This window comes from Lygodium microphyllum, chromosome 3 (assembly GCF_053477565.2).
Source record: "Lygodium microphyllum isolate KBCC chromosome 3, Lygodium_microphyllum_v1.1.10, whole genome shotgun sequence".
NCBI classification, from domain to species: Eukaryota; Viridiplantae; Streptophyta; class Polypodiopsida; order Schizaeales; family Lygodiaceae; genus Lygodium; species Lygodium microphyllum.
The window spans coordinates 158,029,090-158,173,268 of NC_141137.1; the positions used below are offsets into that span (position 1 = coordinate 158,029,090).

Below are 144,179 nucleotides of genomic sequence, written 5' to 3' on the forward strand. Positions count from 1 at the left end.
AAGAGAAGAGAAAAGAAGAGAAGAGAAGAAGAGAGGAGAAGACATAGAGCTTCTCCACCCCACGGTCCCTCACCCTCACACTCTCCCACTCCCTCTCTCAAGCACAAGCTCAAGCAAGCAAGAACAAGAAGAAGAAGAGGAAGAAGAGAGCCACTTTTTGCCACACACAAGAATGAGCTTCTCATTCACTTTTCAACTTTATATACAAAACCCTAAATCCCATTTTGGGCGGTCATCCCCTTTTTTACATGGCCAGCCATGGCCTAGGCCCTTTTCCCATTGTCCCTCTATCTTCCTAGCTTCCTTTCCACCACCTATCTACATTTACAAATTGCACGGGGTGAGAGCCCGGCGCTCCTTGAATTAAACCATGATGTGTTTGCACTCTTTTACAAAAGTTTTGACTTGCACTTTTCCTTGTGCGTCTTTGTCTTCTGTTTCTCTTTGCCTTGGCCTTTGTCTTGTCTTCTATTTTAGCTTTCTGGATTTTCCACCGCCTGGCACTCTTTTACAAGATTTCAGGGTGCGCCTTTGTATTTTAAAATGCACCTTTCCCCTTTTGCATTCGCCTTGGGCTTTTTAAGATTGCCCCTACGCTTTTGGCCTTTTCTTCTCTTATTTCTTCTGTCGAGCTACCTTTTTTCCGCCTTTGCTCTGCGTCTTTTTAATTTCCTTTTGCTTTCTTCATGTTGGGGTTAACAAGAGGAGAGAAGGAAAAAAGAAAAAGCAGACTTACAAAAGGCTTGCAAGGATTCTAAGAAGGCCGAGGAAGGAAGGAAAAGGAAGGAAGAGGAGGAATCTTTTCTTCTCTTCTTTCTTCTGTCGGGCTACCTTTTTTCTACCTTTTCTCTGTGTCTTTTTAATGTCCTTTTGCTTTCTTCATGTTGGGGTTAACAAGAGGAGAGAAGGAAAAAAGAAAAAGCAGACTTACAAAAGGCTCGCAAGGATTCTAAGAAGGCCGAGGAAGAAAGGAAAAGGAAGGAAGAGGAGGAATCAAAGAGAGCAGAAGCCCACCCTCTCGAGCACAGAGGATGTGGAATTTTGGCAAAACAAGGTTTTTTAGGTCCCGAGATCAGTGTCGCGGACTATGATTGTCAGCCTATATGGAGAAGGCATATCTATGATGTAAATATAGACACTTGGATGGCTTTCTGTAACATCCTCCCATTCGAATGCAACAACCCGACATTCATGCTATAACCTCAAAGGATGGGAGTGGATTTTGACCACAATGTCCACGGCCAGTACAACTTCCTTATAATCTACAATGCAAAGTGTACTAAGCCTGAAGAGGCCCTTGTCTTCACCTTAGAAGATATGTATGAATCCATAGTCCACTTTGTAGATTAATTCTCCTCATGCCCGAACCCTATATTCATTACTACATGTAATTACCTTAGACTACTTAGAATACTACTTAGGCAAAATCCCACTCCACAAGAGTGCGGCCTTCCAATCCTCTATTTCGATCCCAATGCCATAGACAGCTACGCCATGGCTTGACTGATGACGTACACTGCTCTTCTCCCTTCATTTTGTTTATCCCTTCTAAAAGATATGAATGATAGCCACTTTACGTGTTACAATCATCCATTTCTCTCGACTACCCCTCTCCAAGTCTACTTGAACCTCAAAGGGTACTTGCAGAGCTGGAAAATCTTAAATAAATCTTGTAGGCCCCTTCTCCACCCCACTTGGATGACGAAGTTTAGCTCTTGTCATGTCTATGTAATCGAAAAGAAAAAGAAAAAGAAATGACAAAAAAAAGGAAAGAAAAGAGAGAAAGAAATAAGAAAACAAAGATGAAAAGAGAAGAAATCAGAACGAAAAGCAGTTTACCCCACATAGGCCACAGTCACTACACCTAGGGGTTCTCAAGTTAGGTGCGTCCGATGGCTTTGGTTGGCCAACTCCGTCCCTAACCCACTAGCCTCATTTTGATTCCCCACTTCACGCTTAGGACACATCAAGAGTAGGACATACCTAGGGAGGTAACACTCATCTATGGTAGACCTATCACCCTAACTACATGCACCGCACCTCCCTTATGCACAAACTGGGTTCTCAAGTGTGGGACACCACCCCAGCTCCCAGATCCACTAACATGAGCACAATGCACCACATGGTGGTAAGGTAGACCCTCCCCTTAGGTAGCGCACTTATTCTCCTTTCAGGTAATGTCGGATGCTACAAACCACCAACATTGAAGGCCCCACCATCCACTTCGGCCTCCAACAACACAATCATTGCCAAGCCTCTCAATTAGCAACAATCCACAAACAAACTTGTCCTCAACGACCTCACGAATGAAGTGATACCTCACCTCAATATGTTTTGTCTTCGCATGGAAGACCGGATTCTTGGCTACCTAAATGGCACTCATAGAATCTAAATGCATTGTAGGCATAACATCTGTCATACCAAGGTCTGCAATCAAACGGCCTAACCAGATAGCCTCCTTGCAAGCCTCTGTGGCTGCAATATACTTGGCCTCTGTAGTAGAAATGGCCGTACACTTCTGTGCCCTAGACATCCAAGAGATAACCCTCCAGCATAAGTGAACACATAGCTAGAAGTGGACTTCCTACTATCTGCATGTCCTGCATAATCAGAGTCAGTGTACCCCATGACTCCTGTATCCTTGCTGCCATAACAAAGACACATATCTCTTGTGCCCTTCAAGTACCTCCTGATACCCTTCACGACATCCCACTGTTTCTTGCTACGTGTAGCCATATAACGTGCCACAACCCGAATTGCAAAAGCAATATCTAGACGGGTGGCTATCATGGCATACATAAGACTGCCCATGGCTAATGCATAGGGAATCTTAGCCATCTTGGCCCTCTACTCATCTGTCTATGAACATTCGGCCTGTGAAACCTTCACATGAGAAGATAATGGATAGCCAATAGGCTTGACATCCTACATGTGGAAGCGCTCAAGGACTTTATGAATGTACTCCCTCTGTGACAAATAGAGTAATCCCTGAGATCGATCGCATGTAATGCGCATACCAAGTATATGAGAGGCCAGTCCCAGATCTTTCATCTCAAAGCTCTTCTTGAGCTGAGCCTTAAGAGCATCTAGCTCCTCATGACCTGTCCCTACTAAAAGCATGTCATCCACATAGAGTACCAAAATCAATAAAGAACTATCACGGGCTTTCTTCGTGTATAAGCACGAATCCATAGCACTGCGGTTGTAGCCATGTGACTACATGAATGCATCAAACTTATGGTACCATTCCCTAGGTGCTTGCTTTAAGCCATATAGACTCTTCTTTAGCTTGCACACTCGGTGTTCCCTACCAGGGTCTGCAAAGCCCTTAGGCTACTCCATGTAAATCTCATCATGCAAGTCCCCATGTAGAAAACCCTTCTTGGCATCAATCTGGTATAAGTCCAAGTCAAGCTGTGCAACCAAGGCCAAGACTAAGCGTAGGGTGGTCATCTTGACCACAGGAGAAAAGACTTCATCAAAGTCAACACCATGCTCCTGCTTAAAACCCTTAGTAACCAATCAAGCCTTGTATGCCGGCTTGGGGTGTCCAAGGATACTTTTCAGCTTGTATACCCACTTGCATGGCAAAGCCTTCTTATCATGAGGCAAGGAAACCAAATCCTAGGTCTGATTCTTATGCAATGAGTCAAGCTTAGACTGCATAGCTCTTTCCCAAGAGTGACAATCGCCCCTGCTTATAGCCTCATCATAAGTGAGAGGCTCTCCTACATCTATAACCAATACATAACTCATAGAGGGCACAAAATGGTCAGGAGGTCATCTATCTCTAGTAGAACGCCTCAATCTAGGCTCTACTACCTATCCAACATCCTGTCTAACATCAGCATGTCTAGCATCTAGGCCATGAGCATCAGATGATATTGCACACTGTCTAGCTGGCCGTGAAGCGGAGATGGCTCCTCGTAAAAGATAACTCTGCATACCTCAACCACTTTCTCAGGCTGCATATGTATTTTTTCCTCATGAAAGATGGCATCATGGCTGCAAATCACTTTCTCCACCTACGGATCCCATAGACAGTAACCCATCTCTCCTACATCTCCATAGACAATGAAAATGCATTTGATACTTTTAGGATCCAGCTTATTGCGCTTGTCCTTGGACACATGGCAGAATGTTTCACATCCAAAGACACACAAATGATCATAAGAGGGGGGCTTGCCTCCCCATACCTCCTCTACAACCTAAAAGTCAATGCCACTGCTAGGCGACCTGTTAATGAGATGCATCGTAAACCAGCCTGGCTAAGCTTGCTATGGACCCTTTCCTGAATGGTCCTATTCATGCATTCATCCATACCATTCTGGGGAGGAGTGTAAGGGGCGATTAACTAACGCTTAATACCCCGCTCATCACAAAACTGCTCAAAAGCACGTGATACATACTCACCCCCATTATTTGACCGTAGGCATATGAGCCTTTTCCCAAATTGGTCCTTTGCCAATGCAAGCCAACACTAAAATGTGTCTAAGACATCAGATTTTCTCTTTACGGGATAAGCCCAAACCTTACATAAGTAATCGTCTATGAAAGTAACAAAGTACTTTGCCCCACCAAGTGACTGATAGGGCATGGGCCCACATACATCTGACTACATAAAAGCCAAGGGCTCACCAATGCATTTCTTACCAAACTTTTTATGTGTATTTTTAGTCTGTCTGCCATACAAACAATGATCACAAGAATCAAAATGTGAAGAGTCAAAAGGCGAAAGATACTGCAAAGCACAGAGCATTTTCATTCCTTTAAGAGACATATGCCCCAAATGAGCATGCCAAAGGGATACATGGGGAATAGAATCCGCAGATAAAACATGATCCAATGTAGCTCCAAATACAAGTAAGATATTGAGGTTGCCAGACTTGGCACCTCTTGCAAGTACAAGCCTGCCAACGAGCAATCTTCCATGCACAGTCTCCAAAGGACACAAAATACCCTGCATCATCAAGCTTTCCAGAGCTAACATAAGGTTGCGAGTCAACATAGGTACATGGCGTACATCATGTAAAAAAAAAGAACTGCCAAAAGAAAACTGCAGCCTAACATCTCCAATGCCCACAATGTCAAGAGACATGTTATCACCAAGACCGACAGAACCAGACATGGTACGATAGGTATGAAACCAATCTCTACAGGGTGTCACATGAAAGGACGCATCGAATCCAAGAGCCAACACTGTGCATACATAGAATGTATCTCAAAAGTCTATAAGGCATCGCATGAAAAAGCTACAAGTATGTGATCATCATCTGAATCAGTGGCCTGCATGACATTGACCTCTTCTATCTTCACACTGGACTTTGCAAGTACAATATTGCTCTCAGAATACTTGTCTTGCACTTTTTCTTTTCCCTTTTCCTTGTGCTTATCATCATACATTTTATGACAGTGCGGCCTAATATGTCCTGCTTTCCCACAATAATGACATGTAAGATTAGACTTCCGTCCATGGGACTTACTGCGGCTACGTGATTTGGACCTGGACTTCTGAGAGTCCCTGCCCTTATGATCATTATCATGCCTGCCATGTCTGCCACCTCTAACCGTCAATGCATGTGAAGAGCAAGAAGCATCATCGTTTCTCCTGTTGATTTCCTCAATCAATAAAGCACTCTCGACATATTTGATTTTCAGCCCATGAAGCTTGTTTGTGCATATGGCAGTACGAAAGACATCCCATGATTCAGGCAAGGTGCCAAGCAAAAACAACGAGTGTAAGTTGTCTTTGAACTCAATACCCTGTGACAATAGACTCTTCATGATAGCATGAAACTGACTAAAATGAGATGAAAGGGAGGTTCCCTCCTTCATGCAAAGGTCCATTAATTGCTTCAGCCAATACATCTATGACGATGGACTCTCCTGCACATAGAGCTCCTGAATCTTCTCCCATAAATCCCATGCATGTTGATTCTCATCTTCAACAACATTATGATGGACCTCTTCTGAGAGTAACAAAATAATGGTAGACTTGCATAGCTCATCAACTTCCATCCAAACATCGTCATCCATATCTTCAGGTTTAACACCCTTGAAATGCAAGGGTTTAATCTGCAACTTCTGAACCAAAACATGCCATATTTGGGACTTCCAATACCCATAGTTGGTACCATCCAACTTGGCAATGTTAAAGAGAGCTATATCTTTTAGATGACTAGCCATACTATCCCAAATCAAAGCAAAAAAGTAAAATTGCAGGTTGCTGTAATTAGCAAAAACTGCACTAAAACCACTGCTAAAACTAGCTGAAAGGGTGGATTTCACCAAGAGAAGCACCTGTCCACCAAATATGACCAAGATAACATCAAATAGTAAGCATTACCCTCATAAAAGTGCTCAAAATCTGTAGATTTGAGCTTGTTGTAATAAATGGCAGCAGTATGTAAAACTATCCCAAAATGAAGCAATCACTAATATATATGTCACTGCAATTGCAAGGTAGCAAGATACATCCAACAATGAGTTTCCAAGGGCAAGAAGGTACCAAGAACTGTCAAACCAATCACCTATCAGGCAAGAGACATCTCATAGGTCTAGAAGTCATGCATGTAATGGGTCTCAGGGTAAGAGAAGAGACCGAGCACAAGCACAACTGATAGAGCAAGAAGCTCAATACATAACCATCCAACATGCATACAAAACTGACAAACTTGTGATAGAGATAGGTGCATGCCCCAATAGGTGTATCAAATCAGCCCACTACAGACAAACTGCAAACATAAAGCTCTCAAGAGAGCAAATGCATGTAATTGTCCCATAAGTTCAAGCTTATCTGTAAATAAGACTCTGTGTACATCTGAATATACCAAGAGGCTCCCACTGGAAGTGAGGTCAGATGCAAAGAGAGCAAGCAACTCTCTAATACATCAAATACATAGCATCAAATATGCCAAATCCTAGTAGGGTACATCCAGAGCATAAATCCCAAGCTATCTCAGACCCGTAAAGCATAAGCCTGAAACCATTCAAAGAGCATGTAACTGACAACTAAATGTAATGCCCAATAGATCCAAAATGCTCAAATATATATTTGAAGATGAAGTTCCAAGTAACTGTCAAGCATGGGCAAACCAAGTGCCATCCATGTATGACCAAAGCATAAATGCAAGAAGCCTAAATGTCAAGCAATGGCAATAGGCATAAATTGGTCCAAAGCATGCCAACTGAAACCAAATCCCAGTGAAGGACGACCAAGTCGGAGCCTAATCCAAGCATGAAAGCATTCCGGAACCAAGAAGAAGCATTTGATAACCTCCAAATACATCAATATGATCATTCAAACCTCCAGTAAGCATCCCGTATCCATAAACCAATGCATACACCAAGTAAATGATCTTCGGCCCACTGTATTACAACAAGCAATTTACTGTTAAATGAAGCTAAAACGGTGCTCAAATCTGCTCCAAATTAGTCCCAAAGCATAGACATAGCATCCCATAACATTCAGGCATCAATAGGCATCAAACGGGCAATGCCAAGAAGCATCAAATAGTAAATGTCAAGTGCTGCCTTGTTTTGACAGTCCTGGGACTATGTATACAGTAAAGAGCTGAAGGGGGAAGCACTCAAATCGATCACTGGGAGTCAAACACTACTATCAAGGAGTCAAGCAATGCTCGAGAAGGTTGCCAAGAGTGTCGAGAAGCCGAGGAGAAGCAAGGAAATGCCAGGGAGCAAATCAGCCCAACCCCCTAAAAATGCATCGAAAATTGCACTAGCTATTCGTGGGGCTAGGGGGTCTTCAACAGCCCTCGAGGGCACTTGCCAATGTCGAGGGGACTCTAATGCAGCCCGGGAGGAAGTCGATGAAGGTCTGGAAGCTCGGGGAGGAGATGGGAGATCAAAACATACCTGCAAATGAAGGTGCCATGGCTGCCATTGAAGCTCAGGTTGAAGCTCTTCAAATCCCAGCTGAAGAGAATGCCAGGCAAGCTCCAATGCCTTTGCTCTGATACCAATTGAAAGGGAAGTGGAACCCAAGAGAAAGAAGCTTGGTAGTGAGAGCTATGGCGGATGGAGAGTAGGAGCCAAGAGAGAGAGAGACTCAAAAGTGGGAACTCCAACAACCACAATGTGTGACTAGGCCTTCCTTTATTCAAGCTATCACTAAAAGAATAAAGAATAAGTGACTGTGACAGGCGCCTGCCACCTATAGTGTGCAGTGGTGGGTACTATCAGTGTAGTAATACAGGGGCAGCTAGGCGGAGGTGCCTTTACCCCCAATAAGATACTTGAAGGGAACTCTTGACTATGGTATCACATACAATTCTAAAAGTGCTCTTATGGGAAACTGTGACTCAGATTGGGCAGGTGACAATGATTCCATGAAATTTGTTTTTGGATATTGTTTCTCTTTAGGTTTAGGAAATTTCTCTTGGATCAATAAGAAGCAACCAACTCTTGCATTGTATTCTACCAAAGCATAGTACAAGGCAGCTTGTTTTTCTACATATGAAGCAATATGGTTAAGGAGGATCCTATGGTATATGGGAGTACAGAATAAAAATCCAATAGTGCTAAGATATGACAATCATAGTTGCATTGCCATTGCCAAAAATCCAATTTTTCATGCTCACACCAAACACATTGAGATCCAATATCACTATGTGTGTGACTTAATTGAGGATGGTATAGTAGAGATGGTCTACTATCCACATAGAGGAGAATGGAGCAGATATCTTGACCAAAGCTCTTAAGAAGGATCTCCTTCAAATTCATCTTCAGAGACTCAGCATTAGGTCAAGAATGTAGTTCCACCTATGGGTGGACATTGACAAGGGATGTTAGATATACTCAATGCCCCACCCTTGTAAGGTACCACCAATGATCCATTGTGCTCAAAGTTGTAAGGTCCCCATTATGAGGAGAAGCCATGTGTAAGCATGAACATTGGGTGGCTTCTAACTTGTATGCTAGATGAGGTCTATGTGACCGGATGGCAAAAAAGGCGATCTTTGTGTATCTAGCCTTTGGGCAGTTAGATAGAGTAGTTATGTTGGTAGCATCTCAAGATACAAAATACATCGAGTTTCAGGATGTGGGAGTTATTAGGGGGCCCTATTTTGGGGTCCGAGGGCCGCAGAAGTAGCCCTCGGCTCAACTGTAAAATGAATATTTCCTAGAATATTCCCTAGCAACTACGAAAGGTTCATAATATAGTTGGACATGTTGACCAGACTACCTACCCATGTTATAAAAGGAAGACCCCTCTAAAGCCATTGTCAATCTATCTTTCAACTAGCCAAAATTCTTCCAAGTACCCTTAAGCTCTTTGCGGATCGCCATCTAAGCCTCATAGTGGAAGTGCATGGGTGGATAGAGCCATCTTTGAAAATTAAAGCAATCTCTATTCTTCTCATATTTATGGTGTTCTCTACTCCTTGCTCAAATTCTATCTATTGTGCCATGAAATTTTTACATTGTGGGCTTGCCACTTATGTCAATGCAATGTGTGGACCAACACAATTATTGGGATGCTTGACCTTCATCCAAACCTTCACAACCAAAGCAAAGATAGACACTATCAACATTGGAGAAGAAGCTGGAAGAAAACTCTATCCCATGCCTTTATACTCAAGTTGGTAGACCTTGCCCTAGCCCTAAAGATGAAAGAAGAAATATATGAGCCAACAAAGAAAACTACATTGGAAATCGCTAAAAGGCAAAACGACCACATAGGGTTGAATAATGATGGAGTGCTATTCAATACGACTCAAGATGAAGACTTAACAGTCATAGCCAATGTATTCCATTCCATGTTCACTTACTATAAACCTGGTGCATCAACCAATAGAATCTCAAAGTGACTCATGGAAGGCATATTGTATGGGAGTATCATCAAACAAAATAAAAATCACTTTTGGGTTGATAGTATTGTAGAATCTCTTAAAAGGGCTAAATCATCACTACAAAAAACCCTAGGAACACTAACAATTGTGAAGACAAGGGTTTACATGATAACCTATGGGTCGATTGGTATATGCCACCTTGGATGCTTCTATTGCAAGGATCTTCATAGAAGGCTTGGTAATAAACGCAAAAGTCAATCCCCCTGAAGGAAATGCAACCATCATGGCTACAACAACCACTACCACATAGCATAAAGAACAAGCAACAGGAGGACAAGGCACAACAAGGATAGACACAAAAAAAATAAGGAAAAAGAAGAAGGAAAGTGGAGGAGGAGACTAAGATGGCAACAGAAGACATGGTAGAAGAGGTAAGAAAGGAGAAAATGACAAAAACGTGGTGGTCAAGGCAGGGAAAATCCGATCTCACTCCAACTGTAACAAAGGCTCTAAGAAATTTACAACAAGAGCAAGCAATGTGCTTAAAAGAACATGAAGATTTCCTCACAAGCACACATTTATCCTGTAAGAAGATTTGCGTAAGAGGTAAGAAGACCTGCATAGAAATGAGAAAGATCTACATAGGAGGGTGGAGGAGCTAATAAGAAAGACTAGAGGGAGGAGAAACCACCATCATAGGGAAGGAGAAATTCAATGAAGGACAACCAGAGCTACAACTAATTATGACTACCCTTTAAACATTACAAACATAATTGCTAGAACTAAAGAAAGGGCGATTTGTAGAGGAGGCTATCTCTAAAAAAGATCGGTAGCAACTAGATGATTTAACAACTAGCTCTCACAAGTAAGGTGATCAATTGGTATATCCAATGCTAGAGCAACTATGCAATGAGCTAAAGAAGGAGAAAGCCTAAGTACTTAGAGATAACTCAAAATTGCAAACCAAGTTGGACAAAGTATGGAAAATATACCAAAAATTTTTGAAGCAAACTATAATGCAACAATAAGACCTCCAAAATCAAATAGAGAGTAAAAGCAAGAAATTGGAAGAGAGAAAGATACAACTCTAAGGAATGGAAGAGGAGTTCAAGGCACAATTTGGGAGTGGCCATTGTAGCCTTGGAAAAGTATGATTTTGGAGCAAAATTTTTGTTGATGACCTATGAGCCTCCAAAGGAGAGACTAGTGACCCCTCTTTGCCCCAAGGGATGTGATGAACATAGATTTAAGGACATGGGGTTTTGGATACCTATCCCTTCATCATTAGTGAAGGAGAAGCCACCCTCAGTGTTGACCCCTTCAGAGAATTGGGCAAAGCTTTTAGATTATGATGCCCCACTTGAAGGAAGTAGTGATGAGGTTCCAAATCCACAACAAACCACATATGCCACCCTCAAGCAATCAAAAGCATAAGAGAGAATCTTGAATATATAGAGATCTCAACTCCGGCGTAGAAAGTGATGGATTCTCCTTTACACATACAAGTGACAAAAGAGCAAGGGGAGAGCCCACAAAAACATGTGTGTAAGTATAGTGAGAGGTAGGAACAAGGTGCCACGATCATATTTGATTTTAAAGTACATGAGGATTCTATATTCAAAAGGAACAAGGTGCCACAATCATATTTGATTTTAAAGTACATGCGGATTCTATATTCAAAAGACCCCTCCCCTTGAGAGCAGTGCACTTAGTCATTAAGATAGGAAAAAGATTGGACCAATAGAATATGAAAGCCCTCTATTAAAGCTACAAACTTACAAGCACTTGAAGGAACAGTCGCATTGTCGTGCTGCTATGCGGACACTATGTGAAAAACTCTAGAGTGCATCAACATTCGGCTTTCTTATTGATCTAGAGAGTCAATGCCATATTAGTCATTCGTGTCAGTGTTCGTAGTGTGGATGGTTCAAAAATACTAGATTTTTGGACAAGTTTAGCATTTTTTTGATATTTTGTAGATATTATTTCTTATAAATATCCAAAATCTATAAACAACTTCTAGAATAGGATGACATGTAAAAAAAATGATTTTTAGTCATTTTTGAGTGATTTTGTGCAAAAAGAAGGATTGGCGAAATTGTGTGATGCGCAATCCCAGTTTACAAGCAGTGAACAACACTTCAAACTAAGAGAAGGAGTGACTTGGCAGAATTTAGACTAGGTGTTCTAGTATATTACCCCCTTTCGGAGTCAACGAAAGCATCAGATTGGCAGTCTAAGTAGTACAGAGAAAGCTATTTTTTAATGCATGTTTTTGGTCTACAAGAGATTCATCTTCTTGAATGCAGAAATAAATTGGCAGGCTTCAACTCTATGAGTATTCTTCTACATCTTCTATTTCTTTGAATCCCTTCTCTTTCATCAATTACTCTTTCTGAATCTTCCTTTACCACTATCTTTTACCCTTGTGGTAGACTTTTGACCCCAAACGCTCCAACGTGAAAGCCAATAGTAGGTGTGTAAAGATGGGGGATTCTGCAAGTTCAAGTAGTGGTGATGCTTTACAATAGATGATTACTTTGTTGCAGCAATAACAACAGTAACAGTTGTTGTTACAACAACAGATGCAAACTCAACAAGAAGCATAAATAATTGATTTCTTAGCTGTGAATGCATTGCATGCAATGGGACAAGAATTGAAGCATTTTAAGGGTCAAAATGATCACCCAATTGTATGAAGAAAAGATGTTTAATGGGTAAGAGCAGAGTTTTGATGCCGAGAAGTGCTTAAAAATAGCCAAAAATTACGAATGGGAAAAATATTCAATGTCGAAGGCAGCGGCTCGACCTAGGATGATTTTAAGCGTCAAGTGCTTTAAAGGCGCCCATGCGACACTTTCGGATTTTTAGTAATTTTTCTGTGTGCCAGTACAAGTCAAAGAAATTGGCAGCCAGTGCGGGACCTCAAGACGAGCTCACAAAAATTTTCGGACTGCGAAACGGATGCCGGACACTGGAGTTAGGCCAAAAACTGACCAATCAAGGGAGAGATGAAAGGGTGCAACCCTTTGGGCCCCAAATTCAACACAAACGGGGGGAGGGGGGGGGCATTTTTTTTTCGGCTGAAAAAAAAAAGATGGAGGGGGACAGCACAAGCCGAGATGGAGGGGTGGAGGGCCTTATGCCATGAATGGCACTGAAATACACCCATACCATTTGAAGCCAGGGCTGAAATCCCTATTCTTGGCCTCGTATTGCCGGTCTTCGCGCAGACAATGATGGCCTGGTTGGAGAGAGAGAAAATCAGTCTTTCTCTCTCCTCCCTCTCTCTCTCCTCTAAGGGCAGATTCATGCGGTGAAGAAGAAGAAGAAGAAGGGATGACGGATGCTTGTCCAACCGAGATGGGATTGCTCCGTGATGCAAGAGAGGGTAGATTGCTGATTCCGGACTGTTATGGACATTAATGGCTACTGGAAATCAGTCCCAAGACATGGCAAATAAAAACCCGCAACCCGCAAAGAACGGTAATTTTATTTTTACAAAGGAAATTGATGTTTTATGCAATTTGCTTCATGAATATTTGTTCCCATGGGCTGATTATGCATTATGTTGTTGTTTGCTATGACTTTGATCAGTGTATGCTTAGAAAATCAAAAAATCATAAGTGTTGTGAGTGAAATTAATGGTATAAAACCCGTAAAACACACGTTTAAGAGGCAAAATGGGATTTTTTTGCAAAATAAAGGGGAAACATGAGATATAACATCAATAAAACCTGAAATTTTGTTGTCAAAGAACCTAAGGGCCACAGCCCATAATGAATCTCAATTTCTAGTTATTTTTTATTGAAAATAATAGAGAAAAAAATCCAAAAAATGGTAAAAAATGGGTTTTAAATTGGAGAAAAATAAAAAACGATAAAAGGAAAATTCTAGAAAATTACATAAGTGTTTGTGCAATGTATAATGAAGGTAGAGCACGAGGTTAGCCTCGGTTTACCCTCATTTCTATGTTTTGTCCGTATTTATTGCTTTCTCTACAAAGAAATACACATAAAATGACTCTTACACCTATCAACGATTGCAAAACATTAAACGGTAGGGTGAGAGGGGAGTTTGAGCGTCAAAGTACAATATTAAAATCTAATTTATGTGTTGCATCATGGCTATATGACGTTGTTTTAAAATAAAGGAAAAGGCAGCATGAGCGTAAGGCTTGGTGTCTCTCCTCATTTCAATACATAAACGTTAGCATGGAAATCATGAAAAGATTGGTTGCGCACGATGCACAATGCTGATTTTCTATTGGTTGTGCACTAAACCATTCACATTATGCACTATGCATGGTTCATGGTATCGAAGGAACGTCTCCTGGACTGCATAGCAATTGTTTTCTTAGGAGTTTGACCCAGGATTGAGAGTGTGAGGTTATCCCTTGCCGTAGCGTAGAGGGTCGGTTTCCTAAGGGACTGTGAAGTGAGGAAGCATGGTATATCTCCTGGAAATACGAGAAATATAAAAGAGAGGAGTTTGTGTTCGTTTGTGTTATATGTTTAGCAGCGCATCAAAGGGCCAATCCCTGAGATGTAGGAGAGCTGCAGTGGGGCTCTGACTATTAGTTGGTGGAGTGCCTCCTATATGTGTGTGATCGTGGCACTGCCAATGTATAAGGGTTCTCCCTCTGAGGAGTTTAAGGAAAATGTTGGGCTATAACCTATAAACGCAGGAATTAAGCTTTAGGGCAGTGTGTCCCTTAGCATTAGATTAGCGCTCCTGGTCCGCGAGGCCGTGAGGGTGTTAGTGTGTCATGAGCATGAGGTCCGGCTAGTGCTATAGCCAGTGCCCACCCATTTTAGGTCCCATCAATGGGGTACCGCAATATGCATGGAGTTGATATTTCTCCCATTTGGCCATACATGTTGTGAGGTGTCCACTAGTCTTAATCCACGCACACCCTTTCATAGTCCATTAGTAGGTTTTCCAAAAATGATGCTGCTCGACACTCCCTTGGAACGTCATGGGGTTTGTCGCTTAGGCCCTACTGAGTCTACTTCGCAACGGGGGAGTTCTGGATGAACCCACTAGGATCGACTTGAATTTTCAAGTTCCTAAAATCAAATGAGTCTTCTAATAGCTAGCTACCATCAGTAATTTCGATTTTCCACTTCTACAAGATTACTCGATCTGAAGCAGACTTGCCATTGTACTTGGTTCAAAGAGAATGGGAGATGGAGGGGACTGTAATATGTCAACCCTCCTGCCATAAGGCAAAATCCCATTATGGCCCCCTAAAGCAATGCAAGTCGATTCTACCTAACAACTAGTTGGTTAATGTATCGTCTTCCTATTTCTATTGTCGATTTAGAAAATCTCACAGCTAACTGGGACCACCCTACTATTGGACGGACCCGTCAAGGGTTACACCCACCCACTTTCCTTTTATTACGGAATCATCTTTCATTTTTTAACTACCTACAGCACGTTTATTGGAATATATACAACCAGCTTCTTAATTAGTCCGTTAAATCACATGTTCCTTCACGTAATTTATCTCACTGACACACATACAATTCAAATAATCCTTGAATAAAACAAACTTCTTTATTATATTGTAAGTTTTTACAATTTCCATCTTTTCGACTCTACAAAAGATACACTGAATTCCACAAGTTTATTTAGCCCCACCAAGATTCCACCCTTGTAACTAGTATTTAGGGTTTCAGGATCCCATCCAAGGTCATGAAGGGGCTCATCAGATTCTAGGAACAATGCAAGATTTACCACCAAAGTCCCCCATTGGCACCCACATTTCCTACTACATGAGACTATCCCTATGGATAGACCTTTTGCTAACGGAGCCAATCCAAGCCTCACGAACCAATGACCATGACCCCCTTGGAGTAGGGTCTCGCAAAGGCTAGCTTGGGGGTAGCCTAGTGTGATCCTTCATTTTATCTTGTTTGTTAATATTTTCAATTAGAGATCTAAATTCTAGCAAACACAAAGAGTCCTTTCAAACATATATCAAATGATGCAATGACAATCGCACCATCATGTAGCTCACATCTTCACATAGCCAAGGTATACCTTATCCCAAGGCAACCTTACATTCTAATGAGGATTCTCCTCCCCATAAAGAAGTGTTCAGTACATCTCTCACAACATGTTAAGAAAGGCATGAATTTCCTATTTGGGCTATCTTACCTAACATAAGCAAAATTTCTTAAAGAAATATATTGTGCCAATAACTTAACAAGATGACTTACAGATCCTTTAAATAGAGTTTCGATTTTTAAGTGATACTTAACCTTGTCGTGTTTGACAATAATTATATTGAGTTATTTTACTAAACTCGAGTACGCATAAAGTCATATATGCAATAACCTCTTGTAACTCTTTTCATCATGATTCCATGATTTAGAATCTAACTTAATCTAACGTCTACAAATCATAGTAGCGATTAATTGTTTATGCATGTATTAGTATACTTTCTAAATAAAACTGTTGATTAGTGTAAGTGTAAAATATAAAAGCTAATATTTTATGCAATTATTTTATGTGGCGAAATGATAACTTGGTTTGGCATGACGACATTGGAAATTTCATCTTTAGGCACTCCCATATCTCTTGCAATACATGTTCCTTGACCGGTTGCGGTTGTTCTCATGGTCTTTCCACCTCATCACTTTGGAGCCATCATCCACAAGCGTGTTCAAGAGATAGGGAAGGCGGAATAAATTCAAGATGGAAGAGTGTAAGAGAAGATGGCTTAGTCGAAGACCGAGACAAGGGAAAATTGAGCTAACTCTCTCCCTCACAGCCTCTTGGGGTAGCCTCTCTCTCTCTCTCTCTCTCTCTCTCTCTCTCTCTCTCTCTCTCTCTCTCTCTCTCTCTCTCTCTCTCTCAAGCTCCTTCTCACAGCTTCTTGGAGAGGTATCCTTCTACATGGCTCTCTCTACCTCTCTCTCGTAGCCTCTCAGGGTCTCCTTGTGCTTCTCTAACTAATCCCCATGCCTCATATTTATAACTAAACAAGAGAAGAAGGGTTGTGGCTGAGAAGAATAGCTCTTTATGGAGGGGATCTTAGAAAAAACCAACAATCTGATGCTCAAATCACAAATCTGATAGTTTCGTTGACTCCAAAAGGGGGGTAAAACCCCAAGACACCCAAGACACTTGGTTAGAAATCTTCAAGGTCACTTCTTCTTCTTCTCCCTATTCGAAGTGCAATTTTTTGCCTGTAAATTGTGATTGCTACGCACGCGATTTTGCCAATCGCTCTTTTTTCATTAAATCTTGAAAAATGGCTCAAAAACCACTTGCTTTTCTTACATGATATCCTGTTCTAGAAATTTCCATATTTTTTAGGATATTTACAATAAATAATTTCTAAAATATGCTAGTTTTGTCCAAAAATCTAATATTTTTGGACCATCCAAACTATACACATTGACACTAAGACTAATATGACTCATAACTCTCATTCACGTTGTAACTTCTATGATGAGTGGCTACAATCCTTGTCAATTCAAAAAATATATCGGGTTACGATTCTCGATTTTTTTTATAATTTTAATTAAATACAAATTGTTAGTTATTAACGTTAGTTAGTTGTTACTTTAGGTAGTCTTTAGTTAGCAACCTTACTTACTTATTAATTGACTAACTAACTTTCGAACTAACCAACTAACTTTTAATTGCATGGAAGTATTACATCCTCCTCCCCTTAAAGAAATTGAGATGTCCTCATCTCGAGAGAAATTGTGGGTATTGTTGATAAAGAACATTCTCATCTATCCATGTTGCATCTTCTTTGGGATAATCCTTCCATTGGACAAGGTATTCTTTAAGGGTTCTACTCCTCAATTTTATCTCCCTTACATCAGTTACTCTATCGAGTTGTAGCTCAAGGACTCCTTAGTTAGGTATTATAACTTTTTTATCATCAAGGATATGGTTAGGGTTAGCTACGTATGTTTTCAATAAGCTAACATAAAATACATTGTGGATTTTTATATTCTTAGGGAGTTATATCTTGTAAGTGCTTGATCCTAATTACTTGAGAACCTTATAGGGTCCACAATATCTTGGACATAGCTTCTTAAATTCTCCTAAAGATAAAGAACTCTTCTTTGTATGAACATGGATAAAGACCATGTCTCCCTCTTTGAAGATTCATTCTTACCTTTTTATATCAGCATACATCTTTCGTTGGTCGTTGGCATCTTGAATATCCTGTTTAATAATCTTAATTTGATCATCCATTTCTTTTAACATTTTTCGTAAAGCTTCTACCCTTAAGGTAGGATAGGAAAAATTTAGTGGCATACGACAATCTTGACCATATAGTGTTTGAAATGGAATCATCTAAATACTTCGATGATAGGAGGCATTATAAGCAAATTCCACTAAGGATCGGTATTGAATCTACCTTTTAGGTTCCTTGCTGCAATATGCGCGCACAATATCATCAATCACTTGATTAACTCATTTTGTCTGCCCATCAGTTTGTGGATGAAAAGAAGTACTTAAACAAAGTTAGGTTCCAATGGCTTCAAATAAACTCTTCTAGAAATGTGATGTGAAAAGAGAATCACGATCATCAATGATCCTTTTAGGGGTAACCCATGTAACCTAAAAATCTCTTTTACAAAAATGCTTGCAATATCTAAGGTTTTGTAATTGGTTTTTGTTGGAATAAGATGAGCGACCTTTGTTAGCACGTCTACTATTACCATTATTAAGATACCCTCCTTGCACAGATTCGGGTAGGCCGAATTCGCTATTCAGACCAGTTGCATTCAACCCTTTCTCATTTGGCCCTCAGCCATTCGGACGGCCCAAATTGGACATTCGGCCCTACAATTCCAACCTATTGGACTAATATCGTATTTTTTCAAATTTTTAACCTGTAGACCCCAAAATCGACCCAAAGACCATATAGAGCCAAAAGCACATCATATATCTATCATGGGGCTGAAATCTAGATTCTCACTTGCAAAGAAATAACCAAAAGCCCATACCTGAACAAAGATGAACAGAGACCTAGAACCTCAATGGGCCAATCTAGCCAATAAGGGCAAAAAGGTCACACCACAAAAATATGTATATGTTGCATTTGGAATACATCTAGTCAAAGCGGAATGCAACAACATCAAACTACAACTACGAGGATGACTAGACATGACAGTCCTGATTATAGATGCACCTTGAATTGTTCACTTCATAGACTTATAAGCCCAGTCCCGAAAGATAAATACATAGTACCGCCTGCTTATCTTAGGGTCAAACTCACCGCAAAAAGATAGCATTGTGACAATGCTCTCATCGATGAAGGAGCTGATTTTAATATCTTGACCTATGAAGCATGGACCCTACTAGGCTTACCTCGACTAATGCAACTCTTAGTCCTTAGGGGAGACACCCACAAGCACTTATAGGGAAGTGGTTGTGGGTGTTCCTATTAAAACAGAAAGCTTGCCTATCCTATTCCATGTTCCTCCAAATAGTGCTAACTATGGAAAGGAAACCCTCCTAGGAAAACCCTTCAAAAGGGTGACAAAGTGTGAGGTCAATTATGTAGCACATAGAGGATACACTTGACACTATGGAGTGTGAGGATAATCACAACCTTTAGTAAGGGTGATCTCATCAAACCTTGAGGGAAAGATAAGGAACATTCTAACATATTAAGCAAGCCTAGTAATAAGAGCAAGGACTTGTTGAAAGAGTTGATACAAGTGCATTGTTGAGTGTTGAAATGACTTGTTTTTTGGATGATTTTTGTTGTTTTTGAGAGCTGAATGATTGATTTTATGGGATGATTGATTGATTAGGAAGTGGTTTGAGAGTGTTTTGGATGATAATGATTGTGTTTTGGAAGATCATGATGTTTGTTGATGGTTCTGTGATGTTCTGATAGGTTCTGATTGGTTCTGTATACCTTCTGTTTTGTTCTGTTTTGGTCTGTTTTTGTTCTGATTGTCTTCTGTAAGGAGGGATGGAGTATTGATTGATGAAGAATGAGATATTGTGAAAGCTTAGTGAATGGTTTGCGAGAGTTTGGAATGATTTGAGAATGAGTTATGAGGTTTTGATGACCTTCTGTAACGTTCTGTAGGTCTTCTGTAGAGCTTCTGCTTCTGTTCTGTTTCTGTTCTGTTCTGTACTGTAGCTGTTCTGGTACTGTTCTGTAGACTGTTCTGTAAGTGTTCTGTGGAATGTATGTGTGATTTTGGGGAAAGTTTTCTAGCCTTGGAAAGAGGTGAATACAAGTGCAAAAGAGCTGAAAGAAGTGGAAGAAGTAGCTGCTGAAGACTCAAGAGAAGACTAGAGTGAAGTGACAGTAGTGAGCTATGAAGAGACACTGTAGTGGCTCTGGTGACCTTTCATATCAGACATACCTCTTTGGAGGGGTATCCACGACCTAAGAGTGATTATTGAGAGTAATTTTGAGAGATTGTAGTGAGGATATGATGTATTATTGATGGAGTGTGTGAGAGAGAGTCAGAGATAGCCAATTCTATTGAAACAGAGTGATTGTATATGAGAGATTGAGAGAGAAGACTATGAAGATATTGAAGATGAATACTATGTGATGTATTTCCATTCAAAGATGGTGTACTTCTTTGCTTTCTTTGTGATATTGATGGATTTTGTGAAGATGTTGAAGAATATGGTTGATTCTATTAAAAACCGTGGGAGATTTACATGATGCTGCATGAAGATTTGTTGTGCCTGGTGTTCTTTTCTTCATTGTGATCATATGAAACATGAAAAACAAGCTTGTTGATGTTACAAGATAGATTTTCTTGCAAGAGAATTCCCTTTTCCTTGGTGTTCCTCTCGGGGCACCATGTTTTTGGTGCGCAGCCGGGGAAACTTGCCATCAACAAGCACCAAAAGAGGCTGAAAATGAAGGAAATGGCATTGCCAAGAAGAGAAGAATTCAATGGATGTTTGTAAAGTTCCTTCTTCCACTGAAGAGTTGGAATTCCTCATAATCAAAGCCACTTTCCACAAGAAGTTCATCCCACAATGGCGGAAACACATTACCATCATGATGCATGCTCTATGTGGTGGACAGTTTCCTCTTTCTATTGAAGCAGCAGAAACTTGCATCTTGGTGGCAAACTGTTTGGGAACAAACTGAAGAACAGAAACAGAGAGAATGAACATCCATGGAAGATTTGGCATTCATTGAGAAGTTTCCAGACAACATCAAGTGGGAGATTGTGAAGAAGCTTCAGGAGTCTTGGTCTGTAGAGGTTCACAGGGACAAGAAGGAAAAGAGTTGGAATTTGTTCGTGGATGCTCAACAGCAAGATACATGGGATGCTTGGTGTACTGATAATCTTCTGTTTGTTCAATTAGCAACCCACTGGAAGTTGGTAGACAGAGTGTTTTTCACAACATACACTATTGAAACCATCAGAAGCTGGCATTATTATGATGATGGCACCACTACAATGCTCAGACGTATGCATGATGACACCTTCAGAACCGAATACCTTCCTCTGTGCAGTGGCATGAAAGCAGAATTTAGGGACGTTGAAAAGAAAGAAGTAGAAGAAATGTTGGCAAGAGAGTCCTCCAGAGACTGAAGCCTTCTGTTAACCCTCTGTGGAGCACTAATAACATAGTGGAGCCAACCCCCTGATGAATGACGCAATAAAAAGGCAAGCGTTAGAACGAGTCCAGAGGTACGTAAGAAGAGAGAAAGCAAGAATCAAAGCTGAGAGCGAGCTCGCAGCAGAAGCCGCCTTGGACGCCCTTGCGGAACTCTTTACAGAAGTCCCAATGGCACATCAAGCCCTTCCTCCTCCTGCTGGAGGTCCACTTCCAAGCCAGATCCGTCCTGGAAATATTGATGACAGACCAGCGAATGTAGTCCCATTGCCAGTTTTTAAGGGAGAATACAATGAAGACCCCGATCTTCATGTAGCAGAGTTTATGGTAGCATGTGTGGCTAACAATGCCAGAACCCCTGAGCATTGGTTAGCAATATTCCCCGCCACTTTCAAGGGCGCGGCGTTTCAATGGTATGAGAGACAAGCAGCAGGAACTTTTGGCACATGGGATGACCTGAAGTTGGCCTTCCTCACTAAATTCAGGCGTGAAGGTTTTGAAGAGCGGATGAGAGAGGAATTTATGAACCTAAGTCAGTCCTCTGGAGAAAGAGTAGAAGCTTATGTCTCACGAATGGAATCCATCCTGAAGAGATGGACTAACCATAATCTAGATGATGGCATTCAAAAGGGAGTGTTTCTCAGAGGATTACAACCAGAAGTCCGTAAGTTTGTGGAGCTACAAAGACCAGCCACCCTGCAAGCTGCAACAGAAGGTGCAAGACTGTACGATGAAGTGGAAGCTAGATTAGCAATGAATACAGGAAGAGGAGTCCTACCTCCTCTGGTGCCAGGAATGATGTACCCACCAAAGGCAGTCCCAGGGACTGTTCCCTATCCCTACCAACAGATGCCCCCGGTATCACAGTACAGTGCACCAAATCCACAGTGGCCACAATCCATGCCTCAAATGATGGTTCAACCACAACAACCATGGTCTCAACCAATTTCCTCAATGACAAGTCAGCAGCAACAGTGGAACCCTACCAACTGGAGTCAACAGCCAACAGTTCAAACAGGAGCTCTGAGTCAGAACCAGAACAGAGACTCCTCTATACCAACCCAACCAGTTTATGCAGTGATTACAGAGACTCCTCAAAACCCTCCTGCCAGTACGTCCGGAGGAGAAAGCTTGAAGGATTATTTATCCAACTCAGTTGCAAACATCAAAAAGGAGTTGATGGATGTGATTACAGAGCAACTACAGACGCTGAAAGTGAACACCGCTAGCATATCCAACGTTGCAGGAGCAGGAAGAGATGTGATGCGGTCAAATACTTGGTGTGGTAAGTGTCATCAAGCAGGCCATTTAGCCACTGAATGTACACGGAAACCAACCATCCCTGGAGCCTTCTGTTCCTACTGTTTGCGGAAGAATCATACAGAGGACATTTGCTCTCTGAAGGAGATGCATGATAGGAGAAGAAAGGAAGAAGACGCAAGATTCAACTTGCTGGAATCCAAAATGACAACACAAGATATTGGACCCAAGCCTAGAGAGTTTGGTCCCAATTTCGGACCCAGAAGATTTCCTTCTCAAAGTTACAGAGGAAGACAGTCTGGCGGTGGTCAGAGATCAGAAGTGGAATGTTACAGATGTGGAGAAAAGGGACACATCTCACCAAATTGTCCAAATCCTCGAAGGTCAGTGGATTACAAGCCCTTATGCAGTCGATGCAAAGGAGAAGGCCACACTGCAAAAGACTGTCCAAGCCCAGCCCCAGTGAAAAACAGTGCTACTGATAGTTCGTCCAAGGCCCAAGAGCCTACCTCCAATTTGGTGGAATTGGAAGTTGCTGCCATCACGCGTGCAAAGCATAAGGAACCACCTATCCAGAAAGAAAATAACCCTCCTGCCAGAACAGTGAAGTTCAATCTTCCACCAGAAGAACAGAATAGAACAGAGCCTAACAGTGCCGTACAGAGCCCTACAGAGTCACAGAGAGTTACAGAGACAGTTGCAGAGACAGGACCAGAGGTCCAGGATACAGAAGAGGAGGAAGTGCCCAAATTGGCAGAAGAAGTTCCTGTAATTCCTCTGTTGGAAGAAAGAGGGAAAATGAAAATGGGTGTTGCCCCATTCCCTAACCGATTAGAAAAGCCAGTGGATCCTATTAAGGAATACGATCTGGTCAGAGATCTAGATACCTTTAAACCAAACCTCACATTCCGACAATTATTGATGTTGTCTCCCAGTTGCCGGAAAAGATTCAAAAGTATACTGACGAAAAGACGTGGTTTAAGGATTGCTCCCTCAACAGCAACAAAGTCCAACAAGGCTCCAGAGCCTGTAAAAGAAGTGGATGTGGCTAATGCTTTCCTAGATCCGGGTACTCCAGAGACTGGCGTGTGGATAGAAGGCTGCTTCATTGCAAATGCACTGATTGATGGTGGTTCATCAGTAAACATTATGACGGATGTGACGATGAAGGATTTAGGCCTACAAGGTGTGCAACCAACCCAATGGCTCATCAGACTGGCGGATCAAAGTAGAATCAAGCCTTTGGGCATTCTTCCATATGTGAAGACTACAGTGGCTGGAAAAGATTATTGGCTAACCTATCTGGTGGTGAAGCCAAACTCTTATGGTACATCCTATCCCCTGTTACTAGGCAGACCATGGCTTTTTGAAGCCCGAGCAAGGACGGATTGGTTCAAAGGAACCTTGACCTTGGGCAGAGGACCCAACAAAGTGGTGCTGAAACTGTATGGTTCTCAAAAAGGACATGGATCCACCTCCTTGGAATTATCTTCTGACTCCCCTAACGAGGTTACAGATGGAACATCAGCAGACGAAGATGCTGTCAAACAAATCCTTCCTAAGAAAACAGTGGCACATTCCTTAACAGTGGATACAGTAAGCCGACTTCCAAAGGATGCAAAGCCATTATCAATGGGTGAATACTTCCTGCCTGAACCAGGCATGACTTCTGAAATCACTTCTGATAGTGAGATAGAAGCATGGATGTACTGCTCTCCCTGTTACATGGCCACAGCAGAGACAGAGGATGGAGAGGAACCAGAGAATCTGTTCTTCTGTTACAGAGCTCCTACAGAAGCAGAAGCAGAGACAGAAGCAGAAGCAGAGACAGAAGCAGACGCAGAGACAGAGACAGAGACAGACGAGGATGAATATGATATGGACGAAGAAGATTATGAAAGTGAGCCAGAGGAGTCTATCCCCCTTGAAGGGGATACATTTGAAGAAGAAGTTCCAGAAGTATCAGAAGCCGATGAGCTCATGCTATGGGACAGAATGGCAATGGTACCATTTGGTTTGGTAAATGGATCTTCTCATATGCAAAACCTTTATAAGAAATGGATTAAGAAGAGCAAGCCGTTTTTTAGCAGTGGCTCATGCCGTCCTAACCTATCCTTGCCAAAGAAAGATGATGATGATGCACCATGCCAACAAGCACCAGTCCCACAAACCCAACAGGCATTAGTAGGTCCCTGTTATGTGACGTTCCTGGATGTATCATCAGAAGATGAGTCTTCAAGCCAAGAGGTAATTAACTTTGAAACCAAACCCGAAACGGCGCTTATTCCATTCCAACGTCTTAAGGAGCAACCTAAGTCTCCACCAAAAGAGGAAGTTGGTTCTAGTGGGACATCAGAAGAGGACACCACTCCCTTGAAGGAGTCGGATCTGTATCCAGAAGCAGTCCGCGGGACCTTCATCCGTGAAGTAGAAGGTGAAAGGCAGTTAACCTTTGTGGATGCAGAAGGCACTGAACGCCACTTGAAGGTGGGTAGCAGTCTCCCAGAAGAGGAGTTGTCAACCTTGTACAACTTGTTGAAAGACAATTTGGACGTGTTTGCATGGTCTTACAAGGACCTAAAAGGGATTGATCCCACAATATGTCAACATCATATTGACTTGGAGCCTGATGCCAAGCCAGTACGGCAACGACAGAGGCGAATGAACCCGAATTATTCCACATTGGTGAAAGCGGAGTTGCTGAAGCTTCTGGAGGCCGAGTTCATCTATCCAGTGGCAAACAGTGAATGGGTTTCACCCATCGTGGTTGTACCCAAGAAGAATGGCAAATTGCGAATATGTGTGGATTTCCGAAAGCTTAATTCCAAGACAAAGAAGGATCACTTTCCTATCCCTTTTACAGACCAACTGTTGGACACAGTGGCAGGACATGAACTTTATTCTCTTCTGGATGGATTCAGTGGATACAACCAAGTGCAGATCGCAGAAGAAGACCAGTCCAAAACAACCTTCACCACAGAATGGGGGACCTACGCTTACCGAGTGATGCCATTTGGGCTCTGCAATGCCCCTGCTACTTTCCAACGAGTCATGATGGCTGCATTTCAAAATCATCTGCACGACTTTATTGAGGTATATTTGGATGACTTCTGTGTCTATAGTTTGATCAGTGAACACTGGGGACATTTGGAACAATGCTTTGATCGATGCCGGGAGTATGGGATTTCCCTTAACCCCGACAAATGCATCTTTGGGGTCTCTTCTGGAGTTCTGTTGGGCCACATTGTCTCAGCACAAGGGATATCAACAGACCCTGCAAAGATCGAAAAGATCTCAGCTCTGCAAGCACCCACCAACCTCAAACAGTTGAGGGGATTCCTAGGCCATGTGGGTTACTACAGAAGGTTCATAGCCCATTTTGCGACAAAGGCAACTTCCTTGCACAAGCTTCTGAGGAAAGATGCAGAGTTTACTTGGACAGAAGAATGTGACAAAGCCTTCCACACTCTGAAGCAGTGTCTGATAGAGGCACCCATCTTGCAACCTCCTGATTGGACGAAAGAGTTCCATGTACACACTGATGCATCAATTGAAGGCTTAGGTGCTGTCCTCTGCCAAAAGGGCTCCTCGAAGTTGGATCAACCGATCTATTATGCAAGCCGAAAGGTCACTGATAGGGAACGGAACTATACAGTGACAGAGCTGGAGTGCTTGGCAATGGTGTTTGCCCTGGAGAAGTTTCGCCATTACCTCCTATCTACCCACTTTAAATTTTATGTGGATCATGAGGCCCTGTCCTTCTTGATGAACAAAGCAGATGTGAAAGGACGAATGATGAGGTGGCTCCTTTTATTCCAGGAGTTTGACTTTGAGGTGATTACTAAGCCCGGTCGTTCCCATGTTCTGGCTGATCATCTGTCGCGTATCCCACAAACTGTAGACGAGGAACGAGATGATCCAGACCTCCCTGATGCTTCCCTATTCTTGGTAGAAACTGTAACTCCCTGGTATGCAGACATTGCCAATTTGCTGGCAACCCAACAATACCCTCCTGGTATTTCTAGTCGGGAAAGGAAGAAGCTCATGCTAGAATCATCCCCCTACACCCTGCTAGGCGGTGCACTGTACAAGAAAGGCAAAGATGAAGTGCTCAGAAGATGTGTTGCAGGAGACGAGATTGGGATTGTTCTGAAGGCTTGCCACGACGAGCCATGTGGAGGTCACTTTGCAGGAGAAGCTACGGCCAGGAAGGCTCTGCTAGCGGGATATTGGTGGCCTACCATTCATAAGGATGCCTATGATTACTGTAAAAGATGTGATGCTTGTCAAAGAATGGGGAAACCCACGAAGACAAGTGCCATGCCATTGCAACCTATCCTTCCGTTGAAGCCGTTTGAGAAGTGGGGCATTGACTTCGTAGGTCCAATTGATCCTCCTACCAGAAGGAAACAGAACCGATACATCCTCGTATGTACGGATTATGTCACAAAGTGGTGTGAAGCTAAAGCCCTCAAGCGGGACGATGGTAACAGCGTGGCCCTGTTCATGTACGAGAATATCATCACCCGTTTTGGCAGTCCCTTAGAGCTGGTAAGTGACAGAGGCACTCATTTCCTTAACAAAGTCATGGAAGAGTTGACAGAGTTGTATAAGATCCGCCATCGCAAGTCCACTCCTTATTACCCCAGAGCCAACGGCCAAGTCGAAGTTACCAATCGCATCCTTTGCTCGATTCTGACAAGAACAATTGCCGCACATCGTCGTGATTGGGATGATCGACTTACAGAGGCCCTCTGGGCGTACAGAACCTCCCATAAAGCAGCAACGGGACAGACACCTTTCCAGTTGGTGTATGGTACAGAAGCAGTTTTTCCTGTTGAACTGGAACTACCCTCTTTGAGAGTGGCTATCAAAGAGCGTTTGGGGGATGATGATTCACTGCAATGCCGTCTCCTGCACTTGGAATGTTTGGACGAAATTCGTCGGATGGCTCTACAGTGCATGGAAGCCACGCAAGCTCGACGTAAGGCTTACCATGATAGCTTCATCAAGCATAAAGAGTTCAAAGAAGGTGATTTGGTCCTAGCCTATGATTCACGATTTGGCAAGTTTCCTGGCAAGCTCCAACAGCGGTGGATGGGCCCCTATAAGGTACTTGCAGTCAACCCTAATGGTTCTGTCCAAATACAGACCCTGGATGCCTCTGATGATCCCTTTCTGATCAATGGTTATCGCTTGAAGAAGTACTTCCCTCCTTGGGGATCTTGACAATTATGGACACTTGATCCTTTCCCTCGTTGTCGCGGCACTGTACTTCTTATGTTGACACTTCTGTTAGCCGTTCTTCAATCACTCCTGATGAAGTGGACGCAACCCTCTGTCCCCTCAAAACCCCCTTCTAGCCTTGATCTCTTATCCTCTATTTTCCACCAGCGACAGTGGCGAGGTGGGTTCTGACACATGGTCTTTCTACCATTCCCTTGTTCAATTTGAAGAAAAGAGAAAAAGAAAGAAAGAAAAAAACAACGAAAAAAAAAAAACAAAACATATCGGTCATGGGAGAAAAGGACTTAGGTCCCTGTCATGCCGACCTATTCTTCGAGAAAAGGTGGAAACACCCTCGGGAATAGGGGAAAAAAAAAAAAAAAAAAAATCAAAGAGAAAAAAAAAAAACAAAACAAATCTGTTATGCGAGAAAAGGAAACAATTCCCTGTCATAGCAGGCCTCGTTCCAAGAAAAGGTGATAAACACCCTTGGGCGGGAAGCTGGCTGTGGAAAAGGTGGTAACACCCAGCAGTCCAGAAAGCGGATTCATTAATTGATATCCCTAGGATCCAATTCCGAAGTTGCCTCCCTTGGTACGCTGTGTCCTGGGTCTTTCTGCAAAGTGACTACCTGTCCTCTAGCAGATGACATGTCCTATTCAACACAATATTCAATTTGATGGCTACCTCCCTGGGTACGCCTCTTCAACAACTGACGACGCGATCTTCATCGACAACCCCTTGAGTGATGTGAGCTTTCATCCTAACCGGATGGGGACGTGAGTATGGGCTGCCCTCCTGTATCTATCAACAGAGAGTGAGACAGAGGGTGGGACGAGAGACCAGTCTTTTCCCTTCAAATCAAATGAGAGGTGAGAAGTGTGAATGAAGTGTTGCACGCACGGGATGGGCCTCTCAAAGCACAAAGCACAATTTGTCCCTGTGCACTGCACCATAAGGCTCCCTTGCCTTCCTTCTCGCACCGTATGCTGGCACAGGGCGGGATGCACAGTTGCACCATCAAATGCGCACAAGGCATACAATCTTTGCACAAGTGATTGTGAGGATTACATTAATGGGTTTTAGGAAAAGGCTGCCCTCCTGTATTTATCAACAGAGAGTGAGACAGAGGGTGGGTTGAGTGTGACTGGAGTTTCTTCAATCAAATACCGAGAGGTGAGATTGAGGGACGTTACGACACTTGGAGTCAGGTATGTTCCCGTTTCCCTATGCACCCACGGTATGGGTCTTTACTGTCAACACAAGACACATCACCTTGTTCTGTACACTGCACTGTAAGGCTCCCTTGCCTTCCTCCTTGCACTTATGCCAGATGGGTTGGACGCACTAATGCACCATCAACTGTGCACCCTGGCATACTCCTTCTACACCATTCCCCCCTTGTTGATGCCTCAACCGGGTATGCGATATGGGTTTTAATCATTCTTTCTCGAGTGATATTAATCATGGGGCGAGTGACTGTTCTTTCATTTCGTTTGAGTGACTGTGAGTTGAGTGCAATATCCCTCATCGACAACGAATTTCCTACGATTCCTTCCATCAGCTACCTCCCTGGGTGCTGCTGCGTGGTCCCTGCCATGATGAACGTGTGCCAAGAAGATGCCTTGGTCCCTCCCGCGCTGACAACAACACTGGACGTGCCATCGATATTCAACCTTGATTCTTGACGAAATGGGCCAAGTTTTTCTAACCCTACAACTTCCGTTTCTTAGTGATGTTCATGTTTTAAGTGTGGGGAAGTTAGTGGATGGGTCTGTGGCATGGTCCTAGGTCCCTGTTGTTCGGTTAACCCTATCCGTTAAGGTCTTAAGTGTGGGGACGCGTCCCTGCGCGTCTACATTGCATACTCATCTACATATGCCTTATCTTGCTCATGCATGTATACCATGACTTGCTTTTACCCTCCTGGGGTCCCTTCCCACCCGCCCGGTTATGTTTCACCCACCCTTGGGACTGTTCCCTTGCAGTATTCCTTCATTCCTTGATTTTGAGGTCCTGCTATGTGAATGCATCCTACGTTCACTTCAATCCAAATCCAACCTTATAGCCCTGTTCCTCCCATTGAACGGTCCATTTTTCCTTTTTACCTACCCCTGTTCCGGTGCACGGTTTTTGAGTTATTAATTTTTGAAGCATTTTACACAATTTAGACGGTTTTCCATGTGAACGCGCTTTTCTTGCTTCGAAACCGTGATCTGACGTCATAGCCCTGACCAACGCTTTTCCCCTGACATTTTTCCTTTTTATTCCGCATCTTTCCGATACATGGTTTGTCCGTTATTAATTTTCCGGGTTTTTAAGCCTTTTTCGTGTGTATTTTTGACATTTTTTCATGTGAACCTGCCCTATTTGTATCGGAATTCCAATTTGACTTGACAGCCGTGTCCGCTGTGCCTTCCCCCACCTTTTTCCTTTTTCCTCCACCCTTTTTCGACTTCTGGATTTTTACTTATTAATTTTAAATGACTTTTCGGGAGTCTTTTTGGAGTTTTTCACATGTGAACCCCTCCTATTCCCGCCGGAACTGCGTTTTAATGTGATAACCCTGTGCCACCCCTTCCTGCGGACATTTTTTCTTCTTACTGCATGTCATTCCGGTAAACGGTTCGTCCGATATTAATTTCCAAACCCATTTTTGGGTTTATTTTTTGGGTTTTTCCCATGTGAACGCGTCTTATCTTAGTCGGAATTCTGTTTTTACAGGATAGGATTGTCGGGCACATCTTTTTGCCCAGTTTTCCTTTTTTCCGCACCTCATTCCGATGCACGGATCTTTCGATATTAATTTTTAAATTGCGTTTTTGGTTCGTTTTTTGGGTTTTTTGCACGTAAACGCCCTTTACCCCTCCCGGAACCCCCGTCCCATATTTTTCTTGTTTCCCCCCTGTCGTCCTGTCCACTTTTCGTTTTTACGGTATTTCGTTTTGACATCCGGATTGGGAGTTATTAATTTTTCTGTATTTTTGTGTTTTTTCTCGCGCTCGTTTTGCGCGTGAACACGCCCGTTTTCGATTTAACGCGTCTCCACGCGCCCCAGTCGTGTCCGCGTAACCCGTACCGTCTTCCTCGCGCCATTTCAATCCCGTCACGGCAAATTTTTTTTTACCCCGCCCCGCGCATGTGCACGGGACGGGGTTACGTCCGCCATTGCCCCTGCCCATCCACCCTCCCCCCCCGCCCATTGCCACCCGCCCATTGCCCCTGCCCATCCACCCTGCCCATCTTCCCTTCCCCCCCACTTGCCCACCCCCTGGCCCCCCCCATGGGCCCCCCCCCACCCCTTCTCCCCCCAACTGTCCACCCCTTCCCCAACCGCCCTTCCCTCTCTCTCTTTCTCTCTCCCTTTCTTTTTCTCTCTCCCCCTGCGTGTCTCCTCCATCGCTACCTCCATCTCCCTCTCTCCTCCTTCTCCTCCTCTCTTCCCTCCCTCCATCTTCTTCTCCTCCTTCCTCCTCTCCTCCCCCTCTACCACCTCTCAGCAGCGCCCTCCTCTCCTTGCGTTCTCCACTCCTCCTCCTCTCCCTCTCCTCCTTCCCCTCCCCCACTCCTTCTCTTCCCCCCACGCCTTCTCCTCCCTGCGCCCCCCACAGCGACCTCCTTCCCTCCACGCCTTCTCCTTCCTTCCACGCCTTCTCCTCCTTCCCCTCCCCTACTCCTTCTCTTTCCCCCACTCCTCCTCCTCCCCCCAGTCCGCCGTCTCCGCCCGCCAGCAGCCTTCTCCAGCGGGCCCCTCTACGCCCTCCTCCACCCTCCTCGCCTTCTCCAGCGGGCCCCTCTACGCCCTCCTCCACCCTCCTCGCCTCCTCCAGCGGGCCCCTCTCCGACCTCCCTCTACGACCTCCTCCACCCTCCCCTTACTCCTCCAGCACGCCCCCTGTCGCCGCGCCAGCCTCTGCCCTCGCCGCCCTCGCCGCCCGGATCGCCCGCCGTCGCCGCCAGTACCACCGCCTGGTCGCCGCCTCCTCGCCAAAACGCCATCCCCACCTCCCTTCTCCTCCACCACCTACACCTCCTCCTCCTCCCACCCTTTCACCTAACTCAGGTTAGTTACTAACCTTAGTTTCATTAGTTACTAACCTTAGTTTAATTAATCACTAACTTAAGTTAGTTAGACCTTAGTTAGACTTAACCTTAACTAACTAGACTTAGTTAGACCTAACTTAACTAACCTAGGTAGACTTACCTGACTAGCCTTAGGTAGACTTACCAGACTAACCTAGGTAGACTTACCTGATTAACTTAACTTACCTGACTAACCTGACTTATGACTAATAGGACTAATATGACTTATGTGACTTAAGTGATTAATGTGACTTAATTAATCACAATATTCATTTTTTCATAAAAAAATTTCAAAAAAATTTCTAAAAATTCCTTCTGTCTTTTGTTAATTTTTGGACCTTTGTCTGCTAGGAATTGCCTTTCCTATAATTTTAGAAAAATCCCTCTTTCCTAAAATTACCCATCAATTGCCACAAAAAATAGGAAAAATCATTTAACAAATTGTAAAAAATTCTAACAAATTCTACAAACCTTCTAAAAAATTTCCCTCACCTCCCTTGCTCATTTTCCATTTATTCAAACATAAAAAAATTACAACTAAAATTACAATTAACTAAATAAAAATAAAAAACCAACATAAATCAAATTAACACATCTGCTAAGGTGTTCATTGTTGTTTCATCAGTGCTTTTTGCTTTTCCTTTCCTGGGACTCTTCCGTGCGCATTCCTGCATTTCATACACACCCTGCCAGGTATTTATTTTCTGTTATTTATTTATTTATTTTTCCCCCTTAATCACAATTAATTGTTAAAATAAACCCTTTAATCCACCCACCGTTTCCACGCGCATTCGCGCTAAATACACATTTTTTTTAAATTAAAATCAACCAGCCGTTCACTTCGCACGCGCTACGTGCGCTAAAGAGGCACTCTAAAATTTTAATTAAAATAAACCAGCCGTCACATGAGCACGCGCTGGCAAAAAAGCGCTCCACATCACTTTAATTTATAATCAATGAATTGCATTTAGAGACCCAGTCGGGAATCGAAGTCCGGGACTCGTATAACTGCACCGTTTAACCTAATAATTGGTAATTAAATTTATAATAAGGAACCGCCGTTTTCTTATTAAGGTTTATCACCTAATAAAAATTCACCCATTTTTAATAATTGATTAAAATCAACCCTTCATTAAATTAACTCCCCCCTCACTGCACTTAATCCCCTTTTTAATGAAACGTTTCGTGGGATGGGTATACGCAGTTCTTAGTGATGTTTTCCATGGTCCAGTCTTGGTTCTATCACAGATGTTGGATATGGTATGGTTTTGGTTTCCTGTCTTAGTTACGATTACGGGTACGGTATGTAGTTTTTTTTCTGATACGGGGTTCAGGGTGTTTGTTTGATGCATCGCATGAAGCTTTCGGTCGCATTTGTCTCGAGGTCATGTCAAATTTTTTTCTAGGATGTGGTTTGCTTGGGGTTAGTAGGTCGTGTCACGTTTTATTTGGTAATTCTCTTATCCTTGGTTTTTGTCTGTTGCTTTGCAGGCATTCACCTTGATTGTCTGTGTTTGTGGTGTGTGTGTAACCATCTGAATGGCGCCTTCTCATGCTCCTCCCCCTATCCAGTACGTTCCATTAGTTAGTAGGGATTACTCGTCCCTCCTTACTTTTGAGCCCCTCACGAAGGCAGGACTTGCTGCTTTTGTGGCCACTCCTTTTCCATTACTTCCAGAGGATCCGTCCGTCTGTGATGAGTTCCTGGCCTCTTACAGCAAGAAGACAGGAGTAGTCCAAGGCATGTCTATGACATTGACGTCTCGAGGCTTAGGGAAGGCTTTGTCCTTACCCTCCAAAGGGGAACCTTTTGTGACCACTCGACAGCTCTTCTCTAATGAAGAGATTCTGAAACTGTTGCAGAAGCAGACAAGGGAAGTCCTTGATGTTAAGAAAGTGATAAACTCTTCAGGAGTTTCGTTTTCGATGATCACTGATCCCGTCTGGAAGACGATGTGCCAGTTCCTTCAGGACAGATTCATGCCTGCCAAAACGCCATCCCATTATTTGTCCAAAGAGCTTTTCACAGCTTCCAGGATGGTGCTCAAAGGAGTTGCCATTGATTGGAGCACATACCTCCTTACTAAGATGGATCAGCATTTTGTTAAAGTCACGAGGGGTAATGTTACCAATGTTACCTATGGATCCTATTTGTCTGCCTTCTTGACCTATTCAGGTTTACAGAAGACTGTGCCTCCACCTCCTCCATCAGATCCAGTACCTCCTCCTCCACCTTCAGAAGAGTCAGCACCTATTGACATTGAGGATGATGATTCTCCGCCTCCCCTGGTGATACAGCGCAAACGCTTGAAGAGGGTAGCGGATAAAGCCCCTGCTGTACTTCCCTCAGTGCCTATCCCTGCTACTTCTGGCAGTGACCTCCCTGGGTTTCTCACTTGCAATAACCTATTCAGGGCACATAGAGAAGGATCCTTGGATATCTCCGTTCCTTCCTTAAACAGTCTCGTTTCAGGAGATGCCATTCCTTTCCTCTGCAAGGATATTCAAAGTTCCATTGAGTTGTCAGTGACAGCCTGTGTTCAACAGCTGTACGCATCTTTCTATGAGGAGCTCATGCAGTCCAAAGACCAGTTGCATAAAGCAACCTCTGAATTAGCTTCTACTAAGGATACCCTAGCAGATCTATTTAAGCAAATGGAACAGCAAACCCAATTGGTTGCCACTCAAAGTGATGAGATTTCTTCATTGAAGACCCAGTTATTCGAGGCTCAGTCACAGGTTACTAGCCTTTCAGCAGAGAAGGAGAGGATGTCCAACGAAGTGAAAGAATTCCAAGTTCAATTAGGTGACAAGCTTTCAGCTTTACAAATGGCTAATGACACAGTGGCCAACCAAGCCTCCCAAATCCAGCAGTTGCAGGATCAGCTTGCAAAGTCCCGCTCTGTTCCTCCCAGCCCTCCTGTTCCATTAATTCCTTCTCTTTCACAGCAGGACTTGGCTGCATTACAGAGACAGGCTACTTTGTGCCCTCTATTCCAAGACAAAGTGGAAAGATTGCAGTCCAGAATGGACTTATTATGGTCTACCTTTGAACAGTTTCAGGAATATGTCTTACCTGACCATTCTTTCTTTGTCCACTACCACTTACAGAAGCTGGTCTTCTATATGAAGCTTTCCACGATGGATTTACCTTTTCCAGAGGATGGCTGGAGTGGGGCTTGGTCTGCTGAGTTGTTGACAGAGGTAGTCCGCATGGTCTTTGAAGATTCTGTCACGCCAGACACCATGCTGATGTCATACATGTATATCCGAGGAGATTTGTTAATTCCAGATGAAGTAGATTTGGCATGGTATGTGGGGGATGTGGTCTTACAGGCTGTTCTATATGTCAATCATTTGGAGTTGCGCATAGCTGATATGTTCCAGAATTATTCCTCCAAAGTAGCTGATTGTCAGGATAATTTGTGGCATCCTATGATTGAGTTAGTGGTCCTAAATCAAAGACAAAACACCGCTCCTACCTTTGTACAGAGTACTAACCAACTGAGGATGGATCTCTTAACCTATCTTTCCAAACATAATCCATTTGATGCTACTTTCTTTGATGCCTATCAGCGACGATCTCTCTTGGGACCTTCTGTTCCTACCCTCCTTTATTATCAACAATTGGCTCACCGCTATGCTATATATTTTTCCCTTTGTCAAACTCATTCCACAGTAATTTTACCACTTCTTTTCCAACCTTCATCTTCCCCTCAAATTCCTATTTTCACCTATTGTTCCTTTATTGAGGATAGGGTATTTTCCCCTTCTCCACCCTGTCCTTCACCCCTCATAAATGTACCCTCCACATTTCCTATTTATCAATTAACACCGTTCCTTAGTGATTCCTTACAAATATCTGCCACTCCTTCTTTAACCTTTTCTTCCTTTTATGATTTTTCCTATCCTTCCCTACATCCACTTTCTCTTATTCCATTACCCTCTCCTAACACTTCCATATCTCAACCACCTCAGTTGGTTAGTGATTGTGCCGGTTTTGATACTCAGATTTCCAGAAGAAGGGGATGGAGTTCGGATGATTGCCTTACAGGACCGCAGATTAATTGGCCAGTAATTCCAGGGGAATGGACAGTTTCAAGTCAAGCTTATCAAAACTATGTTCATTTTGCCCAACAATATTCACAGTCTGCAGATCCCTCAGTGAGATTAACTGCTCACTTTGCTTGGTACCTAGCGTATATGCATAGGCACTCTCATACTGATTCAAAGCCTATCCCAAAGTTGTGCATGAATGTCAATGTTAGCATTGATTCTCAACAGCTGGAGATATTGTATTTTCATGCCCTTTGTTTGCCTAGCAGATACTTGGTCCTATTGGAAAGGATGTGCTGTCTCCAATTTTTTCAAAATCCTCCTAAAAACTTTGTAGATGAATCCTTATCTATGGATCGATTCAGACAACATCAATCTTTTAAGAGGGATCATCTTCATTGATGCCTTTTCAATGTATGGTGGAAGCTTTTTAATGCCAAACTCTTCTTTTTGAAGACGTCATTCAGATGGTTGTGTTGTGTATTAGTGTTCGTGTTGTGAGTTCATGTATGTCAAACGAACGTGGTGGATTTTGTGTACGAGCTATGTTTTGGAGATTTGTCGAGATGGGGTCGTGGTTGGAGAGTTGAAGAAGATGAAGATGTAGAAGAAGAAGAAGCAAACTCTTATATCCTTTACAAATTTGTGATGATTTATAAGGGTGTTAATGTAAAAAGAGTTTTCCTTTCTTTGTATTTTTATATCAGAAACAGGTTATAAGTTGGGGTCGTGGTGGATGGATTCTTTGTAAGAAGATATTGAAGATCAAACGTGAAGCTTTTTCTTGAACTTGTATTACCTTTTTTCTAGGTCGCGAGGACGCTTCCTTATTAAGTGTGGGGATATGTTGAGTGTTGAAATGACTTGTTTTTTGGATGATTTTTGTTGTTTTTGAGAGCTGAATGATTGATTTTATGGGATGATTGATTGATTAGGAAGTGGTTTGAGAGTGTTTTGGATGATAATGATTGTGTTTTGGAAGATCATGATGTTTGTTGATGGTTCTGTGATGTTCTGATAGGTTCTGATTGGTTCTGTATACCTTCTGTTTTGTTCTGTTTTGGTCTGTTTTTGTTCTGATTGTCTTCTGTAAGGAGGGATGGAGTATTGATTGATGAAGAATGAGATATTGTGAAAGCTTAGTGAATGGTTTGTGAGAGTTTGGAATGATTTGAGAATGAGTTATGAGGTTTTGATGACCTTCTGTAACGTTCTGTAGGTCTTCTGTAGAGCTTCTGCTTCTGTTCTGTTTCTGTTCTGTTCTGTACTGTAGCTGTTCTGGTACTGTTCTGTAGACTGTTCTGTAAGTGTTCTGTGGAATGTATGTGTGATTTTGGGGAAAGTTTTCTAGCCTTGGAAAGAGGTGAATACAAGTGCAAAAGAGCTGAAAGAAGTGGAAGAAGTAGCTGCTGAAGACTCAAGAGAAGACTAGAGTGAAGTGACAGTAGTGAGCTATGAAGAGACACTGTAGTGGCTCTGGTGACCTTTCATATCAGACATACCTCTTTGGAGGGGTATCCACGACCTAAGAGTGATTATTGAGAGTAATTTTGAGAGATTGTAGTGAGGATATGATGTATTATTGATGGAGTGTGTGAGAGAGAGTCAGAGATAGCCAATTCTATTGAAACAGAGTGATTGTATATGAGAGATTGAGAGAGAAGACTATGAAGATATTGAAGATGAATACTATGTGATGTATTTCCATTCAAAGATGGTGTACTTCTTTGCTTTCTTTGTGATATTGATGGATTTTGTGAAGATGTTGAAGAATATGGTTGATTCTATTAAAAACCGTGGGAGATTTACATGATGCTGCATGAAGATTTGTTGTGCCTGGTGTTCTTTTCTTCATTGTGATCATATGAAACATGAAAAACAAGCTTGTTGATGTTACAAGATAGATTTTCTTGCAAGAGAATTCCCTTTTCCTTGGTGTTCCTCTCGGGGCACCATGCATATTGAATAGAGAGAACCAATGAGCAAGGCTATGCTTGAAACGAGAAGGTCAAGAGACAATGCCACGGATAGTCTTTGGACTTACAAATATCGTAGAAGACCACAAAAGAAGCCCAAGCCTTGTAGAAAAAGGTATCGATGGAGAGCTAGCACAACGCCGCGATGGATATCCAAAGTGTTGCTACGTGCTCAAGGGTATAACTTGACACGTTCAGATTTTACCCTTTGGCAATTTAGACATTCAGTGACATACTTAAGTACATCACCGTTAAGTCTTTGCCAATAATAGCTTTTTCTTAAAACATTAAGAGTTTTTGCATATCCAGGGTGTCTTGAAAAATGAGAATCATGTGCTTTCCAGAGTATCCTTCTCTTGAGATTCTGACTTTAGTCTCATTCTAAAATAAACAAGTACTTCATCTTCATCTATGGAGAATTCTTGATACTCAGTGTTGTGTTTGGGATTTTGTTCCTTATTTTGAACTTTTCAAAAAATTGTTGATAGTCTAGGTCCTTATTTGCTTCATCCTTGGTCAACTTGATGATATGATTAGTTGGCATTGATACCACTGTAGCTAGAGTTTATGTGCCCTAGATGGTTCTTCAACGATAAGAGCATTAATGAAGGCTTTACAACTAAGGGCATCTGCTAATACATTTTATTTACCAAGTTTGAACTTAATTTCAAAGTCATACTCCTGTAGAATTTCGATCCATCGTCATTGCCTCATATTAAGATCAGGCTAAGTAAAAATACACTTATTAAGACTTTTATGATCTGTGTGACTAAGGAAAACTTATTTCCAAGCAAGTAATGTCTCCATAATTTGAGAGCATGAATCACTGCTAACAACTCCAAGTCATGTGAGTAGCATATTTCTTTTCATGGGCTTTCAATTTTCTTGAAGAGTAAGCTACGGGATGACCTTCCTGCATTAGTATGCACCCCAATGCGAGAGAGCTGGCATCTGTGACAAATTCAAATTCCTTACTCAAGTCAGGTAGCCTTAAAATAGGAGCAATTACCAAATTATGATTTAGTTGCTCAAAGATAGGCTGTTCAATCGGTGTCCAGATAATGGCAACTTGCTTTTTGAGTAGGTCTGTAAGAGGTGTTGCAATTTGGGCATAGTTTTTTATGAATATCCTATACCATCAGGTCAGACCTAGAAAAATTCCCACTTCATTAATAGTGGTTGGGGGTGGCCAATCTTGAACATCTTTGACCTTGGCAGGATCTACTGATATACCTTCAACAAACACTATGAATCCCAAGTACTCAATCTTCCTTTTGAAGAAGGCACGCTTCTTCTTCTTCTTCTTGGCATACAACTTGTGTGTTCTCATTGTCTCCAGGACAATGCAAAGATGTGGTTCATGATCTTCTTCCTCCTTAGAATAAGTTAGGATGTCATCAAAGAATACAAAAAAAATGTCATCAAGATGAGGTCTGAAAATGTCCTGCATTAACCTGTTGAAGGTAGCAAAGGCAATTGTCAACCCAAATGACATCATGATGAATTCAAAATGATCGTGTCTTGTGTTGAAGGAAATCTTTGGAATATCTTCATTCTTGGCTCTGATCTGATAATATCATAACCGAAGATCGATCTTAGAAAAGATCCTTGCTCCTTGTTCAAGAAGCTCCTCTATCCTCAAGATCGGGTACTTATTCTTTATTATTACATGGTTTATCCCTCGGTAGTCGATACAAAGACAGAGAGTTCTATCTTTCTTCTTTTGGAATAATATTGGGGCTCCCCACGGTGAACTACTTGGCCAAATATACCCTTGTTCTAATAGTTGTTTGAGTTGCTCTTTTAGTTAAATGGCTTTCAAAATAGACATTTTGTAAGGTCTTTTTGCAATTGGAGTAGCTTTTGGAACAGGTTTGATCTCGACTTCTCTTTCTAGAGGTAACTCAGTTAGCTCTTTAGGAAATATACTGGTGTACTCTTTTAACCGAGATGGTTCTTATTCTGTCTGGCCATCTTGATTTACCTTGTTAAGCTTGATCAAGTAACCAGGTAATCCCTTCTTCAAGCCTTTTACAATTTGAGAAGCTTTTGCTAATTGGACTTTAGGTTTCCATACATCACCTTGAGTAGTTGCTATTTCACTATTCAAATCCTGGAATGTGGCTTGACCTTTTCCATAATGGATATGAGCATCATTGGGAATCAGCCAATCCATTTCCAATAAACATTCATAAGCTCCTAAGTTCATTTCTTTGAGCCTCATACTTGAAAGGTTTTCTCCTAGGTTAAACTCTATCTCGACAGTTTGCTGTGTAGAAAGTACTTCCTTTCCATTTGCTAATTCCACAAGCAATTTTGATGCATTTACTGTATCTATTCCTAACTTCTTAGTATACTTGGGTGAAATAAATGAGTGTGTACTTCCATAGTCAATCAAAACTTTAAATGATTTACCTCGATGACTAGCTGGTGTCTATATTATCTAATATTGATGATTTGGACCTTTCCTATGGAATGTAGCATGATCAATTTTTCTTTCAATATCTTCTTCCATAGTAGGGGTCTTCCTCCCTATTAGTCTCTTTTAGGGTAATATTTAACATTCTTCCTTTTGCCATAGCTACTTGACCATGGCCTTGGGCAACTCTACCTTGACCTTGAATTTGGCCTTGGCAATGGTTTCCACCAAGCTTTGGACAATCTTTCCTCCTAAGACCATCCATGTTTCCCTAGGTAGGAACAAAATTTCCAACTACATTGGATTTTTCTTTTTTCTTCTAACCTTGTTAAAATTGGCCTTGGGTTCTTTTTGCTTGACCTTTGAATCCTCCTTTGCTCTGGTTATTGTAGCTCCAGAACTTATTATTGTTAGGCTTTAATTGTACTTCTCGCACAATAGGAGCAACTCGAATCAAAGCATCTTGGAGGTCTATTGGGCGCATTGATTCCAAAAGAGTGTTCAGATGAGAATTTAGCCCATTGCAAAATTTGGACACTTGTTGAACAGTATCCATGGGGGTACATATTTAAGAAGAGAAATAAACTTGGAGTAATCCGCTTCCAAGGTCAATTCTATTTGCTTCAAATTAAAGAACTCATTCATCTTCTGGGTGCAATAAGCTGGATGTAAAGCTTATGGGTTTTTCTTGAAAGACGGATATTTATGAAAGCATGCAAAGAAAAAGAGAGGAGCTCCAGTATGTGTATTGGGAGATAGGGCTTCTCAACAATAGGTGATGCAGGAGTTTCATGAAAGCTTATGGGCTGGACATAGAGGAGTTTGGGGCACATTTGCCAAGATCAAAGAGAAGTATTGGTGGCAAAACATGTATAAAGATGTGGAGCATTATGTAGAATCATGCAGTGTATGTCAAATGTATTCCATGGTAAAGCATAGAGATGGGTTGCAACTGACCTATCCATTGTCTATGCATTACAAATGGGTAGTTGATTTGGTTACTATGTCTACAGGTTTATGGAATATGAGATATCTTGTGCTTGCACGAGAAGACTTGACAAATCAAGTGGAAGGTCAGGCTCTTAGTACAAAGACCACTCAAGCAGTTTGCACATTCTTATTGGAAGAATTCTTTTGTATGTATGGTTGTGTTGGTAAAGTGGTTACAGATAGATGAGAATTAGATGCGGATGAGGCTCATGACTTCTTTTCACGATTGGGTATCAAGCTGGCTTTAACTTCAGGCTACAATCCTAAAGCAAATGGCAAAAGTGAAAGAGGTCGTCAGCCTATCATTAAGGCATTAGCAAAGTCATGCAAGGGCAAGATGAAAGAGTGGCCAAGAATGTTACCCTTTGCTTTATGGGCAGATAGAACCACTCATAGTGCAATTACAGGGTATATGCCTACTGAATTAATGTATGGACAACAGCCAATCATGCCTATTGAGGAGACTATTGCTACTTGGAGTGCTCTATCATGGGAAGAGGGTTTGAATAGAGAAGAGTTGTTGGCCCTATGCATTGGACAATTAGAAAGAAGGCCTGGAGACATTGAGACAACCATGAAAAAGCTGAAGACTACAAGGATCAAGAACAAGAAGAGGTTTGACAAGTGACACAGACTTCAACCACAAGCTATATAGGAAGGGGACTGGGTGCTGATTTATGACAACAACTTGGAAAATCAACATAGTGCCAGTTGGAAGATGGCAAAGTGGTGGTTTTTTGGTCCATATGTGGTAAGGTTTGTTTTTGACAATGATACCTATGCATTAAATGAATTGGATGGGATAGCTCTAAGGATTCCAATGACTAGAAAACATATCAAGCCCTTTAAAAATAGGGAGACTTCAGCATATGATTTGAAGGAGCTGGATACTGAGCATGAACATGAGAATATGGAAGAAGAAGAGGTAGAAGATGAAGACATTGATATGGTAGAGGATACTTCTTCTAACACTGTAGATCCATAAGACTTTGGCAACTGGTGGAGGATGTGCAGGTTAAGAGGGGGTGGATGTGATGCCGCTATGCAGACACTATGTGAAAAACTTTAAAGTGCATCGACATTCGGCTTTCTTATTGATCTAGAGAGTCAATGCCATATTAGTCATTAGTGTTAGTGTTTGTAGTGGGGATGGTTCAAAAATACTAGATTTTTGGACAAGTTTAGCCTATTTTTGATATTTTAGATATTATTTCTTGTAAATATCCAAAAGATGTAGACAACTTCTAGAATAGGATGATATATATTTTTTAATTTAAAGCAAGTGGCTTTCAGACATTTTTGGGGGATTTTATGCAAAAAGAAGGATTGACGAAATCGTGCAATGCGTGATCGCAATTTACATGCAGCAAACAACACTCTAAACTAGGAGAAGAAGAAGGAGTGATCTAAGAGAATTCTAACCAGGTGTGCTGGTATTTTGCCCCCCTTTTGGAGCCAACAGAAGCATTAGATTGGCAGTCCGAGTAGCAGAGAGGAAGCAATTGTTTTATGCACGTTTTTGGTCTACAAGCAATTTATCTTCTCAGGTTGCAAAAATAAATTGACAGGCTTCACCTCTATGAGTATTCTTCTACATCTTCTATTTCTTTGAACCCCTTCTCTTTCATCAATTACTCTCCATGAATCTCCCTTCATCCTATTGTCTCTTAACCCTGTGGTAGACTTTCGGCCCCAAACACTTTGACAGCGCATCATTAAACAATGGCCTAGAGAAGCTTTCCTAGGGTAGCCAGAATAGTGCTACTTTATTCTAGAAAATGAGATGATCACTTGGGATGCTTACTCCTATACAAATGAAGCATAGGGAGCTGATCTTATGTACTATCCATACCCTCGTAGGCACAACATGTATAGTGAGAAAGGGCATGGGAGGTACAATTTCCCTAAGGTTCCTAATGTTCAGGCCCATGAATATGAGAAGACATATCTTTTTCAGTCCAGGGACTTAATTCCATCATTTAGGGAGTTTATTATTAGGATATTTAGTAACTTCTCTAATGCATCATTTGTCACTACCTATAATTACGTTTGGCTATTGGTGACACTATTGTAGCAACCACCACACACCCCCTATGAGGATGGACTCTCGCCCCTCTTCTTTGATGTGAATGCTAGGTTTGACAGAGTGGCTATGGTATGACTATACCTTCATGTGTTGCTCCTACCTTTTTATGCATGTATTTTGGAAGACATGGTGGATAGCAAGTTTTCCAAATGCACTTATCCATTCTATCTGGAATCTCTACTTAGGCTTGAGGCTATCAATAAAGACTTACATGCTCAACAAGAGTTGTTTAATGAGAGCACTCCAAACCCAAAAAACAAACAAACAAAAAAACCAAAAAGGAAAGAAAAATAAAGAAAAGCTCAATTTTTGTTGGTATTTTGCACTATCGTTGAACCTAAGGGACGTCAAGCTAGATCAGCTATGGTGGTTTCAACCCTCTAGCCTTATCCCCACAACAAATACTAAGGGTTCATCAAAGGAAAAACATCCTAAGTCACCCAATAAACCTATTTCCCTGACATTGCCCTACACCTTCCTTTGTACCAATTGGGTTCTCAAGTGTGAGTCAACGTTCTAAGCTTACTTGTAATTCGACCCAACTCCTATTGCACTAGCCATAGCACCAATGAGATAAACACACCCCTTAGGAGAGAGCACTAATATGTTTGTAGATATCACCTAAAAGATCCCTCAACATTAGTGGCCCTGCATCATCCACCATCCATGACTACACTCCATGGCCCTACATTGCCACAATCAGATCATCCTCGACTTCACCTTAATCGACCAACACACAATCACACACCCTCAAAAACATATAATATCTCAAGCTTCACTGATAATTGCACTAGCATTAATCATCAGAGTTTCCCTCGTGACATCCCACCCCCAAGAAGTACCATGGGACCAGTGCAAGTCTAGGAGGGAGATAATTTTAACTCCTTCAGAAACCAAAAGTAAAAAGAGAGGCAAGGGAGTGCCCAACAATGGGAAGGATTAAATTTTTTGTGTGCATCACTAAATATAATTTGAATAATGTGATCAGTAAAATTTGAGAGTTGGATTCACTCCCATGCAATTTGTAATATTTTTGTGGAGTAGAATCCCATGCAACTCTTATACCTTTGTATTGAAATAACAAAGTGTGGTTCAAGTGGATAGTTATGGGTGTAGGTGGAAGTGTATGTACGTGTTTAGTATGTGCTTTACCTTAAACCCTAACCTTCCTAAACTAAGATCTAAGTGTGCAAATTTTTAGGTGCATGTGTATGTGCCCTAAGCTACAATATGAGACTGTGTGGTATAGGATATGCACTCAATTGTGGTTCTCTAAGATGTGTGTTCTAATGCATTGCCCAAGGGGTTGTGTGTGCTCTGAGATTGTGCCTTAGGGTGTGTGCCCAAGGGTGGAGTGTGTGTGTGGCCTAAGGATCGTGTGTGTGGCCTTGGGCTCGTGTGCACTAGTATATGTGTTCTTATGCTCTAGGGTTGTACATTAGCTAGAGTGTGTGTCTAAGTGCTTTAGATAGGTTCCCTAGGGTGTGTTCTGGCACGTGTCTCTAAGTTATTTGCCTTAGAGTTGTGTACCCTAGGTTTACTTGCTCTAGTCTATGTGCCCTACACTGTGTGGCTTAGAGTCATGCGACCTTGTGTATGTACATGCATGCTCTACACATGTCTATTGTGCTAGAGTGTGCTCTAGGGTGGTATCTTCCTTACATGCCCTTATGAGTTGTGCCTCTAATGCATGTGAGGTGCTTGATGTGAAAGTGGATGTGCATCCAATAGATCAAACAATTGCTTGTGTGCAATTATGGATGTATTTGTACACTACTCCTACTAGTGTCCTATTGTGAACCAATCTTGAAGTGCATTTGTAAATGGCCAACGTTGCCTACGAGACATAATCACAAAGTGCAACTGAGGTGGTATCTCATCATAAAATACAATTAGAGTATGACTAGAAATGAAAACCGGATTGTAAAACCTATGATGAAAAGAGGATGAAAAACTAAAAGATAGAAATACTTGCAAAAGGTCATCCTAAGATCTCCCTTATAGGATGCAACAACGTCTTCTCTAGCATATGAAGGATGAAGTATCTCAGTGGCACATCCTATGGTGGGTGATGATGTCTCAATCTATCAGTAATGGGGGTGGTGGGCTTGTCATACTAGGAATTGAGGACACCTTACTTTGTGTCTCACTCTAGAGGGACTCCTTAGGAAGAAGACCTCCCTAAATGCGGAGAGTCTAATGTTGAGGAACAAGGTGCCTCTCTCATGCTAACTATGGTGATGAGGAAGTTTGTGACCATCTACTGCCTCAATAGGTTTGGAGGTGCCACACTCATCTCTCTAAGAGGAGTCTCTCTATGTCATCTGAGCTCAAGTAATAAAATCCCCAAATATATTTGATCCTCATACTCCATGACTCAACATAATGGTCCAACCTTTTAGAAGAGGTGGAGGTATTGCCCTTTGATCTCATAACAAAAAATGTAACAACATATGTAATGTTCTTATAACTTTGCCTCCGCCCAACACCCTCATATCTCCTTGTTTCAAACCATAGCTAGTGTGATGGTATGGATTTAACCAATGGCATATTTAAGATTTTGTGAGAGGTATGTGTCTATATATGTAGGACCTATGATGAATTCATCATTCAAAATTTGTAGAAAATGTATTTGATATTGTACCATCTTTATGCCCAATTGTTGTGTGAGACTCACCCAAGTCCTATTTATCTCTAGTCTCACAATGTCCATCCTAATCATCAGTTTATCTTTGGACAAATTGAATTTGAGATAAGGGCAATCAAGGCTATAATTTAATGGTGGGAGTGCATCTATAATCATACCATGGAAGTTCAACCATGTGCATATCTAGGTAAACTAGTAGTGGGTGTCTCCCTTTGTAGCTAAATGTCTGGAGGATGCCAATGCCAGGTAGGGGTACCTTTGTTGTGGAAGCTCCCATAATCTCTAGAGGAATGTAATTTCCTTGAGATGGGCCTATATGACCATATGTGCAACACCCATTTCTGCTCTATTAATCTAATGTGGTATTGATGATTTGCTTCACATGATGGATGCTATCATCATAACTATTGGTCTCTCCATGGGTTGCCATCCATCATAGAACTCTTTGTCCAATCAATCAGTGATGCAAGTTATTCTCTCTTGGTGTGATAAAGATCAGGTCCACATATGTTGGCTCCCTATAGTAGTGTTGGTGTGGCCAATGTATCAAATAGCTAGAATTTAGTGCATGGCTCTTGGAATCGTAAATGTGCACATTGTCTCTCAAGTGCCTAGGTTCCCAATGTAAAACCGTGGTCCTTTGAAGGTTATCTCCAAATATAGATTAGGATCTGACAATCTCAATGGTCTCTACCAAAGTGAATTGGAACTTTGATCTAGTCACCGAAGCTTGTGTGGTGTTGAATACCATGACCTTTGTCTTCCCAAAGTTCATAGAGAGATCTCTATCTACACAAAAGGTCTATAAGCATCCAAATGCTATTGTAATACTTGAGGGGAAACCAAGATAAGTACAATGTCTTTTTTCTATAATAGGATGAGAGAGAGGGAGAGAGAGAGAGAGAGAGAGAGAGAGAGAGAGAGAGAGAGAGAGAGAGAGAGAGAGAGAGAGAGAGAGAGAGAGAGAGAGTGTGTGTGTGTGTGTGTGTGTGAAAGGCAAAAGTGGCATGCCTATAAGACTTAAGTATATAGTACAACTATAATGATGTCTCATCCAAGCGTATAATCAAAGTATATCTAAATAAGTGAATCAAATGTAAATATCTATGTTTAGAGTAAAACATAGTATTGAAAAAGTAAACTAAAAATAAGAACAAAGCTTGAAAATTTGAAGATGATATAGTCTTTCTCATGCTAAGATCATCCTCCTCATAGCGTGCTCCAACAACTACTCTAGCGTAAAGGAATTGAGGTATCTTGACGGACATATCTTGTGACAAGCAATAATGGCGCATATTTGTCGATGGTGAGGATGACAAGGTCATTGCTCTGGTAGTTAAGGATGTCTCACTTGACATAGAGATACCGCTCGCTCTACAGTAATCCCACATGAGCATGAACTTCCTAGAGTTGAGGCAATGAAGGAATTGGAGAAGGAGCTTTGGTGGTCGGTGGTGCAAGGAACTTTGTGAGCACTCTTTGTCTAGGTGGATTTGGATGTACTAATCTCCTATCTCTCAAGAAATTCTCCATGTGGTCTCACAAGTTGAGTAAGAATAATCCTAGGCATCCTTGATCGTCATACTCCATGACTTTGTGCAATGGCCCAAAACCCTATTGAAATAGGTAGTGGTATCTCCCTTTGATCTCATACTAGACAATGCACCACGACATATGTAATGCTCCTTTAACTCTACCTCTATCTCACATAGCTACCACATTTTGATCATTTGACATAATACCCTCACATCACCTTGTTTCCATTTGTAGCTGATGTGGTGAAGTATAATTTGACCAATGTCACATCGAAGGCTATGCAAGAGGTGTGTATCCATGTGTGTGTGTGTGTGTGTGTGTGTGTGTGTGTGTGTGTGTGTGTGTGTGTGTGTGTGTGTGTGTGTGTGTGTGTGTGTGTGTGTGTGTGTGTGTGTGTGTGTGTGTGTGTGTGTGTGTGTGTGTGTGTGTGTGTGTGTGTGTGTGTGTGTGTGTGTGTGTGTGTGTGTGTGTGTGTGTGTGTGTGTGTGTGTGAGATGCAAGGCAACCACATCATGATTTGAGATGAATCGAGTTTGTGCTTCGAACTTCGCATTGGCTACGTTTACAAAAGTAGACCCTTGGGTACCACACTATGGGGGTATGTAGTGACACCATAAAGGGGGTTGCCTTGTTATGGGCTCCCTTATCAAATTTACATGCAATGCTTCATATGAGTAGGCCCTCAGAATTACATTAAATTATGAAACAACAACAAAGTAGACAAGGAACTTTAACCAGTCAATTGGGCAACCTTCATTTTTGCAAGTTAGGACCCTATTGTCTCAAGAAGGGTGGTCTTCCATGTTACCTTTCTTTAGGAAAGGCATATATATATATATATATAGGTGTAATCCACATTGTAAAGCTTCAAAAAATATCATAATTGCAAACCAAGACATCATTTGTTATATTGAAAAAAGAATGTTTATGGATCAACACATGTTGTCAAAAGCAACAAGAAGAAAACCGCTTTCTTACATTGTCATGACATTGGGATTTCAATGATCTTTCAAGCCATCCCAATCCATAGCACGAGGATTTTTATCACCATTGTAGGATAAACACATGAGCGTATTTAATGTCTCCAAAGCTAAGAGGTTTCTCTCAAGAGACTTAATTCTATTCATTTGAGAGAACCCCCTCTCATAGTCCACTATACTTGCAACAATCACTAGACAAGCATGCCAAAGCTTCTTCATTTCTCCATATAGTTGCTCCCAATTCTCATCAACTCCACATATTGCCCATGCCTCATGCATACACATGCATGGACAAGTCCTTTTCAATCTAATCATGAAATTCTCACACTGCAAGTTACATGCATTCACATCAACTAAGCCCCCAAAATTTTCTAACAAAATAGGCATCCAAATCCTTCCCATGGAAAACATTGCCTTACGCTCAATAGGGTAGTCTTTTGGACTAAATACTTTTGCTGCTTCAAAGAGTTTTATATATTTGAATTGCAAACATAAGGATGATATAATCTTTCCAACAAATTGTCTACCCATAGATATGCAACTCTCCCAAGATTTTAGATTAAGGCTTGTATCCTTATCTCCAAATGAATGAGTGTGAAGAGCATGCACTTCTTGTCCATATGTACCACATATATAGTGAAGATACCCATTATTTACTTTTTCAACAAAGGATGTGTACAATTGTGCTCCAATGCTAAACATATCTCCAAGAAACCTTGTCTCCATTGTCACTACAAGCTCAGTGCCAATGGAAGTCACATCAACATTCTTGCTTTGGAACTTTATATTGAGCATGTTTAAATAATGAAATACATATGCAATAATGTGAAGAAAGAATTATACATTGAAAGCTGCAAAAAAGTCATATAAATCATGGCTTTCCAACTTCAAAAGATGCAATAAAGCAAGCATAAGTTTCACAAATATTAGTGCAACATCACCTTTGAGAGCCAAGGAATATCATGCATTCTCAAAACCTCTTGCACTGGCAACTCAAAGGCAATGGCAAGTTCTTTTAGCTCCTTATGGCGTTTATAAGGGCTTCTAATCCACTTGTATGCTTTCTTAATAATCTTTTCCAAAAGTTTACAAAACCTCTTGCAGTGGCAACTCAAAGGCACTGGCAACTTCTTTTAGCTCCTTATGGCATTTATAAGAGCTTCTAATCCACTTATATGCTTTTTTAATAATATTTTCCAATAGTTTAAAAATAGCAAATGGTTCCAATGCATCCTTAGTAGCTAGTGCCTTTCTGTGTGCAATGCAATGCACACCCACCAATTTGGGAACTTCCCTTGCAAACTAAGTCACAAGGCCACTTTGACAACCAGTCATTACAGTACATCCATCACTTGCAAAACCAACAAGTTTTGCCTTAGGCAACTCAAGCTCCAAGAGGTATGCTGTAAGACTTGCACACAATGCATTTGCAAAACTGTCTATTGTCTCCAATAGTCTCATAAATCAATTGCAAATGGACACATTTGTATTGCATATTTTAACATGCAATGTCATGGTTGACGTATCTACATCATCATTTTGACCTACATGAGAACTAATTGGATTGGATTATATCTCTTTGTGTAGTCCTCTTTCGAGAGAATGCACTAGAAATACTCAATTGTAGAGTATCTCTCTTTGGCCGACCAGGTTCCATAATCTAGAGAAAGACATATAGCTTATATGCTATCATTAATCAATATACAAAACCACACAACAATGGTACTAGGCTTAGCGCATACGTGTGCACGTGCGCACAAGCACACACACACACACACACACACACACACACACACACACTCTCTCTCTCTCTCTCTCTCTCTCTCTCTCTCTCTCTCTCTCTCTCTCTCTCTCTCTTTGTCTGTTTGTGCAAAAAAGAAAATGCATAAACATAGATGTACAACTCAAAGAGAGATGTCATATGTGCACCTACCTTGATAAGTGGAGTTGCAACTTGAAGTGTGGATGCTAAAGCTTGCAAAAGATATTTGCCACTTGGCAAGTTTGTAGAGCTCCTTCAATCCTTACTTTGAAAACTTTTCCTTTCTTGAGTTTAATCTACATAGTACACATGCAAAGAAATATCATTATGGTGATCAAGCTTCGCATGTAGCATTATTAATTCAAGAATCATGATTCCAGAACTGCCCATTAAGAACTTCGAAGTTCGAAGCATAGGAGTTGGGTTTAGCCTTTATAATGATTTAACACATTGGATTTAAATGGTTAATGTTGAATGCATTATACATAATAATGCCATGCTTTAGAAATTAGCACATGTAGGCTCTGATGATACCTCTTGAATCTCAATCCGTTCAGTGTTGAGTCCTGAATGTGGCGATTGGTGCAGGCAACTTCACTAAGGTGTGCCTTGTAGTTGGCCATTGGTGGCAAGTGCTCATGACCCGTCGTCTCCTATTGGAGTGATGTGTTAGAGCCGAGGAATGGGAGGCCGCCACATCAGCTCCCTAAGAGCACTCAACATGCACAACAAGTGTCAAGCAGCAAGCACCAGTGTGACCACACCATGTGCTTCCATCATCATGCAGTGTTGGGACTTGGGTGAGTTTAGGGTGACGTCGTTGGAAAGTGACTCAGTATTGAGTGAGGTAGTGGTGTGCATTGGCGACAGTGTTGAATGTGGCGGCACTGGCTGGCCACTCAAGCCTGGCAGGTTAGCAACTCCTGAGGTTGGCAGTGCTTTGACCTACTGTGGTAGCAATCACGTAGTGTTGAGTCATAAAGCCTCCAACCTCCCATCAACATCCATGTTACAACTTACGATACACAAATCCCTAAAAGTTGAGGTGTCGAGCCTCAAGATCCAAGGATCATATTATAACTCTATTTTTAATAATAATATTAATTGTTTTTTATTAAAAATGTTTGCTTTCCATAAACAAGTCTATTAGGGCACAATTTTTATTTTGCCTTTCACATGAAGTCTTGATTTTTTGCCTCATTTCTCTAGTAAAGAAAATTGCCATTGGAAGGCCGGGGTAAGTTGCAAAACTAATCGCTGCAAGTTGAATGGGTGAGAGAGTGTGTGAGTTCAAACACTACGTCCTGCTCATGATATCTTTACTATTAGTTAACGAGAGGTGGGGGGTGGGTGCCACGTGGCAGCCCCCACCTCCCCCACAAGAAAAAAAAAAGCGGGAGCGGGTGCCACGCGTCCAGCACCCGCCCCTGCCCACAAAAATCGCGCCCGGCTTGCCAGGCTGACTTGAAAAGAAGTATCAGCAAGCAAACATGCTTCCAAATTATGGCATGAACTTTTTTTGTGGCCATGGCATGACATACCAGTCATGATGATGTTGTTGTGAGAGGGGCACTGGCATGGCCCTGGACGTCCTACCGGACGCAGTGCTGCACAGCATCCTCTCCCGCCTGGACGTGCCCTCCCTCTGTTCCGCTGCCTTCACCTGCCGTCTCCTCAACGCTTGCGCTCACCAAGTCCTCTCGCATCTGCAATCTTTTCAATTGCTGGTAAGCCGTTTTGCTCCGTTCCCAATTCCTGAGTTTCAGGGAGACGAAGCCGTTGCTCGGTTTATTCACACATCCGCCACAATTCTCAGGGCCCTATGGCTTTTCAAACCATGCCATGATTCGCACGTTCATTCTCGCATATGATAATTAACTGTACACGACCAGACTGCTCAGGCCATTTTACATTTTGGCAAATTCTCCCTTTTCCATGATCTTTTCAAATGGCAGAGTATATGTGCTGTTGGACATTTAGATAGGCGCTTCTCCGCCATTTTTGCATGTCAGCAGATAGTCTGAGGGTATTAATGTAGTTACTCTTTGTGCTGACACAATTCGGAGATTATTGATCATCCAAGACATCCGACCTCCATCTAGCTTTACCTGCGGCACTATGTAAGGTGGACCCTTGGCTGCCAGCACGTATGCGATTGTTGGGTCTGAAACCATAATCCTGGAAGTAGGACAACACGCCGTTTCTTGTAATCACAATGCATGTTCAATAAATTTGTTTAATTCAACTGTTTGGCCATGTCTCATGTTATCTGCACTTGACAGATTAAGAAACGGTTGGACATGCAGTTAAAACTTATTACTCTTGGATGCAGGAGCTTGCTCCCAGAAATGAGGAGTTGACAAGGCTGCTATGGCGGAACTTTGAGCTGCAGAGTGTTGAATTGGATTGCAGTAATCTTGATGATAGGTCGTTGGATGTAATAGCAAAGCCTCATCTTAAACGGCTCCACCTTCATCATTGTGACTTCTTCTCTGGAAAGCTTCTAACAGAGATCGGTCTCCGCTGTTCTAGTCTACGGTACCCCATCATATGCATAACCCTTCAGCCTTGTTGAAGTTGATCACGTCACAGAAGTTTGGAATAACAACTGCTTCCTCTTTTACAACCATTTATTTTAATTAAACACCATGAGCTCTGCAGATCTCATATAATAACAACGTTCTAACATGAGATCCACATTTCAAAAGACATCCACCTGTCATCAGTGCATTAAACAAACTAATTTGTAAGGTATCACTGTCTAGATTAGTATGTAATTCTTGACATAATCTTTATAGACACGGTCTCTATGCAATGGAGATTCACATATACTTTGCTTATGCCGCTCTCCAGCTTCTCATGTCTAAGAGCCATGACATGTGTGGGTCCTATTGACTTGTGCAGCTCGTATTGATTGTTGTAATTTGCATTGGTATGTAACTCCAACTTGAACTCTGAAAGTAGCACTAATTATTGGAGTAAATGAAGTACTTTTTGACTAAGGAAGTAGGTGTATACATGGTATTGTATTATCAGTGGCTCTTGTTTTCTTTGCTCTTTGCAAGCTCCCCGCCCACCCCCTCCCCTTCAGCGGTCCTCTCTCCTTCCTCCTCTTTAATGTCATGCAGCCCACAATGTAAGTGAGGGCACTGGATCAGTCTGAAGACTATGGCAGCACTGGAGACAGTGAGTAAGTCAGGGAAGAAGTGTGCTCGGCAGTCTGCAGAAGAGAGAATGGTCTGCCACAACCAAGCGATAAGCTATAAATAGCTGAATGCAGCCAAATTGACCAACCTGCTGCCATACCATAATGGCCAACTGCATTTAATGGAGTCGACAATAATAAAATAATGTGGAAAAATGCTGATGTGGCCACTCTTGGGGAAAATTGCAGCTGGCAAACACAAGAAATGCACACTAACTGTGCACAAGGAGAAAAAATGCACACAAAATTGAAAGAAAACAAAGTCAGAGCTCCAATGTTTGTGTCAGACTCTGATAGAGCTCACAACTAGGAGATGATAGACAAACATACATAAAATAGACAGGCTAACAGAAACAAACTACAATTCCTACTTGCAGTTGTGAAGCTGAGTACCCATGGGTACATTGGGTGTTAGGATGTCCTGCCTAGTCAGAGTAAGTATACCCTGCAAACATAAACTAGATTCATAAGTTAGGCCATAAGAATAGGTAACAAGGATGAAGATGGATGGATGATGAAGGTGACCTTCCAAACAACTCAAATGCAGATGCTGGATGCTGCCTAGGACTAGTGCACTGTCGCTTGAAGAAAGGGAAAGGGATGCCAGAAACTGCCAAACGCAAGGATGAATAGCCTTTGATGATGAAAATGCCAGCTGAAAGTGTGATGCCTGATGAAAGGGAGTAGCTAGGATGCAAAATGCAAACTCCAGTTGCCACAGAAAACTGACACCAAGCTGCTGATAAAGATGATAGGTGAAGGGGGACCTCCAGGGCAGCCAAACGCAAGGAGCAAACTCCAGTTGCCACAGAAAACTGACACCAAGCTGGTGATAAAGATGATAGGTGAAGGGGGACCTCCAGGGCAGCCAAACGCAAGGAGCAATGACACTTGAGGGTGGAAGTTGATGCAAGAAGGGGGTGAGCACCAAATGCAAGAGGGAAGGGATCAAGGAAGCTATTGCCTATGTGTGGGAAGGAGCGCCAGCTGAGGAAGACGCCATTCCTACCATAAACTCAGCCCAAGGATGTTGGAGATTGCGCCTGGTAAATAGTGATGGAGATGGTGGAAGGAGAAAAGAGAGGAGAGATGATGGGTGATAAACGAAATGAATCAATGATGTGAGTGTAGAATGAATGGGTGGTGCCGGATATATAGGCACTGACAATCTCGAGTCTCACCCATTGAAGTCTCTCGAGTGACACTCCGACTCACTTGGAAGGCCTTAGAAAGCCTTTTTGGGGCCGGAAATGGAAACCAAAAATGGGAATGAAGAAGGGAAACTGTATACAATGATGTGGTTTCTCAACACCCCCTCTTAGGTCCAAAAAAGAGCGCAAAAGAGAAGTCTCACCTGATTGTTGGTCAATTGTAGTGAGCGGTGAGTGCAACCAATAGACGAGATGGTGTCAATTGCATAGTAGGAGCAAAGGTTTCTTCATAGTCAATACCTTACTTCTATCGAAACCTTTGCACCACAAGGTGAGCCTTGTACTTGTTTAAAGTCCCATCAGCCTTTAGTAGAGTCCTAATAATCCACTTTGTCCCAATGACTTGTGGCTTAGATGATCCACCAAGGTCCATGTCTCATTTCAGTTAACACTTTCTAGCTGCTTTTTCATGGCCTCTTGCCATTGGGGTGTTGAAGAGCCTTCTAGCTCAGAATGTGCTATATAATCAGCTATAAATAGCGATGTAAATGAAACCTAAAGTGAAAGTTGAGCAGATCTTCTAGGGCGCTCTGGAGTGGAATCTAGGGGAAGGATTGCCAAATCTTGCATGGTTTGCTTTTTTGGAATCAACGAGGTAACAGGTATTGGAAAGGGGGACCTGGGTGGAAGAATCTGTAGGTGGTCTAGGAGCGGGTAGTAGACCTGGCTCAGAAGGCACTATCTCTAAAGGAATAATGTGAGGAAAGGGCTCAGATTCTGGTAGAGAAGATTGCACAATGTCCCTCTTATCAAACACTAAATCTTTCCTAACGATCACCTTGTTTATCAGAGGAACGAATAGACAATAAGCTTTCACTTTAGAGGAGTATCCAACAAAAATTAGAAGATCAGGGGTGTGTGTGTAAGCAAGACTCCCAAAGACTCTAAAGTGGAAAACTGCAGGCCGAGAGCCAAAGAATGCCTTATACATAGTCCTCTCAGGGACAACCACAATTGGGCATCGGTTGAGAATGTACACCGAAGTGTTAACAGCCTTGATCCAAAGGTGCTTAGGGAGCTTTGTTGCAAACAACATAGAGCGTGCCATGTTCATGATAGCTCAATTTCTATGCTTTATGACTCCCTTCTGTAAGGGGAGTTGGTGGAGGTAAGCTGGCATGAATTACCATGCCCCTGTAGAAACTTGGAAAACTTGTGGAAGGTGAACTCACCCCTACTGTCACTCCTCATGCATCCTACACAATGACCAGTCTGGTTATTCACCAGCAGCACCCAAGCAGAGAAATATGTGAAGGTATTGGGCTTATGGGAATAGGTCATGACGTCATATAGACAGCTGGCAGTTGGATATCAAGCTGTAACCAGCCATAAACCTGGAACCAACATACAAAATGAACTCTAGCAAGGAATAAGGCCAAATCTAGAGGCAATCGTCATCATCTCTAGTAAGATGCGCATCTGCAGCTCTTGCAGTGCTAGCCTCATGATCATGGGTGCTATGCATAGTCTCCATAAAACGAGTATGCTCCTCCTCCTGCTCCATCTCCCACTTGGTAAATGGATCGGCCTGTGATGTAACACTTCTGCAAAGCATTCTCAAGTTGGCACTAACAAAGACCAAATCATTTTCTTTTTCTACTCCAAGGCGATTCCTCTTCTTTGAAGCAATATGACTATAGGTGCTCCATAATTGCTCCAAGCAAGAGGAGCTTACTACTTCACTTAAGATACAAACAGCCAACTTCTGTAACTTTGGCCCATCTGATCCAAAATCCTCCCACCACAAAGGTGCCCCAACCCTGCATTGGTCATGTAGAGCATCCGCACAGCCATAAGAGTTTTTTGCTCTCCTATAGAGAGCAAGCTAATCTCTAATTTTGCGCCTAGTGGTAATATCAAGCACCATGCGCTCAAGAATTTGCCTCCAATGGAGATTGACCTTAGCATCATTCTCTTGATCCTTACCGTGAAACTTAGGGTCCAAAAAAAATGCAGTTGAATGGAGAGGTGAGCTATAGGCATTCCACCTCTCAATACACAAATCGTGTATCTCCTTATATTGCTCAGCATCAAGCACTAAATCTTTTAACTTTTCAATCGTCCTATCCATTGCCTTGTATACTTTTCCAATACATGGCTGCATACGGAAACTAGCCTTCCTTTCGTGGATGGGTGGTAAGTCCCTGATTACAACTTAATTACTGCAGGAAACAATAAATGCAAATCTGAAAATACAAATTTACCTACCGATCTTGGACAATGCACACCCAATTGGCCCCAAAATTGGCACCCCTTCCGGTATTTCTTTAGATTTATTGAAGAATTAGTTGATTTACAATGGGATTCTCCCAATCCCTTTCGGTATGCCAACTCCCCAATCTATTTTGCCCCTTGATTCGGGCACTCAATTGGCATTCATCTGCTTTGATGGAGATGAAAAATGCCCCAAATTCAATTATTTGCTGGTTCCTCCACTTGAATAGGCTAAAAACAGCTTCAGCCCTGTTCAATCCAAGTCTTGGAGCTTCCAATTTCTGGCACGATTCTCGAGGTTGCTGCTAAACCCTAATTTCTGTTGCATATTAGGGTTTACAGCAGAGAAATCTGAAATTTCTCAGCCTCCAAGGGTCCAAATGCTGAGATCTTTAGAGCAAGGCTGTGAAATGCCTGGGAGATGAGAGGGAAAGCTGTAGAGAGAGAAAATTCAGAGTTTTGTCGCGAAGAATGACTGAAAATCAGTCAAATGCAGCTTCTGCCTTGCCACAACAACTTGCAGATACAAAGAATTGAAGAAAATTAGTCATTTACAGCTGCTGCCCTGTCTCAACAGCTTGTAGATGCTGCCTCCTGCTGTTGATTGGTCTTCTCCTGCCCTTGGCAGCCTTAGAAGGTCCTCCAATGGCTGCAAATCAAACTAGCAGTCTTCCCTCTCTCTCTCTCTCTCTCTTGTAGGCTCAATTTATAAAAATGCTTCTCTCCAGTCTCTTAAGAAGTTTTTCAGTCTTGCATGGGCATTTTTGACAAGTGGCAGTCTTCTCAAATGGTTTTTCTAGCATTTTTCATAATTAAATATTAATTTTTAGTCTTTAGTAATTGAAAATTAATCTAATAGTTATTTCGGTGCCCTGAAAAATAATCCGACTAGCCAATAATTAAATTGGCTAGGCAACTTCCATTCCCAAGTGTCTCTGCACCATCTTTGACTATCAGATTGACGTTAGGTACCATTAAATGTCACTTCTCTAGTGTCACCAACTGACACTTGTGACCAAATGGATGACCTAGGCCAACAATTGGCATCAGATACCACCAAGTACTTGTGCGGCATAACTTATAGCAACTTTTGCCTTTAAATTGTATCACTGCACCCATACATTCTCTGAGGCGTCCCAACATAAAAAAGTTGTAGGCAAACCGTGTGTCTGAATACTTCAACAACATTTTTTTTGACCTTTTTGTAAACTCATAGTGAAGGTATCGGTAATTTAAAATAAAAGTAACCATTTGATTTGCATCATGTATCACAGGATGGACCCATGATAACTCACCAATATCCTTCAAAAGGTTATTCAAGCAATGCACCATGCAATAAGAAAAGGTGATATGCTTATACACTCCCTGAACAATGGCAGCTGCTGCCCTATTTGTGGGCTCACCATTAGCTACAAAACCAACCACCAAATGTGGCCCAACAATCTCAATGGCAGAGATCCACTCTGCTGCAAGCTGATCTGCGGACTTTCCAGTCCTTAAAGCATCATGGGATGACATAAAGTACATCTCCCCTCGAGAATAAGCTACAATGCCATAGATAGACCTCTTTCTCGTGTCACTCCACCCATCAGTGACAAGTGTGACACCATTTTTCTCCCAATCTCTCTTTATGTTTGCTACAGCTTGCTCCACGATACGCTTTTCACCCCCGTCATGTTCCTATTTTTTTTCTTTCTTTTTTAAAGAAAAAATCATATTCTACCCCTTTCTTGACGGAGTTTCGCGCACGCAAGCACAAAATCTCCGATTTGTGCATATTTTGGCATGAAAATTTGGGGCTTTTTCCAAATTTGAGGATTGTGATGTAGAACAAGGCAATTTGTCTCAGAAATTGCAGGAATTTGTGACATTCTGCTTTCAACATTTGGGGCTTTTCATGTACAAGCGCAAATTGGGCTGAAATTAACCTCAATTTCTTGACATTGAGGCACATTGAACCATGTGCAATTTGGGGCTTTTGTAGTTTGGGCAAAATCTGTGCTGCATTTGGGCATTTTATGTACATGCAGGTTGAATTCCGTGCAATTTGGGCACGAACACTTGGTAAAATTTGGGGGTTTTGCTGACATTGCTCTATTTTGGCAAAACTGGCTTGTCCTATACATGACAGAGGAAATGGAGATGTGTGTTTGATGCTTTGAGCACAAAATTTTGGGGCTTTTGACCGTTCGTGTCAATTTTTATGCCCGTGGGTACATGTATAACAGAAATTGCAGCTGAAATTTTGGGATTTCTCATGTAATGTGATGCATATGCCCTTGGAACAGCTGTAATCAGTTGGATAATGCTGTAGCACATGGTTTGGTGCTCCTGAAAATTTAATTACAGATCTGAAATCTGTACTTTTGTGTGGTCATTTATTGTTGATTGGTGCTTGTTTGTACCTTGGTCACTTGGGTGACAGTTTGGGCCTGCATTTGCTGGTTTTTTGGTCACATTTGGGCTGAAAATCATGGCTGGCAGCAATGACAGCAGTAATCTGAAGCACATAAAGAAGCTTGAAGGCGCACATAATTTTGCAGTTTGGCAAAAGTAGTGTTACAATATCCTGTTACAAAAGAAGCAGGCAGAGCCGATCAAAACCAAAGGGGCAAAGCCCACGGACATGGATCAGGACGATTGGGATGAGTTGAATGAGCTTGCACGCTCAACCATAGAGCTATCGATTTCTGATGCCTTGCTCCTCAACATTGAAGGTTTGGATTTTGCATATGCTATATGGACTCGACTGGAAGAACTATATGCACAGAAAAGTGCTGCAAGCAAAGTGTATTGGCTGAAAAAGCTTATGGATTTGCGTATGAAAGAGGGTACAACAATGTCTACTCACTTGAGTGGGTTTAACTCCATTTTCAGCCAGCTGGTTGCCTTGAAGTTCATGATTGATGAGGAATTTAAGGCTACTTTCTTGCTTTGCACTCTACCAAAGAGTTGGGATACATTCAGGACTGCTATGAGCAATTCTAATGTGATCCTTTTATATGCTGATGTAGAGAGTGCTCTACTTATGGAAGAGATGAATCAACAGAACAATGCATCCAGTAAGTCTTCTAGTGCTTTGCTTACTAGGGGCAGATCACAGCAAAAGAGCAAATATGATGGCAAGGGACGCAGTAAATCACGTGGCAAAGATGTTGAATGCCATCATTGTGGCAAGAAGGGTCACTTTAAACGTGACTTCTACAAATGGAAGAAAGAGAAAGGAAAAGGCAAGAAGACAGATGATAGCATGGAAGAGAAGCAAGACAGTTAACCTAAGAAGAGCAGTGTAAAAATTGAAGAGGTGAATGTAGTCACTCATGACAGTGACAGTGGGAGTGATGTACTCTTTGTCTCTTCACACTTTGGTGCACATGCTTTACTTGTAGATACAGATGATGACATGCATACCTGGATTCTTGATTCAAGTGCTTTCTTTCATGTCACCCCTCATCGTGAGTAGTTTTTCGCCTATACAGGGGGTCGGCATGGTGTTGTCCATCTTGGGGACAACTATGCATGTGAGATTGTAGGTATTGACAGTGTGCAGTTACAGTTTCAGCATGGCTCTGTCTTTACACTTCAGCATGTACGGCATGTATCTTAGCTCAAGAAGAGCTTGATTAGTACAGGGCAACTAGATGATGATGGTTTTTATACCACCTTTGGTGATGAAAAATGGAAGATTTGTAAGGGATTTAGGGTTATTGCCAGAGTTGCAAGAGTGATACTTTGTATCCACTTCATGTATCTAGTGTGCGTGACCATGTTGTTGCTGTGACCGAGCAGCCAAGCGTTTCTTTGTGGTATGGCCGGTTGGGATACATGAGTTAAACATAAATGAAAGTGCTTTCTCGTTTGGGTTACTTGCCTTGTCTTTGTTGTGCTGATTTTGAGCATTGTGATCATTGCATTTATGGCAAACATGCACAGACGTCTCACAAAAAGTCTCTTTCTTGAAATCTTCTCCTCTAGAGTTAGTACATTCGGATGTATGTCAAATGCCAGGATTATCTTTAGGGGGAAAGAAATATTTTGTCACCTTTGTCGATGATGCTACACAGAAAGTATGGGTTTATCCTATTCGTAGCAAGGATGAAGTGCTTGACAAGTTTAAAAAATTCTTAGCATTGGCTGAAAATTAGACAGACAAGACACTTAAGTGTCTTTGCTTTGACAATGGTGGGGAATATGTGTCCAAGGCCTTTCAAGCATTTTGTGACAGCAAAGGGATAAAGAGGGAGCTCATTGCCCCTCATAATCCGCCCCAAAATGGAGTTGTAGAGCATATGAATTGGACCATAGAGGATAAGGTCCGTACAATGCTGTCTCATGCTGCATTACCCCATGGTTTTTGGGCAGAGGCTTTTATGACAGCTGTTTACTAAATTAATCGGTCTCCAATAGGTCTTTGGGGGGGGGGGGGAGTTCCCCAAGAAGCGTGGTCGAGTAAGCCACCTTCATATGCTCATTTGAAAGTGTTTGGCTTCGAGGCTTTTGTGCACATTCGTAAAGAAAAACGCAGCAAACTTGAGCCAAAGTCCTGTAAATACATTTTCCTAGGATATGGTGACGAGGGTGAAATGGGGTATAGATTGTGGGATCCTGAGAAAAGGAAAGCAGTACGCAGCAATGACGTTATCTTCCGGGAAGATCACATGCACAAACATCCCGTAAAGACTAAGGAGGTTCTTAGGGTTGTATTCTGGAAAGAAATACCTTTTGGATAGCAAAATGTGCCCGCTATACAGCAGCAAATACTTGCTGTAAATGAACTTGGAAATGCAGGAAATGATGCTGTAAATGATCAGCCAGCTATTGCCCATGAAAATGAGCCATTACGTGTGCAAATGCCAGGACAGCATGCTGAAAATGGAAATTTACAAGAATAGCCAGCAAACAATGACCATTGGGTTAGGAGATTGTCTAGGGCTACTAGACAACCTGATAGGTTTGTTCCTGGTGAACCGTCTTGGTTCAAGGAAGCAATGGACAGACAGGATAGCAAGAAATGGTATAAAGCCATGCTATCAGAGATGGAATCTCTTGGAAAAAATGGCACTTGGGACTTTGTGCAGTTGCCTAAAGGGTAGAAAACCCTTCCATGCAAATGGGTTTACAAGATGAAGGTCACTTCTGGTTCCTCACCAAAGTACAAAGCAAGATTGGTTGCAAAGGGGTACAAGTAGAAGCATGGAATTGACTTTGATGAGATTTTCTCTCCTATAGTCAAGATGACTACATTGAGAACCATTTTGAGCTTGGTTGCAGTTGAGGATATGGAGCTCATATAGATGGATGTAAAGACTGCGTTTTTACATAGTGATCTGCATGAAGACATATATATGCAGCAGCCTGAAGGGTTTGTTGAACAAGGGAAAGAAAAAATGGTATGTAAACTCAAAAGGAGTTTGTATGGGCTAAAACAAGCACCAAGAGAATGGTATCATAAGTTTGATTCATTCATGCAGTCCCAAGGCTTTCATAGAAGTCAAGTGGATCATTGCTTGTACACCAAGAAGGCAGCAGATGGCAGTCTGATTATCTTGGTTTTGTATTTTGATGACATGCTGATTGCTGTTAGGGATACTCATGCCTTGAATTCATTGAAGCAAAGTCTTCATGGCAGCTCTGACATGAAGGATCTTAGTGATGCAAATCACATTCTTGGCATGCGAATAATCAGAGATAGATCGAAAGGCTTACTCTATCTATCTTAGCAAGAGTATATCCCCAAAGTTTTGCAGCGTTTCAATATGGAGGGGGGAAAAATAATTAGGGTTCCATTGCCTCCATATGTGAAACTTAGTGCAGAGGACAACCCTACATCTGATGATGAGAAGGCTGAAATGGCCAAGATACCATATGCTTCAGTTGTTGGCAGTTTGATGTGTGCTATGGTTGCTACACGTCTTGACATTGCCTTTGCAGTGAAAGTGGTTAGCAGATACATAGCAAACCCTGGCAAGAAGCATTGGGAAGCAATGAAAGGTATTATGAGATACCTCAAAGGCACAAAGGAGTTGTGCATCTGCTTTGGAAAGTAGAATGCATCTGTTGTTGGCTTTACGGATGTAGACTATGCTGGTCATGCGGATTGTAGAAAGTCCACTTCTGGGTATGTGTTTACCTTCACAGGAGTAGTCTCTTGGATCTCTAGGGTACAAAAGTGTGTTGCATTGTCTACTACAGAGGTAGAGTATGTGGCTGCTAGTGAGGCATGCAAGGAGGCTTTATGGCTTTCACGTCTGGTGGGAGAGCTTGGCATTGCAGAGTTACCTGTTCTCCATTGTGATAATCAGAGTGCTACCATGCTAGCACGGAATCCCATCTTTCATGCAAAGACAAAGCACATATAGGTGAAGTACCACTTCATTAGAGATGTACTTGACAACAAAAGCATGAGCTTGTCAAAGTGCATACAGATGATAAACCTGCAGACCTTCTCATGAAGGGTCTTTTAGCAGAGCGGTTTGCTCATTGCCGACAGATAATGGGAGTTGGATAGATATATGTATTTCAGCTTTGTACATACCTAGACTTAGCCGATTCTTTTTTCCCCTTAAGGCACATTGCCTTTAGGTAGGAGGTTGTTGGGAATAAAGGCCTTGTGTCTTTTAAATGTGCTCGGGTGTGAACACACCCTTAGCACTTGTACTTACACATATATATATCTATCTAAAAACCTAAAGGTACACACTCATAATTGTACGTGAAAACGTGCTCACTCTTTACTTTGCTCTCTCGCACTCTTTGTCTCCCACTGCGCGTAACGACTGTCTGCCTTGATCTCCATGCCTAATCGGTCCCTACACAAGGTAGTGCGTAAAGTCTCAGAAGAGGGGGGCACATAGTTAGGTCCATACTCTCCAACCTTCTTCAACATGGCTCTAAAGTACTCCAACCTAGGGACATAAAATAATAAACATAATAATTATCATGATGACATGATTTTAAAACAAGTTATAAGTTTATATTATATAAGCTATAATTGAGTTATAAATTTAAAAATTATATTATTTAAGGAGAAAAAAATGTAAATAGTAAAGATTCGAGCATATCAATTTGTCAAGTCTCAAAACCTGGCTGTATGAAAGGCAATATGGTCGTGGTAGGAGAAACGAGCCACTGCTGAATCTGTCTTCTCTTTTTTGATTGGGTCCCAACTTCCCTTGAGAGTAGTCTGGCGTCTAATGGTCGAGGACAAAGGCACTGATGGTGAATATGGACTCAATCTTGCAATTCCATGTGGTGTGGATGCTACACTTATTGTAGATGAAGCTCTAGGCCTATCAGCTGCTGCCGCAAGTGTAGCTGGATTGACCGCCACTCGTGCACGCCTCGATGCAAATAGAGCCTCTTGTCCAGCCACACGATCTAGAAGCTCCCTTCTCTTTCTCTGGCGTGACGTTGGGACAAAATTGCACTTCCAATCTTGGATCATGCAATAAATGGGCCCTTACTTTATTTGCGCCACTCGTATGCCAGTATGGACATAGCTTGCACGACCAAGGGTGTGATCCGCCTCCACTTGATGGGCATTCAGCATTTACCTCATCCCACCACGACCATGTGTCGGAGCGTTTGCCTCTTCCTCTGACCCGACGAGCCGGTCATGAAGAAGCTATGTTGGTTGCTCAGTTGCTCACTACGGGACCCAGGTGCTTGATGTAGGGAGGCTAGGAGCCCAAACTACAAGGAGCAAGAAGGAAGAGAAGATGATGATGATGATATGAAGAAGAGGAGATGGAGGAGGAGACGAGAGAAATAACAAGAAGAAGAAGATGATGAAGAAGGGCCGTGGGGCGGGTAGTAAGGCGGGCTATAGGGAGAGTAGGAGTTGGAAGTTGGAGCTCGAAGGAGCTACAACGAGTCAGAGCGGGAGATGTGCGAGTTAGATGGCCCTGTGAGAGTTGCGCGAGAAGCAGGGAGTTTGTCCGTCTCCTGACAGTCCCGTCCTCAACAAGTAAGACGTCCTGGGGACGTGGGGATGGCCGTCCCCTTGTTACGAATGTGAACAAGGACGTCCCTCATTCCACCTTCGTGTCCCGCATAGGCGTCCTGTTTCGGGATGACGTTCCGACATCCTGGGGGACTTGGGACGGGCGTCCCCTATTACTATGGTGCCCTTCCTATCGGCTCTTCCATCACATCAAAAGCTTGATGGCGAAAACTATTGCATTTGGCGGGTCATGATGCTTGCTATTCTGGAGTTTTATGATTTGGCGGAGCTTGTTACGGAGGCTATCCATCGTCCTGCTTCGCGAGATGAGTCCAGACTCTCTTCTAGTGATCAGGTGGAGTTGGCAAAGGCCTCAGGCACATTGGGATAAACTCAATGCTCGCATTTGCTCGTTTTTATTTCTCATGTACTACAGTTGTCATCTCTCATATTGAGCATTTGATGGTGGGTTGGGAGATATGGCTAGAGTTGGATCAGATGTATAATCGCTGTCATGAAGCGAGTTTCTTTAGAAGTACAAATGCGGACCATGAGTGTCAACAAGTCATCTTCCATGCAGGAGCATATCAACAAGTTGAGGCAGCTTCAAATGTAGGTTCAAAATGTAGGGAAGGTGATAACTTGTGAAGACATAGCGATAACTCTCTTTTCACAGTTATCGCCGTGCTTCAGTGGTTTTTATTCCCCCTTGATTGTTTCAGGAGCAATTTGAGACTCTTCGGTGGGAAGAGTTGGTTTCTATGGTCTTGGATCGAGAGGAGCAATTGAAAGGAATCAATGCTTCGAAATTTGAGGCCTTGGTTGGTTAGTCCTCTCAGAAGAAGGGGAAGGACCAAAAGAAGGAGGAGGACAAATCTAAGAAGGACAAAGACAAGGTGTTTACTTCTCACATTTGTGGCAAAATAGGTCACTGGAAGAAGGATTGCCCCGACAAGGAGAAGAAAGAGAAATCTTCAAAGGATTCCGGAGCGGTGGCTACTCCCTCTTCAGCTGCTTTCCTCCATTTGGAGGTGGTTGAGGATTCGCCCGTGACGGCTTTTGATGCTGTGTTGATGGCCCCATACACTCGGGAGTGGATTGTTGACAGTGGTGCATCTCGGCACATGACTCCTTCAACATGTGTTACTCATTTGCTGCCTTGGCATGGCCAGATTCTCATTAGTGTCAGTTCGTCCATTTCTATACAAGGACAGGGCAACATGCATCTTATTCTAGATGGACGTGGTGATACCTATATATCCGAGGTACTTTATGTGTTGGCTTTGGGATATCATCTTCTTTCGGTGCACAAGATTTGTGCCCTCAACCTTTTGGTTGAATTTGATGTGGATTCTTTTCGGATTCTTGATCGTGGATTGAGACAAACATGTTCTTTCTTCAGGTTATGAGGAGAATGGAGTCTACAAGTTGCGATCTTCCTTTGCCTTGACTTCTTTTCTTCTTACCTCTTAAACTCTGTCCAAGCTTTGGCGTGCTCGGTTTGGTCACCTCAATTATGATTACCTTCGGAAGGTGTCTAAGGGACAGCTGGTTCGAGGTTTACCAAATATTGTAGTGAGCTAGCAGCCTTGTGTATCTTGCATCCGTGGGAAGCAGACTCGTGATGTTGTTCCTAGCAAGGCTTTGAAGTGGTCTTCTGCACCCTTGGAGCTTGTTTCTACCGATCTTTGTGGATTGACGAGGATAGGCTACCTTAGAGGGAGCTTGTATTTCATGCTCATTGTGGATGATTACAGCAGGATGACATGGGCATATTTCTTGAAGCTGAAGTCGGAGGCTTTCTTCAATTTTAAGGATTGGTTGCTCTTTCGGAAGAACCGATTGGACTAATAGCTGAAGACCTTACAATTGGATAAGGGTGGAGAATTTGTTTCTAATGAGTTTACTCATTTTTGTACGAATCGTAGTATTCACCAAGAGTTTGCTAATACAAACGAATGGCACTTGGTACCTTGTGCCTCGTACCTCTCATAAGAAGGTGATTGGTGTCAAATGGGTCTTCAAGACTAAGTACCATAGTGATGGCTCTTTGGACGAGGTCCACCTTGTTACTAAAGGTTTTAATCAGTGACCAGGCATTGATTTCCATGATACTTTTGCCCCTACTGTTCGTATGGCAAAGATTCGTGCTATTCTTGCCTTGGCTGCTCATAGGAGCTGGCCCATCTTTTAGTTGGATGTGAAGTCGGCCTTCTTGAATGGCAACTTGAAGGAGGAGATCTATGTAGAGCAGCCTCCTGGCTTTGGATACTCAAATGGGAAGGTTTATAGGTTGAAGAAGGCCTTGTATGGCCTAAAGTAGGCTCCGTGTGCTTGGAATGAGAAGATTGACGGGTCACGAGATTTATCAGACTCAAAGGGGGATTTTCATCTCTCAGCAGAGATATGTACAGGGGCTCTTGGTGACTTTTGAGATGGAGGATTGCAGGTCCATTTCTACTCCTATGGATTCGAATCGGAAGGCCACTTCACACTCCGATTCTCCTTTGGTGGATGCTCCCCACTATCGTCAGCTGATTGGATCATTGATTTGGCTCCTCAACACACGGGTTGATCTATGTTTTGCTATAGGTCTCTTGACTGGGTTAATGAGTGAACCTAAGCTGGTGCATTGGCAGGCTACTCAGGGGATACTACGGTGTCTGAGGGGGACCTCCGATCTAGGGATTTACTATTAGGGGTCTACTACAGGCTATTGTTTTACCTTGGGTGCAAGTGTTATCTCTTGGAGAAGCAAGAAGGAGCCCACGATAGCCCTATCTTCGACTGAGGCGGAGTATCGGGCTGCGTCTTCTATCACATGTGAGAGAGATTGTTGGAGGAGCTTGGCTGCCCCTAGACTTGTCCTACTATTCTGGGGTGCGACAATGAGAGTTGCATTGCCTTGGTACGGAATCCCATATTCCATGCCCGGACGAAGCATATAGAGATCCAATACCACTTCATTAGGGAGAAGCATCTGGATGAGACCATAGATGTGGAGTACTGCAAGATGGATGACAATCTTGTAGATCTGTTTATGAAGGCGCTTCCCTAGGCTCTCCTAAATAACAAAATAAATAGTGGCAAGTTCTTATACGCATATCTTCAAAATATTCAGTTCTACTTGCATACTGAATCTCACATCAATCTAAAATTTTTACTCTATCCCTGCTTTCAATGCCTCTCCCACATGCACTAACTAAGAGAAAGAATGGGAGAATGGGAGAGCCTCTTACACATTGCTTGCTTGCTCAAATCCTTACTTCTTCTCCTTTACTCTAGTCTCCAAAGTAGCCTCTAACGATGATACAACTCTAATACCATGTCACAAATCATGTGGTGTAGAGGGTTACTCAAACTACTATGTTGAACACATATAGGACATGTGAGGAGAAATTGACTCAAGAACACTTGCTATTGTACATAGATGTTACTAAACAAATAAAATAAGTGATAAGTCAATGGCCATATGAGAATTATAATGACTACAAATGAGTTAAGTATAGATGTGCAAACCCATCTAAGCATATGTTCCATTATCAGTGTTCTCATATATTGAGCTTGTCACCTTAGTACTAGGTATAGTGCACTAAATTACAAGTACATACATGGCCTCCTTTGATATTGGGATAGCCATGCTTCTTCACTCTACAACAAGTTAACACAATCAAATCCGACATCCAAGCTTGCAACGAAATCCTTTACCCCAACTGAATATCAATATCTACTATCATTCTACTGTATCAGTATCTATAGCCATCTATCTACCTACTCCCAAAAATGGACCTTGAAATTGAGTGCTAAGGGGACTTGCACTCATCTAAGAGGTAGTAATGTTAATCTTAGCAACAAAGAAAAGAAAATCTCGAATATCCAAATCTAGTAGACATTCTTTGAGATTCTATTTTGTTCATTTAGCGATTATTTATTGTAATAAATCCCCCCTTTTTGGCGTGTTTCATAGGAACCCCCCCAATATAATTTTTCATTTAAATTATTTCAAATTTTTTACTTCCCCCTGTCAACGCCACCAACTGGCGAGAGGGAGGGGAAGCAAAAGATGACGATGAAGATGATGAGGACAATGTGGGAGGAGGGACACATGTGTGCCACCTCCCTCCCCCTCCCCCTCCCCCTCCCCCTCCCCCACTATCCCTCCCTCAAACCCTCCACCTGGCCGCCGCCATGCAATCGTTAGGTGGGGAGAAGGCCACTGTCACCCCCCCCCTCCACAGGATGAAGAGGATAGCCTGCCCACCCCCCTGTCGAGCTATGCACACAGAGAGAGAGAGAGAGAGAGAGAGAGAGAGAGAGAGAGAGAGGAGGGAGGGAGGGAGGGAGGGAGGGAGGGAGGGAGGGAGGGAGGGAGAGAGAGAGAGAGAGAGAGAGAGAGAGAGAGAGAGAGAGAGAGAGAGAGAGAGAGAGAGAGAGAGAGAGAGAGAAAGAGAGAAAGTTATATTGACGTCTACAACAGGCCAAGTTGGCCTATGAGACCAAAATGTTGCATACAAATGTCTCGGAGATTTTCAAAAGTCCTAGTGAAGCTAACATTTATGCTATGTTGAACTAAATTGAGTAGGTACAAAATGGTATTTGGACCAGATACAATCTAGAGGTACTCCCAGTGCGGTGTGGAACTGCTCCTGGGGTGTTCATCCTAAGATGTCCCGCATGGGTCGGTCTAGCATGGAGAGGCTAAAGCGGCAGGGCAGGGCCTTCCAATGGCGGCATAGTATCCCTTGTATCTTCGACCAGTGTCTTCTGCGGGAACGGGGGCCGGCGGGGCGTGGTCGCCGGGCTTTATCTCTCGCTGTGGCTATTTCTAAGGTGGTCCCTGGGGGCCGGGAGGCCGATTGGGCTGGTGGGGCCTCGGTGGTGGGGAGGGTAGCTGGTATTTGGTAGAAGTCGTTGAGTGTGCATTGGTTGGTGGCTCCTTGTCTTTGCTCCGTGGTTCGTAGGAGGTGGTCTCTGTGGCGTCGTATTTCCAGTAGAAAGAGCCCCAGGCATCTCTGGTCTTTGAATTCCGTCACCTTAGAGAGTGGTCCGAATCCTTCGCTGAATAGGCAGTGGAAGCGTCCCCGGATTTTGTAGTACACTGGGCATCTACAGATATAGTGTTTCTCTGTCTCTGGCTTGAGATGGCAGAGCTGACAGATTCGGTCTTCTGGGGGGAGGGGTTTGGCTCCGTATCTGCCCGTTTCGACTCGTAGTTGGTGTGAGGACGTGCGGATCTGTCCGATGGCACTTTTGACCCCGTGAGATAGGTGTGTGTCCATGTAGCTTGGGCGGGTGATGAAGCCGTCCAGGGAGATATGTAGGAAGTGTTCTCGGTAGAAAGCCTTCTTGGTTCCTAGTTCCGATGTGGGGGTCACCCATGTCCTGGCAGTGTCTGTCTGGATGATATCCATTCTGGTGATGCGATTTACCTTCTCTCGGCTGAGCTCCAGGTGTGGGCAGTCTAGGCTGTATTGTAGTGGGGGGAGGTGGTCCATGTGTAGGCCATGGAGCCGTAACCAGGTCTCTGTTCGGGCATACCAGCACTCAGTGTCCCCTTGTGTTGCTAGCTGTTTGGATGACTTCAGGGCGAGTCTGGGGTACCGGTGCCGGGGCAGGTCCCATATTCGGCGCAAGAAGGTCACGGTTTGGAAGAGGGCCTCAGCCACGAGGGGCGGTGCCCCCAGCTCTGTGCGGATGATCTCGTGTGGTACGGAGGGCTTGCTTCGGATCATCTGTGAAATCATAAGTATTAGGGGTTTCTCCATCTAGTCCCATCCCTCATAGGTGGCCTCCTCCTTAGGCAGTGGCTGATCCTGTGGGGCCCTCCGCATGTGGTAGAGATTGGACCCCCATATGGGAGCCCCGTATAGGAGGGCTGGTGTGACCAAGGTGTCAAAAAGCCAGAGCTTTGTCCGGGGTTCCTGAAACTGTATGCGGGCACATTGGTTCTCCATTGACCCGAGGGCTGCATAGCCTCGGGTTAGTCTATCTTCCGCGGCTTTTCTCAGGGTAAATCTCGGTCTAGAGAATGTAATCCCTAGATAGACGTGTCTTTGGACCACGTCCACGGTTTCTCCACCGTATGTGAAGGGGGGTACCGACCGTTGGAGCCATTGGGTTGACGTGTTGAACACCATGACCTTGGTTTTCCCTAGGTTCACAGTTAGGTCTTTGTCTTGGTAGAAGGCCTGTAGTGTGTCCAGTTGGCGCTGCAGCCCTTCGGGTGTGCTGGAGATGAGGACTATGTCGTCCGCATATAGTAAGATAGGTATCAGTGTCCCTCCCAGGCTCGATCCCTCCTCGCCCAATCTATCTATGTACTCTGAGATCTCATCAATGTAGAGGCCAAATAGGGTGGGCGAGAGTGGGCATCCCTGCTTGACTCCGATGGTGTTGGTGATCTCCTTTGACAGCCCTCCCGGTGCCCAAACTCGGCCCGTTACCGATTTGTATAGTGCCAGTATCCCCCATCGTATTTCGGTTGGTACCTCCAGTTCTTGTAGTCTCTGCGTGAGCCTCGCTCGTGGGACTGTGTCAAAGGCCTTGCGGAAGTCCACGAAGCAGCAGTACACCAGTCTTCCATGTGCTTTGCCCTCCTCTATGATGGCTTTCAGTGTGAGGATATGGTCAAGGGTGCAGAACCCCCTCCTAAACCCTGCTTGTCCTGCTGCTCGTTGTTGGTGTTGCTGTGCCCACTTGCTCAGCTCGTGGTCTAGTATGGATCCATATAGTTTGGCTAGTACATGGCCAACCATGACTGTTCGGTAGTTCGTGGGAACCATGGGGTCTTCGGCCTTCAGGATAGGTATTATGGTGTTGGCTGACCAACTGGCTGGGAAGCCTTCGCATAGGGCTCTGTTGAACATGTGTGCTAGGAGAGGTGCCAGCATGTCTCTAGCATGGGTCAAATGCTCTGCTACCAAGCCTTCGTGGTCTTGGGCACGGCCATTTTGGAGTCTGTCAATGGCGTCCCGAACCCGCCCTGTGCTGAAGAATGTGGATGATCCGGGTCTGCTCCCTGGGAGCCGGGGTAGCTGGGGCTGCTTGGGTACTTGGTATAGTGAGGTTGCATATGCATGCCAAGTGTCCGGGGAGGTGATGGGCGTCTGTGCTCGGGGTTCCTGAAACGCCTTCCATGCCTCTTTGCTGTCCTGTCCTAAGAATAGCTGGTAGATTTCGTGTTCCACTTTGGAGAGGTAGGCTCGTTTCTTCTGTCGCACTAGGCGACGGAAGATCAAGCGTGCCTGTTTATGCGTGTGTACTCCTCGTGCTTCGTCCTGTTGAAGATGGAGCCGGGTTTCCCTGCACTCTGCATTGTACCAGCTATTCTGTGGGACATTCTTGTTCGGAGGGGGATGTGGGGGGAAGTATTCGGGCAACTGAGGTGTGTAGTGTGCCCGCCAACTGTGCTGTGACCTTCTCCAAGGGTGCGTGGGGGTTCATTTCTTGTAGGCTCCAATAGAGATGGTTGGAGTATGCGCTCGCAATTAGCCTGGTAAAGTGGTACCTGGGGAATCTTGGGGGGTTGCTTGCTGGGGGGGTTAGGTCATACCTGCAGGTTATGTCAAATTGTAGGTATGCATGGTCGGCAGCCACTGCGAGTGGGCGAGGTGATATTTTAAAGGACTGGACGTCGGGGATAAGTGATAGAGGGCCGAGGATATAGTCCACTATGCTTGCTCCCAGTTTCTGTGTGGGTGCTCCATGTGCCCCCGTCTGATGCAGTTGGCCGCGTGCTTGTGTGGGAAGCATGTGAGGGCATCCGACCCGGGCCATCTGTCGAGGCCGTTGAGGATGGCCAGTCCATGTGCCCCCCCTAACGCCAGTAGGTGTTCACCATATTCGGTGCACTCAGCTGTGTCCTGTGACGCCCGGTTGAATCCTATCTCCTCCGGTACAATCTCTTTGTACATGTGGTCTTCGCTCTCGAAGAAGAGGGTCTGCCTTTGTGCTGTGCGTGCGTTGAAGTCTCCAGCCAACATGACATCCCCCAAGCTGGAGTAGTGCATGATATCTTCGTACAGTGGTAGGTATAGTGACTCGCCCTTCTGTGGTGCGTATGGGGAGTGTGCTGGTGGGAAATAGCACACCGCCATGTATATGTCTCGGGGGCGATCTGTGTGTATCCGGATCCACATGAACCGGACTTCCTCATCTTTCCGCATGACTTGCACCCTGGGCTGTAGCTCCTCCCTGTACAACACAGCCACCCCTTCGGACCCTCGGGTTCCTCCTTTTGTTCGGGCTCTAGGGCGGCATGCCGTCTCCCATCTATATCCCCTCACTTCTGGTAAGTAGGTGCCTGGGCTTTGGTGGGTTTCTGTGTAGAGGACGATGTCCTTGCCGGTGAAGGTCTCCTGGAATAATCCTGCATCTGTCTACATAGCTTCGTTGCAGTTCCACACTGCAAAACTCAGGTGGGCCTCATAGGCGGCGCCCCGTCATTGGCGCTTATCTGTGATGATGACCCGACCATCTCTGTATACTACCCATTTTCCCGCTTTGCGAGCTTCCAGGATCTGTGGCATGCATTCTTTACAGTGTGCCACCTGTGCGGGTGTGAGGTCATCCTTCAGGTAGACTTTTTCCCCTTTTAGAGCTGTCCTTTTAGAGAGGAAGGCTCGTCTGGATTCTAAGTTGGCAAATTTGAGGATAAGAGGCCTTCCCTTGGTGAGGTCTTTCCCTACACGCCATGCATTCTCCACTATTTGAGGGTCCTCTACTCCCAGCTTTCCACATATCTGTTGGGCATCTGCCAGGGGTCTATCCCCTTCCTTCCATCCGACCACCCGGATGTGGAGCGCTCTAAGCTTTCTCCTTTTCTCCTCCTCCAGTGCTGCATTCACAAACTCCTCCTTCTTTGTTGGCGACTTCTTGGCTACCTCAATCCATTTGGAGTTCTCAGCCACTTCGGCTTGTGCTTGTTTCACTATATTCGCCCACGTGTTGAGCTCCTTTGTTACTTGTGTCTTCAGCTCGTTGATCTCGGATTGCACCTTGGTGGGCGTTGTTTCGGTGATTTCTCCTTCCTCCTTCTTGAGTAGGTCCAACTGGTTTCTATATTCATCAAGCTCGTGTCTCAGTTCTTCGATCACCCTGTTTCTCTCCTGGAGGGACGTTTCAATGTCCACCTTCCAGGAGGTGAAGTGCGATGTGATCTCGGCGTAGATTTCGTTCTTCCATTCTTGCACTTTCGTGCTTATTTCCTCCTTGATTTGGTGTGCAGTTTCCGCACACATCGCTGCCATGATTTCCTTGATGTTACGGATGTCTTGGTCATGCGCCTTGCATACATCTCGGAGGGCCTCCATGCCTTTCCTTGTGTGGTAGTTTGTCACCTTGTCAATGCTGCTCCAAATCGTTGAGTATTTCTCATTCTTCTCCCCCCTTGTGCGGCTGCTTGGTGACGGGGATGTCTTGTTCGAGCCCATCTCTTCCTCACGGTTCCGGGGCTTGCTCAGGGGATGTGGGCCTCCGGCCTCATTGTGGTTGCGGATGTGTGATGGGCGGTGGTGGGAGGTGGCGGAAAAGTCGGGTATGGGCAGGGCTAGTGGCGGTGGGGTGATATGGGTGCCGAGGCCGGGGTCTGCGAGGAGAGGAGAGATGGCGACTGCTCCTGTCGAGGGGGCAGGGAGGGCGATGGCCGGGGTGGGCTGGCGTGTGTGGTCCGGCGACTCGGACGGTATGGTCCGATCGTCGACTTGGACGAGGCGCATGGTCACGTGGAGAGGGGGCGTCTGATTGTGCGACTCGGACGAGGGACTGGTGTCCGAGTTGGATGAGGGCGGAGACTCGGACAAGCGTCGTCCGATTGTGGAGACTCGGACAGTTTAGTCCACGTGGCAGTGTCCGAGTCGGACGAGAGGGCGTTCGATTTTCAGTGGACTCGGACGGGGAGTGTTGGGGATTTTGGGGATCCGGGAGAGAGGTTTGGGGACTCGGACGGAGCGTGGCGTGATGTCGGGAGGAGGTGAGTAGAGTGATGGCAGGAGCGAGATGAGCAGTGGTGGGGGCGAGTCGGTGGTGGGAGGGCCTGAGCACGTCAGTGGCGGGAGCAAGTCGGTGGCGGGGGGGGGGGGGGGGGTTTGGGGACTTGGAGCGTGGCGTGACGGTTCCCTCCGACGGATCGATGACGGGGCGAGACGGAGAGAGAGACGGACAGACGGGGTGAGATGGCAAGACGGACGGGACGTAGAGAGAGAGAGAGAGAGAGAGAGAGAGAGAGAGAGAGAGAGAGAGAGAGAGAGAGAAGAAACTTCTAGAAGTTTAAAAGTCCCCCCCTTGAGAGGGGTTCCCACACACCATCTTTCATTAAGGAGCAAGCCATCTACCAAGGACGCACGCGCAAGGAGCGGATTCAAGTTACCTTGATCACAGATTGTTCTCGAAACACCAACACAGTTACTAATCAAGGCGGTATGACAAACAAGAACTCGAGTTCGGGTATAGATAATACATCCTTGAATAACCAGGTGCTATCAATAATCTTTCCTACATAGCAAATAGTAGATAAATGAAAAAAAAAAGATTCGACTATGAAAGATCACACTTCCTTATATTGAAATGATCATGTTTTATTGCATGGGATTGAATAAATTGGTGCATGAAATTAGAGTTACTTCTCCAGAAGAGCTACCTATAATTCATAGGTCATTCACACTCATAAAATCACGCAACTAACAACGCTTGCATAAATCCGCACACGAAGGGTAGATATATGTGTTAAGTAACTCATAGCAAGAGATAAAAATATTTGTCTTTAACTCATAAAGTTGCACTCTTAGGTGTATGTGCCAATACCTTGTCTAAGAATTCAACCACAAGATAGATTGAAAAGTGCTACAGTGGAAGCTAAAGGGGAAACTGAAATTCGTAATGGATTCTCAAGAGGGTGGAGCCACCCTCAAAACGGTCCTTGAAGATCTTAGATTGGATTATCTAAGATCTTACTGAAAATTCAACCCATGAGCTATAGAACCTAGGAACTTTTTTAGTATTCAAAAAGTGGAAATTGGGAGATTCCCAAACTCACTAATATTGTGTTGTGCCGATATTAGATTTTGTAAATTAATGGACATGAAAAAACAATAAGATGGCTTACATAAATGTCATAGTAGTTATTAATTTTTTTTTCTCAAAGACTATTCTATTAAACTCCCTAAAGTTTTGATAGAAACTTAAGGGTGGTCAAATAAACCAGCCATTTACTATTAAACTTGACTATGTAAACTTGTACAAGCTAGATCCCTCAGCTTTATGCCTTGTCTAGGATCTGAGAGGGGGTGTTAGAGATTGTTATCCCTTGGACATGCATTTTCCTCAATTAGGCTGTGTATATTTGTATTTTTCTAGCCGGGAAATCATTTGAGAGTGTTTTGGTGTGCGGAGCAGGTTTATCATCTGCCAGTGCCATGTCAGCAGCCAGATAGGCAGGGTGCAGTCGGACTGCCATGTGGCAGTCCAGTCGGCCAGTTTGCAGTACAGTAGCTCCGATTTTGACAGTTTTTTCCGTATTTCAGCAGGCTATAAATAGCCTGGCACCAGCACACTCTCCTACACTTGTAGTTGCAGATTTCAGGCCAAAGATCAGGCAGATTGCAGGAGACTTTGAGGTGTCCAGCAGGGAGAGATTGTCAAGGTCGAGATTTGCAGACATATGGATTGCGCCCATGTACATATCTGCATTCCTTTGTATTCATCATACTTCATACAACAGATTTTGTTCTTCTGTCTCTTTCTCTCTCTCTCTCTTCTCTCTGTGTTCACCCTACTCTCTTAGTCTTGGTCCCATGCTTCCGCATCGCTGCACTCTAACAAGATAATCAAGACTATGAAGCTTATCAATAGTGCAGCAGCAAGGAGGGGCCATTAGATAGGATGGGATGAGAAGATGAAGCAAAGAATAGAGATAGGGAGATAGTACACCTAGAACACAACATAAATTGCAAGAGTCAAGAGTTTACAAACAGTGTATAGGACAATAAATCACAAAACAATTGCTGCAACATAGAAAAATCAAGTTAAACATGCGAAAATTAGTCAAAGTCAGCTCGATAAAGACCAAAGGCAGCCAAATCAGCCTGAAAATACTATTGCCTAGCGAGGAGAGGATGGAAAACTTGGAAATGTAGACATTGGGAATCAAAATACAAGTTGCCCACACATAATGCAGTCATTGTAGCCTAGAAACCCCTAATCAAAACCAAGTACAATAGATCAAAATCTAGGTTGCTAGGATAGAAAACATGTTGAATAGTTGTAGATATTGGCAAGAAAGATCAACAACAATAGTAGAAGGTGATGGCAAACTTGTAGTAGAAAGCAGACAACAATACTTGTCATGGGGATGTGAATTTTAATACTTTTTGTTGAAGCTCAGCTGGAGGAGTGAACAACATCTCAAGGAGTGAGAGTGACAAAGAGAGAGTGAAGGTACGATTTGATTTTGGGTGTACCAACAATGTGTTGATACACAAAGAATAAAATGTATTTATACTTAGGGCACATAAGGGTGCATTCACATGTACAAATAAATAATGCACGTGTACTACTCATAATATGCAATGCTCATGCTGAGCTTTGCTTAGACTTTTAGTGAGATGCAAGGTTGTCCTGTGTTTTGATTTTGGTCAATGTGATTAGACCATCTTCCAAAATCTGTCTGATAAAGTGATATATCATATCGCACATCTATATGCTTTGTGTGTGAATGATACATGGCATTCTTAGCTAGATACACAGCACTCTGGCTATCACATCCCAACATTGCAGTACCCATAGACATGCCGAGATCCTATGCAAGTCTGCTCAACCATATAGCTTCCTTAGAAGCTTCGGTATAGCTGATATGCATTCAGCTTCAATAGTACTTAGTGCTACGATGTTCTGTAACCTTGAACACTAAGAAACGGCCTCACCAGCAATCGTAAAGACATACCTGCTAGTGGATCTACTAGTGTCCGAGTCAGCTGCCATGTCTGCATCACAATAACCCTGCAAACTAAGTGCACCTTGCTCATATCAAATACACTTTCTTTGTGTACCCTTTAGGTATCGAAGAATACACTTGATAGCTTCCCAATGTGGTTTGCCAGGATTTGACATAAACTTGCTGATAACTCCCACTGCATGAGCAATGTCTCGACGAGTAGCAACCATAGTATACATAAGAGAGCCACAAGCTGATGCATAGGGGACTCCCTTCATAGCATTGGCTTCCACGTCATCTTTTGGGCTGTTGGCTTTATTGAGTTTAAGGTATGGAGGTAAGGGGACCCCAAAAGGCTTAGCTTCAGCCACGTTAAATCTGTCTATTACCTTTTCAATGTACTTTTCTTGAGGAAAAAACAACAATTTTTGTGTTCTATCCTTGCGAATTCTCATGTCCAAAATATGCTCTGCATTCCCCAAATCTTTCATGGAGAAAGCTGATTTCAGCTGATCTTTGAGAGCATCCAAGCTAGCTTTTAGCAACATATCATCCACATACAAAACAAGTATGATAGGGCTGCCATCTGTATCCTTTTTCATGTACAAACAATGATCTGCATGGCTGTGTGTAAACCCATGAGAGAGCATAAAAGTGTCAAACTTTTTGTACCACTGGCGTGCTGCTTGCTTTAGCCCATGCAAGCTGTGTTTTAGTTTACACACCATCTGCTCTTTTCCAAGAACTACAAAGCGCTCGGGCTGTTTCATGTAGATTTCCTAATCAATGCCACCATGCAAAAAAGTTGTTTTTACATCCATTTGGTACAGCTCTAAGTCCAATACAACAATGAGAGCAAAAAGCACATGTAGAGTGGTCATCTTCATAATAGGTGAGAAGACCTCTTAAAAGTCAATCCCTTCCTTCTGTGCATACCCTTTGGCAACCAATCTTGCCTTGTACTTGGGTTTCCCATCAACTGTCTTTACTTTGTAAACCCATTTGTTCGGAAGAGGCTTCCTTCCTTTGGGCAATAACACAAGATCCCAAGTATCATTATCATACAGAGATTTGATCTCTTCTTGCATAGCTAGCTCCCACTTACTACTGAATTTGCATGACTTGGCCTCTTTATATGTAAGAGGTTCATCCTCATCTGTAAGCATCACATAATGCAAGGAGAGGTCATACCTATGTGGTTGCCTTTTTATGCGTGTAGACTTGCATACCCAATGATCTACATTTTTAGGAATTGGGTCTACATCTGGAGGTATGTTATTTTCAACATTTATTGGCTGTTGTAAGCTGTTTTCAGCATGCTGTTCATGCTATACAGCACCTTCATTTTCATTACTAGCACTTGCATTTTCATAATCAGAAGTCTATCTTACTCCATGACCTTCTTGTGCTTCTATTTGTTGTCCATCATCATTTGGCTCAAAAATAACTGGCTGATCATCAATTTCAGCCAGTGGTACAGCATCATGAGGCTCATCATTTGAAGTAATAGGTGGCCGTAAATTCTGAAATTTGACCTTTTTCATGTCTTCATTGGAGGCTAAAGTACCTTTCAGCAATTTTGCCTCATTAAACACAACATTACGGCTGGGAATAATTTTCTTAGATTGAGGTAGCCACACTCTGTAGCCAAATTCACCCTCATCACCATAGCCCATGAAAATGCCTTTGGTGGATTTCGAGTCAAGTTTGTTCCTCAGCTCATCTCTTACATGCACGAAGGCATCACAACCGAAAATATGTAAATGGTCATATGAGGTCGATTTGCCAGACCAAACCTCATTAGGGATGCCATTATTTAAGGACCTGTTTGGAGAGCGGTTGCAAATGGGAACCGTGGTTTTAAGTGCCTCTCCCTAAAATTCATGAGGGAGATTAGTAGTGGACAGCATGCACTGCACTCTTTCACATAAAGTCCTATTATATCTTTGAGCCACCCCATTTGAAGAAGGGCTGTAAGGGGCTGTAAGCTCCCTCTTAATTCCATGCAAGTCACAAAAAGACTTGAACTCAGTGGATGTGAACTCACCCCCCATCATCATTTCTCAAGCATTTCAGCTTTCTACCTGTCTGAGTGGTCACAAATGCATTGTTGGGATAAAGGCTTGTTTGACCTCTGTGTAAAGTACACACACATTATTTAGTTGTACATGTGAATGCACCCTTACGTGCCCCAAGTATAAATACATTTTATTCTTTGTATGCCAGCACATTTGTTGGTACTCATATTGAATCGTACTTTCACTCTGCTCTCTCTCTCTAGCCGTCACACTCTCACGCTCACTCTTCTTGAACTTCTGTCACTCTCAGCTGAGCTCCAACAATTGGTATCAGAGCACAGAGTGTACGTTTCCCGATATCAAATCTCGAAGCAAAAGGAAGTCAGTCGAGCAGGAGTCTCGGGTTCTCAACTGAGAGTGGGTTGTAGACGGGTTTGCGCGTGACATTTAATAGGTGCCAGTTGCCCGACCAATAGGCGACAGGTCCGTTGTGTGTGACTAGGATAGGGCGATAGTGTAGGCGCCAAGCGACAAGGTTGGGTTGCAGGCAAACGTAGGAGGCAGCCAATGGGACCAGTCGACGGGCAGGTGTGACGGGCAACAGTCATGAGTCACATGACGGTCAACGGATCCTGCCTCCTTGTCTCCGCAGTCAGTTTTTAAAAAAATCAAAAATTTTCTTTTAATCTTTTTAATTACCACTTGCCTTGGTAGGAGTTCACGCGTTGGAGGCATAGATCTCAGATTTATGAAAATTCGAGGCAAAAAATTTAGGGCTTTTCCTAGATTTAACCTCGTTTATGCCTGTTAGTTGATATTCAAGTCAGAAATTGCAGACATTGCATTTGGTGACCTCAACTAATTTGGGGATTTTACTAAATTTGTCAGAATTTTGCTCTTTGGAGTAAAATCTCTTGACATTGGATCCCAAAAATTTGGGGCTTTTCATGTATTGGTAAAATTTTCCTCAACTGGGTCAGATTGGCTGACATTTATGCAATTTTGGACTTCAAATTTTGGGGGTTTGTGCAAAATTTGGTAAATTTTTGCATTTTTACCAGTGTGTTGGCTGGTTCATATACAAATAGTAGAGACTTATTTCTGGTTGAGGAAGAATAGGATGGTGTTTGCTGGTTCAGCTTGTGTTTTTGCATTTTAGGGGCATTTACTCTTGTGTTTGTGTAAAATGGCTGCAACTTCTTCCAATTCAGACATTAAGAGTTTAATGGAAATCAAACGTTTTGATGGTCATGGCTTTGACCTTTGGAAAGATTGTATGCAGGGCATTTTGTTCCTAAAGGACTGCGAGGATGCTTTGTAGGAAGATAAACCCGCACTAATATCTGATGCAGATTGGGCCAGAGTAAACAAAAAGGTTGTGGCTTACATTAAGATGGGTGTCACTGATGACATCTTGACTGACATTAAGGGTTTAGATACAGGTTATGCAATATGGGAGAAGCTGAAAACTACCTATGAGATCACCACGCCTGTTAATTAGGTGCATTTAAATCGCAAGTTGGTGAATATGCGACCAGATGAGTCAAACCCTGCAGTTGAGCACTTGAGTGCATTTACAGGCATTTTAAATCAACTCAAGGATGCAAATTTGGACTTTGATGATAAGTTGAGGGCGATCTTTTTGATCATGACACTACTTGACTCTTAGGAGACCTTGGTGGTTTCTCTCAGCAATAACCTTAATCTCTCATATGATGGTGTGAGGGGTTCAATCTTGAATGAAGAAATTAGATGTATGTCTAGTGGAGAAGGCAGCAACTCAGCTTATAATGTAAGAGGCAAGGCTGAAAAGAAAAATGCAAATGGAGGACAAAGAAACAGGAGCAAGAGCAAAGGAAAGGAAAAGAGTGACATTACTTGCTATCACTGTGGTCGGAAGGGCCACAAGAAACCTGATTGTAGGTATTACAAGAAGGAACAAGAGAGAAAGAAGAATGCAGGAGATAAGAAAAATAAGGATAAGACAGATGCATTTGAGGCAGTCAAAGGCAAGGAAAAGGCCAATGTGGCCTCTAGTGTGGTCATAGAGGAGCTTTCAGATACAGAGGCTGATGCATTATGTGCAGTTGATTATGATGCCCTTGTATGCCACGTGCAAGATATGCAGATTACCAAGGCTGATGTGATTGATGCATTTTTGTTAGTTGATGATGGTGTCACTCAGACTTGGATTGTAGACTCTCGTGCCTCTTTCCATATAACTCCTTTCTTCGAGTGTTTTGCTATGTTCAATGCAGACAGTGATGGAAAGGTGTATCTTGGAAATAACTATGCTTGCAGCATTGATGGGATTGGCACTGTACACTTGTCTTTAGACAATGGTCAAGAGCTTGTATTGAAAGATATCAGATATGTGCCTGGCATTAAAAAGAGTTTACTATTTGTTGGTCAGCTTGACTTACATAGCTACACTACAGTGTTTGGTGGTGGTTTGTGGAAAGTGAAAAAGGATTCCATATTGATTGCAAAAGGAACCAAGAAGGGCACTTTGTATTGTTTACACTGTAAAGCCTTGAATTGCAAGTTTCTTGTAGTTGCTGAAATTTGTAGCCTTATGGCATAAGAGATTAGGCCATATGAGCCAAAAAAGACTTGATGTCCTTACCTCTCTGAAGAGGGTTGATGGAAAAGGCTCTAAACTTGACTTTTGTAATGAGTGTCAGTTGGAAAGCAAATAAAAAATTCCTTTTACTCTAGTGTCTCTCGTAAGTCAAATGTCTTGGACTTAGTGTATTCTGATGTATGTAGTATGCTAGTGAAATCATTGGGTGGTACTGCATATATTGTCTCCTTTATAGATGATTGTTCCAAAAAGATTTGGGTATACCTGTTGAAAAAGAAAAGTGAAGTGTTTGCTGTTTTAAAAACTTTTCATGCATTTGTGACCACTCAGACAGGTAGAAAGCTGAAATACTTGAGAACTGATAATGGGGGTGAGTTCACATCAACTGAATTCAAGTCCTTTTTTGACTTGCATGGAATTAAGAGGGAGCTTACAGCCCCTTACAGCCCTTCTTCAAATGGGGTGGCTGAAAGATATAATAGGACTTTATATGAAAGAGTGTGGTGCATGTTGTCCACTGCTAATTTCCCTCATGAATTTTGGGGAGAGGCACTCAAAACCGTGGTTCACGTTTGCAACCACTCTCTGAACAGGTCCTTAAATAATGGCATCCCTGAGGAGGTTTGGTTTGGCAAATCGGCCTCATATGACCATTTACGCATACTTGGCTGTGATGCTTTTGTGCATCTTAGGGATGAGCTGAGGAATACTTGACCCAAAATCCACCAAAGGCATTTTCATGGGCTATGGTGATGAGGGTGAATTTGGCTACGGAGTGTGGTTACCTCAGTCCAAGAAAATTATTCGCAGCCGTAATGTTGTGTTTAATGAGGTAAAATTGCTGAAATGTACTTTAGCCTCTAATGAAGATATGAAAAAGGTCAAATTTCAGAGTTTGCAGCCACCTATTACTTCAGAAAATGAGCCTCATGGTGCTGTACCATAGGTTGAAATTGATGATCAGCCTGCTATTTTAAAGCCAGATGATGATGGACAGCAAATAGGAGCACAAGGAGGTCATGGACAGCAAGATAGGCTTACTGATTATGAAAATGGAGGTGTTGTACAACATGAACAACATGTTGAAAATGGCTTACAGTAGCCAATAAATGTTGAAAATAATATACCTCGAGATGTAGACCCAATTCCTGAAAATGTTGATCATTGGGTATGCAAGTCTACACGCGTAAGAAGGAAACCACATAGGTTTGACCCCTCCTTGCATTATCTGATGCTTAGAGATGAGGGTGAGCCTCTTACATACAAAGAGGCCAAGTCATGTGAATTCAGTAGTAAGTGGGAGCTAGCTATGTAGGAAGAGATTAAATCTCTATATGGAAATGATACTTCGGATCTTGTGTCATTGCCCAAGGGAAGGAAGCCACTTCCAAACAAATGGGTGTACAAAGTAAAGACAGTTGATGGGAAACCCAAGTACAAAGCAAGACTGGTTGCCAAAGGATATGCACAAAAGGAAGGGATTGACTTAAGAGGTCTTCTTACCTGTTGTGAAGATGATCAGTCTACATGTGCTTTTTGCTCTCACTGCTATATTTGACTTAGAGCTATATCAAATGGATGTAAAAATAGCTTTCTTGCATGGTGACATTGATGAGGAAATCTACATGAAACAGCTTGAGGTCTTTGTAGTTCCTAGAAAAGAGCAGATGGTGTGTAAACTAAAATGCGGCCTGTATGGGCTAAAGCAAGCACCACGGTAGTGGTACAAAAAGTTTAACACTTTTATGCTATCTCATGAGTTTACATGCAGCGTGCAGATCATTGCTTGTACATGAAAAAGGATACAGATGGCAGCCCCATCATACTTGTTTTGTATGTTGATGATATGCTGCTAGCTGGGAAAAGGAAGACTAGCTTGGATGCTCTTAAAAATCAGCAGAAATCAGCTTTCTCCATGAAAGATTTGGGGAATGTAGGGCATATTTTGGGCATGAGGATTCGCACAGATAGAATACAGAAATTGCTGTTTTTATCTCAAGAAAAGTACATTGAAAAGGTACTGGAGAGATTTAACATGACTGAAGCTAAGCCTTTTGGGGTACCCTTACCCCTTACCTTAAGGTTAGTAAAGCCAACAGCCCAAAAGATGACGTGGAAGAAAATGCTATGAAGGGAGTCCCTTATGCATGAGCTTGTGGATCTCTTATGTATGCTATGGTTGCTACTCGTCCAAACATTGCTCATGCAGTGGGAGTTGCTAGCAGGTTTATGTCAAATCCTGGCAAAACACATTGGGAAGCTGTCAAGTGTATTCTTTGATACCTAAAGGGTACACAAAGAAAGTGTATTTGCCATGGGCAGGGTGCACTTAGTTTGTAGGGTTATTCTGATGTAGACATGGCGGTGACTTGGACACTTGTAGGGTCACCAACGGGTATGTCTTCACAGTTGTTGGTGGAGCTATTTCTTGGTGTTCCAGGTTGTAGAACATCGTTGCAGTCAGTACCACTGAAGCTGAATACATATCAGCTACTAAAGCTTCTAAGGAAGCTATATGGTTAAGCAGACTTGTAGAGGATCTTGGCATGTCTATGAGTACCGTAGTTTTGGGATGTGATAGCCAGAGTGCTATGTATCTGGCTAAGAATGCCATGTATCATTCACACACAAAGCATATAGATGTGCGATATCACTTTTTTAGACAAATTCTGGGGGAAGATGGTCAAATCACATTGACGAAGTTCAAAACACAGGACAACCCTGTAGATATTCTTACTAAAAATCTAAGCCAAGATCAGCATGAGCATTGCATACAACTAGTGGGTGTTGTTTAGAGGTTCATTTCGGACCTTTAAGTGGGAGGTTATTGGGATAAAGGTCCGTTTGACCTCCGTGTAAAATACACACATTATTTAGCTGTACATGTGAATGTACCCTTACGTGCCCCAAGTATAAATACATTTTATTCTTTGTGTACCAACACATTTGTTGGTACACTCATATCAAATCGTACTTTCACTCTGCTCTCTCTCTCTCTCTCTAGCCATCACACTCTCATGCTCACTTCTCTCGAACTTCTGTCACTCTCAGTTGAGCTCCAACATGCATGAAAAGTTTTAAAAACAACAAACACTTCACTTTTCTTTTTCAACGGATAAACGCAAATCTTCGTGGAACAATCATTAATAAAGAGACAAAATATGCAGCACCACCCAATGATTTCACGGGCATGCTACATACATCAGAATGCACTAAGTCCAAGACATTGGACTTACGAGAGACGCCAGAGTAAAATGAATTTTTCATTTGCTTTCCAAACTGACACTCATTACAAAAGTCAAGTTTAGAGCCTTTTCCATCAAAACTCTTCAAAGAGGTAAGGACATCAAGTCCTTTCTAGCTTATATGGCCTAATCTCTTATGCTACATATCCAAATGACAACCAATTTCAGCAATTGCAAGAAACTTGCCATTCAAAGCTTTACAGTGCAAACAATATGAAGTGCCCTTCTTGCTTCCTTTTGCAATTAACATGGAACCCTTTTTCAATTTCCACAAACCGCTACCAAACAATGTAGTGTAACTTGTTGGGAATAAAGGGCTCTCCTGCCTTTTATATGTGCATGTGTGTGAACACACCCTTAGCACATTGTACTTTTATATATATATCTATCTAAAAACCTAAAGAGGTACACTCTTGTTATTGTACCCACAAGTTGTGTTCACTCTTCCCATTACTCTGCTGTCTCTCACTCTTTGTCTTTCTGCTGGTAACAATCACTGCGTGTCTCGATCCCCGTGCCCTTGGAGCTCAACAAACTGGTATCAAAGCGGCAATGCGTGCACACTTCTCGAGATGAAGTAGTCGACGGACAGGAGAGTTGCAAGCAGGCTCCTGTGTAGGAGAGGCAATCGACAAGTGCAGACGAGATAGTTGACTGGTTCAGACTGCGCGGTGGGTAAGTCAGACGAGCTGGTGACGATCAGCGTGACTCAGACTTGACTCCAGGCATGTGGACAGTCAACGACCAGTCCCGCGGGGGAGTAGGTGTGTAGGAGCACGCAATAGGACTGAGTGACGACCAGTTGGTGGACAGCAACAGGCGCAGGCGTGGATGGTCGACTGGACGAGTGCTGTTGACCAACAGCGGGGCTAGCGGGCGACTTCATAGGCGACCAGGCGGTGACCTGCACGGTAGGTCAACGGACCTGCCCTGTTACGTTCCTTAAAAAAAAAAAAGGGAAAACCGGTTTTTTACCCCTCTTTTCTGATGGGGGTTTGTGCGTGCAAGCACAGTGCGTAGGTTTGTTCAGATTTAGGCCCAGAAACTTGGGGCTTTTCTAGATTGAGTGCTGTTCATGCAAAATTGAGGCATCTGCGTCAGAAATTGCAAACATTGTGCACGTTTGAACTCGGGATTTCGCCAAATTAATTGAAATTTTTCTCATTTGAGTGGAATTTCTCAACATTGGACCCATAAAATTTGGGGATTTTATTGTGTTGGTGAAATTTTGTTCAGCTGAGTCAGATTGGTTGACATTGGTGCACATTTGGATCTGAGAAATTTGGGGCTTTTTCAAAATTTTGTGAAATTTTACTGATTTTTCCCGTTTTATGCTTTTAGGAACATGTATTAATGCAATCGGGACAGATCGGTCAGTGAAATTTGGGGGTTTTGCTGAAATTGCTCTATTTTGGCAAAATTGACATGTTCTATGCATATCAGAGACAATGTAGATGTATGGTTGATGCTTTGAGTACAAAATTTTGGGCTTCTTTGACCGTGCTTGTCAAATTTTATGCCCGTGGGTACATGTACAACAGAAATTGCAGCTAAAATCTGGGACTTCTCATGTAATGTGATGTATTTGCCCTTGGAACAGCTGTAATCAGTTGTGGAATGCTGTAGCACATGGTTTGGTGCTTCTGAAAATTTACTTACAGATCTGAAATTTCTGCTTCTACATTGTCATTTATTGCTGGTTGGTACTTGTTTGTACCTTAGTCACTTGTGTGACAGTTTGGGCCTGCATTTGCTGAATTTTTGGTCACATTTGTGCTGAAAATCATGGCTAGTAGCAGTGACAACAGTAATCTCATGCACATTAAGAAGCTTGAAGAAGCACATGACTTTGTAGTTTGGCAAAAACAGTGCTACCATATCCTGTTGCAGAAGAAGTTGGCAAAGCCGATTAAGACCAAAGGGGCAAAGCCGGCAGACATGGAACAGGAAGATTGGGATGAGTTAAATGAGCTTGCACGCTCAACCATCGAGCTATCGATTTCTGATGCCTTGCTGTTTAATATTAAAGGTTTGGATTCTGCATATGCTATTTGGACTTGACTGGAAGAACTGTATGCACAGAAGAGTGCCGCAAGCAAAGTGTATTGGCTGAAAAAGCTTATGGATTTGCGTATGAAAGAGGGTACAGTAATGTTTACTCACTTTTTTTTTTTTAGCAAATAAAATGTGGCTGATTATATTACTCAAAAAAACTGGTTACAACGGAGTATTTATGCTCTACAGGCACGTTGGAGCTGGTGAGGTCACAAATACATCATGTGTACAAGCCTCTCAAGGTGGCCTGGGGGGGGATGGGGGCAAGAAGCCATGGAGGGGGGGTGTATCGCCATTTGGGGCTGCCTGCCTGCATCACGAAAAACAGGTCCTGACCGCCCCAAAGGCACATGAAATGACATCGGAGCTCCTGACGAGCCATGGACTCCTCCTGCACCTGATCCCATTGACTGCGAAGGGAGTGGATGATGGAGGTCCAGAGCTCTACTAAGGTCGCCTGTACTGAGAGTCTCTCTCCGCCGAAGGCCTCTTGACACCGCGCCTTCCAGATATGTCACCCCGCAAGACTCCCTATGATTTCCCATACCTCAGAGCGGTCTGCTGTGGGCTCTAGTACCTGGCGGATGGATAAAGCCTCCAAACCGACTATTGCACACGACCTTGCCTCAATCATGAATATCGTGTCTTGCATCTTGCCCTCATATAGAAGGTGACGGCCCTTGTTGACTGCTTGCCAATAGAAGGCTCCCCATGAGATACATTCAAGGATGGGTGCTATATGGCGAAGGATGTAGCATGCTCCTCTCCACACGAGCTGTGCCGCCTCACACGACCAAAGGTAGTGCTTTGGGGTCTCCAGAGGCTAGTGTGCAGCACATACAACCTCCCTTCTTCCATATCTGGGCAAGCCAACTTCCCACTGCCAAGCCTCCATGTGCCACCAGCCATAAAAAGTACGATACCCTCCTCGGCCTCCAACTATCCCATAGGCGGTGCTAGAAGGTCCATCGGGAAGGCTCCGTGATGTAGTGCTCCGCCCAATGCCTAGTACGTGACAGTGCTCACTCCATATCTTCTGCATCAGTACGTTCTACCAATCCTGGTGGTGTACTCCAGGAACCTCGGTGGCTTCTCGGCGATCGCAGTGACCGACCATAGCCACTCTCTCGGATCCCACTCCAGCTCATCAAGTGGCCTGCCCTCCCAGATCCAGAGGCGCCACACCTTGAGCTCCTGTCAAAAGACAAAAGGGTCCAACCACCATGTCTTCCCCTGAAGACCAATCACCCGGATCCTCTTCCATGAAAGGACAGCTATCCCCTCATCTTGCTGCTCTCTGTCAAGAGCCAGACCCCTCCCCTCTTGTAGGGTGAAGAAAGTCCTAGGTGGAGCGCCGCCCACTCTATCTGCTGCCTGTAGGGGGATGCCTGTTGGTAAAAACCTAGCGGCCCATACTTCTCCGAGCTCTATCGGCTCTCGTATCGGGGGAGCAAGCCACTCCTAAGGTACTGCTGCGTCTATCTCTCTTCTCCTCAACTCCACTCCTCTCCGGTCATTTTGATGCTCGCTGCAGCACCTCCTCGTCCACCATCTTGTATATCTCCCGCCATGTCCTAATGGTACGAGTTGGGCTAGCCTCCCAACCAGCCCACTAGATGTGGGGGTGCTCGCCAATCTGTGCCCCTTCCCGATCTTTGACCTGGGGGTTCCAAATCACCGATTGACAATCTATCTCCTCCTGGCAGCATGGGGGGTTCTAGATTAGGGCCTTGTGGAGGCCCTGCCACACGCGGAGCAAGCTGCGTAGGAAAGGTAATTTGGGGAGGGGGGGGGGGTGATCTGGGCTGATGTGAAGATCCGTCTCAGGGACGGCCTCCACTCATCGCCAAGCCTTGGTCTACAATCTTGAAAGCCCTCTTGCAGTAGGACCTTCCAGGTCTGCTCTCCTGGTGTGAGGCCGCGGACAGCTAGCTTGTCCAAGAGGGCCATACTCTGATACTTTGGGTCTATGATCCCCAGCCCTCTCTCTGACCGATGCCGTATGATGGTTGTCCATGCCACCTTGGCCCTGGAATCCCTGGAGCCGTCTGACCCGGACCAAAGGAAATTCTGCACTAGGCGGCGAAGCTGCACTACGCAGGATGAGGAGAAGCACCAACACGAGGCGATGTACCAAGTTGTCGCTAGGAGGACTTGGTTAACCACCAGGGCTCGGCTGGCTAGTGAGAGGCGAGCCGTGCTCTAGTAGGTCAACTTCCTCCGAATAGAGTCAAGAACTGGAAGAAACTGTTGGCGGGAGTGATGTCGAGACCCACTTAGAACCCTAGGTACCAGACAGTCTCACCCATCTAAATCCCAAGTGGACGCTCCACTCCGCGCTAGAGTCCGGGTCTGTGAGAAAATCATTTGACTTTTGCCAGTTGATTTTTGCTCCTGTTGTGAAACAGAACACCTCAAGAGCCAGCCTCACTCTCTCTAGCATCAACTCATTGTTCTCTATGTAAAGTGCTGTATCATCTGCATACTCTGAGTCTAACAACTTAGTCTTCTCTCTCATTGGAAGTCGGAGGCCGCGTGGTCCATTCACACATGATCTGAGGAAGTGGGACATCGCCTTTGCAAAGAGTAGGAACAGGTATGGGGCCAAGGGGCAGCCCTGCCAAACCGATCTCTCGAGCCGAAACTCCTCCCCATGCCTACCACCTATGAGAGAACCTTGTCGGTGGCCGATTTGTATAGTGCGGAGACCTCGCGAATCCAAGCCTGGGGAAAAACCAACCTCACCATGGTGCCCTCTAGGAAATCCTAGTCCATCCTGTCATAAGCTTTCTCAAAATCCAAGAGTAGTACGGCCAGTCTCTGCCCGCTATTCTGAGCCCACTCTGTCACCTCAAAGAAGGTGAATACATTGTCAAGGATGCTCCTATCCTGTACAAAGCCTGTCTGTGTGTCATGGATGATATCTGGAAGCACGGGGCGTAGTCACTTACCAATCATCTTTGCCAGTGCCTTATAGGCCATTGACAATAAGGTGATCGGTCTCCACTGGGAAAGCTCCAACCGGTCTACCCCTTTGGGGAGAAGACTGATAAGGCCTGCCGAAAGATTCCCTGGTATCTGTCCTGAAGTGAAAATCTCTTGGAAAGCCATCAATAGGGGGTCCTTCACCACTTCCCAGTAGGTAGTAAAGAAGGCCTTAGAAAGGCCATCCTCTACTGGGCATTTCTGCCCGTCCTGTGTATGGAAAGCCTTCTCTAGTTCCTTCTCTGTGAAGGGGGCTAGGAGGGAGCGTCCCATCTCCTCTGTGATGAGGGACGGGATGTGATCTCAGACCTGCTGTCTACAAAGTTGTCCTCTAGCTGAGGCTGTCTCTTGCTGGAAGAGGCACTTGTAGTAGTCGGTGGCAATCTCCATCACCTCGTCCAGGCTAGAACAAGTCCTCCCATACCGATCCCGAAGGCTGCGTATCTGCTCTCCTGCGGTGCGAGGCTGGTGCACCTGGAAAAACTCCCTGCACATCGTGTCTCCCTTCCGCGCCCAAAAGGCTGCTGAGTTGCGGAAAGAGAACTCTGAACGCTTGTTCTCAAGGCTAGCAATGGCTGTTCGTGCTCGCACCTCATATGCGTGGAGGGTGGGATCCCCTGGTGCCTCCTGTAATAGTCTCTACGTGGCTGCAAGGTCTTGTCGGAGTGCTCTCTCCTCCTCCTAGCTCTGCTGCCTGGTTTGTATGGCTGCCTCTTGGCATATTCTGCTCGATTCGGCTAGGACCTTTGCAACCTCCTCTGCTATCCAGTCCCTCCTGTCCCACTCTTTGGTCCAAAGCTGTTCTATCTTTCTTGTCACCTCCTTCCTCCTATAGATCGAGTCAAGGTTCCGACAGGATCATGTGTCTAGGGCGGATGCTGGGGAGATCAAGTATCAAGAGAACCGAGCAATGATTGGACAACGTGGTGCCAGTCAGCTGCTCAATTTGGCCTCCACGAGAGTCCCACTCTCCCATATAAAACCTGTCCAATTGCTCCAGCAGGACTCCACCTAGCCGCTTGTATTTCCAAGAGAAGTCCAACGATCTCTCCCTCCTGGTGAAGGCAGGGTCTCTCTAGGCATTGCATGCTCCTATTGCTATCAGAAAGACCTCCCATGCCTCATGCTCCTTCCCAGCCATGCCCTGTTAGTTTTTGCCTCTGCCGTGTTGTTCCTCCAAAGCCTCCGGATTGTTGAAGTCTCCTCCAACGATCCAGGAGTCCACCTCTGGGAGTCAATCCGCGATCTCCACCCAGAACCTGCTACGTGCCCTAACCTCCGTAGGGGCATAGACATTGAGGACTCCAATGCATGAGTCCCCAATATCCAATCTTATCCATAGAACCCTCCTTGCATACGTCTCCGCTCCTTCCGTGGGCACTTATGGCATGCTCCCAATAGGTGTGCCATCCGGCTGCTGGGCGTGGGTGGGGGTGAGCTTGTGCTCCTGTAGTAGTAAGATGTCGATCCATCCGGCAAGGGCAGGCTACAGCTCCTGCCGAACAATCAACTTCCTGGAAACACGTGCCCCATTGTAGTGGAGACTATTTACATTCCAAGGTGCCAGGTGTAGCCTTATGGGAAAACCTGTGACTGACCGAACAAGCATCTGTTCGGTGTGGAGGCTGCTGATGAGGAGGAGAAACTATGAGGCATGCAAGTACTCTTTGCCGCCAGTCTGGACGGTAAGCTCTAGTCTCCCACGGTGGCCCTCGGCTGGACCATAGGGGTGATAGATGCTCCAGGTGGTACTATCAATGCATCTATCAGCCATACTGAGAGTTGTGACTCTATACACTGGTAGAATCGGGCCACTTGCGCCAAGGGCCACTTGATCACTTCCCTTGGAGGTCTCCATTGTGGAGAGGCTTGAAAGATGATACTCAAGTGTGGGACCTCGGCATCAGCCCACTAGTTAATGCCCATTGTGCAACCAGGCCACTGCTGTGCAAACAGTGCTTGTCCTTCTTCTCCCATCCACTGGGAGATGTGGTCCGCTACTTGACTCTTCAACTCCTCTATCTATGTAGTCATCCACTTCTCTGAGTGAGAGGACTGAAGAAAAAAGGTGTAGTTTGGTCCATCCGGTAGTGCTAGTAGATGGACCTTGCTCCTCCTTGACTTACGAACTACGAAGATCCCCACCTCTAGCGGTAGTGGGAACTCTCCGCGCTCTGCAGCTCTCAGGTAGGACCATGGGCCACTATAGAAGAACTGTTTTGGGAAAGTGTGACGGACAGCAGGGGCGGATGAGCTGGTGGTTGTGTAGGAGAGGGGGGACTGTTGGTATGAAGAGGATATAGGCGTGTGTGGCTCCTCACCTCCTGTGGGAGGGGGAAAGGTGGGTCTGGGGGGGATTACTTGAATTGGGTGCAGATTAGGGGGGGTGCTCGGTAGGGGAGGTGGTGGGGGGAAGAAGATCGAGGGATAGTGGGATGGACGAAGGTGCATGACGGGTGTGGGAGACGGCTGGTAGCCCTGGCAAGGGGGAGCTCTGGGCCAAGGTCAATGGGGGTGGGGGGGGGTGGGGATCATGGGGTGTAGGGGGGATGGGTGTGGGGAGTGTGGGATCTTAGGTAAGGTAGTCCATGGCGCGAGTGGTAGATGTGGGGGGTTGCGGTCTTGCCGGGTGGGACGGGTGGGGAGGGGGTCTACCAAGGGGGTGTCGCTCGCGCTCGTGCTCCTTGCTAACGAGACTGGGTCTTAGGCATTGGTTGCGCCCCCCCTTGCCGTCCTCTCTTTGTCGTCTCTAAACTCGTGTGAAGCCGTCGATATCCACCTACGTGTATGTCGGCGGAGCCTCCTTGGCTTCGAAACGCGTGCACACTGCTGCACGATGCCCAAAGTCGTGGCAACATAGGCACTGCCCTGGTTGTCTAGTCATAATGACCTGCTGCCTAAAGGAGTGCCCACTCGCCTCAATCTCTAGGAGCTGTGGGATATTCTTGACCTCTTTCACTGCCACCCGTACCTTTGGGACTCTTGCTGATGCCATTGCATCGGCAAAAGACGCGGGAATGACAATATCGAAGGGCCGACCAAAATCTTCTACCAACTGGCGATACTCTATCGCCAGGTCAGGGAAAATAAGGGTGACTAGGTGCCACAGAAACCTGTTGTGGAGTGCAAATGCCTTCACAGTAAAGCCACTGTACCAAGGGACCATGTATATGATGCTGAGATATCGAGCTCCACTCGTGATATGCCAGGGTGACCGTTGTGCATTTATGTCACCGACTTGTCAGTTGCAGATGCGGTTGGTACACCGCCCATGAATAATAGCTAGATGACAGCTATCCTTATCTACTCTAGTTCGTGGCTCAGTTAGTATGTCACCTTAGTTAGTTGAGTTTGGTTTGAGACTCATATATAGGGTTTTTCTATTTCTATGTACTTGAGTTCTTTTTGGCTTACACAACTAAGAAGAGAAAAAATTGTTTTCAGCCTCCACCTCTGTGTGTATTCCTCCATTGTGCAAGCAAGAGAGCTACAAGTGAGACTCCTTCCTTCTCTCCCACAATCTTGACATGGTATCAGAGCCTTGTTCGTGCTAAGGAGCTTAAGAAAGCAAGCCAAGTTCGCGATGTTCTGGTAAGAGGAGCAGTGTTGCTTTCATTTTCTGTTTTGGGAGCAGATCTCTGCAGGTAGCACAACCGGAAATTGCAAGAGTGCATTGTCTCAGGTTGAGACGCCCTTCGCGGTGAAGCAACATGGCAGTATATGCTGCAGGTGAGGGCTTTAGCCATTGGTGACCCTGTTTTTTTAATTTGAGGCCATTTCGGGGCCTGTTTTGGAGGCGGAAGTTTTTTGCACGCACTCAAGAAAATGCCCTGTTTTATGCTGTGTGACCACTGTTCTACATGTCAGTGAAAAGTTACCACAAAAATTGCATCGTATGCTTGTGTGCAGAGATATTGGGAGTTACAGAATCATCCTTGTTTCCTGTTTATGCAAAATCGTCACTAGGAAGTGGCTGTGTGGTCAAATACCACTTTCGCCAGTTTTATAGATTTGCCCTTATGAGGGTGAAGCTGTATTTTTTGCAGTGACAGAATTTTTTGCAGTATTCTGTAATGGCGTCTGATTCTCTTTCACAGATTGTAACTGAAAAGCTTGACAAGAACAACTTCCAAGCATGGAAGTTTAGAATGACGAATTTCCTTATGAGAAAAGGATATTGGGAATTTGTTGTAGGAAATGAAGAAGAATCAGTTCTTCGTGATATTCCCAATCAACAGCAAATGCAAGCATTCAAAGCATGGCATGAGAGAGCCAGGAAAGTTATGTACTGGCTGTCTATCAGTATTTCAGACTCTATGATTGTGCATATTCAAGATGCAAGTATGCCATAGGAGGCATGGGATACTTTGTAAAAAATGTATAGCACAAATACGCAAGCTAGGAAAATGCAGCTTAAGCAAGAGTTGCATAATGTGCAAAGAGAAAGTATGAGCATCAATGACTACCACATGAAGGTGAAGAAGATTGCAGATGCACTTGCTTCCATTGGGTCGCCAGTGGAAGATGATGATTTAGTTTCTGTGACCTTGAATGGTCTAGGAAAGGATTATGCACAGTTTCGGACATCCATTTCAGTTCGTGAAAGATTTCTTGATTTTGAGGAGTTGATTGCTTTTCTAATTTCTGAGGAGCAAAGAAATGGTGGTGCATCTTCTTCAGGAGGAACTTCAAAAGAAACTGTCTTCTACTCAAATACTGGAAGAGGTAGAGGCAGAGGTAGAGGAGGCCGATTTGGAGGCCGTGGTAGAAATCAGAATATACAGCAGACTCAAGAAAACCAGTCCTATGGAGGAGGACGTGGTAACTCTAGAGACAGGGGGAGCCAAAGAGGTCGTGGTGGATGGCAAAGAGGCCAAAATGCAAACAGTAATGTTGAATGCTACTACTGTGGTAAAATGGGTCATTTGGCTAAAGACTACTATAAAAAACAGAATGACATTATGAATGGGAAATTGCAACAAGGAAATTATGTATCTTTTAGTAGACAGGGTGATGACAGAAATGAGCATTTGTTTATGGTGCAGCACATGAACAATTCTGTGACAAGTGCAGAAGAAAAGCAACGAAGTGTGGTATGTTGACTCAGGTGCATCAAACCACATGACAGGTCATGCAGAATGGATGCAGGATGCAAGAAAAATGGAAAAACTAGGATTTGTGGAGACTGGTGATGATACTGCACATTCTATTGTGCAGATTGGAAAAATTCATTTGTCTATGCAGGATGGGAAAAAGAAATACCTGTCAGATGTATTTCATGTCCCGAATATCACCAAGAATTTGGTTTGTGTTGGTCAAATGGTTAAGCAGGGCTTGCAGGTTAGATTTAATCCTCATGGATGCTTTGTTGAGGATATGAAAAATAAAGGTCGCTTGATAGCAAAAGAAAAGAAGAAGGGCAGAATGTTTACATTGGATGCAGACATGCCTGAATTGAGTGCAGCAATGTTTGCACATGGGACCGGTGTAGTTGCAGATATTGATATCTGGCATAAAGGCATTGGTCATATTAATGTACAGCGACTTAAATCAATGCAGGCCCAAAATATTGTTGCAGGATTGCCTAAATTCAAGGTTGCAGAAATGCACAAGGTATGTGAAGCCTGTCAGTTTGGAAAACAGGCAAGGAAACCATTTTCTAGACATGTTCAAGAGAGTAAGAAGTCATTGGAATTAATCCAATCTGATGTGTGGACTACTAAAGCTACATCTCTTGGAGGCTGTCATTATTTTGTTACTTTTATTGATGACTATAGCAGAAAAGTTTGGGTGTATTTTATGAAAAAGAAAAGTGAAGTTTTTGGGCATTTCAAAACTCTTAAAGCTATGGTTGAAAAAGAAACAGGTTTGCAAATAAAATGCCTAAGGTCAGATGGAGGGGGAGAGTACCTCTCAAATGAGTTTGCAAGGTTCCTGCAGGAGCATGGCATAAAGGAGCAATATTCATGTAGTCATACTCCACAACAAAATGGAATTGCAGAAAGGAAAAACAGACATATTGGAGAGGTATCTCATCCCATGCTCAATGAAAAAGACCTGCCAGATTTTTATTGGGCTGAGGCAGTTGCTACAGCAGTCTACATAATGAACAGAACTCCCACTACAGCAATACATGGGATGACTCGAGAGAGGAGGTATACTGGTAGGAAACCAAATATTTCTCATTTGAAATTTTTTTGTTGCATTGCCTATGTTCATGTGCCAGATGAGTTGAGATCCAAGTTGGATCCAAAAGCTGAGAAGTGCATCTTTATTGGTTACTCTTTGCAGCAGAAAGGGTATAGATGCTATAACCCTTTTACTCGTAAGTTTACAGTGAGCAGAGATGTTGTTTTTGATGAGATGAGTAGCTGGTATAAACCAGTAAATGTGATTGATAATGTAGATGCACAAAATGGTAATGCTGCACAGAATTCACAACAGCAGTCGCAAGATATTAGTGGACCTAGAGCGTCCTCTAGCAGTGGTTCACATTCTTCGCCATGGACAGGCAGATTGAGATCAGGAGAATCTTCTCAAAGCAATGCAGATAGTGGTATGCAGGTATCACGAAAAGGAAAAGAGAAGGTAGATCAGCCCATGTTTGATGTGAATGCAGGTCACTCTTATGTGGATGGTGAATCTAGTGGCTCAGAACAGAGCATTGATGATGAGTTGGGTATTCCTTCTATTGTTACACCTAGACTAAGGAAGACCAGGGATGTTTTGAGAGCACCTGGAAGTGAGCTTACTTTGCGTAGGTCTACCAGAGCTAGATATCCTGTGGATAGGCTGAAATATGATGGATTTACAGCCATTTACTATGCATATATAGTCAAAGTGATACAGGAACTAGAACCCACTTCTTTTGAGCAAGCCATGGGAAAAGAAAAGTGGGAGAAAGCTATGGATGAAGAAGTGGATGCCTTGGAAGCAAATGCTACATGGGAGTTGGTACCTTTACCTAAAGATAAGAATGCAATTGGCTGTAAGTGGGTTTATAAGGTGAAGCACAATGCAGATGGTTCTGTGAACAGATACAAGGCAAGATTAGTAGTCAAGGGGTATGCACAAACATATGGCATTGACTATGAAGAAACATTCAGTCTGGTTGCAAGGATGGCAACCGTAAGAGCAGTCATTGCTATGGCTGCATCAAAGGGATGGTCTTTACATCAGATGGATGTAAAGAATGCCTTCTTGCATGGTGATTTGTAAGAAGAGGTCTATATGGAGCAGCCACCAGGTTATGTGCATGCTGTTCATCCTGAGTTTGTTTGCAGGTTGAAGAAAGCCTTGTATGGCTTAAAGCAAGCACCTAGAGCATGGTCTGACAAGATAGGATAGTATCTTGTCACTATTGGCTTTCAGATTTCCAAGGCAGATTTCTCACTTTATGTAAGAAAACAGAGAAAGGTATTATGCTGCTTGTCATTTATGTTGATTTGATTATCACAGGTGATAGTGATGAAGATATCCTTCATGTGAAAATGCTATTAAAGCAAAAGTTTGAGATGAAGGATTTAGGAGAGCTGCGTTATTTCTTGGACATTGAGGTGATTAGATCACCAAGTGGGATATGGCTCTTGCAGAGGCAGTATGGATTGGACATGCTGTCCAAATATGGGATGACAGGCTGTAAGCCTATTTCAGTTCCTTTGGAGCAGAATGTGAAGTTGAGCACAGATGCAGGTGAGCTTCTCTAAAACCCTACTATGTACAGACGCATAGTAGGAAGTTTGATTTATATGACTATTATCAGGCCAGATTTGAGCTATGTTGTTGGATTGGTAAGCCAGTTTATGCAAGCTCCAAGAAAACCACATTTGGATGCGGCTAGACGCATACTCAGATATGTGAAGTCCACATTGCAGTATGGACTATTTTATGAGACTGGGGTTCAGATACAGTTACATGGATACACTGATGCTGATCGGGCTGGTAGTATTTCTGATAGACGATCTACTAGTGGATATGTGTTCTCTTTTGGGAGTACTGCAGTCACTTGGAGCAGCAAGAAACAGTCTACAGTTGCCTTGTCGAGCACAGAGGCTGAGTATAGGGGTGCAGCAATGGCTGCATGTGAGGTAGCTTGGTTGCATAAGCTACTTTATGATATGCATCAGCCTACAGGTGGACCAGTTGTCATTTATTGTGACAACATGAATAGTATACACTTGGCAAATAACCCAGTCTATCATGCTAGAACAAAGCACATTGAGGTGCATTATCACTATGTGCGGGAGAGGGTTTTACTAGGTTTTATTGATCTAGTTTATGTTAGCACAGAGGATCAAGTAGCTGACATATTCACGAAGGCATTGGGCGTAGAGAAGCTACGCAAGTTCAGAGACCTGCTTGGTGTGCAGGAATTGGGATTGAGCTCGAGGGGGGGTGTTGAGATATCGAGCTCCACTCGTGATATGCCAGGGTGACCGTTGTGCATTTATGTCACCGACTTGTCAGTTGCAGATGTGGTTGGTACACCACCCATGAATAATAGCTAGATGATAGCTATCCTTATCTACTCTAGTTCGTGGCTCAGTTAGTATGCCACCTTAGTTAGTTGAGTTTGGTTTGAGACTCATATATAGGGTTCTTCTATTTCTATGTACTTGAGTTCTTTTTGGCTTACACAACTAAGAAGAGAAAAAACTGTTTTCAGCCTCCACCTTTGTGTGTATTCCTCCATTGTGCAAGCAAGAGAGGTACAAGTGAGACTTCTTCCTTTTCTCCCACAATCTTGACATATGACCCCCTTCGTGGACGCATATGGTGAGCTGGCAAGTAACTCGCGAGCTGTGGCTGCTGAACTAAGCCAGACCATAAAGATTCCTTGGCCCATTAGGACCGCCTCCACGATATGCGCTGTGCCGATGCGCAACGTGGAGTGAAGCCAGTCCCGAAGTTGGGCCCTGGCTGGGGAATGTCCTACTACTTGACCATAAATCGTTGTTTCTTTTAGCTCCAGCTCCTTAGCTCAGATAGCTAAGAGCTGCTCCTCAGAGAGGACGATGCGCAAGGTGGTTGACTGGGGGGCACTCGCTGAGTGCGCCGGCATCTGACCAAAGGTTTCGATTGTGTGTCCCTTCTAAGAGAACTACCTATCACGTCGTGGTGCTACATGAGGGGGGGAAGTTGCTGTAGATAGAGGGAACAATTGGAGGGTGGTGGGAACAATGGCAAGGGGGGGGGGGGGGGGGGGAGGGAGGGATCTTGTATAACGCGGACGAATTCAAGCTTACAAACGGATGCAGGGCGCCCGGGGGGGGACAGGGCGGCCGAAATTATTGGGGTAGGAAAGACATGGCCGAATCCTCTGATCGGGACTGGGTGAGATGTCGGGGCGTGATAGGGCGAAATGATGGAGCAGGGCAGGGCAAAATGTCGGGGCGGAGGGGAAAAATAGCGGGGCAGGGTGAAATGGTGGGGTGAAGGTGAAATGTCGGGGCGGATAGGGCGAAATGTCGGGGCGGAGGGGAAAGACAGCGGAGCAGGTCAAAATGTCGAGGCGGAGGCAAAATGTCGAGGGGAGATGAAATGTTGAGGTGGAGGGGGCACAACCGTGAACCATCGGGGGCGAGCACTGACGATAGCGAGGTCGACGGGCACGATTAGGCGGAACCGGGGGGGAGGGGGCAGCTTGCGACGTAACGGGTAGAGAGCTTCCACGTTGCCTTTGAACCCTTGAGGCAGAATCAAAGATAGCAATGTCTACTCACTTGAGTGAGTTTAACTCCATTTTCAGCCAGCTGGTTACCTTGAAGTTCTTGATTGATGAAGAATTTAAGGCTACGTTCTTGCTTTGCACTTTGCCAGAGAGTTGGGATACGTTTAGAATTGCCATGAGCAATTCTAATGTGATTCTTTTGTATGTTGATGTAGAGAGTGCTCTACTCATGGAAGAAATGAATCGACAGAACAATGCATCCAGTAAGTCTTCCAGTGCTTTGCATACTAGGGGCAGATCACAACAGAAAGGCAAAAATTTGATAGCAAGGGACGTAGTAAATCGCGTGGCAAGGATGTTGAATGCCATCATTGTGGCAAGAAGAGTCACTTTAAATGTGATTGCTACAAATGGAAGAAGGAGAAGGGAAAGGGCAAGAAGACAGATGATAGCAAGGAAGAGAAAAAAGAGAGTCAGCCTAAGAAGAGCAATGTCAAAATAGAAGAGGTAAATGCAGTCACTCATGACAGTGACAGTGGGAATGACATACTCTTAGTCTCTTCACACTTTGGTGCACATGCTTTACTTATAGATACAGATGATGACATGCATACTTGGATTCTCGATTCAAGTGCTTCCTTTCATGTCACCCCTCATTGTGAGTGGTTCTTTGACTATATAGGGGGTCGACATGGTGTTGTCCATCTTGGGGACAACTATGCATGTGACATTGCAGGTGTTGGCAGTGTGCAGTTGTAGTTTCAGCATGGTTCTGTCTTCACACTTCAGCTTGTACGGCATGTACCTCAGCTCAAGAAGAGCTTGATTAGCATAGGGTGTAACAAGCCTTCCTTCAGTGGATGGGTGGTAAATCTTTTATTACAACTTAATTACAGCAGCAAACAGTTAATGCAAATCTGAAAATACAAATTTACCTACTGATCTTGGACAATGCACACCCGATTGGCCTCAAAATTGTTGCCCCTTCCGGTATTTCTTTAGCTTTATTGAAGAAAAAGTTGATTTACTATGGGATTCTCCCAATCCCTTTCGGTATTCCAACTCCCCTTGCTGTTTAAAATCACCGGCAGGTCTTTAATCTGATTTGCCTCTTGATTCGGGCAATCAATTGGCCTTCACTCGCTTTGATTGAGATGGAAAATGCCCCAAATTCAATTTTTTGCTAGTGCCTCCACTTGAATCGGCTAAAAACAGCTTCAGCCCTGTTGAATCCAAGTCTTGGAGCTTCCAATTTTTGGCACGCTTCTCAAGGCTGTTGCTAAACCCTAATTTCTGCTGCTGCAAATTAGGGTTTACAACAGAGAAATATAAAATTTCTCAGCCTCCAGGGATCCAAATGCTGAGATCTTCAAAGCAAGGCTGTGAAATGGTTGGGAGATGAGAGGGAAAGCTGTAGAGAGAGTAAATTCGGAGTTTTGTTGTGAAAAATGATTGCAAATCAGTCAAGTGCAGCTGCTGCCCTGCCACAACAGCATGTAGATGCAAAGAACTGAAGAAAATCAGTCATTTACAACTGTTGCTCTGTCTCAACAGCCTGTAGATGCTATCTCCTGCTGTTGATTAGTCTTCTTTTGCCCCTGGCTGCCTTAGAAGGTCCTCCAATGGCTGCAAATCAGACTAGCAGCCTCCCCTTTCTCTCTCTTGCAGGCTGACTTTATAAAAATGCTCCTCTCTAGCCTCTAAAGAAGTTTTTCAGTCTTGCATGGTTATTTTTGACAAGTGGCAGCCTTCCCAAATGATTTTTTCGGCATTTTTCATAATTAAATATTAATTTTCAGTCTTTAAAATACTGAAAATTAATCTAATAATTATTTCAGTGTCCTAAAAAATAATCAGACTGGCCAATAATTAAATTGGCTAGGCAACTTCCATTCCCGAGTGTCTCTGCGTCATCTTTGACCATCAGATTGGCGCTAAGTACTATTAAACGCCACTTCTCTAGTGTCACAACTGACACTTATGGCCAAATGAATGACCTAGGCCAACAACTGGCACCAGATACTACCAAGTACTTGTGCAGCATAACTTATAGCCACCTTTGCCTTTGACATCCCGTGATTTCTTCGACTCTCGGGCTCGTAAATTTACTTTAACCCCAGTTGCACCTCACATGTGCAACATTTACTTAATCATGTGATTAAAAATTAATCCACATGTTAAGTGAGGTTTTAAAAATACATATCCTCATGACATAGGGCAGCTAGATGACGATGGATTTTACGCCACCTTTGGTGATGGAAAATTGAAGATTTGTAAGGAACCTAGAGTGATTGCCAGAGGTTGTAAAAGTGATATCTTGTATTCTCTCCATGTATCTAGTATGAATGATCATGTAGTTGCCGTGACGGAGTAGCCAAGTGTTTCTTTGTGGCATGGCCGGTTAGGCCACATAAGTCAAACTGGAATGAAAGTGCTCTCTCATTTGGATTACTTGCCTAGTCTTTGTCATGCTGATTTTGAGCATTGTGATCATTGTGTTTATGGTAAACATGCACAGACGTCTCATAAAAAGTCTTTTTCGCAAAAATCTTCTCCTCTAGAGTTAGTACATTCCGATGTATGTCAGATGCCAGGATTATCTTTAGGGGGAAAGAAATATTTTGTTATCTTTGTTGATGATGCTACACAGAAGGTATGGGTTTATCCTATTCATAGCAAGGATGAAGTGCTTGACAAGTTTAAAAAATTATTGGCATTGGTTGAAAATCAAACTGATAAGACACTTAAGTGTCTTCGCTTTGACAATGGTGGGGAATATATGTCCAAGGCCTTTCAGGCATTTTTTGACAGAAAATGGATAAAGAGGGAGCTCACTGCCCCTCATAATTCACCCCAAAATGGCGTTGCAGAGCATATGAATTGGACTATACAGGATAAGATCCGTACAATGTTGTCTCATGCTATATTACCCCATGGTTTTTGGGCAGAGACTGTTATGACATCCATATATTTGATTAATCTATCACCAAACAGGTCTTTTGGGGGGGGGGGGAGAGGGGAGGGGACTTCCCCAAGAAGCATGGTCGGGCAAGCCACCTTCATATGCTCACCTGAAAGTCTTTGGTTGCGAGGCTTTTGTGTACATTCGTAAAGAAAAACACAACAAACTTGAGCCAAAGTCCTGTAAATGCATTTTCATAGGATATGGTGATGAGGGTGAAATGAGGTATAGATTATGGGATCCCGAGAAAAGAAAAGTAGTACGCAACAATGATGTTATCTTCCAGGAAGATCGCACACATAAATAGCCCGAAAAGACTAAGGAGGTTCGTAAGGTTGTATTCCGAGAAGAAATACATTTTGGACAGCAAAATGTGCCCGTTCTACAGCAGCAAATACCTGTTGTAAATGAACTTGTAAATGCAGAAAATAATGCTGGAAATGATCAGCCAGCTATTGCCCATGATAATGAGCCATTACATGTGCCGGAATAGCCAAGACAACAAGCTGTTGATGTTGATGTGCAGGCTGAAATGCCAAGATAACAAGTTGAAAATGCTCAACTGCCAGCAAACAATGATCATTGGGTTAGAAGATCGTCTAGGGCTACTACATGTTGACAGACTATGGTGAACCGTCTTGCTTCAAGGAAGCAATGGACAGACAGGACAACAAGAAAGGGTATAAAGCCATGTTGTCAGAAATGGAATCTCTTGAGAAAAATGGCACTTGGGACTTGGTGCAGTTGCCTAAAGGGCAAAAAACACTTTCATGCAAATGGGTTTACAAGATGAAGGTCACTTCTGGTTCCTCACCAAAGTACAAAGCAAGATTGGTTGAAAAGGGGTACAAGTAGGAACATGGAATTAACTTTGATGAGATCTTCTCTCCTGTAGTCAAGATGACTACATTGAGAACCATTTTGGGCTTGGTTACAGCTAAAGATATGGAGCTCATACACATGGATGTAAAGACTGCATTCTTACATGGTTATCTGTATGAAGACGTATATATATAGCAGCTTGAAGGGTTTGTGGAAAAAGAGAAAAGGAAGATGGTATGTAAACTCAAAAGGAGTTTGTATGGGCTGAAAGAAGCACCAAAAGAATGGTATCATAAGTTTGATACATTTATCAGTCTCAAGGTTTCCATAGAAGTCAAGTGGATCATTGCTTGTACACCAAGAAGGCAGCAGATGGCAGCCTGATTATCTTGGTTCTGTATGTTAATGATATGCTGATGGCTGGCAGGGATACTCATGCCTTGGACTCACTGAAGCAAAGTCTTCATGGCAGCTTTGACATGAAGGATCTTGGTGATGCAAATCACATTCTTGGCATGCGAATACTCAGAGATAGGTCAAAAGGATTACTTTATCTATTGCAACAGGAGTATATCTCCAAGGTTTTGCAGCGTTTCAATATGGAGGGGGAGGGGGGGAAACAATTAGGGTTCCATTGCCTCCATATGTGAAACTCAATGCAAAGGACAACCCTACATCTAATGATGAGACGGTTGAAATGGCCAAGATACCATATGCTTCAGCTGTTCGCAATTTGATGTATGCTATGGTTGCTATACATCCTGACATTGCCTTTGCAGTGGGAGTGGTTAGCAGATACATGGAAAACCCTAGTAAAAAGTATTGGGAAGCAGTGAAAGGTATTATGAGATACCTCAAAGACACAAAGGAGTTGTGCATCTGCTTTGGAAAGCAGACGGCATCGGTTGTTGGCTTCACGGATGCAGACTATGCTGGTCATGCGGATTACAGAAAGTCCACTTCTGGGTATGTGTTTACCTTCACAAGAGAAGTAGTCTCTTAGATCTCTGGGCTACAAAAGTGTGTTGCATTGTCTACTATAGAGGCAAAGTATGTGGCTGCTAGTGAGGCATGCAAGGAGGTTTTATGGCTTTCACGTCTGGTGGGAGAGCTTGGCATTGCAGAGTTACCTGTTCTCCATTGTGATAGTCAAAGTGCTATCATGCTAGTACGGAATCCCATCTTTCATGCAAAGGTGAAGCACATACAGGTGAAGTACCACTTCATTAGAGATGTACTTGACAGCAAGAGCATTGAGCTTGTCAAAGTGCATACAGATGATAATCTTGTAGACCTTCTCACGAAGGGTCTTGCAGCAAAGCGGTTTGCTCATTGCCGACGACAGATGATGGGAGTTGGATGGATATATGTATTTCAGCTTTGTACATACCTAAACTTAGTTGATTCTTTTCTCCTCTTAAGGCACATTGCCTTTAGGTAGGAGGTTGTTGGGAATAAAGGGCCCTCATGCCTTTTATATGTGCACGGGTGTGAACACACCCTTAGCACATTGTACTTTCATATATATATCTATTTAAAAACCTAAAGAGGTACACTCTGGTTATTGTACCCACGAGTTGTGTTCTCTCTTCCCACTGCTCTATACTTTCTCACTCTCTGTTTTTCTACTTCTAACAATCACTGTGTGTCTCGATCCCCGCGCCCTCGGAGCTCAACATGACCATGCAAGTCAAGCTGACCAACATATAGTAAAATCTTTTTGATGCCAGGTGCATATCTGACATCTTTCAACACAAGCTGTTGCCCATTATCTAAAGACAAGTGTACAATGCCGATCCCATCAATGTTGCAAGCATGGTTATTTCCAAGGTACACTTTTTCATAAGTGCCTGCATTAAACATAGCAAAACACTCCAAGCAAGGAGTTACATGGAAAGAGACACTAGAGTCTATAATCCAAGTCTGAGTGACACCATCATCAACTGACAAAAGTGCATCACTCACATCAGCCTTGGTAATCTACATATCCTGCATGCGACATACAAGGGCATCATAATCAACTGCACATAATACATCAGCCTCTGTATCCAAGAGTTCGTGTATGACTATACTGGAGGCTACATTTGCCACATCTATTTTATCTTCTTTCTTCTTTTTGTCTCCTGCATTCTGCTGTCTCTCTTGTTTCTTCTTGTAGTACCTGCAATCAGGCTTCTCGTGGCCCTTTCAACCACAGTGATAGCAAGTAATGTCACTCTTTTTCTTTCCTTTGCTTTTGCTTTTGTTTCTCTGTCCAGCATTTGCATGTTTCTTTTCAGCCTTACATCTTACATTATAAGCTGAGTTGCTGCCTTCTCCACTAGATATACATCTAATTTCTTCATTCAAGATTGAACCCCTCATACCATCATATGAGAGATTGGGGCTATTGTTGAGAGAAACCACCAAGGTCTCCCAAGAATCAGGCAGTGTCATGATAAAAAAGATCGCCCTCAACTTATCATAAAAATCCAAATTTACATCCTTGAGCTGATTTAAAATGCCAGTAAATGCACTCAAGTGCTCAGTTGCAGGCTTTGACTCATCCAGTCGCATGTTCATCAATTTGCGCATTAAATGCACCTAATCAACAGGGGTGGGGATCTCATTGGTAGTTTTCGGCTTATCCCATATTGCATAACTTGTATCTAAACCTTTAATGTCTATCAAAATGTCATCAGTGCACCCATCTTTATGTAAGCTAGAGCCTTCTTGTTAACTTTGGCCCAATTTGCATCAGAGATTTGTGCGGGTTTATCTTCCTGCAAAGCATCCTCACAATCCTTTAAGAACAATATGCCTTGCATACGGTCTTCCAAAGGTCAAAGCCATGACCATCAAACCGTTTGATTTCCATCAAACTCTTGATGTTTGAACTGGAAGAAGTTGCAGCCATTTTTTTCATAAACACGAGTAAATGCACTGGACTGCAAAAGCACAAGCTGAACTACCAAATACATTGTTGTTCATCCTCAAACAGTAATAAATCTCTGCTGTTTATACATAAACCAGCCACCACACGGGCAAATACTGCAGAAATTTACCAAATTCTGCACAAAACCCCAAAATTCCAGATCCAACAGTGCATAAATGTCAGCCAATCTGTCTCAGTGGAGCAAAATTTCATCAAAATATGAAAAGCCCCAATTTTTCGAGGTCCAATGTCAGGAAATTTTACTCAAAAGAGTGAAATTTTGACAAATTTGGCAAAATCCCCAATTTGATTGAGGTCAACAGGCACAATGTCAACAATTTGTGACATGAATGTCACTGCAGGCATAGACGAGATCAAATTTGGGAAAAGCTCCAAATTTTCTGGGCCAGATTTGCACAGATTTGTGACATGTGCTTTCACGTGTGAAAGCCCGTTAAGGCAAAAGGGAAAATTTTGATTTTTTTTTTTTTAATTTCTTTGAAAATTTGACCGGGGAGGCGGGGGAGGGGGTTTGTTGACCCATTGGGTGTCGCATGGCCCATCTGCGGGCGACCCATCACTGCCGCCTATTGCCCGCTGCTCGACCGTCACGCACGCCTGCTGCCCGCTGCACCGGTCACCTCTCCTGCATTGGTTGCGCTGGTCGTAGGCCCACCGTCACGCCTGGTGTCCGTATGCCCTGTAGGTCACACCTGCTGCCATCTGTCGTCGCTATGTTGCCCAATGCCACACGCTCAATATCTTTCTACTGGTTGCTTGCTGGACACTGTGACTCCTGCTTGACTGGTCCATGTTGCTGCCTGGTCAGCTGGACCCGATTGACCTTCTACCTCGAGCTGTTCTCTGCTCGACCTGTTCGCAAGCTAACTATCGCCTATTAGTCTTGCAACTGGCAGCTAATGCCTATGGTCTCGGGAAGCATGTACAACATGTGCTCTGATACCAGTTGTTGAAGCTTAGTTGGAGGAGTGAACAACTCCTCAAGGAGTGAGAGTGACAGAGAGAGAGTAAAGGTACAATTCGATTTTGGGTGTACCAACAATGTGTCGGTACACAAAGAATAAATCGTATTTATACATTCACATGTACAACTAAATAATGCACGTGTACTATACATGGAGGTGAAAAAGAGCCTTTATCCCAACAAGTGGTGTAGAAAGTGTTCACACCTAAACACACACTTTTATACACAATAGTGTATGTTCACACACAAGGATGAATAATAACTAGCAATTCCTCCCTTTGGGTCATGGGTGACTAAACTTATGACACGAAACATATGGAAAAAGGAAATGGAAAGGTCTTACCTCGAAGAGGTAGTGTCTAATCTGGTACAACAAGTTTTAGAAAAGGAGATATATAAGTGAGAGAGATGCAATATGAGGATGGTCACGACATGGTCTACCAACAAACTCAAGGATCCAAAGTAAGGCATGGTTGATTGGTGTGCGTGCATAGCTCAGTGGCTGATCGAAAGGCAACATAGCTCAGAGGCATTGGGCACATGACTAGAGGGTGAATACATGGGTATAGCTTTGGGGCTCAACTCAGAGATTATGCATAAATGGCTACAATTCCCCCCGAAACATAACTCCTTTAAAGTTGGAAGGAAAGAAAATAAAAAGAAATACAACTTGTTTTTTATTAAAATCCAGACAGAGAATCCTACACAATTATTTAATATTTATGTGATGGAAAGGTCTTAGCGCATGCATGACTAGTGTCTAATTGCAACCACCATTTTTTAAAAAAAAAATAAAATTAATTTTTTATACATTTAAACATTATTTTTAATGATAAAAATTTGGATGGGATTAAAATCCCTCCTCAATGTCGATGTGGAGAAAATTGTGGTCAATGTTACTAGTTGTGACGGCATCACCAAGCATTGGACTCTTGACGGGTCATTTTTTTACCTGACGTTGAAGGCGAGTGCCTGGGCAGTCTTGAATGTGTGGTTGGAGGCTTCAATTTGATGGAGAAAGGTGCCAATGTGAAAAGCTCCAAATTTTATCGGAGAAATGGCGAGGAAATTGTGGTCGATGTTACTAGTTGTGATGGCGTCACCAAGCATTGGACTCTTGACGGGTCATTTTTTTACGTGACGTCGAAGGCGAGTGCCTCGGCAGTCTTGAATGTGTGGTTGGAGGCTTTGATTTGATGGAGAAAGGTGCCCTTGTGAAAAGCTCCGAATTTTATCGGACAAATGGGGAGAGATGTCAATTGAAAATCAAAATTCCCAAATTCATGCAAACAGCTCCTAAATTATAAGAGAGCTTTTAAAACTTAATAAAATAAGGTTGTAAACTATTACTTAAAACATTATATTGGGATTGTAGATGTCGAAGGCTGATATGATGTGGCAGATTGGATGATGCCTAGTAGAAATGATGGAAACAAGCGAAGTACAATGGTATGTTAGGTGGTGAAGATCTGAGGTGTGGCATGCAGCATGTGGTGGCTGGTGCAGGAAAAGGGACGTGATAGGCAACAATGGGTAGGAGAGGCAAATCAAAACAAAGGCAGGGATGTTGGACCAGGCGAGCTGGCACAATAGACGTGCTGCAAAGAGTTGTGGTGCAGGCAAGTCTGTTTACTGGTTCACACCAGGTGGTGAGGCAAACAGTCAGGATAGACAGGCTGCTGAGTACAGGCTTTACAGCACTTTCTCGTCCTCCTTGTCCTCCTCTTCTTTTTCTTGAGCTTCTCCTTCTTCTCCTCCTCCTTTTTCTTCTTCTAATGCTGGAACTACCAAGCAAATCGTGCATGCACAATGGTGAGATGTGGGCATATAGGCTGAGCCACCAAGGCAGCTTAGGTGGCAGCATCGGAGACTATTTTGGTTAGCAGTCATGTGTGTCATGGATAGTCATCTCTTGCTTGTGAGCCTTAGTCTGAGCTAGATGGGAACATAAGGAGCCTTGGCATTCAGTCTGTCATGTATTTTGACGGAGGAGGTAGCTCTTTCTAGAGCATGCATTTCTTTTTCAGTTGGGTTTTGGCGTGTTCATACTGACTGAGGTCTATTTCTAGCCTTGCATTTCTTTTTAAGCGGCCAATGGGGTGGGCAGCTTGCATTTAGTATGGGTGGCTTGCTATTTATTTTCTCTAGCATTATTTTATTGCTTTTATGCTGCTTAGTGTAGGCCATCTCGTGGGCTACACGTTGATGCCCTTTGATCCATGATTTGGGCTCCCTAGGGATTTAAAGTGTCATTAAATGCAATTGTTGCCCCTAGTGTCCTAGGCACTAAGTGACACTAAGATCAAGGTTTTATTTAGGATTTCTTATGGCTGTCGTTAGGGTTTCATTTTATTATAAAAAGACACTTTGTGGTAAGTGTGGCATGTATTCATTTTAGTCGCCTTGAGCATTGTACTCTCTCGTATTCATCAATACATTGCCTCTCATTTTGTGATTGAGTTATTGTGCATCGATTGATTCATTCATTATCTTTTATTCTCTATCAATTAATTGCTCAATTACTTCACACTTGGGCAAATAGTGGTATTAGAGCCACTTACCTTCTTCATAGTTGCCATTGCTCACATGACCATTTGCCACCAGCCATTGCCATTGAGCTCCTCTCACTCTATCGCATGCTAGGAGCTAGTGCCCCTATGTCAGCTCTATATTCTTCATTGGCGATTGCACTCTGTGCCACCATCTTCTTTGCCCATCCGTGCCAATTGCCGCCGGAGGCTCTGCCCTTCAATCTCCAATTGCCCGTGTTGGAGTGACTAATCTACTAGTGTGGCTGGTCATGGACCTGCATATTGTCCCACATTGTCCTTGCATTGCTTATAGCATTGCACTAACCTATGCGCTTGAAAAATCATTGACTACCTTGATCAAAAGTGCCTACTTGGTCTGTTCGCTGCCATGTTAGCTGACACGCTACGCAAGCTCAAACCATGTGGACTCCTGCCGTCGTGTGCTGCATTGCTTCCATTGCAAACTGTTGCCATCCTATCCCCATCACATCAGATGTATTGGTGCCATGTCATTGACAGTCGCTGACTTCTTGTCGAGAGTCCATCGCCACATTGAATCCTGTCGCTAGGAGCCTGCCACATTGCCACATCGATATGTCATCCTGCTGCCTTGTCCCCGAACAGCCTCAACACCAATTCCATCAAAAAAATAATATTATCATTTGTTATACTTTAGGCAGCTCAAGGCCCTTGTTCACAACCTTTTGCCCCATCTAGGCACAAATTGTGTAAAAATTGGGTATTTTCATAAAATCTCCCAATTTAGCTCCAATCCACACCAAAAATTTGGGGCTTTTCATAAATTTTCCTAAATTCATCATCAAATTGAAGATATTTGCTGTCGGTCATTGCCAAATTTCGGGCTTTTCATTGGAAACCTTCAAATTCACTCCAATTTTGCTGCCAAATTTGGGGCTTTTCTTGAATTCAGTGTTCTTCATCACCATTGAGGCTTAATCATCTATAGGTGCAACATTCGGCAACATTTGGGTGAAATTTTCATGAAATTCTTCAAATTTCTTGATAAAATTTGGGGCTTTTTGTTGATTTGAGCTTAATTTCACCCAAAAAATTTCAAAAAAATTGGCCTTTTTTGAAATTCATCAAATTCCATCAAAATCGAGGCTTGGTTCAGGCATGGCATTCGACACCAATTGGGTAATATTTTTATTCGATTTCTTTGATTGCTCTTCAAATTTCAGGTAAATTTTGGGGTTTTTTCCAATTTTCATTTGTAAGGCACTCAAAATTGGGGCTTTTGCCTCAAATCGTTTTCTTTGGCCTTGCGGTGCTAAAAAATCATATTATTTGGCTGCTGGTCCTGTTTTTTTCCCAACATTGAAGAGAATTTCTATTATTTTGGTGCATTTATTGGGTGAAGTCTCTCAAACAATTTTGCTGCTGCCCATATTATCATAGCATCTCAGCCCCTCTGATTTCAGCATATTTCTGACCGTCGCCTTGTTCGAGTAATATATTTGCTTTCTGGAAATCATTATTTTCAGCATATTTTTATTTCTCCTCAGTAGGAAAACAGCAAGAGAAAATTATTATTCGTGATATCATTTGACTTAATTGAAGCACCACCATCTCTTCTATTATTTTCTCTCTTCACTTGGAAATTATTATTTTATTACCACTCATGGCCAGCAATAATAATGATTTGTTGGGTATTCTTGGTGTGGACGACAAGATCAACGGCACCAATTACCCAATGTGGGATTACATGATGCAATGCGATGTGTTCTTGTCACGAAGAATTTATGGCATATTGTCAATGGCACCGAGCAGAGGCTGGTTTCTCCAACACCAGCACCACCTCCCACCTCCACATCGAGAGGTGGCTCTCATGATGCCAAATCTTCTTCCTCTTCCACATTGCCTCCCACTCGAGTAGATTTGATGGGATGGTCGTGATGCCCAAGCACATGTCCTAATTGCTTTATTTGTGAAGAGAGCTATCATTCCATACATTCGATCATGCAAGACAGCCGAGGATGCATGGGATGATAAGCTTGCATCATTGTGTCAAGTGCACAATGAAGCATGCGTTGTGTACCCGCGTAAGCAACTAAAAGATGTTCTCATGGAAGTAGAAGGTAAGATGGGCATTGGCATCAAAGCTTTGTTTTGCATTGTATATGCATTTGAAGGCCATATGCATCGAAGAGGTAGATTGATAACCCTTTATTGACTATTGATACTAACATCCAATTTCCAAAAGGTATACAGCTATAGAACGATACTTTTTTGTGTCATATATGCATTAGATTTTTTTACTACAGGAAGAATAGAGTCTCCTTCGTACTTGGTCAACTGAACCTCAGAGTCCAATTATAGTTCTCTCACACGACCTTGATCATTCTGGCATAAGAAAAGTGCAGGGTCTCATCATTATTGGTCAACAAAACCTCAGAAGTCCATTCTTGCTGATGCTGACATGCAAATAATCACCTGACTCCTCATGGTCTTGTACATCAACCAGCCAGTTGCACTCAACAGTCTTTCCCTTACATCAAATTACTGGTTGAATGGAAGGTTACACTCATTAGTTGTAGAGTGGGAAGCGTTGGCCTTTATGAACTTGAGTGAGGGAGGGGAATAACTGAATGAGAAACTCTACATACTCATTGATTTGTCTATGTACTTTAGGGCTTCTTTGATCATTTCTTACATACAGCTCAGAAAGTCTGCTTGCTTCCCAAAGGGGAGGCATGCCACTGTGTATGATACACCTTTTGTTTTAAAAGTTGCGATTTTTGTTTGGCTGCTTATTATTGTTGTTGTTGTGTAATTTGGGTTTGTCTTCATCAGATCTCTTTCTTTGGAGCTTGGTTGGCAAGATGAGAATCGAGGGACTGGAATCCATAGTGTGGGCCTGGAAAATTTGCTGCGGCAGTGCCCACTTTTAGAGGTTTGTTCTTTTGATCTCTGATCACGTGAAGTGTCTATAGTGAAGAAATCAAAATGGAACTTGTCTGAGAAGCTTAACTGTGTTTGTAATGTGTGAATGAATGTAGTCCCTGGTGCTGAAGGGCGAGGAGTCCTGCTTTGACTCTCATGCATATGCAGCGGTCAACCGGCTTGCCTCATCTAATCTGAAAGCACTAGCTCTTGGCTATTTGGCAGAAAGAAATGCCAAACAGCTCTTCAACATAAATGTGGAGAACTTAAGATCCTCCAGGCTAACAGGACAACCAATCCAATGGCTAAACTTGCAGACACTCTCGTTATTTTTAGACAGGATTACAGACTCATTCATTGTGATGATCTCTCAAAATTTACCATACCTGCTGGATCTGGAACTCCAAGACGAGCCTGCAGAAGAGCCTTTGGTGGCATTTGATTTAACGACTACCAGTGTTCAACAACTTGGAGCCTGCTGCCAGCTACAGAGGCTTGTGCTAATGCGGAGTCAGAACTTGTACCCTGCAACTTTCAAGAGAGTGGAAGATCTGGGCTTTCTCTTATTGGCTGACAAGTGCATGAAACTTGAGAGTATTAAGCTGGGCGGATTTTCTCGCATTTCAGATGCAAGCTGCAGACAGATTCTGCACAACTTTTCTAACCTTCATACATTTGAATTACTAAAAATCCCTCGGATTACTGACTTGACCTTTAGTGATTTGTCAGTTGCCCCACTGATGCTGGTTTCAGTTACTCTTGCTTCATGCAGTTTGTTAAGTGGTTACTCTGTTAAGCAGTTGGCATTATGTAGAGACCTTGAAGTACTGAATCTCAAAGGTTGCAAGAGTATTGGAGATAGTGGTCTTGAAGCCATTGCAAGTCTCAAGAAGCTGAAATCACTTAATCTGAGTGGACTTGACATAAGTGATGAAGGATTATTGTTACTAGGCAAAGGTCACACCCCACTGGTGGTGCTTTCACTTCGTGGTTGCCAAAGAGTGAGTGATGTGGGTGTGACTGCCCTCATGGAGGGTTGTATTCCTGACACACTCGAGTGCATTGATTTGTCAAGCATCTCATTCTTGACAGATAAAACTGTCCTTGCACTTATCCGTAGTGGCATGCGGATTGTTGAATTGAGACTGCGGGATTGCTTTCATGTTGGGGATACTTCTGTCATTGCATTGGCCAGCATGTCACACAAAGGCTGTGGTTATGGTGGAACCTTAAAGTTGCTGGATCTATGGAACTGCAAAGGGATCTCATTGCTATCAGTCAACTGGTTCAGAAAGCCATATTTTCCAAGGTTACGCTGGTTGGGACTTGGTTGGAATATTCTAAGTCAGTCAGTTATGGATTCTTTAAGCAAGGAACGCCCTTTTGTCCGTATACTTGATCACGGAGTAGAATTAGATGGTTGTGGTGAAGAGGATGTCCCTGAACCATATAAACCCCGCTATGAAGAGGAAGATGAACTTGAAAGATGGTTGAGAACTGGTTGAGTACCCATGTCCACTTGTAAAAGTCAATAGCTTGTACCATTGTTTGTAGGACTTAAATTGCTCCTTGCTCATCTGAAGAAGATTTGGAATCTTTGGTTCTCAAGAGTGGCCTTCTTGGCAGCTTGACAGTTTCAGTTTATGAAGATAGTATCTAGTTTTTATGGCTAATGACTTAAGAAATCACTGAAGCGACAATGTATGAATCAAGGATGAGATTATGCATTTAGGCTTCAGGCAGAGTAGTAAAAGGAAACAGAATCCCGAAAGTTTCCTTGTCTCCTATAGTCTTTTTTGTCTTTAGTTTTCAAATTGGAATCCATGATGCGCACAACAATTCCGTTGGGCATTTGTGAGTGACTTATCCCTTGCCGGCTAGTGGAGATTTTATAGAAATTTACAAATGTGCACCTTCTTTTAAAAACCTTAGTCTATCTAAGGGAAAATTCAAGTTTGCTTTGTTGTAGAGACATCGATTGCAAATTTGTATATTTTGTTCAGTGCCAAGCTCTCTGTCAAGTTGGTTGATGACAATCATGCCAAGAGAATGGTGATCGCTTAAGCATTTCTTTTGAGCTTGTTGTGGCCTTTGGCCATTGGATTTGTGGGGATTTATTCTTGTTGTAAGCAAGTTTTGAAAAGAAAGCTATGCCAAGTAAATGCATTTACAAGTCACTCACACACACATGCATGCACGTAGGTGTGCACATGCACATGCATGCACATGTGCTCACGTGCGTATGCATGCACCCATGCATGTGTGTACGAAGATCTGTCTTAGAGCCATGGGAGGTCTATAAATGAGGGGAACATCAAGCCACCCTTGGTTCTCGTCTTTGGTGGCTTGAATAGTAAAAACAAAATTTCGAGTCAAGCTAACAAACTTAAGGGCATCAAGTTGCGGGTTACAATTGAGCTCATGCGTAATGAGGTCAAGGAGAAGCAAAAAAACATGTGGCCAGGTGTGTGCACATACACTGCACATGTGTATGGAAATCTGTCCTAGAGCCATGGGAGATCCATAAATGAGGGGAACATCAGGACACCCTTGGTTCTTGTCTTTGGTGGCCTTGATTGTAAAAACAAAATTTTGAGTCAAGCTTACAAACCTAAGGGCACAAAGTTGCATGTTACAATTGAGCTCACACATAAGGAGCTCAAGGAGAAGCTACAAAAAATCTCCAATATGAAGGCAACTAGGTGGCATATCATGTAGGGAATGATATTTGAGGGTCTATCTGCTCTAGTCTTCTTCCTGACCTCAACCAACATTTACTCAAAGGTCGTATGGGCTTTCTCAAACTACAAATATGATATCAAATTGTGTTCCTCCTCTCCTTGATTTAGAAGTTAGTCTTGCTAAGTAATTGCTTTACTTGTCTTCCTATGGTTTATCTCTAACACATATGGGACTTCTTATATAACCCTTTTTCCTTTCTTCTTTGTTCTCTCTTCTCCAATTGGCATGAATTTTCCAACATTTCCATCATATCCCTTTTCGAGTGTCACATTAGTTGACTCAACCAAAATACCATGTATTGTCCCTTTCTCTACTATTTGGGTTTCTCGGATCCCCTTGGGTAACTATTACCACTTGGGTTGGCAAAGATCTCTCTCTCTCTCTCTCTCTCTCTCTCTCTTTCCCAAACAATGGATTCATGGTACCTCTATATCTCTGACTAAGTGAGGACATTCTTAAGGATAACGTAATCTCTCCCTATATTGAAGCATAATCCATATGCATGCTTCTCTCCATTGTCCAATTGTCTAGTCTTTTCCTCTATCCATTAATCCAAGCTTAAGCTCCTAAAATTGATGAGATTCCAATTACTAAAAGTTCTATTGATGATTGGATTTTATATAGATCTCTACTCTACACAATGTTCAGTGTGGTTCATATTTGTATTCAATTTTAGTAGACCATGCTCCCACTTTTTTTCGTGTGGGATCACTCATAAATATGTATGTGTATCGCATGGGTTCAACGAATCCAACATTATATTTAGTTAGATGAAGCTCAAAAGTTATAAGTTTAAAGATGAGGTTAAAGAAATCCTTTTGTTCTGCTCCTTGTATCATGGAACACATTTGGAATACCCATTAGTAATTTAGCTCCATATGGTGAGTTGAAGTATAATGATGTTGTGGATAATTTATTGGCTAAAGAGATGCGGAAGAAGTTCATGGACCAAAATAGAAATAATTAAGAGATTGGCAACTCATGAAGAAAGAGGTAGAAAATGGTACAAAGATAGAAGTCAAGTCATGCAACAAATCCAAGTCCATGAAAGATATTGAATGCTTTCATTGTGGTAAAACTAGTCATATCAAGGACTGTTACAAATGAAAGAAAAAGCAAAAATATAAGGAGGAGGATAAGGATGCGGACAGGAAAGAAGGAAAAGTAAAGGTTAGGATTGAGTAAATAAATACGATGACTATGTGTAATGATGATCGTAAAGTGTTATGTACTACTCTTTCTACACATATACTAGCTATAATAGATTGACAATTGGCTCAACATTGAATACTGGATTATGAGGTATCTTTTCATGTGACTTCTTGTAAGGAGTAGTTTTGTTTATATGATAGTAGCAGACATGGATCAATCTATCTTGGTAATGACTATATATGCGATATAGTTGGTGCAAATGATATGTAGTTTACTTAACAAAATGGATTAATCTTTACTCTTTGCAATGTATACCACGTGCCCAAGGCTACTAAGACATTAATATCTATCAGTCAACTAGACGACTTGGAATAATCTACTATTTTGGGGAGTTGGTCATGGAAAGTCCACAAGGAATTGTATCTTGTTGCAAAAGGAGCCAAATGTGACACTTAATATCCCTTTCATAGATCTTCTATAAAAAATATAATTATAGTAACCAAGCAACCAAATGTATCTTTTTGGCATCACTAGTTTGAACATATGTCCAAAAACTAAATAGAAATACTACTTTATTGGATTATGTGCCTTCTCTTAATTTTTAAAATCTTTCTAGTTGTGAGAATTGTATATATGGAAAGCATACATTTTTGGCCCATAAGAAAAACTTAAATAGAAAAAAGAGCGAGTCGCTTGACTTAGTGTGCAATAATATATGTGGGCATATACCTAATGAGACTATAGGGAGGCATCCCATTTTATCATATTCATTGACGATGCAACTAGAAAAGTGTGAGCTTTCGCTATGGGTAGAAAAGATGAAACTTTATATTGTTTTCAAATCTTTTTGGCACTTGTAGAAAATTAGTCCGCCAAGAGACTTAAGTGTCTCAAAACTAATGATGGTGGAGAGAATGTCTCTCACGAGTTCAAAATTTTTTGTGAAGCACATGGGATAAAAAGGTAACTCACTACACCTAGTAATCCTGCCCAGAATGGTGTTGTAGAGTAAAAGAGTAGGATGATAAATGAAAGGATGTTAAGTACGCGATCTAATGCTAGTATTTTTCAAGAATTTTGGATTGAGGCTATATCAATTGTTATATATTTGATAAACAAGTTGTCTAATATTGCTTTGGATGGTAGCATTCAGGGCATGAAGCCCTTTTATGATAACGTAATAGTATTTGGTTGTAAAGCGTATGTGCATGTACTTAAGGAAAGTCATAATAACTTAGAGCCAAATCTACCAAATGCATTCTTTTGGGCTATGAATAGAGTGGCAAGATGGATTATTGCCTTTGGGATTGAGGAGGTAGAATGATTATTCATAGTAATAATGTGATCTTCAAGATGCATAAGAAACCTCTTAAGGAAGTGGAAACAAGAAATATCACTTTCCAAGATATAATGCCACCTATTATTTTGCCACATATAGCAAGTGCTAGTGCACGGAGTGTGCAGAAAGAGAGCACAAGTGATGCTTCATCTAGTTAGTAAGAAGCGGGGGGATTTATTGAGTAGCAAGTTGAGATCCCTATGCTGCCTCAAGAAGAAAGAGTGGAATGTGAAATTCCCACTCCAAGTCAGCCTGTGTCATGCTACATAGATCTACTTTCTCATCTCCCTAACAAATTTTAGCCTAGGATTGACTATGTTATGTTGATTTATTGTTGAGAGCCATCATGTGGTGTAGAGGCCATGACTCGCGAAGATAAGCTTAGGTGGGAGCTAGCTATGCAGTTTGAGATGGGTTTTATTATGAAGAATCCAACTTGGGAGTTGGTTCCTTTGCCAAAGGAAAAAAATGCTTTTCCATCCAAGTGGATCTTTAAGTTGAGGGTTACATGTGATGCTAAACCAAAATATAAGATAAGGTTAGTGGCTATAGGTTTTAAGTAAGAAAATTGTGTGGAATGTGATGAGCTCTTTTCACCTATGATGAAATCAATTGCTCTTCACACGATGCTTACCTTGGTGGCTAAGGCTGATATGGACCTTGTATGAGTGGATATCAAGGTAATACTTCTACACAATGATCTTTGTGATGAGATCTACATGTAGCAACTAGACGGTTTTGTGGAGCACGACAAAGAAAAGCTTGTTTGTAAGCTCAAAAAAGGGTATTTATGGATTAAAGTAGACCCCACGATAATGGTACAATAAATTTGATGCCTTTATGCAATCTCATGGCGATAAAAGAAGTGAGACAAACCACAACTTATACACTAAGCAGGCTAAAGTTGGTAGCTTGATAGTATCCTTTATGTGGATGATATATTGATACTTGAAAAAAACACGTATGAGGTTGATGCCTTGAAGAAAAGGTTAATGGAAACCTTTAAAATAAAGGATTTGTGACATGAAAAACACATTATTGGCATGCACATAATCAGAAATAGAACAAAGATTTGCTCCATTTGTCCCTAAAGGATTATGTCAACAAAGTATTACGGCATTTCAATATAAAGTGAGAAAATGCAATTATTACTTCATTGCCTCCATGTTGAAAAGTTAGTGCTTATGATTGTTTTAAATCTAATGACGAGAGAGTTGAAATGGCCAATGTTTCATGTTCATCATGTGTGGGCAATCTAGTGTATGCTATGACTACCACTTGCTTTTGCATTGGGAGTAGTGAATAGGTACATGTCAAATTGTGACAAGAAATATTGGGAAGTAATGAGAGGTAACTTGAGGTACTTGAGTGCCACAAGAGATATGTGCACATGCTATGGGACAAGTAATAGTGGTGTACTTGGGTACATATATGCAAATTATGTAGGGAATATTGATAACAAAATATCAACCAGATGATATGTTTTTACATTGTATGGTGGTGCAATCTCACGAATGTCTCATTTCTAAAATTATGTGGCATTATCTACCATTGAAGTTGAGCATACTATAATCATAGAGGCATACAAAAGAGCCATATTGCTTACACATCTAGTGGGAGACTAGGGCCTCAGTGAAGATATGTCATTGTTGCATAGTGATAGTCGAAGTGGCATCATATTAAAAATATGTGGCATTATCTACCATTGAAGTTGAGTATACTATAATCATAGAGGCATACAAAAGAGCCATATTGCTTACCTATCTGGTGGGAGACTAGGGCTTCAGTGAAGATACACCATTGTTGCATAGTGATAGTCGAAGTGCCATTATATTAATGAAAAATTATCTACTCCATGTGCAAAACAAGCACATAGAAGTGTAGCATTGTAGCATACTAAATTTTTTTAGCAACAGCGCATGACCATCCCTTATTCTCAACACCTCATATGTGTATCATTGAGTTTTCGTATTTATATATGTTTGTATATCCTCGTGTGAGCTCAAATTAATTGATTTTACTAAAATTTCCATTTAATTGACTTCAGACATATTATTATGATTTAATTTTGATTTTTACACGATTACATTGAATTATTATTATTATTTATTTTTAATTAATTTTATTTTGAGTTAACTTTAATTATAATGATTTATCTCAAAATGTAAATAATTTCTCTAAATTTCTAATTATTTATAAATTTCTAATTTATTATTATTCTTCTCAATTTATTTTAATTTATTACTAATTTTCTAGTTTATTTTTTTTTATTTATTAAAATTTATTCATGATTTCTTTAAAATTAAGGAGAATTTTTTAATAAAATTTTAAATGTTGAAAATCTTCCATGAATGTATAAAGTCTAAATTTGTTTTTTACTTAATTTTAAAGAAAATATTCTAAGAATTTTCTACTTATAATTTGGTTCTTAAATTTTTGTGAGATATGTGTATTTATATATATAAGAAAATAAAATTTAAAAATTAAAAAAAAAACAAAAGAGGGGCTAATTAAGCCCTTTAGGAAGGGACTAAGGGATAAGCGAAGGGTCCCACTCAAAAAGAGGGGCCGCATTGAGGACAATAACACACACACACACTCTCTCTCTCTCCCTTTTTTTTGGATAAAAATTATATTTTTATTTAACACAAAAAAACCTTAGACTTCTCCCCTCCAAATTTCTAGGGAGAGACGTTAGGTTAAAATGTTTATCCTTTCTAGTGGGACTTTTTCTTCTCTTAAAAACCTTAATAAAACAAAAATTCCCCTTCCTTAGGAACCAAGAAACCCGCCTCTCACCACTTCCTCCACTTTGTTCACAAATTCATCTCATTTTTTTAAAAATGATGCTCTTGAGAGAGTGAGAATGTGAGTAAAAGAGAGAAAAAGAGAGGCAAGAGAGATTGTGTCTAAGAGGTGGTGATCATTCACATGTCGACAACTTGCTTGCAAGCCTCATTATTCTAATGTCTTTTCTCGACTACCATAGTCCAGGTTGTCATCCTACTATGTGGACATAGTGTGAAAAACCCTAGAGTGCATCATCATTTGGCTTTTTTATTGATCTAGAGAGTCAATGCCATATTAGTGATTAGTGTCAGTGTCCATAGTATGGATGGTTCAAAAATATGGGATTTTTTAATAGTTTTAGCTTTTTTTTTAATTCTAGATATTATTTCTTGTAAATATCTTGAAAAGGTATAGAAAACTTCTAGAATAGGAAAACATGCAAAAAGCAAGTGGCTTTTCAGCCAGTTTAGGGAGATCTCGTATAAAAAGAGGGGCTTCCGAATTCGTGCAGTGTGCAATCATCATTTTTAGGCAGCAAACAGCACTTCAAATGGAGAGAAGAAAAATGAGCGTTCTGGGAGAATTGTGATCGAGTGTCCTGCAGTTTTACCCCCTTTCCAAGCCAACGGAACCATTAGATTTGTGGTCTGAGTAGTAGGGAAGAAGCTAATGTTTGGTGCACGTTTTTGGTCTACCATGGAGCTCCAGGAGATCTAATGCTTGGAGTTTGCTTCCAAGTAGTCCCAAACAAAAGAATTTTATTTCTCAGGTTCTATCTCAATACTTAGTGCTTTGAATCATTGAGCTTTGTCTTTATATTGTGTAAAGGCTTTGGCAATTTTGAATCCCTTGCCTATTCTTTTTCTTCTCTTCTATTTCCTATTCTCTACTTCCTTTTCTCTCTAATTTCCAATGGAAATGACCTTTCGACTAAAACCCCTCGAACATTGGTGAATCCAATGTGAAAGGTCGTCAAAAGGAAAGACAAGATGGGAGAACCTTAAAGCACAATTTATAGTGATATTTGCAGCAATTAGTGTAGAATATGAACATACTTATCCAGGTACAACAACAACAATTGATGTAGGCTTCTTCTGCTTAAATAGAAACTATTGTGATGAATGCTTTGCAGGTAATAGAGTGTGAGATGAAGTTGTTTAATGGCAGGAATGTATATGTAGATTTTCATACCCATGCTTAAAAGATGGAGTTCTTTGGGTTGACTCAACTTGCATGGAGCAAGTATTTTGTATGAGTCATTGTACGTGAATTGAAAGCCTGAGTTACTGAATTGTGCATATAGGATGCTGACTGGGTAGCTTTCAAGAAGACACTCTGAGAATAATTTTACATTAAAGACATCAGTTTGATTACTCGCAAGACTTTCCAAGAGTTGGTTCTACAACCCAATAAGGGTCTTGCGGTGGCTACAAAGTTATTAAGAGAATTTGAAAGTTGATTTGAACAGTTAGATCTTGTAGAACGACAAGCTCTTGCAAGTCAAAAAATTGAATTGTTTCTACAAGCGATAGATCTTGAGCTTCATGAGAAGCTTGATGATTTATTAGAGGATCAAACTATAGAGACAAGGATTGGAGGTATGTTAAGGAAGTTGTTACTGCACTGGTGAAAAAGCATAAAGGAAGAGAAAGATTGCATGTACCTAGCTTGCCCACTGTTACGAGCAAAATAGTTGATGTAACCAATAAGCCACCCAGCTCTGTGGCTAACCCTATGGTTGCACTTGTTGTTCCCATTGTTAGGAAAGATGAGATGAATTGGTTAAAGGCATGATGGATCTTTAGTTGAAGGTCGCAAAATTGGATGACAAAGAACAAGAGGAAAGGGGACGGGAAATAGCCCTTAAACTAGGGAAAAGATGCATGTGGTGTGATAATTTGCAGCATGAAAGGAAAGATTGTGCTGCTTATTAGGAGGCCTTGGCAGCACGACAACTCATCTTTTGGAAAGATAGTAAGATCCATGCACAAGAAATGGGATTGTCTCTTGCTTTGAATTTTGGAAAGGGAGATATGCAAAAGATGTTGTAAGACTTGGCTGTTCGAAATGCTTTTCCGGTTGTACGTGCTACTACTTTTGATCTACAGTTGGATAGAATGCCAAGCCAAGTGATGATTGGTTTGAAGGCTGCAATATGGACACATTCTTTGCATGTAGCTAAAAAGAGAAAAGCTATTGATAGTGAAATGTCTCATGCAGGGCAAAACATTCGTGACATAGTTGGCTCAGAATCACCAGTAGATGTATATTCAGTGTATGCATATTTAGCGAAAGTGCAAAACACAGATACACTTGTGGAAGAGAAACGGAAGAGAGATGAAGATAATGCAAGGACATCTAAGAGAGTGACAAGAAGAAGTGTGGATCAGTCTAAAGCTACAAATAATCCATCTCCTAAGCATGCTATGGAAGAGGTTGGGCAGGAGCACAAACATAATGGCAAACAAGAGGGCAAAAAGAAGGGTAAGCAATTGGGATATAAGCTGCAGTCTGATATCAAGATAGCCACGAATGCCTTGGAAGATCTTGTAGTGGGAGAGTCAACCATTGCATATGTAGATTTTCTTAATGCATCTAAAGAGGTTTATGAAGCTCATGTTTTACTTGATGTAGGGACTTAGAGGAATATTAGTGACTTGTTGGATGCACATGAGAGACAGTTCATGAGCTCGAGGATATGCATTTAGAGGATGTTAGATGTGATGCTCCACAAATGCAGAATGTTTTGGATGCTTTGTCATTAGATGCCTTGATAGGCAATTCAAAGATGCTTCAAGTTATGAATTGCTTCACTATTTTCCATGATGGTCAGCATGTGTTGAATGCGAATGAGACTCGGTTTATGTTTGATGTGGTATACACAATTGTTAGTATACGCATATTTCCATGCACTAGACTTTGAAAGAGTAGGCATGTTGCTATGTATTTGTTGATGGTGCATTGATAGCCTATATATGGAGATTCAACCGCCTCTAGTCTATGATGCGCACCCAAGGCCTTGTGACCCTAGAGGGGATACTAGGTGTGGCTCAAGAGTTGCATAGATACTGAGTACTTTGATTGATGATTTAAGGGGATGCCTTCTTATGTGCATGATGAGCGACAAGTTGATGCTATTGGTCTTTGACCCAGGTGGTGCATTGGTGGCACATACTGAAGGATGTGTAAGTTCAGAGGGGGTGAATGTTGTGCTGCTACAGGTGGACAGTGTGAAAAACTCTGGAGTGCATCATCATCTGACTTTCTTATTGATCTAGAGAGTCAATGCCATATTAGTGATTAGTGTCAGTGTCCATAAATGAATGGTTCAAAAATATGGGATTTTTGGACAATTTTATTTTTGATATTTTAGATATTATTTCTTGTAAATATCTTGAAAATGTGTAGAAATTTTCTATAATAGGGTCACATGCAAAAAGCAAGTGGCTTTTTAGCTAGTTTAGGGAGATCTCATGTAAAAAGAGGGGCTTCCAAATTTGCACGATGCATGATTGTAGTTTTCAAGTAGCAAACAGCACTGTGAACAGGGAGATTAAGAAGAAGGAGCAATGTGGGAGAATTCTGAATAGGTGTCCTACGATTTTATCCCCCTTTGAGAGCCAACCGAACCATCAAATTTGTCATTGACCAGTATTTATTGTTGGTCGACTAGTATTTATAGCCTCCTCTAATGCAGGTCGATCATGTTTGGGTTTTTTTATAAAAACACACACCCTTCAATCTCTAGTCTTCCCTTTGTAGGTGCACACTCTAACTCTCAGTGCTTGGTACTACCATCGTCATTGGCATGATCTAGTGCCCTCATTGATGCTTTGGGCTGCACACAAGGACTAATCAATCCATCATCATTGTATCAATATTCTTATCCAATCAGTGCAGTATTCTTCCATCATCCTCTACTCACACACACACACACACACACACATTCTCTCTCTCTCTCTCTCTCTCTCTCTCTCTCTCTCTCTCTCTCTCTCTCTCTCTCTCTCTCTCTCTCTCTCTCTCTCTCTCTCTCTGTGTGCTTCTCTCGATGTTTGTGTTTCTCTTCAGTTGTGCACTCTCACATGATTGTTGAGAAACACGGGATCTAGAGCATGGCAAAAGCTATGGAGGTTGTAAGGTAGAGATAAACCTCATGATGACATAGACAAAGAAGACAAGACTGTTACACAAGTAACAAGTGAATTAGGTTTCAAGATTGAGACTTGAACTCATAAACACATTCTTGTGTATTAGACAGACAATGACAATGATACTAACTGAAAGAGGAAAGCATCATGATATTTTATTTATCTCATGTGTAAGTGATAGTTCAAGTACATCATTATATAGAGTTCTTAGGTAGCACTTAGCATCCACTGTGCATATGGGATTTTGTCTCTCTTCTTAGAATGGGCTGCATCTTCCTAGCCCAGCTGTTCCATACAAAGGGGCATACATAGGGTGTGATTGGCAGATTCTCAACACCCCTCCTCAATCACGACCTGAAAGTACAAAGTGTATAGAGGCTTTAGTGAGAGAAACACTTGCAAAGTGTGGGCATACCACAAACATGGCAAAACACCAGAGGCTGTCGCAGAAAAGGCTAAGTGTGGGTACCATAAACATGGTGGACATCCAGAGGCTGTTACAGGGGCCTCACAAAGTGTACAAAGGCTGTAGTACAAGGCTACATGAGGAGTTTTTACAAGCTTATGAAAGGAACATTAAGGCAAGTACAATGCTTTTAAAACAGAAAATGAGAGACAAGGATCGACAGGCCCTTGTGGTCTTTTTCAGCATCTGCTATTTCTTTTTCAGCATGGAAAATCTTCTTGTCTTTCTTCTCTTCTTCATGATCTTCTTGGTCTACTCCTTTATTGACTTTGCTTGCAACATTTTTGAGTTTGCTCTTCCAGTTGTCCCCCTCAAGCAAAGTGGTAGACATGTCTTCAAAATCTTCAAATGGATTCATCGATTTCTCTTTGGTGTAGGCAGCTCCATTTCCTTCTGCAGGTAGAGTAAGAACATCTTCTATGTCATGTAAATAAGCAACATAAGTCATGTTACTCTTCATGAAGTGTATCCACATAGAAATCTTCTTGATTGTCATTGATATGACCAAGAATCAGCTTCAAATCTGAGATAAATCAATAAGAGTGTTGTACTTAAGTGTATCAAAGGATACAAGAAGATTAGTGTCAAATAACACTTGATAAGTATCAATAGATACTATAGTTTTTATAAGTCCGATGCCGATGCTTGATCCCATTGCTCAAGTCCCCTCCTGGCTAGTAAAATCTTGCTGGTAAAAACACTTGAATCTTTGTTGGAAGCTGAGCTGGGAGCTCAAATCAGAGTGGCAACTCAAACCAAGTGGTAGAACCTCAGTAGAGTGAAAAGAGTAAGAAAATGAAGTAGAAAAGGAGCTTGAGCTGCTTGATTTCTCCCCTCCTGCTGATTTGAAAGAGGCACTAAGTAGATTTGACAATCAATGACTTGGTTAACTTGAGAAACTTGGAACTTGAAGTGAAGTTGAAGCTTTGGAGCTCAAGGCTATGAGAGGTCTTCAAATCTTCAATGGGTCTTTAAGTGCTTCAGAGATCTCCCCTCCTTGATTTGATGGACAAATGTTGTTGGAGACTGATCAAATCAGTGAATCAAAGTGGAAGGGTTTAGTTTGAGTCAAGCCAATGAGGAAAATCAAGTGAAATGAAAGCTTGAAACAAAATAGCTATGGTGGAGCTTTTAGGGATTACAACTCCCGACTGGTTTTTGCCTTGGCACAGCTCATAGAAGTAATTATTTGACGAACCCTTTCATGAGAAGAGAGCTTGGATAGTGGGCTTTCTTTGCCCTATGCTCATAGGACAAACCGCGGAGCACAGACGTAGATCCAGACGTACAACCAGCAACCAGCGTGTTCTAGACATCGAGGACAAAAAATCACAATGCCGCAGATAGGAGCGACCAATGTCAGGGGTTGATGTGCTGGGTTGAAGCGCCCTGAAGTGGAGAACAAATATTTAGAAGGAAGCGAGTTAAAATATTGCCTGGTTGAGGAGATCAAGAAGCTCCAAGGATGCAGGGTCCTGTAGGCTATGGCAGACAAGCAGTGGCTATGAGATGCAGGTGAAGAAATGAGGTCATGCCTTCAACCTGAGCTGGGGAGAGATCAAGCAAAGTTGAGAGAGTATGAACCGTAGTTGGAGGAGTAGTCCCATGCCTGACTGGGCTCTGATACCATGTTGAGAAACACGGGATCTAGAGCATGGCAAAAGCTAGAGGTTGGAAGGTAGAGATAAACCTCATGATGACATAGACAAAGAAGACAAGAATGTTACACAAGTGAATTAGGTTTCAAGATTGAGACTTGAACTCATAAACACATTCTTGTATATTAGACAGACAATGACAATGATACTAACTGAAAGAGGAAAGCATCATGATATTGTATTCATCTCATGTGTAAGTGATAGTTCAAGTACATCATTATATAGAGTTCTTAGGTAGCACTTAACATCCACTGTGCATATGGGATTTTGTCTCTCTTCTTAGAATGGACTGCATCTTCCTAGCCTAGATGTTCCATACAAAGGGGCATACATAGGGTGTGATTGGCAGATTCTCAACAATGATATCATTGCCTAAGTGAGGACAAAGTCTAGAGATTTCTTTTAGAAGAGTAGGTTTTCATCACGGAGTAGTCCACATCTTCAAAATATAGATTTTTAACCCATGTTTACTATGTCTATATATTGTAACATACTCCACAACCATGCGACCTTGTCCAATCATCAGGCGGCCCCAATTTATATCTTGTGCACGTACTCCAGGACCAAGCGACCTTGCCCAATCATCAGGCGGCCCCATTTTTTTGCATTTTGCGGAAAATGCAAATTTGTGTTTTGCAGGTGACCTATCCTTGGTGGAGGCAATAGCATCATTGCTACAGGCAACAGCTTTGTGCTATAGATGATAGTTATCTATGCAAGCGATAGCTTCCTAATGGCCAGCAATAACTGTTTCTTTGATAAACATAGATTTCTGGGTTATTACAAAATCCAAGATGTCTTACCAGTTCACAAGCTTTGATGACAGAAGGGGAAGCTTTCTAGATACGCTTCTAAGTGGAGACGCAATTATTAGGATTATAGTTGGCAAGAGGAGTCTAGATTGAGAGGTCTTTGAGAGAGGTTGATGAGGTTATTGATATTAGCATTTTGAGTTCAAGGAGAGATTGGGAGAACTAGGACAACTTGAAAAATGTTAGAAATTTGGAGAGCCATGACAATCTTGAGGGTTTAGGTGAGTTTGATAATCCATGTAGCTTGAGAGGTGTAGTTTTTGAGAGTTGAGCGAGGAAGATAGTGTTGAGGAAGATTTTTTGAAATTTTTAAGTTGCAAGAGGTTGAGGAGTTGAGAGTAAAGAATTGAAACATGAGGTTGTGAATTCTAAATTATTGCCTAATAAGACTATTTGTGGTGTTTATGACTTTGCATGTAAGCTTCTAAGTGTAGAACGGATTGTGAGAGTGTTGAACTAATGGTTGCCCACTCGATGAGTGTTTTCAATGTTATTAGTAGCAAATCATTGAAGTCATATTTGGTTGATGATGAGTTGTCTGAGTTTAGTTTGAGTTATGGAAGGAGTCCTAGAGAGACCCTAGTTGGTATTGAGGTTGATTTAGTGAAGACCTTGTTGGAAGAACTTCAGACATCCTTGAGATTTGTTGGAGTTCATTTTGTTGAACTAGGATTCTAATGGCCCAAAGAGCGATGTTGATGATATAAGAAAGAATGTGAGCTAAGACTTGGAGAGCATCAATAGATTAAGAGAGGAGAAGTCCAAGAGTGTAGAAAAAGAGTCGGAAGATACTCATGAGATTACTTATATTTTTCTACACTCATGATTGGAAAGAGATTACTTATATTTTTTAGGAAGCGGACGAATTGGATGGCGTGCTCTTAGAGATCATTGTGTTTGATCTTGACTTATTTGAACAAGTTGAGAAACCTTTGGATTCTATTGATGAGTGGTTGATTTTTGTTGCCTCTTTTTATGAAGATTTTTGTTGCTAACCATGAATGCTTGTAGGCTAAAGTGAGGGCTAAATATGTTACGTGTGTTTGAAAAAACAAGAAGACCTCTAGGTCTACTCGTTATAGATAGGATTTTTGTATTCATTGTCATGTGTGACTGCTTCCTATGACTTTTCACAACTTAGAATCTTTGGGTGTGTGCTAGACTAGGGTTTTTTTGTTAGTTTTGGTTTGAATTACTCTACATACTCGATGGTTTTTGGTCTAGATTGTGTGGCTGGCTTGACAAGATGATATGGAATTTCATCAAAGTTACTCGACATTGAGGAGACCAAGTATGTTTCTTTTGCCTTGACCTTACACACCGCTGGGAATTGGATTCACAAGTACATCACAAGCACCTTTGTCGATTCATAGCACATGTGGGTCCTCTCCCTAGATCTCAATTACTTCCATGCCATGTGTTTGGGTTGACATGTTGAGATATCGAGCTCCACTCGTGATATGCCAGGGTGACCGTTGTGTATTTATGTCACCGATTGTCAGTTGCAGATGCGGTTGGTACACCGCCCATGAATAATAGCTAGATGACAGCTATCCTTATCTACTCTAGTTTGTGGCTCAGTTAGTATGCCACCTTAGTTAGTTGAGTTTGGTTTGAAACCCATATATAGGGTTCTTCTATTTCTATGTATGAGAGACTTTTGGCTTACACAACTAAGAAGAGGAAAACTATTTTCAGCCTCCACCTCCGTGTGTATTCCCCCATTGTGCAAGCAAGAAAGCTACAAGTGAGACTCCTTCCTTCTCTCCCACAATCTTGTCACGACACACTAATGCACCAACATTGAGCACTTGCACAACATGAGGCCCCATATAGCTACATCTAGTTTAGATGTGTGCCAACTTGACAGAGCACCTTTCTTTGTGCATGCACTATTCTTGCACAAACATTTCAGATATTATGCCATTCATTAGGAACCCACGATTGAGAGAATAAGGTGGGTTGGGTGAGTTTGAAAGCTGTGAAGTTGTGAGATTGGGCAACCTTTTTTGGTGAACATCACAAAACCATCTTTTCATCATCATTAGTGATGTGAGACCTAGGAGGGTATAGAAGAGCACATTCAAACATTTTTCTAATGAGGGGTAAGGTTGGATCATAAAGCATTCTAATCTAGATTAAGGAATCTCTTTGTTTTGCATCATGCATGGAGTACTGCATAGTAGTTAGACTAGGCGCAATTCTTCAGATGCATCCATTATCTTTGCGTGTAGCATTGAGTGCTCAAACAACATCACACATTTCTTGATATGCACTTTCTCAATGAGAATATATCGTTGATCATGTCATTCATTATCAAAGCATGATTTTAGATGGGATGCACCACATAAAATTAGGTACATCATGGTCATATGGCTTTATAGGCTGCCACCATGTAGCTTTTTTAGCCTTGCTTTTTTCCACAACATTGTGTGTTTTTAGTTCCCTAATTTAATGAATAAGGCTTCTCATTAGCCTTTGCTTTGTGTTGTAGATTTTTTCTTTTCTCCGAAACAATAAAATTAATTCCAACAAAACCAAGAATGAAATGTGCACTGACACCTGCACATGGCATAGTAATATTTGTAGTATCCAAAAGGATGCATTCTCTCCTACAATAAAGTAATTGGAGTGATATTATGAACAAATATTTTACCACCATAGGGAAGCGGTTACCAAATAAGCAATCGCAAGTCATGGATACAAGAAGATGTCAAAACCTCTTCCAAGATGGTGGTGCTCAATAAGATAGCATAGTACTCCTATTGAAGTACCTAAAGCTTAGGGCACAATGCACCATCCAATGCAAATTATAGCATGCACCCACAATCCATATAATCCTTCGAGAAGGGGTCATTAGGTCTACTCATTCAAAAATTTCTACTCTTTGGTCCCCCTTTCCCACCGCTGATGTGGTTTCCAAGGTGCACTCTAGAGGAGATTTGCAATTCTCATGAACACAGTGTTTGTACCGATATTGGATCCCACATATAATACACAAGCTAGTGATGCTTTTGACATTGAGGGGGAATCCTATGTCTATGTGTTGTGAAGTGATAGGTTTACTTGGAGAAACCAACAACATTTGGAGGCAGTGGGGGCCGTAGCTTATTATAAACAGTGTATGGCAACCACTGTATTTTTTAAGGGTGAAATTTCACAAATTTAGCTATTAAAGAGATCCAAAACAAAAAAAATTAGCTAAAATAAGCTATACAAAAATTAACCACTTATTGCCAATTATGGCTATAAGCTAAGTTTTTAAACATATTTATCTCCAAAAGTCAACTACATTGCAATGTAAAGAGGGATAGTAAATCAAAAGCTTCTTGACTTCCATATATGTTTTTTCTATAAACCAAAAATTTTCTTTATTATTTACCATCAATAAGCAAGTGAGTTTATATGGACAGCAAGGAGTGATAGTGTTGGAGATTTTGTTTCACATGAAATCTGTAAGTTCCAATGAGAGCATGGCATTCAATGCTAGCTTATGTCAACCAAATCCTTTGTGCAAAATGGAGTGATGGAATGCTAGGATAAAATTGTGATGAACATGGAAAACTCTATGTTATTTATAGCCAAGTTTCTAGAGCAATTGTGGTCAAAATCCATGAGGACAACATTATGAATAGGTGCCCAACCATGGAGGCATGTCAAAATATCCTATTTGAGGCATTTTATGGTTCTAGAACATTAGTCTAGCATCTCAAAATCTTACTTCACCATGCATACATGTGATCCACTGGACCAAAAATGAGGTAAGCCTATTCCTAGAGTTGATTGACCCATTGTTGTGGGTTTTTTGTCTAAAGATAAGGCCCTATAGGTTTCTTAATCCTTGGACAAAGAAGATCATCTGGAGGGACATAGCCTTTGATAAGAGGGATATATTTCAAATTTTAAAGTTTACACCTGATGAGGATCCCTCTTTTTTGTAATCTAAGCCCAATCTACTTCTAGCTCTTGATCCACCTACAGAGTTCTCTTTCTCACCACCATCTCCTAGGGACCTATTACCCCATTGTATCTAACAAACCATGCAAGATTCAAAATCATCCTACTTGTTCTATCTAGAAGATCTAAGATGCTCTATTAAGATCGAACCTAGTGTCTCATTTGTGTATATCTTTATGATAGTCTATGTAGCCCATTCAAAGCAAAATATGTGGCAAGAAACCCTCAAGCATCATGATTGGTGACTTACCATGGAAAATGAGCTTGGGAGTATCAACTAAAATGACACTTGAAATTTGGTGGATGGTTCACATAATAATAAGGTTATGAGTATGAAATGGATTTTCCATATTAAACTCAAAGTATGCTAGATCTTGGACAAATGTAAGGCAAAATTAGTGATGTAGGGTTTTAGACAAAAGGTATTCATTGTGAAGAAACTATTGATCCCACTATCTACCTCATATCCTTTAGAGGAAGTTTGTGTGGTTTAGCTCCATTTCAAGCCATGAGGAGAAGATAGTTTGCATAAAGCTCTTTATGGGTTGAATCAAGCATCACGTTCTTGGTTCCACCAACTAGTTTGGGTTCCAATCTACCCCTTTGACCCTAATCTATATATCGATCACACTTCAAAGAGGGCCTTCTAGGTTTTAAGGCTTAGATTATCTGTTGGTAAAGGTTCAAACACTTCATATATTCACTCTATTAATGTATAGTTACATTCCAGATTTGAGAATATTGATCTCGATCTACTCTCTTACTTTCTAAGCATGGAGGTTGTACAACACTTTGATGATACTTTGTCTCCTTGAAAAAGTATGTCCTTTAATTGGTGCAACAATTTTCCCCACAAGGTTATCAACTAGCTACTATTCCACTAGATCCAACTCTAGAACTACCTAAGGATTCAAATTCTCCTCCACATGATGAGCATAGTTACCAATAAGTAATTATGAAATTGCTTTGGCTAGTCCATATGTATCCAAAATCTCTCATCCTAGTCCATAATTAGCCAATATTTTCAATGAACCAAGCACTCTCATTGGATTTCATGTATGTGTGTGTTGAGATACATGACACATTTGTATTCTTATGTCTTGCCTTTTAGCTCCACACTAACCTCACAAGCCTACACCAATTGGGTTGGACTTGGATACCCATTGGTCTCATGGTGCTATATATTCTCATTGGGTTCAACTTCTCTTCACTACAAAAAGCAAGAGATTATGGTTGCATCTTCCAGTGAGGCTAAGTGCAAGGCCTTGTACAATGCTACCCCTAAAGCCCTATACTATGAGGAGTTCAATGATGGAGCTACATTTTCATCGTGAGGATCCTATTCATCATGATTATTAGAATGTGATGTACCTCATAGGTAATCCAATCTTCTCCAACAAGATGAGAACAAGATAAAACATGTCGAATCCTACTACCATTTCATTAGAAATAATGTAGACGAATATACCATATGCCTTGTCTTTGTGCCATCAAGTGAGAAGCATGCTGACCTATTCACAAAGCCTCATCCAATCTTTGACCTTGCTTTGAGCACCCTCACCAATGTCTTGGATTTGGTCCACCATCCCCTTCTACTAGATATTGATGGGGAGTGGGATCCCCCATAGTTTTCCCTTACACCACCTCCTATTGATGAGAAGGGGTGGCTTCCTTCTCATGGTACTTAAAAAGGATTTGATCATTTTATCTCATGTACTTTGTATTTCAATCATTATCCATATTGTATCAAGCTGATCATTTTGTAAAAGGACACTTGGGCAATAATACTTCTAAAGTGACACCGTTGCATTCATGCATAGCATCTTATTTTACACTAATTCTTGCAACACCCATTGCATTATTTCATGTAACAGTGTGTTTTTGTGAAATAAGCCCCTTAAGGGGGGGAAGGGTAAGAAGCAAGTTTTTTTTAGCGAGCTTTTTTTTGCAACCCCTCTATTCTTATTCCACATAGTTCACTTATTCCAGCCTTAGATGTAGCCACCTCCACTTCCACTTCCACCACCGCCGCTGCCAACTCTACCACCACTGCCGCCATCATTGCCTTCACCACTCTCTCTCTCTCTCTCTCTCTCTCTCTCTCTCTCTCTCTCTCTCTCTCTCTCTCTCTCTCTCTCTCTCTCTCTCTCTCTCTCTCTCTCTCTCTCTCTCTCTCTCTCTCTCTCTCTCTCTCTCTCTCTCATGTTTACAATATGGAAACATTTGTACAAGCACTCCAAATCGATAAAACCTGTATTACATTGGATTGTGATATGTGTTGCAATGAGCAGTTCTCTCTTTACTAATATATGGCTCTCTCTCTCTCTCTCTCTCTCTCTCTCTCTCTCTCTCTCTCTCTCTCTCTCTCTCTCTCTCTCTCTCTCTCTCTCTCTCTCTCTCTCTCTCTCTCTCTCTCTCTCTCTCTCTCTCTCTCTCTCTCTCTCTCTCTCTCTTGTAACACAAAAGTATTTGTGTGAGTACTCTAGGTTTGACATATATATATCACAATAAATAGCTCGCTCTTTACATGTAAATTCACACACACACACACACACACACACACACACACACACACACATACACATTTACACTATAAAATAATTTTTGCAAGCAATCCGGATTTAGATTTGTATTACATTGACCTTTGGCAAGTGTACTATTGTTCCACAAACTTATAGATGATGATAATAAAAGATTTATCATAAATTTGATCATAGCTAACCAATCAAGGTGTGTCTATATTTTCTCAACAAAATAAGATGCATCTGCTCTAAGAATTAGCAAAGTCTTTACTTTGCTGGTCACACTATGGGCGACGTTAGAAAAGTTATCTTTCCAAATATGAGATGTAAGTCCTATACGGTCAACATGGGTTGGTATATAAACATATCTACATTTGTATCCATTCCAAATACTCACTAAATATTTTTCTTTATACATGGCTCTAGCAATCTCATTAAACATTGATTTTTTTTTAAATCATTATTAAAGCTTGCACATTTGTGGATTATATTGTTGTGGTGGTAAGATAGAATATTGAATGGTGAAAATATGTATAAATTCGATGCTTAATCAATATGCTTAATGAGAGAGAGACACACAGAGAGAGAGAGAGAGAGAGAGAGAGAGAGAGATCTTTTATTGTGTGTATCTTTACTAACTTGACATCATGTTGTTGTAATATTAATATTCTTAGGCTATAAAATATAGTTATACTTATTTGAACTAATCACATGTGTGTGTGTGTGTGTGTGTGTGTGTGTGTGTGTGTGTGTGTGTGTGTGTGTGTGTGTGTGTGTGTGTGTGTGTGTGTGTGTGTGTGTGTGTGTGTGTGTGTGTGTGTGTGTGTGTGTGTGTGTGTTAGGACTTCTAACATACACACATAAATGTATGCACATATAGATATGTATATATAGTTATCCTTCTTTGAACTAATCATATGTGTATACATGTATGTGGGTATGTTAAGACTTCCAATATACACACATAAATACATGCACACATACATATGTATATATATTAATGAGAGAGAGAGGGAGAGAAAAAGAGTTTTTTAGTGACAATATTTTTTGAATAAGAGAGAGATATAGAAACAAATCCTTAATGAGACACACATGCGTGCATGCATGCACACGCACACAAACATAGAGAGATAAATCAAGGTAGGTTTGTCTAGTGTATATTATAAAACTAAAAACATAGCATTAAATATTATTGCTTATATAAACTCTAATCACCCTTTGCTTATATAAACTCTAATCCACCTTGACTAAGTAATTCATCAATGGTTTTCCTAGTCTTTAAAATAAAATATATATTCTAAATGCTTTGAATGTAAGGAATTTCTATTGGAAGGGTATAAGGATTCAATGGAGAAGAGAGGGAGGAGAGAGATAAAAATAACTTTTGAATGAGAGAGAGAGAGAGAGGAGATAAAAACAGTTTATTGATGAGAGACAAGAAAGAGATATATTTTAAAAATCAATGGTAAGAGAGAAGAGAAAGAAATGTAAAAAGTACTTTTGATAGAGAGGTACCTTTTTCAAATTAATGTAGGGGAGGCCCAAGAGTAGTATTGTAGTATTATAGGAGAGAGTGCTAGAAAATTTTGAAGCCAAAGCTGGCACCCCCTTCTTTGGCTTCAAAATTTTCTAGCACTCTCTCATATAATACTACCTTAGACCCTTAATAGCCTTGGAACTTTACATACACATACTCTCTCTCTCTCTCTCTCTCTCTCTCTCTCTCTCTCTCTCTCTCTCTCTCTCTCTCTCTCTCTCTCTCTCTCTCTCTCTCTCTCTCTCTCTCTCTCTCTCTCGTAACACAAAAGTATTTGTGTGAGTACTCTAGGTTTGACATATATATATCACAATAAATAGCTCGCTCTTTACATGTAAATTCACACACACACACACACACACACACACACACACACACACACATACACATTTACACTATAAAATAATTTTTGCAAGCAATCCGGATTTAGATTTGTATTACATTGACCTTTGGCAAGTGTACTATTGTTCCACAAACTTATAGACGATGATAATAAAAGATTTATCATAAATTTGATCATAGCTAACCAATCAAGGTGTGTCTATATTTTCTCAACAAAATAAGATGCATCTGCTCTAAGAATTAGCAAAGTCTTTACTTTGCTGGTCACACTATGGGCGACGTTAGAAAAGTTATCTTTCCAAATATGAGATGTAAGTCCTATACGGTCAACATGGGTTGGTATATAAACATATCTACATTTGTATCCATTCCAAATACTCACTAAATATTTTTCTTTATACATGGCTCTAGCAATCTCATTAAACATTGATTTTTTTTTAAATCATTATTAAAGCTTGCACATTTGTGGATTATATTGTTGTGGTGGTAAGATAGAATATTGAATGGTGAAAATATGTATAAATTCGATGCTTAATCAATATGCTTAATGAGAGAGAGACACAGAGAGAGAGAGAGAGAGAGAGAGAGAGAGATCTTTTATTGTGTGTATCTTTACTAACTTGACATCATGTTGTTGTAATATTAATATTCTTAGGCTATAAAATATAGTTATACTTATTTGAACTAATCACATGTGTGTGTGTGTGTGTGTGTGTGTGTGTGTGTGTGTGTGTCACATATACATATGTATATATAGTTATCCTTCTTTGAACTAATCATATGTGTATACATGTATGTGGGTATGTTAAGACTTCCAATATACACACATAAATACATGCACACATACATATGTATATATATTAATGAGAGAGAGAGGGAGAGAAAAAGAGTTTTTTAGTGACAATATTTTTTGAATAAGAGAGAGATATAGAAAAAAATCCTTAATGAGACACACATGCGTGCATGCATGCACACGCACACAAACATAGAGAGATAAATCAAGGTAGGTTTGTCTAGTGTATATTATAAAACTAAAAACATAGCATTAAATATTATTGCTTATATAAACTCTAATCACCCTTTGCTTATATAAACTCTAATCCACCTTGACTAAGTAATTCATCAATGGTTTTCCTAGTCTTTAAAATAAAATATATATTCTAAATGCTTTGAATGTAAGGAATTTCTATTGGAAGGGTATAAGGATTCAATGGAGAAGAGAGGGAGGAGAGAGATAAAAATAACTTTTGAATGAGAGAGAGAGAGAGAGGAGATAAAAACAGTTTATTGATGAGAGACAAGAAAGAGATATATTTTAAAAATCAATGGTAAGAGAGAAGAGAAAGAAATGTAAAAAGTACTTTTGATAGAGAGGTACCTTTTTCAAATTAATGTAGGGGAGGCCCAAGAGTAGTATTGTAGTATTATAGGAGAGAGTGCTAGAAAATTTTGAAGCCAAAGCTGGCACCCCCTTCTTTGGCTTCAAAATTTTCTAGCACTCTCTCATATAATACTACCTTAGACCCTTAATAGCCTTGGAACTTTACATACACATACTCTCTCTCTCTCTCTCTCTCTCTCTCTCTCTCTCTCTCTCTCTCTCTCTCTCTCTCTCTCTCTCTCTCTCTCTCTCTCTCTCTCTCTCTCTCTCTCTCTCTCTCAATCATAAATTTCTCTATTTAAAAGTTTTTGGCCCAAATACAATTAGACTAAAAAGTCACATTTGATTATAATTTCAATAGTACAAAACTTTTTTAAATATTTGATAAGTCTTTATTTTTCCACATACACAATGCAAAAGACAACAGCCATTATATTTTATGTTAATTATTAGTTTTCTATGTTAGAAAGAAAAAAAGCCCCAAAAGTGAGAACTTCTTTTTGTTCATAAGGTCTAAATATTTCAATATAGTTCATTAAAAACGACTCAATCTACTATGTCTCATATTAAAACATATAATTAATATACACATAATTTGATCTTCCTAACTAGTAATTATTTTTTATCACTTTTCTCCAATCAAATATTATTTTAAAACTTCTCTCTCATCTTCTCTCTCATCGAAAAATTATTTAGATATATATATCTCTCTTCTCTCTGTCTCTATTGACTCTATTGATCCTAATGACTCTAGAGAGAGAGAGAGAGAGAGAGAGAAATTCACATAGTGAGAAATCAAGATAAGGGCCATGCACAAATACATACATTTACACATATAAAGAGGGAGGCATATACACACATGCAGTTCTTAATTTATTGTTTACTTAATAATTTAATGACTAATTATTTTTAATTAATTTTACTAAATTATATATATATATATATATATATATATATATATATAGAGAGAGAGAGAGAGATTATGTGACTTGCTTTAACTTTTTTTTGGTTGAGAAGGGGGTTGCTAGCAACTAGTCAAGAAGAGAGTTGCTTATAACCCCTTCTCGAGATGAAAATTTTTTTCACAAGTCTCTTCCATCATTTCTTTGAGGGAACTTGTGAAAAAAAAATTTACCGAACAGGGGATTACTAGAAGTCCCTTCTCAATGGAATTTTTTTTCACAAGTCCTCTTTAAAAACTTTTGTCACTAAACATGGAGCTATAAGCAATCCTTTCCTAAACCTTTTTTTTTTTAATAAGTCCCCTTAGAGATATGGAAGCAACTTGTCAAATTTTTTGGCTGAGAAGGGGTTGCTGGTAACCCTTATTTGGAGACAAAAAATTTCACGTCCCCTTAGAGAGATGAGGGGGGGAGTTGTGATTCAAAGCTCTCTCTCTCTCTCTCTCTGAGGAAACTACTACAACATTCAAGTGAACAAATATTTGTTCTTCTAGAGCATTTCAAACTAGATGATGATATTAAGTTTCAAAAGTCATGCAAGTTAGTAGCATGGTGACTACTCGATAGGCATAACTTGGTATCCTTCTATAGAACTATATTTACAATGGTATCTTGTCAATGTGTTCTCTATATGTAATAGAATTATGAATGGTAGGTTCATGTGTGGGAAATTGGAGAAGGGGATGCTGCAAACTTTGCCTTTGGAATGAGGAGGTATACCGAATATGTTCTATCTTCCTCAACTATCTAAAGGTGAATTCCCCTCCAACAAGAATGCATTATACAAAAAATATTCAAAGAAGAAAAAGTGCAAGAGACATAAGGATCCTGATTCTTGGTAAGTAATTCCACATGTATTCCTTAGAAAATGTCACACTTTTATGTCTTCTTCTTGTACTAGTGTATTTATTCTGGTAACTCATTCTTTGGCAAGGAGTCAAGGTGAAACCACAATTTCTAAAATGTTTTGATGATATTGATTGGCCACACTTTAGCCCTACAATGATACTATTTGTGGATGATAGCATAAAGAAAATGCAATGTAATCCAACTAACTCATTTAAATACCCATTTACATTTCAAGAAAATCCCATGGATACCATTCTCTTCAAACACATGCTTCTCTATTTGATTGAGGAAAATCCCTTCAATACGATCTTCTTGGAATATATGCTTCCATGTTCGACTAAGCTAGCAGGTTTTCACGGGGGAGTCAAGGAGTTTGTTAGAGAGCATCCATTTCACCCTCTAGAAATGGACAATTGGATTGATATTTAATGTTTGCAATAAATATGTTCACTTGCTTTGCACATAGTAGTTCACTAACTTGCAAATGCATTTGTGGAGTTAGTATAGTTTTTTGTAGTAAGTTCATGCAGTACAATGTGAAATACATCAATATATTAAAATATTTTATTATTAAAGTTTAGAGTTTAAAATATTTGATTATTAAAGTTTGGAGTTTGAAAGTAATAATAGCTACAAGTAATAAAGAAATATGGAGCTATATTTTATGGAGATTGTGAAGCGATTGCTTGCAAGGGTCCAATGTGAATGAATGCATAACTCTAATCTATATGTAAGCCTAATCAAAAGAGGAAGAGAGAGCAATGTGCAAGTATAAGTGGACATGTTTGTAGTTTGCTCGTGTGTATATAATTAAATACGTGCAAAGAAGGAAGAGAGGGGGGATGTGAATGTATATGTAGTGTGATATCTCATATGTATGCATAATTGAACCATTAACATTGTGGTAATATAATCAAAGATAAGCAGATAAGCTTAATCTAGTGATGTAAAATAGTTAGGGAGAGAACTACTAATCCATCGTTAGAGAGATATATATATATGATAAATGATAGAGTTGGGGGTGAAAATGAGTGAGTGAGTGAGTGAGTGAATGCATAACTTTAATCTTTATGTAAGCCTAATCAAAAGAGGAAGAGAGAGCAATGTGCAAGTATAAGTGGATGTGTTTGTAGTTTGCTCGTGTGTATATAATTAAATACTAACACATCTAGATGTAATTATAAAATACGTGCAAAGAAGGGAGAGAGGGGGGATGTGAATGTATATGTAGTGTGATATCTCATATGTATGCATAATTGAACCATTAACATTGTGATAATATTATCAAAGATAAGCATATAAGCTTAATCTAGTGATGTAAAATAGTTAGGGAGAGAACTACTAATCCATCGTTAGAGAGAGATATATATGATAAATGATAGAGTTGGGAGTGAAAAAGAGAGTGTGTGTGTGTGTGTTATTGAGGGGGAGGAGAAGAGGAAGATGCATGTTGTGGATCTCTAAGATATCACAGAGAGAGAGAGAGAGAGAGAGAGAGAGAGAGAGAGAGAGAGAGGAGAATCGATTGTGGTTCTCATGAGGAGGAGGAGAGTAAGATGTGGTGGTGTAGTGGCAGTGCTAGTGGTGGTAATGTTATTGAGAGGAGTGAGATGTTGGTGGTTTGTCCCCAACATATGAGGAGAGGGAGAGAGAAGAACTGGTTATGGTTCTAATGAGGAGGGGGAGAGTAAGATGTCGTGGTGATAGTGGTGGTGGTGGTGGTAGGAGTGATAGTGGAGGTGGTGGTGGCAATGGAGGAGCAGCATTGGTGCTTGCTATATGCCCAAAAGAGAAAGAGGAACAAGTGGACTATGTGGAATAAAACTCGAGGGTTCCAAAAAAAACTCACCCAAAAGCTCACTCCAAAAGCTCGCTTCTCGCATGCACTCCTTAAAGGTTTGAAAACTTATGGGTCTAAGCATTCTTCCAACATGAAAACCCTTTCATTGTGTGAAGCATCCTTTCTTTTTACTTCAATAAAGAGTGTACTGAGATACCCATGTACCGCAATCTCACATGGTAGAATGCCCTCCATCTCATCCTTTCTTGTCAAATGCATCTTCATTAACAACCTTGACACATGACTTTACTTTGTGGGGGATACTATTATGCATTTTTAGCCTTTAAAAAAATAAATAAATAATAAAGACAATAGAAATATTACTTGGGATCTTTGGCTAAACAAAGGGGGAGAAAATACTTTGTCTCAATCTTTGGTGCATCTTTTTGGGCCTAAGAGGTGATGTTGAGCCACCAAAATTAAGGCATGAATTTAAATATTATTATCGTGCATTAATGCCTAAATTTTCTTAATTTGAAATAGCCCTAAAAATAAATTTTGCATCAAAAGAACTATATTTTAGACATTTAGACATGCCCAAAAATCCCTTGTAAAAGAACATGATGTGAGCATCCATCTGTCTTTCCAAAACTCTTGCTTTTTGGAGTCACATTGCACACACCATCCAACCATCTCCATCGTCCACTCCAACTACCCGTGCCACATCCAAGATCTACCAACCTATTGTACCAATTAGTCACCACCAATAGCCATTCTAGAGGTCATTGTCATTTGGCTTTGCAGGAGATACGACTATTGGAGGATGCATTTTTGCTACATCACCTATATCTCTCAAGATTCTCCATTTTGTTGCCTAGCCTTTTGCTTGCTTCACTAGCCCTTGGAAGATATCACTTACCCTATTTTTGCCATTAGTTGACCATATTGTCATCATTGTTGTTTTTCCATTTTGCAATTTCAACCTATGTTTCTACTTCTAAGAGGATAGCATTCTATTGTCACCATCTTTCTCATCATCAACTATCATTCAAGTTCTATCATAGTTTATATCACTTGCATTTTTCTACTCTAAGTCCATCAAAAACACCTTGCCAATTAGAACGCTATGTTTTGCCCCATTATTGTTGTCCACATTATCTTCTACTCCATGTAATACTCTTGTTGCATCTTGGGAATCAATAACAATTACGAAACATCTTGGATCTATTCTCAATGTCTTTGACACCACTCTTAGCTTACCTTTATCTTGGTTCTTGAGACACAAAGGTTTGAGGCCATTTTGTGCACATTTCCACCCCTATAGCCTTCATTTCGTGGAGCATTCATTGCTCATACATTTTGCTTCTCTATGTTTGCCCTAGATTTTCTCACAAGAAGAGATCTAGAGTTTAGCCTCTAGATCCTTGCTCTCATCTTTACTTTTATGCACACTACTTTTATATGAGATGTGGATTTTGGATCATTATCCATTTGTCATTTTGGTATCTATGACTCTTTTTTTATACCTATGTTCTAAAGACTTGGAATGTTTAAAGGGCATTGTTGTAAGCCACGACATTTAAAAGAAGCCTTAAGTAACACATATACTTCTTTTTCATCAAATATAGCATCAAATATATGTTCAAGAATTGTTTCTTCAATTAGTATCTTATTTAGATTGAACAACACTATTCGACTCCATCAGTCATGACAACTATGAGACTAAGGGTGCAAGACTACCCAAAAGCTTATCGTGATTACAAAGGTAATGGAACACCCCTATGGTCTCATATTTTCATTTTTTGTTGTTTGTGTTTTCTTAATGTTTGATATGGCTCATTGTTTATAAGAGCTAAACCATAATGTAAAGACATTGTCAAGGGATATGCTATAAAAGTGGGGTAGTTGCTCAAGGTCCCAAGGTTAGCAAGAAATCCACCATTCTCCTTGGACTCTATGAGGTAAAAGGGGAACATACTACACAATGAAAATATGAGAGATTCAAGGAGGATCATAAGTAATGTAGGCTATAAGTTTGAGAAGAAAAGAAAACCACTCACCCATTACATTAGGTCAAGTTTGACTTGCCACCTCAAATCCTATTCTTTCTAACTCATCATCATCTCTCCACATTCTAAAGACTAG

At 42.0% G+C, this 144,179-nt stretch overlaps 1 protein-coding gene across 1 annotated transcript; it reads left to right on the top strand.

The window, feature by feature from the left end:
* Nucleotides 1-51,911: 51,911 nt before the first annotated feature.
* On the top strand, nt 51,912-115,566 carry LOC148039076 (F-box/LRR-repeat protein 10-like). Its single transcript, XM_087674961.1, has 4 exons — nt 51,912-52,149; nt 52,755-52,960; nt 113,508-113,607; nt 113,714-115,566. The coding sequence occupies exons 1-4, from the start codon at nt 52,000-52,002 to the stop codon at nt 115,100-115,102; spliced, it is 1,845 nt and encodes a 614-aa protein (XP_087531087.1). The 5' UTR covers nt 51,912-51,999; the 3' UTR covers nt 115,103-115,566.
* The last annotated feature ends 28,613 nt before the right edge of the window (nt 115,567-144,179 follow it).

What these genes read in the sequence shown, in the direction of transcription:
- LOC148039076 (XM_087674961.1), top strand. Translation starts at nt 52,000, where the DNA reads ATGGCCCTGGACGTCCTACCGGACGCAGTGCTGCACAGCATCCTCTCC. An exon ending in TGCAATCTTTTCAATTGCTG is followed by an intron (nt 52,150 to 52,754) that starts GTAAGCCGTTTT and finishes TCTTGGATGCAG; the next exon opens with GAGCTTGCTCCCAGAAATGA. An exon ending in GGCAGTGCCCACTTTTAGAG is followed by an intron (nt 113,608 to 113,713) that starts GTTTGTTCTTTT and finishes GAATGAATGTAG; the next exon opens with TCCCTGGTGCTGAAGGGCGA.